The sequence below is a fragment of the Hyaena hyaena genome, unplaced genomic scaffold (assembly GCF_003009895.1).
Source record: "Hyaena hyaena isolate Hyena2069 unplaced genomic scaffold, ASM300989v1 scaffold_17, whole genome shotgun sequence".
NCBI classification, from domain to species: domain Eukaryota; kingdom Metazoa; phylum Chordata; class Mammalia; order Carnivora; family Hyaenidae; genus Hyaena; species Hyaena hyaena.
In genome coordinates this window covers 592,801-736,979 of record NW_024080648.1, presented here as the reverse complement: position 1 = coordinate 736,979, position 144,179 = coordinate 592,801, and the positions used below count along the sequence as shown (strand labels likewise).

The following is a 144,179-nucleotide window of genomic DNA, read 5'->3' as shown; positions in this document are numbered from 1 at the left end:
CGATAGGTTGAGGCCTTCCCCCTTGGCATATTTCTCAACTTGATGCTTGATTTTCGATCTTAGTTATGATGTTTTCAATGGACAAAGTTATGTATTTATGTATTTGTTTTTATTTTAGAGAGAACAAGTGGGGTGGAGGGGCATAGAGGGAGCAAGAGACAATCTTAAGCAGGCTACATACTCAGTACAGAGCCAGAAGCAAGGTTCCATCCCATGACTCTGGAATTGTGACCTGGGCCGTAATCAAGAGTTGGACACATAAACAACTGAGCCACCCAGGTGTCCTGTGTACAGGTATTTTTATATCAGCCCAGTCACAGATACTGAATTAAAAAATATACTCATTGTTCAAATGCCTATAAGTTAGTTTATAGTTACATATTTGCTAAATATTTTCTGCTATTTTCTTCTTTTTTACATCTTTGTGTTAACTAATATACATTTTTAGTATATTTGTATACATTCTATGAATCTGAATGTATTTTCAAATTCTTTTCTCATTTGATTTGTTGAACATTTCAACCACCCATATTCATTTGTAATTCTTGACATATATATATATATATACATAATTGTGTATATATATATATGTATGTATATACATGTATATATGTGTTTGTGTATAAATATAAAGGTACAAATGCTAAATAATTTTTTCAGGGTCATGAAGGTAAAGTTTGTGGTTACTTGGGAAAATTAGTCAGTTTAATTGCTTAATTAATTAAACATTTTAAGGAAGTGGAAATTTATCCTATATTATCAATTTTGGTTAGTAAAAAAGAGAAACAAGAAATATTTAAAATTAATTCCTGCATTTTAATAATTTATTCTAATTAAATATTTTTTAAAAGTCAACATTTTAAAAATTCATTTCAGTAGAAGGCCAGTATACCAGGAAAAAAAATTCTTAACATTAGTATATTTGGAAATATCAACTTAGTTCAGTAGGATTATTTATTGTTACTGCTTTTAGGGTCTTTAATATGCTCCTTCTCTGTGGACCTTTATGAAAATGAAATATGAGGTGATATTTCTTGAATTTGGCTACAAAGTCCTTTTTCTAAAGTAGCCTTATATTACAAATGATTCACACTTTGTGAATAAGGAGACATAACATTATTTATTATTTTGATAAATGATAAGAAAATTTGAGCCAGTTGTTAAATTATTTGTGCTCTATTTTGTTGCAATAATGGGAAGGATTTATTTCCTAGATTTCTGATATACTAAAAAAATCTTGAAGAAATTTAGTGCCAACTGCAAAGCTGCTGATACAAGAATAGTGTGAAATAACTAGAAAGCCTGATTTCTAACTTCCCCTTAGGCCAGTCATCTTGTTAAGCAAATTATATTGCTCTCACATTGTCAACTCTAATTATTCACTGGGTCTCTCACAGAGCCCAACACAGTTTCTCATATGTAATTCGTACATAATAAATAAGAAATACATGATGCATTACTGTTGCCAGACATATAGCCAGGATCTCAAAATCACTAATCCTGTTACTTACACACTATTCCATTTTCATTTCTTTGCTTCTCAAAGGTGTATTTACATTATCCATACATGGTACTAGGCTGGCCACTGTACAGATTCTCTGTGAAGTTTCCTATCAGAGCCCTAGCAGGAGAGAAGAGTTGTATAGGACATACGTATATCATATCAAACAAGCTATATTTTATTGGTATTTCCCTTCACTTTCTAGATTTAGATTTCACGGATGAAGTCTGTTTAGAGGAGGGAGAGACTGCATTTACTTGGGGCACTCAGTGGAGACCTCTTAGAAGTGTTTGCATTTTGGCTGACCTAGAAGTATAGCTAAGATATTTTAGAGAGAATAAATGCTTTCCAGGGATGACTCAAATACCAGAGTGTCTATGTCAGAAAAAAGAAAAATGGCACATGTATGTGAAAAACAAGTAGCATGATATGCCTAGAAAATGGAGATATGTTAGAAATAATGATAGTGATTTGGAAAAGGTAAGTAGTGGCCACAATACAAAGGATACTTAGTAAAGGGAATTTAAACTTTTCTCCAAATGAAATGTCTTTTCTTGTCAGTCTTTCTTTAAAATAGAGAAAGTTATTTCAGTATATTACTTCTCTTTGCTATATACTCATAGTGCTCTCTTGATGAGAAAAAGAGATAAACTCCATGTTTAGAGACTACTATTTACTAACTTTTGAAGACTTCCATATTGGGTCAATTTTTTAATTTTCTTTTTAATAAATCTAAAATAAAGACACATTTTTACACTTTACATTACAGTAAGAAACGGTGTTAATAATTTATAAGTGATCTTCCATGTTGATTACTTTTTCTCGTTGAAATGCTAAGTGCTACTCACAGGGTGATGGTGAAAAATGAAGGTGATAGTACAAAATCACCTACTTACCATGTGCTTTACAGAGTAAGTCACCTGATCCTATCACGAACCATTATTTCCTTTTTTTCAGGTAAAGAAACTGAGGAGCAAAGAAGAGATAGAATTTGCCCAAAGTTACCCTCCTAGCAGAAGACTGAGTCCAGGAAATAAGAGTTCACAGTCCAATCCCTTCCTTATGGCACTTCACTGCCTCTCAAGGAGTGCCAGAGCCGCTGATATATAAGTGAAACTCACTAAAACTCACAGTTCCCTTTTCTTTAATTTCCCCTTCCTTCGTTTTGCTCTTTTTGTTCTTGTATTTTAAGTATTTTGATGACATTGTGGCAGATTGGGGAGAGGCATAGAAAAATGCTTTAAAAAGCCTATTTTCCATTCTTATGCTTTTTATTGAAAACATTATTCTTTTTATATCACAAACAACTTTAATGTCCAAGTACAACCATCTATACCAAACATTAACCAATATATGTACTTTGCAGAAAGAATCAATAGGCACAAAAACCGTTAGGTGTGTAAGTAAAGTTACCAATCATTCCTTCTCTACATGAGTTTCCCTAGGGAACTAAGTACACAAAGTAACCTAGCAACACCTCTGGGGCAAAAAAAGCTGCCACTATAGTATTATCTGCAGCATTTCAGGCTGTAGTAACCCTGACCATTAATAAATATGAGCCAACCAGTGCCTTGGAATATGATCCAGGAATTGGAAAATGTGAAAGGAGGAAAGAACAGAGAGCCTGTCACCCCAAAAAAGCTCAACACTTTAAGACAGCTTAAAAAAAATTCAAGCTCAGTTGTTAGGCAAGAAATATACTAGCGTGGATCATGTCTAAACTCTATGAGAAGAATCTGCAAATAAATTCACTCTTTAGATATCTGAAAGAAATATTTTCTTTTTTTAAGAAATTTTTTAATGTTTTATTTATTTCTGAGAGAGAGAGAGACAGCGTGAGCAGGGGAGGGTCAGAGAGAGAGGGAGATGCAGAATCTGAAACAGGCTCCAGTCTCTGAACTAGCTGTCAGCACAGAGCCCAATGCGGGGCATGAACCCACAAACCATGAGATCATGACCTATGCTGAAATTGGACACTCAACTGACTGAGCCACCCAGGCGTCCTGAAAGAAAAATTTTCTAATCATGACATAGTATTCACTGAAATCATTACATCAACTGTCACAGCAGATGGAATTAATGGATAATAAGCTTATTTGGAATTGCTTAAAAAGTAAACATTGGGCTTGATGGTAAAGACTTTTTACTTATTTCCATCAATGTTACATCTTAATTTTTTACATGCAACATAACAAAGATATGAGTAATCAGATGCATATACAAAGTATTAGGCATGTAATATGTTAAAGATATAACACATACATACACACACGTGAAGTATTAACCCAGAAAAACTGTATGACAGAAAAAAAAATTGCTGCTCAAGAATAAATACTATTCTTAGCTCCAAGATAAATGTAACAATATGAATAAGTAATTAAACAGACTCAGCCTTCATTTTTATGTTCAGAGAAAACTACTCCAGGACAATAGAATTCATGTGTTTTCAACCATATTCACATTTTTCATATCCCTAATGTATTCTGTGGTTCTCTGCATTGAGACTTGGAAATGAGCAAAGGATTTCAGTGGGCATTTCCCAAGGATCCTTTCAGTGATGATCTCATTCTATATGAGGGTGCACATTTAATTGACTTTCTATTTGGATGCTATTTTATAATTTTGTGACTTAAAAATTCATTTGCACAGAACTACTGTAATGTAAACAGTATATGTCCATAGTAATAATGTAATGTGAACAGTATATGTCCATAGTAATATAGATGAATTTCATTCAGGAGAGATATGAACAATTTCTGCCATGTAGAAAAGATAATCATAAAAATTTCAATTTATTGCTCTAAGAGATCTTAACCTGTTTAGTATCCTATAACATATTTGTTTCAGCACACACATAAGAATGTGTTCTCCAAATTCTCTTTGAAGCAGTCAACATATTACTAGTTTCCTCCTTAATCCAACAGTTGAATAAAATTGCTGATTTGTGTTTATTTTGTATTTGCATGATATTTGAACTTTTTGAAAATTATAAATGACCATACACACATATGTCAATAAATATTGAATCACATGGATGCACACTAATAATTAATGCTACTAGGAAGTGGTTCAGAGTGGTCATAATAGTTATTGACTTGCTTTTTTATGACCAGTGCAATTTCAACTCTGTAAGAAAATGTGTTAACTTTTTGCCAGATATATTAATATGCATGGCTACCTCTATGGCCATACAGGCTATGTACTACATCCACACATGGATGCCATTTACATAGATGCTCCTAGGAGCTGTACAATATGTCAGGTCTGTTAAAGTTAAATAAGAACATTTATTGAATGTTAAATCAACATTTATTGATTCTTTTTTCAGTTAAAGATCTGATTTATTCAACTATATGTGAAAACATTATGAATAGAAACTGCTTTAGTTTAGATGCTGCTTGTATGCATACAGCCATAATGCTTTCAGAAGACTTGAAATGCCACTGATAGTTTAAAAACAGTACACCTACTAGAGAAGAGAGGAAGACAATTCATTTTTTATTATTTTTAAATTATTTAATATAGGAGAGCACAAGCAGGGAAGGAGAAGAGCAAAGGGGACAGAGGATCTGAAGTGCTCTTTGCTCTGACAGGCTGACAGCAGTCAGCCTGATGTGGGGCTCTAACTCACAAGATCATGACCTGAGCCAAAGTCTGATGTTCACCTGACTGAGCCACCCAGGTTCCCTGGAGGGAAGACAATTTAATGTTTCATCTGGATCTAGACATGCATCGAATTAGACAACAGCGCCAATCAGCAAATGAGTGTTTCATGACAGTATGTTAGAAGAAATGGTTTGTGAAGGACAATTCAGAAATGTGTCCCCAAAGACTGGATGGTTCTTTAAAAAGTTTCAGGTCACAAACTCTGCAAAAAACACTGACACCCAACACACTGATTGTTGATCCAGGAAACAAGAGTCTTCCAGGCTCCTTGTGGCTGGGGTTACCTTTCCAATCACGTTTTTGTGCAGTAACTAAGAAGGTCCTTTGGACTAGATGGAGAGCAGGTGGGGGCTGTACCCATCAGTCACAGTGGAAGGCAGTGAAAAATGATCCAAATGACCATAAAAAGGGCAAAAGGGGTGATAAGCTCTTCTTTTGTGAGCTCTCATGTGCTGACATATTCTTTCTCATCTATCTGCAGGCACTGTCTTAAACGCTCTAAATATACAAAATCATTTACTCTTTTTGTTTGATTTATAAGGAAGTGATGATAAAGGCAGCTTAGTAGTTTGGGGGGAAAGTAGGATGATAGGAATTACATTATGAACCTAACAACTATAAGAAATCTGGGGTGGCGATGGTAGAAATGCTTTCTTAAGCATTTGGACAAACAGAAGTATTTGTTCTTCCTAATTAGTAAATAGTTCATATCCATCATTCCAATCATTTTTCTCTTTCTTTCATTTTTGGTATCTTTTTTCTTTTTTGAGAGATCCCATGGCCAAGATTAAAAAAAAATTATGAAACAATAAATGGGAACTGTAGCCAAAGTAGGAAGATTTGCTTATTTAACACACATTTTTAAATGGATTAAAGCTTCACAAGAACACTGAGGCAATCTAAAATAATTTTGACAGGTAACTGTACTATTCATGTCAACATCAATCCTTGTTGAGTGAACATCAAGTTCAACTAAATATAACACTTTAAATTAATTTCGGCATTATTGAAAGAATGGTGAGATAGGCCTTTTTTGCACATACTCTTATGAGATTTAGGTTAAGGCACTATATTTAACAATCCTTGAAGGCTTTTGAAGTAAAATTATTTGAACATTATGTTATTAAATAACAGAATTTCAAGATTTGAAGGAACTCAAGGGTCGTCTACAACTTTACTGCTATCCTATTTGAATATCAGGAAGAAGATATTTTTCAACTGTGCCTGGATTCTGCTCAGACATGTCCAATGCTACAAACAAAAAATTCTCACTACTTTCCTAGGCAATGTAGGTTATCTTTAGAAATATCTAATTTTTAATCAGCTCTTCTTTGGGTTGAGCAAATTTTATCTCCAGATACCTCCCAACAATTGGAGAAACCGGGTTTAATTTATGTCTAATATGAGTTCCAAAAAGAGAGAAGCGGAAGAAAAAAAGTCCTCAGAGTCAGGAGGAAACACAAATGCCCAGATTGAGTAATGCCAGCAAATCTCAGTACAAATATATCCAAATTACACCTAGGCACATCGTAGTGAAATTGCATAACATCAAAGACAACTATCTTAAAAATAACCAGAAGGAAACATGGACTTGAAAATAGAGAATTAGACTTAAAGCTGCCTTCTTACTGCAAAATGAAAGCTAGAAAGGCATGCAATGATATTTACAAAGGACTATGAAGTAATATCTGCCAATACGATATTGTTGCGCAGTGAATCTATTTAAAGCAGGCAGGAGAGTGAAACAAAGATGTTTGCAGATGAAAAAACTCAGGGAGCTTTCAACCAATATTTACTATACTGACTGAACTTTAGTCAGAAAGGAAAAAAACAATGATCATGACCATACTATGTGTAGTGGCCATGAAAATGCAGCACTCTGATTTCTTGCTGCTGGGGTCATAGTTGACGGCCAACCCCCACTGAGGCCCTCTGGGGGAAACTGTGTCTGCCTTGAGCCTTCACTACACAGCTTGGTCCCAGCAAATGACTGAGCATGGTGGCAAGCATAGGCAACCCATTCCTTAGATGGGCAGGAAGGAATCAGGATCCACTGAGCAGGAACTTTTCTCTGAGCTGTAACGCAGTGTATGACTCTTCCTACCCAATCTTCTTCCTCCTCCTTCTCTATAATCCTTCCTACTGTATTCATGTTGCTTTAGTAGTATCTTTATGAAAAACAGGTCTATACTTTCGTGTGGAACTACTAATTGGTAATATCCAAGAGGGTAGGTGGTCTATGGATCCTGAACAAGGATCCTTGATGGGATTTCTTAAAGGATCAGTAACTTGGGATAGTCTTCTGCTTTATCATATTTCTTAATGGATCCAGAACAGAAATGGATAGTTTTAAAAGAACCACCGTGAGTCTGTAACCTCCAGCACAATGCTGTGCATATTAGATGATCAAAGCTGAATGAATGTGGAAGTTCAAATCTGCCATTCCCATGATGGCCGATACCTGTATAAAACTCAATGAAGAATTTTATAGTTTCCAATACTAGAGATTTAATCTACATTAATAGGTATTTATGTTTTTCAGGCAGAAGATGATTCCATTATTATTCTTTTCACCCATCATTCACAGGAAAGGAGAGGATTTTGCCATTTGCCATTTTTTGAAATTCTCATTTAGCTAAGTACCTTGGGAAATGGCCACACTCATTTCCTGAAAGTGCCTTGACTTTTACAGTAAAATAAAATCTGCAGTGAAACCTCTTTTCCTAATTAGGCAATATCTGCCGTAAGGAAGGAAGCCATAAAAATGTAATATTCTGCGCTCTGGAAGACCTTGTCATGGACAGGGACTCGAACCCTGAAACAAGCTTGTCAGTGTTACCAACAATGCAGGAAACTTTCCCTGGTTTCATTCCAGTCTGTACACGGTCTTCAGTCCTATTTTTTCATCATATTCTCACAAACATGGAAAGGGTTATAAAAGCTTCTGTGGAGTTCTTAACCTATATCCTGCTTTATAATACACAGCTTTCTTTGAGGGGCTCTGGTGTGAGGGCGTTACACACAGCACCATTCAGCTTGGATCTTCATGCTGTTGGCATCCTATTGAGCTCTTGCTTTCCTTTCTGTATTCTCTTTACATTTCATTCCCTCTTCAAATCTTTGTTTTGCCCACTGAGGAGAGAGAGCCTGACTTTCAAGTGCGGCTTGAATGTTTACTACTCAGGTTGATGACTTTCTCCTGCAAAAATGGATTTTGCTTTCCTTTCAGTTTTCTCCCCTGTTTTCAGTTCAAGACAATCCTGTGTTAACAGCCAGATAAAATTAGCCTGTCATGAAAACCCATGGCAGAAGAGTTAAGGCCATTGAGTCTTCCAAGGCGCTAACATGGTCATGTAATGGAATTTTCTTCTTTCTTCTTCTTTTTTTTCAAAGGTAGGCACCACACCCTACCTGAGGCTTGAACTCATGACCCAGAGATCAAGAGTCACATGCTCCATGCACTGAGCTAGCCAGGTGCCCCTAAAGGAACTTTCTAGTACTACTGGAATCACTGCACAGATGTATTACACAGGTGGCATGTGGTTAATCAATAGTTATAAATAAAGAACACAATTTTGACGGAGTTGTGAGATTTAGGGGAGTGACCGAGGTGTCTGCTGTGCATCTCTACCTTTGAGTCCATACTGACTCAGCAGGGTCGTACACTCACCCAGTCCCAGGAAATGTAGCCTGTTCTCAGCTGACAGAGCACAATACAAGCTGACTCAGCACATTCTTTGACTCAGGTCCAATAATCAAGCAAAAGCAACACTATATCTAGGCTGTGGCTGTTTTCAATTTTCAAGCTAGATATCTGGTGCTTTCAGGATTCTACTCCAGTTACAAACCTAAGGTTGGAGAATATTCCTCATTGGGGACAAACATTTGCAATGACTAAAAGTAAAAGTTTTATTAAAATGGGATATGGAAAAAAATTACAATTATGCTTTCATGGCATAGCTCTCACTTTTAGGGAGCAATAAAGTTAGAACCTCAATAACTCATCCAGATTAGTCCCACTTCATAGATCAAGCGACTGAGACTAACACAGAGTATCTGGGAAGCACAGGTTTAGAAAATTCTAACAGATACGGAGTAAGAACCAGATAGGTCTCTTGCTTTTCAGGGCAGGAGTTTTTACCGTATTCTTTTCTTATTTTTCACTTTTATTACTTAAAATAGAAAAATAAATACATTTATGTTAATGGAGCTAGGTTCTTGTTAATCCTTATAAGAATCTTGGACATACAGTTTTTTTTTATCCAGAGTTTGATTTAATATAATCAGCAGCATTTTTCCTGCAGCATGTGGTATTCACAAAAGCTATTTTAAATATCTGTATGTGCTGTCATTACTAACATTTCAGTTTTTATAGCTTTTTTATTACCTTTAAAATGCTATAAAAATCTTTAGATAGATAGGTACCTTTCTCTAGTTAAATTATGTCCTCAGCACAAATACCCTGAAGAGAGATAACTTATTCTACGCATTCACATTTTTGGGGGGGGCCTGGGCGGCTCAGTTGGTTAAGCAACCAACTTCGGCTCAGGTCATGATCTCACAGTCTGTGAGTTTGAGACCCGCATCGGGCTTTGTGCTGACAGCCCAGAGTCTGGAGCCTGCTTCTGATTCTGTGTCTCCCTCTCTCTCTCTGCCCCTCCCCTACTTGTACTCTGTCTCTCTCTCTCAAAAATAAATAACACATTAAAGAAAAAGGTTTTCAAGTGTTCACATTTTTCTCCTCTTGACAGATATTACCAGATCTTTTAGTGCTTTACAAAAAAGTATCTTGCCAATGGCATGTTCAGTTCCAACCAGCTTCATTGTACCTTTACTGACATTGAGGAGGGCTCCTAAAACAGATGAATGAATTTGACCAAAATGTTGTCACATGGCAATAGTTGTCTACAAGTGTTGAGATATGTCATGACGTTTGCTGTCCAAGTTCTTTTCATCTTTTAGATACTTTTTATTTCCTTTTTAAAAATTTTTTGTATTGGTTGCTTACCATGTTTCTGTCTCTACAGACAGCTCTTTATAAAATTTGATACATGAATTCACAAAGATATTTTCCAGTCTGTTTTCTTATATTTGCAAGAGTTTTAGGTGATTGTTTTCAGTGTTCCTTCCCACCCCAAACTTCAGGGAGGAGTTCAATATTGAAATTTATTTTCTGCTTTTCTTTGACTGTTTTGCACAATTATTTCCTAATCCTATGAAATTTCTCTTTCAAACGAAATGTTGTTTAAGTCTCAAAAATCTTGCCTTCATGTTTCCTCTTTACTTGTTAAGCCCAACAGGCCAATCTGCAAAGGAACCACTCTGTGCATACAAACCATAAAGTGTATTAAGCCAGTAACATGGTAGGTATCTTAGCAATGTCAGCCTATTTTGCTACATCAGCCTAATTTGGGTTCAGTCAATTCTTTCTGCGATGTGTTACATTCCCCGTCCGCTTCCCCCACTCCCCTGGTATATAAATGAACATAAATCAAAAAACTTTTCTTCTTTGAGGCCCAGATGGAAAATGGCTAAGTTCAGATTAAATGTTTCCACCAGCAGTATGCCCAGCAGGTGAGATAATTCTAAGCCAGAGCATGAAAGAGATGGTACACTGAAAAAATAGAAATTGCAAAGCTTACAAAAATCAATAGCATGTTAGAGTCTGTGTGAAAGGCAGCAGAAACAACTTGTAGGCTAACTATTAGAAAGCTGTGTATGAGGACAAATTAGCTTTACTTTTAGGAGCTAAATGACTTGAAGGTATTCATTTAATACTTAGGCTAGGCCCAAGTTAGCAAAGTTGAGTGGAGTATTAAGGTGTGTTGTACCATACATCCTTTATCTGCTATGACTTGTCTGTAACGTGCTTTCCCAAAATTTCCGGCAATTCAGTTCTTTCTCTTCGAAAACACAGAACAAGAGGCAAGTACCTCAAGAAACTTTAACTGTTTAAATTCATTTAACTGGAGTGATTTCTTGGTGATTCTCCACATATATCAATATGCACGTGCTTTATATTTGCCACATTACTACAGTCATCTTTAAGTATTATTGAGAGAAGACAGTCATTACTGACTAATTACACTGAAAACTCAGACCAAACAATACTTTTCTCACAAAATGGCTGGACAGTGTTTTGGGTTGAATTACTGGGACCACAATTTTTTGCTTTCCTGTTTTTGTTTTTGTATTTTTACATACTTTTGCAACGATAGAGGTTTTGTCTAAGGTAATTTGTTAAGAGAAGTACTGGTCAGGTGAAGCTTACTCCATCTGTTTTTAAATGTAATGTTCATAGTTTGAGGAGACAGCTGACAGCAAAAGTGAATTAAAAAATAGAACTTTGGAAGTATTTAATGATATGCAACTTGATTTAGGGGAAAAAATGTAATGGCAAACCACTGTTTCACTAGTAGTATTGTAAAAGATGAGATCTATCCTTTCTACAGATCTCATCATGTTAAATTTAAGATTTCCATATATTCATTTTCAAAAATATTGACTGTAACCATACTCTGTAGCAGGGATCAGCAAAGCTGCTGGCCTGCCACTAGTGTCTGTAAAATAAATTTTATTGGAACATAGTCACACCCATTTATTTACTTACTGTCTATGGTTATTTTCATACTAGAATATCAGAGCTGAGGTGTGAAAGAGACCTTATGATCGCCAACATCTAAAATATTTATCATCTGGCCCTATACAAAAAAATATTTACTGACTCTTGCTCTACAGGAACATGAAAATTGATGATGAAAAAGGTAAACATAGCTCCTGCCCTTATTAGAGTAGAAGCAGATATAAAATAATCCTTGGAATCAATAGGACCACAGTAAGAACCATGTAGGAAAATTTAAGTATAAATTCTTAATTATGTAGGCTTTTAAACTCTAAGTGTATGGATAAATGAGAAGTGTATTCATAGTATAAAATATATGAACACATGTTTTATAAAAAATATGTAGGATATTCAGACATATTAATAGATTGAAGAAAAATAACACTAAATATTGCTAATTACTAGTTTAAATGCTTCTATCATGAGTTTTATGATAAAGGGAAGGAGAAGGGAAAGAAAACCCTCTTAGATGTTCTCATCTTAATTATTGTATCCATAGAATCATTTTCAAAGTAGATGCTTAATGAATATGTAAATAACTGAAATTTCATTTTGTTTTAGATTTCTGTAGATATATATTCACAGAGTTATAGCTTTTTGAGATGTTCAAAGAAGTTATTTATATGTTGCAAGTCTTTCTTACAAAGATTTCTTACATGATTGATAATAAAACATAAATATAAGTGATATAATAGATCTAGAAATTCAAAACAAAGGTAAATGATACAAATCCCAGCCATTTTATTCCATATAATTTTACATTCAACTCGGAGCTTGCTGAAAATTATTACAAAAAGGATAACTCTTTCCATTTGGAAGAGAAGAAGCAAACCAAATGTTTTGGAAAATATAAGACTTCCCTAGAATATTTTTAAAAGTTATTTGCTCCCTGGTTTTAAATAATTTAAAACTTTAATATGTAATTGGTCTTTACTGTTTTCCTTTAATATAAAAAAGTGAAGTATTTTAATGCCTGTATCCATGGTACTTACAAGAATATTCTACATATTTCATCCTATACTTCTCATTTGTCCTAAGTGGATGAAAAACTTACATAAATACGAATTTATACTTGAAATTTCCTAGATGGGTCTTATTGCAATCATACTTATTCCTGGGATTGTTTTATATCTGCCTCCTCTCTAATGAGGGCTGTATACACACACACTATACTATGTTAGATTGTCTTCCCACACTGAAGAAAGTAGTCTTATATCTGTCTATGATACTAAGATATGGGAAGATTTCAGAAGTAACTGATGAACTATTCTTCAGTTTTTGTACAAGGTTGACATTTTTATGGATCTAAAAACACAGATCATGGTTGGCCTATTCTTTCAGTGTTCAGATTCTCCAAGATTTTAATGCTTAGATTCTCTAAAAACAGGAATTATAGGAGAGAGAGAGAAACAGCGTAAGCAGGGGAGGGTCAGAGAGAGAGAGGGAGTGACAGACTCTGAAACAGGCTCCAGGCTCTGAGCTGGCAGTCAGCACAGAGCCCGACGCGGGGCTCGAACCCACGAACCGCGAGATCATGACGTAAGCGAAAGTCGGACGCTTAACCGACTAAGCCACCCAGGCGCCCCTGGAAAGATCATTTTCTATTGCTTTTTTTAGTCCAGGAAAGAATTACTTCTAGAATCAGATCACCTGTTTTATTAAAACAAGTATCACAAAATTCTACCACTGGTTGGAAGTATCTATAGACGGTTTAGTTGTCAGCCTTCAAATAAATTCTGCCAGTGAATCCATCATGTTTTCTGACACTTTACCTGCTCTACTTCAAAAACACGTGTTGGCACAATCCTTTCAGAGAAACAGTTTCTTGACAATATGTAGGCACTTCAGCAGTATATATTAAAGATGCTTGATTTGTAGATTTATTTCTTACTTTACTCTTTAACTGCCTGTTCTTTCTTTTAATGGACCAACTGCACTGATTTTTCTTAAATCTAAAAGGGCATCATCAACCTATCTTTTGTATGTGAAATCTACAATTATGGGATATTTATTTTTCATAGCATTGCTTATAGCAACTTAAAAAAAAACTAGAAAAAAGCCCTAAGCATTCAGCAATTTGGTACTGCTTAAATTAAGAAATATTAATCTAGTATAATGTTATGTGCTTATTAACATGTGGTTATTAGTTTATATATAAGAATAGGATCTACAGACAGGATATTCGATGATAAAAAGGAGAAACAATTTTGTAAAATTTATGACATGATACCACGCGTGTGTATGTGTAGGTGTATGAGTGTGTTTGAAAAAAGATGTAGGGTTTTTTTTAATGTTTTATTTATTTCTGAGAGAGAGAGAGACAGCATGAGCAGAGGAGGGTCAGAGAGAGAGGGAGACACAGAATCTGAAGCAGGCTCCAGGCTTTGAGCTGGCTGTCAGCACAGAGCCTGATGCGAGGCTCGAACCCACAAACCGTGAGATCATGACCTGAGCTGAAGTCAGATGCTTAACCAACTGAGCCACGCAGGTGCCCCAAGATGTAGTTTTTTTTAAAGACCAAAATTAGATTCACCAAAATACCATAACAGCAGTTATTGCTGGTTGATGGGACTTTGAATAATAATTACCTCATTGTGTTCTTCTGTAAATAATAAATAAATGTATTTTCTAACTATGAAAGTATTGTTGTGTTTTTTTTTTTTAATTCAAGGAACAGCTTGAGTTTGGAATACTTGCTGAGTATGGTCATCATGTAAGAGAATAAAACAACACCGCTTGGGAAACTGTGCCATTTGTTTGCTTGTAGGAGTGTGGAGGAAGGGCTGAAACTTAGGAAGCAGAGATGAGGGAAGGGAAGTGAGGAGGGAGCTGGTCAGCGTGAGCTTGGATAATCGAGAATGCTACACCATCAACCTCCCTGAAAATTCTCAGAACTTTAAAGTTATCAAACTAGTCAAGTTCTTGGTGAGCTTCCATTGTGCAGAGACTGGTGATGAGGGGAAGGTTGTGCGTCTAGACTGCCATGGGGACCACAGTGACAACACATGAGGCTTCAGGACCCAAGAGTAAAGAAGACCCACTAGAGCACAAGGACTAAGCAGAGCCACAGGGGAGACTGGATGCTCCCCCACTTTATAGAATTAGTAATTCAAGGCACTGTCTTCTGAGCTCAAAGTTGGTGATCTGAGCCATCAACCACTCATGTCTGGGAGCTCATCCAGGAAAAATCAGCCCAGAGTACGCCTCTCTATTTTTTGTCAGCTGAAATGCCCACATCAGCCAAGCAGACGACTCCAAAAACAGTTGAATATTTGGGTTTAAGGGAATAGAGGGTAGCCCTGTATGGGCATGATGGTTCTGGAAATACTACCTAAAAATGAAAGATCTCTGGTCTCAGACTTAATAGCTTTCCAGACATTTTGTCATAGATAAAGGTCAGCATTGCTCATGCTTAGGAGAGTGACAAAATTCAGCAAGTTTCTCCTTGAAGAAGCATCATATATGGAGAAATACATAATCATCTCCAGTAAAAATTAGTTTTAATTGGTGAAGAAAAGAGGCCTATGGTTGATATAGGAGACTCCTGAATAGTTCCTGTCCTACTTTAAGGCAAGACAAATTCACCTAGAAAACAGATACCTATTATGGTTCCTTCCCCAGCCCAGCTCCTAGATCTTTTAGGGCACTTCTCTGTGAGAAACAAAATATTTTTACATGAAGAGCTGTGTCAGAGCTTGGAAAGAAAGATTCTGATTTAGGAAGAATATACTAAAATATTACAGGACTGTCAGGCTTGAGAGGTAGAGACAAAAAGATGATTGGGACAAAAAGTTTTTAGGGACGATTCTTAAAAGTAATTATGTGGTCACAAATTTAGCATTAATTTGAGCTCTTCCTGACCATACTCCTACTGGTATCAGTGACACTGAGAAGTACCAGGACTTAGATACTAGATTCTAACCACACTCTCTTACAGGGAGGATAAAAGATCACTGCATGATTAAAAAAAAGTTTAAAATTAAATTTTTATAATAAGCCACATGTAGAGTCATTATTAGGGAAGACATCTCAAGAGGCAGAAGGAAAGGAGGCAGCAATAATTTCCATTGGGGGAAGATCCAGAGTAGAGCTGGGTCTGGATGTGTTGGGTGAATATAGCCTCTGGAAGTTAAATACACAACAGACAAGCCCACAAGTGGAAAGAAGGAGGGGTCCATCTGAAATAAGAAAATTCCCCAGAGTAAGAATTGTGACCTTGTTGAGACTATGCCCATCAGTTTGCCTTTTGTGTGGAGATTATGATCAGAAATAGAATCTTTAGGACCCGTGGACACATATATCCTGGCATCCATCAGGCTGCAGCCTGTATGGGACAAATTTGAGAAAAGCAAAATATTACCGAGGGCTCTGGTCATGGAGAGGATGAGGCTCCTATGGTAGTCCTCCACAGAGATCTCCAGACGGCGAGGTTAGAAGCTGGAGATGGAGTCAGGAAGAGGTGGGCCTTGCTGGCCCTCTTGAGTTGGAGTTTTACAGACCTGATACAGTTCCCTTACATGTGCAGATGGGACCCAATGGGTCTGGGCTTGTTTTCGTAAAAGGAAATTGTGCGACCAAAGACCCTGCGTGGGAATCTTCTTTAATTGTTGTCTTTTTGTTAAACCTAAAGGCACTCTTTAGAATCAAACACAGCAAGACAATCCTTGGCCATCCTGGGGGCCCATCAACACTAGCACTGCAGCAGCGAGAAAGGGGGTAGTTGCTGGGTGTCGACGAGGGGGAGTGCCTTATGGGGTACTCTCCACCCAAAGAAGAAGTAAGTAAACACCAGGAAAATTCTGGAAGCCATAGTCTTCTGGGGCCCCCAAGAGGAGCCCTGCACAGCCCTAGATTAGAAAGGAAGGAGACTGGCTGGGCCAAATGTGCAGACCTGTTCATCATCATGCCTCTCTTCTTTTACTCACCTGAAGTTTAGGGAGAGAATTTATGAATTAAATTTGCTAGGAGCTATAACTGTTTGACTCGCAGGGGAATGTAATGAGGGAGAAAATTGAGTTCTCAGAACTGGGAGGAAAAAGTGACTCTGGGATCAAGCTGCCTTTGTTTGGAAAATGCCTTGATTAGCCCACTTGGGTAAATGAATCTCCACAGGGCATGGACTTGACTCGGTGTTAGGACTTCAGAGAGGAGAATCTGGAGGATTCTGAGAATCTGGAGCATAAGAAAAGGAATCATCTATATCAGGTATCCCTGCTCACCTCTACCCCCTAATCTGTTGTAAGCTGTTACATTTACAAAATGCTTGATGTAGCAAATGAATGTGTATGTGTATATGTGTGCTGATAAACAGAAATAAGCTTTGCATAAGGGTCAGTGGAAGATAAAAAAAAAAAAAAAAGCATATATGGTATACTGAAATCCTACCTAGATTTAATGAGCTGAGATTACCCCATAGTACATCTGCGTTAAACCCAACTAGCAAGTATATAATCTAATTTAGAAAAAGTCCTAAATTTCATAATTTCCTTCACTGAAAAACTCCAATGGCACTTGCACTCGTCTTCAGGGAAAGGGCTCTTGGTTTATTCATTCATTTATTCTGCAAGTATTTACTGAGCATCTACTAAGGGTCAGCATTGTTCTCAGTGCCAGGGACAGAGCTGAGGGTGCAGACAGAAAGTTACAAATGTTTACACTTCAGCTGATGGTGAGTTCTGAGACCAAATATCACTGACTGTCCTGTTTTATACCTCAGAACTTTTAAAGAAAGGCATTTTAAGGTTCTCACCCTTTTGATACTCTGTTCTAATATCAATTCTCTGACATCCACCTTATGTACTGCAGTTTCATTAAATTCTGACACTCAGTACTGAGAAAATTTTTCCTTTAGAGGCAGCTTCCCAGGCATACACCAGGAGGGAGAATTTGAGTCTCACCTTGTCCTCAGTCTTTCCTATGAGTACCTTATTAGGTCCATGGCGAAGACTCTACAAACATGGTTTCTCTGTTTCTGAGGCTGATCTTCACTTGATCTCTTTGAAAGCATTTGTCTTTCCTTAGATTTCAGGCAATGTGAGTGTTCTGCAATCTCAGCTTTCTTTAAGCTTCAAGAAAATTTAGATTTTTATACTTTATCCATCTATGGCTGATCTTTCACTTTGTAATTTATGAATCTTATTCATAAATTTGATTCTAACAATAATCCTGTAAGACTGGCAAGGGAAGGCTCGTGGTACATAGTTGTTCTCAGTAAAAGGTAGTGTTCTTATTGTCTATCTCAGTGATGCTAAGTGAATTGTGTATGTTCTATTCCTCATGTCAGGTTCCCTATGATCCAGTGTTCCTTAGTAAAAGATAAAAAGAATCATTCAATGGGTTAAAAAAGAGAGCCCAAAAAGCACATATAAGGGGTTTCTTTACAAATAAGGTATCTTATTTTCCTTCATGTCCAATATTAGTAACCATCCCATTTTAATTTGAATGTGCTTTACCCTGTTGCAGCACTAAGTCAGAGGTCCTCAAACTTCAGATGACCTAAGAAATACCTGAGGAATATTAAAAATGCAATTTCTAGGAAGCATCTCCAGATTTTCTGACTCATCAGTGGGGAGAGACCTAGTGTGTTAGGAACTACTTCTTTGCAGAAGTGATATTTGAGCTTGATGCTAAAAAAGACCTCTACGTACTGACTACATAAAGGGAGTGGAAGAAAAAACATGTTGGTAAAGAAAAAGGATGTTCTGGGGCCCTGTGATGGGATAAATGGACAAAAACTCATTTTGACCAGAAAGCAGTGAGCTGGGAAAAGAGAATAAATAGCATCAGAGAAGACCAACAAAGGAATTAGGTTGCTATTAGGCAGAGTCTTCCAAACAAAATTAATAGCACAGTCTTTACTAATGGAATATATTATTTAAAATACTTCTCATAGATAAAACTCCAGGCCCAATAGCTTTACTGGTGAATTTTTCCAGACTTATGAGAAAATACTAATAGCCATATTGTACAAACTCTTCTAGAGAACAGGCAGAAATAGTAACAATTGCTAATTATTTTATATGAGACTGGTGTAACTTTAATTCAAGAAGTTAGTACGCTAATATCCAAAATATATAAAGAACTCATACAAGGCAACACCAAAAATAAAAAAAAGTTCAATAAAAACAATGAACAGAAGATCTGAATACAAATTTTTTGAAAGTAGACAAACATATGGCAACAGGCACATATGAAAAGATTAAAAATGCTTAATATCACTAATCACCAGGGAAATATAAATCAAAACCATACAGAGATATCACCTCACACCTGTGAGGCATATCTGTATCTATGTATTATATATGTCTGTATAGAATGGAATATTAGTCATAAAAAGGGAATGGAAAGAGTAAGTGCAGACATTTGCAATACATATGTCTGACAAAGAATTAATATTCCTAGCATATAAAGAACTCTTCTAAATCAATAGGTAAAGACAGTTAAACCAATAGAAAATGGGAAGTTCCCAAGAAAAGATATTAAAATGTCCAATAAACATATGAAAATGTGCTCACCTTCCTTTGTTTTCTTATTGAAACAAGAAGATTCAACTACTCATCTTTAAGAATGGTTTTAAAAAATAACATGGAGCACCTGGGTGGCTCAGTTGGTTAAGTGTCTGACTTTGGCTCAGATCATGATCCCACAGTTCATGGGTTCAGATCCTGCTTCAGGCTCTGTGCTGATGGCTCAGAGCCTTCAGGCTGCTTTGGATTCTGTGTGTGTCTCTCTCTCTGCCCCTCACCCATTTGTACTTTGTCTCTCTTTATCTCTCAAAAAAATTTAAAATTTTTAAAAAATTAAAATAAAAATATACATGAAAAATTTTATTTAAAAAACATAATAAAAAGTTCTAAAAATACTTGAAGGAACCACAACTCTCATTTATATGCGGTTGTAAACAAGTGTAAATGAGTACAAAAAAAAAGTGTAAATGAGTACAAAGCTTCAGTGATCTATTTGGAAGTATAGAGTAAAATTAAATGCATTATATATAGTTCACTTTTGGGGTATGTATGTAATGGCAAAGTATACGTGTGTTCACAAAATGTTATCAGTAGAAAGCACTACTGTGTGTATCTTTCAACTGGAAACTAACCAAATTGCTCAAAATATAAATGGGCAATGATGGGTAGGTAAGTATGTATTGGTAAATGCACATAATGAAATATTCTACAAGAACCATACTTTACAATCATAATCTCCAGTGAGAAAATTTTTCAGTAAAGAATATATTCCCACAAACCATAAGTGACTCTTAAATACAGAGAACAAACCAAGGGTTGCTGGTGGGGGTCGGGTGGGAGGAGGGATGATCTAAATGGGTGATAGGCACTAAGGAGGGCACTTGTTGGGATGAGCCCTGGGTGTTCTATGTAAGTGACAGATCACTAAATCTTATTCCTGAAATCATTATTACACTATATGTTAACTAACTTGGATTTAAATTAAAGAACAAGAAAAATAATGAGGAATGTATTTCCTATAAATCCATTCATATAAAGCACAGAAACAGACAAAAGTAAATATGATTGAGGATATCGCAGAAGTATCTGGTCTTGGGGGCAGGCTGGTGACTGGAAGAGAGAGAAAGGCCAGCTTCTGCACGCCAGCGAAATTCTGTTTCTTGACTGGGGATTGATTTTTATGGGAGTTTTCAGTTTGTGGTGCTTTATGAAGTGGCACATTGATGATATGTGGACTTAAGTACATGTAAATTATACCTTAATAAAGTTAAAAAAAGCATAAAGCTCACAAGAAAGAGTTTATTTTTGAAGAAAGAGAGTACAATCAGAAAGACAAGTTAGGAGACTGTTGTCCTGGTGAGAGATGATGGTAACCCAGTTGGAAAAAAATTATAGAATATTTTCTAATGGTCATAGCAGGGAACATGAAATTGAGTTAGCTAAAGAAATATAGTAAGCAGTTTTGAGAGCTAGCAATTCTGCATTTATGATGGTACCCATGCGTCTTATATAATCTTCTCTAGCAATGTTTAGCTACCCAGGTACTAGCAACAAAAATGTGCACAGGTGATCCAGCGCAATATATATTGAGGGCGAAAAGACCAGTGTGAATAAAAGACTAAGTGTCAGAGGACTTTAAAGTATTGGCAAGAAAGGACTCATATTTGTCAATGAAGATTTGATTCCTAGGTAATGATAGATGTTACAGTTCCATCAGCAACTCTGTTGGCCGTTCGCCTTCTCCGACTTGGAGGCTTGCCGCGAGATGCATGAGTGATCAGTAGTTTTAAAAAAAATGTTATTCCAGATGGTCCCAAACCTTGGAAGTATGCTAGATTCTGCTTTTTCTCTAACATCCCATTTTTAATCCGTTATCTTAGATTGCTATCTTGAAATTCCCCATAGTTGTTGTTCTTAAAGGAAAAATATGATTGCAAAATAATTGTGTCCTAAAACCTAGGATTTTAACACTAGACAATATTACCTCTTTTCTAATAGCTGGGTTTATGACTTGCATTTTCTGGGCTCAATATGTGGTGAGGTTATATTTTAGATCATAAAGAAAACAGAGTATAGCTCTCAAGCTTTGCAGTGAAAGAGGTTTACACTAGATTTCTACTTTTGGCTTTTAAAACTAATGAAATAGAAGTAATTCTATGAGAACATTTCATTCAGAAACCACATGATAGCAACAGACTCTTTCTCATATGCAAAATCATCTAGATGGCATGAATTTCCAAATCCCTGTCCTTGTATGAAAGTTATCCTTCTGAGTTTCAGTTATGTTGAAAATGTCCATTAAATCAAATAATTTTCCTGGTGCACTTACTCTGTTCAAAGCACTTTGGCAGATATTTAGAGAAACACAATAATCAATTGTATATGGCCTCAATTTTCAGGAGGCCTGTGTGTGTAAGTTATTTATGATAGAGAGATGCAATAAAGGCTTAAAGGTTTTCAAACATATGTGCTCCTACGATTCCAGAATAAACACTATGAAGTTAACTGTAAACTGTGCAGTATGCATTTATTAGGATGGGTGGGAGGAGAAGAAAGGTCCGCTACACAACAAAACGGCCAATGAATAACTGCCAACTCCCATCCCGTATCACCTGATATGACCCTACACATATCAAAGAGGCAAAAAAAACCATTTGATTTATGCCGGACCCTAATATTTAAGCTGCAAGAAACTGCCAATCAGCTAGATAGTGATTTGGTCCTAATGTAAGTTTGGGAAGTGACAGTCTGGGTAGAAAGGAATGGGTAACAACTAGAACCCCTTGGCAGCTCTTCCGATGTGCTCTTGTTGGATCATTTATCGTTCCAGCAATATTTGGAGGCAGAAGAGCACTGGAAACTGTTTGGTGCTGACTGGAGTCACTGGGGTAGCATCAAGGACATGCTGGCTAATGAATGGGTTATTAAGAGTTTCATATTGTGTTAATGGGTTGAACACCGTGGATTCTTCCTCATCTACTGCAACTAGATAAATAAACCCAGGGTAGTTTCTTGTAAAGAGCAGTTCCTAGAATGGAGGAATGAAGAGATTCCTTGAAAGACAAGTTCAGCTAGTGGGAGGGAAAGTGATAGAACTATATTGTGTGTGATGGAGAAGTGATAGAACTATACTGAATACCCATATCTCTCTGTCCTACAGCAAATGCCTCCCCAATCTCTAGGCAGAAGGGGCAGAGGCCAGGAGCTGAGTTTTCACCTCACGTCATTTCCTCGTGTCCCCTCCCAACAACGCATCACGAGCTTTTCCCAAGGGAACACTAGTTCAAGGGACTAAACATCTACATGCCTGAGAAACAGAAGCACCATAAAAGAAAGACCCCCTCCCCAAACCAAACAATGATTTAAATTACTTTTTAAAACATTATTTAATTATTTATATCATTAATTTAATTTTTTATTTAACTTAAACTTCTAATTTACCTTAAATAAGTGATTTAAGTTACTTATTTGAGGACATCTGGACACGGGGATGACACCCAGGACCCTGTTCCAGCATCACGGCTGCTATTTGTCCCAATTCCTTGGAAACCATATACACGTAAGTGGACATTTATATGAAAAGCAAACATATACAGAAATAAAGTATGGTGGCTATTCTAATAGTCTTAAGGCAGACTGGGGGTGTGGAAAGGTGAAAGAACATAGAAGAAAATTCTATACAGATAGAAGTGGTATTTCATCATGAAGAAAACTGATTATAAACCTTTGTGCCATGAAAATATTGCCTTAAAATATAAAAAGCAACACCTGAGAGAATTCCAGAGGGAAAGAAACAAATCAAAATGTATTTTGAGATTTTTAACTTATTTTTTTCAGAAACTGGTAACTATTTTTAGTTGTTTACCTTTCCGGTGTTTCTATTCAAATACAGACAAATATAAAGTGACACACACAAATTCTTACTTCTCTCCAAGTCTTACGTGAAAGTCACATACTATACAGTTTCTTCCCCATGAATTTTCACTTATCTTTTTCACAACTTTTTTCAAGAGTTTGATCTATAAGGGGACAGGGAAAGATAGCAGCAGGAAGACATACAATTAGACTTTTTGTGTGCAGATACCTATCCAAAGGTAAGTATTTTTTCCAAATTAAAAAAAGTGTGAAGCTTTCTAAGTCAACCACCTGAGATGCATTGGGGGGTGGATTCTGGGTGTGATGTTCTCTCCTGCAAGATTACCTCAGAAAGGATCTGGGACCCAGGGTGAGACAGAGAGAGCGCAAGTAGGGGAGGGGCAGAGAGAGAGGGAGACACAAAATCTGAAACAGACTCCAGGCTCTGAGCGGTCAGCACAGAGCTTGACGCAGGGCTCAAACTCACAAACCACAAGATCATGACCTGAGCCTAAGTCAGATACTCAACCAACTGAGCCACCCAGGTGCCCCAGTCAGAGCTTTAATTTCGTTCCGTTAAGGATCAAACCAGCCCAGTTTGATAAATAATAAAAGATCATGGAGAGACAAGTGTATGTATAAATCATGTAACCAGGTCTTGAGGAAAAAGTTACATTTTTAAAAATATTTATTTATTTTTGCGAGAGAAGGGGTAGGGAGGGGCAGAGAGAGAGGGAGACACAGGATCCAAAGCAGGTTTCACACTCTAAACTGTCAGCACAGAGCCCAACGCAGGGCTTAACAGGGCTTGAACTCAGGACCCCAAGATCATGACCTGAGCCAAAGTCAGATGATGAAGCCACTCTGCCCCACCCCCCCCTCCCTTTTCTGTTGTTCTAAAAGTAATGGGTAAGTTAAGGAGTGCTTTCACATTCATTCTGTCACGTAACCTCAGGATAACTTCCAGAACTCCCATTTCTGTTACCATCTCTTAGATAAGAAAACTGATACTCAATTAAATGAAATGGCGTGTTCAAGTTCACGTAACTAGTTAGAGATCGTGCAAAGAGAAAACACAATTCTCATTCCTGCTCACCGCCTCAGTCGTCAACTTATCCATTTATCACAAATTTTGAGTACTGAGTAAGTCAGGCACTCACCAACAAGAAGCCGTTTTTCCCCTTGAGCGGCTCCCCACATTCTTTCTGCTAAAGCTGTATCCAAATGGAACTTTCTTCTCCATGCCTTTCACTGTGCCACTGTCAAGAAGAAATATGCAATAAGAGCATTAAATTCAACTTCAGACGGTTTCAAGACCTCAGTGGGAGGTCAGCAAGCCCATGTACTCAGGGTCTAAAGACCTAGTTTTGGGGTTTGATAAGATTCCCTTACCTACACTACAATGGGCTCTTTTGGACCATTTCACTGTGTACTAGCTGCAGAAGCACAGAGAGAGGACAGGGAAATAAAAATGATAGAATTCCAGCCCATCTATTTTTTTTTTTTTTTTATTTGCTAGCTGGCCATGAATGACAATGGTGAGGAGATAGTCTGGACTATCAACAGTGTGAGGTGCTTGGATTATTCGATGATATAAATTATTCAGCCCAACCCTATTTCCTCTGTTCATTGGCACAAATACTGAATGGCAGCTTTTTCACATGCACATGACAATTTGCCTTGGATCTTGTGTTTTTCTATTCTGTTATGTTAACATCATAAAGCATTTCTCAAATATATGAATTGTTTCCGTGCTACAATCATTATTTGCTTGTTTGCTTTAAATTAATGGGATGGGGAGTGGTAGAGACAAGTACTTCAAAAGGACTTAATTTATAGATGTGCATATATTAAGGGAAAGTACCTTTGCCTTTTTCTTTTTCTTCTCTTTTTCATGCCATATTATTCCCATCATCATCACTCTAATCTTCCAGAAAATTCTAAAAAATACTGAGCTTAGAAAAATGTCACCAGTACTTTTGTGATGGTCGTAGATAGAAGTTGTCCGGATGTTTTTCAAAAATGTTTATTTCGGGATCAGGTAAATTGATGTTTTATCTTCACCTCTAGGTGAGGACAGCTGTCTGATTTTCATTTTTGATTCCAATACAAATAGGTCAATGCTGACAAAGGCTTAACTGGTATGTCCCTTGGCCTACAGGACAATTTGGAATGCAATTTCATGGAATCCAGCTCATTTTTATTGGCTGTCACCTACCCTGATCTTTTTTTATAGGTACCTACTGCTTTCTGGTTACTGTACTTCATAAAATAGCACATTTCAAATTTTTACTTTTTAGGAGTGTCGTTCACTCAGGTAGGTGGAGACTTAGTTTCCAGCGATGCGATTCTCCCGTCCTGTCTTCTCCCTGCCTCTCTTCCTTTCTTCCCTCTTCCTTCATGTCGTCACTTCTCTATCTTTTCTGTCTTCCTCTAACTTCCATTAACTTTCTTTCAGATTGTTTTTCCCTCTAATTAGTTGTTAAGTTTCTATTATTTGTCATTCTGCTCGGTCCTGGTGATACAAGCACAGCTTCCATCCTTGAGGAGATCACACTAAGATGGCGGTGCTATGAGAAGGTAACAAGAGCCTATGCACAAGGTGCTGCAGGAAATGGCGGAGAAAGAAAGGGGCGCTTCCCTGGGGCTGGGTGCAGGGCAAAGGGGAGGATGGGAAGATTGGGGAATTTTTCAATTCTTAATTTTTTAGCCGTCTGCCGGAGAAAGGAAGAGGACTTTTCAAGCAGAGGGAAGAATAAACAGGAGTACAGAGCTATGGAAATGCTCAGAATACTGGTGGAATCGTGCATAGCAGGGCAACCTCATGCACACAGGAAGTGGCATCCTTTGGGCAGGGGAAGCATTAGGTGTAAAAACAAACTTTAAAAGGCCACTCATTCCATGGTGGGTGCTGTGGATTTTGTAGGCAATGTGCTCCCTTACAGATTTTTGACGTAGTAATTGGAAGACTTCTACTTTAAAATACCATTTCTTGCATAAGTGGATTAAAGACTCTTGAAGGAAATGTATAAACAAAGCAAAACTCTCTGGTCTATGATCCTTTGCCAGATAATTTCTAAGCAATAGCCTGAAACTGAGCTCAGGGGTATCTCCCACCAGGGGAGTGCCGACCGGTTCACTGGACCTTCACCAGGCAGGCTGTGGTGTCAGCGCTGTTTAAAGGATGCGTGGCCTGTACAGTCACTCGCTTTAGCAAGCAGTTTCTCAAAGCTCAGTGCACTCCGTTTAACATGCATTCTGAGTACGCCCAATTTGTGTTATCAAAATCTAACACGGTGGGGGCAAAATGTGGTCCACAATACTCTCAGAATAAAGGTGCTCAAGCAGTGCATTCTCCATTCACCCACAAAGCCTGCTGGCAGCACATTGCTTTTGGAGAAAGATTTCAGTTATTTTGTTGTGATTGTGATCCATTTTCAAGTGGACGTGGTGGCACCTCAAAATATTTGCCATTGAGTTTTAATCAATGCCATGAGAAAATTGCCGAACATTTCATATAAAATAGTGGTCATCTTCCTTGACAGCTTTTGCAGAAAAAGTGCAAAATTGCAGAAAATTGTAAAAAAAACGAAAAAGAAAAAAGAAGCTAAAATGGTTCACACTTACTGATAACTTTAATCTTAAACCTTGCTATTTTATCATTTATTTAATATAATCTATGGTTTTGGCTAGTAGCTTACATTTTGCTTCCAGTTTTTCCTCCTTGTACTGGCAGTGCCTGGCCCTGTGTATCTGGCGCCCTAGCAGTGAGCACTTACTCTTTCCTGATGATCTGGCATCTGGGCAGTTCGATATTCTGTTCTATAGCTCTAAATGGTGATGAATGCTTATTAAAGACTGCCTTCAGGCTGCCTGGCTGGCTCAGTTGATGGAGCATGAGGCTCTTGAATTCAGAGTTCTAAGTTCAAGTCTCATGTTGGGAGTAGAGATTACCTAAAATCTTAAAGGAAAAATAAAAAATAAAGCTTGGAGGCATCTGGGTGGCTCAGTAGGCTAAGCGTCTGACTCTTGAGTTTGGCTCAGGTCATGATCTCATGGTTCCTGAGACTGAGCCCCTCGCCTTTGCGGTCTGTACTGACAGTGCACAGCCTGCTTGGGATTCTCATTCTCTCTCTCTCTCTCCCTCTGCTTCTTGGGCGAGCTTTTGCTCTCTCTCCAAAATAAATAAATACACATTAAAAAAATAAAGACTGACATTTCAAGCACATATTTTGTGATGATTCTATCTTCAATCTCAAACATTTCCAATATTTTATTGCACACATTCCAAGCTTCCTTTTAAAGTCACCACAGATGTCTGATTTCTAATAATAAGAGCTACTGGCTTCAAAATTTAGATACAAAAAATATTTTGAAACTTAGAGAAAAGTTTTCTCTATTATTTATTAGAGAGTTTTAAAAAACAATAATGCAAGTGTCAGAGCTTTGATCTTTGTAATAAAACTGTTCTCTCTGTAACTAAACTGATGGTTTAATCCACTTATTTGCCTCAATCAAATATGACCTTGCATTACTTATTTTCTCATGCAATTATTTTTGTGTGGTAGGTTTCCTCACAAGTAAACTGAAAATGACCAAAAAGCATGGTTTCCCACACCCCAAACCTCATTTATTACTCAACATATTCTATATTAAAAAATCTCTATCATGATTACATATTTTGATAAGAATTTGCTTCTACTACTTTAGCACATTTAATACACAACTCAAGAAAGCCAATTTGCTTATAAACTTAGCAGTTTATCTATTTCCTTTCTTTCTCTTGTAGTTCATATTTTCATTTGCTATAAGACTTGACAACTTTGCATGATAGAAGAGAAGCCAGACTGCTCCTCCAAATAATGGGAAAGTAGAGTGAGAGATGAATTATATTTTCTGGTACATAAATGGTGATTATCTGCTCCAGTGAGGTGCCAGTAACATATATCTTAATTAATCTCTACAATGCGATATAGGAAAATAGGCAGAAACATAGGCAAGTGAGAGAAGACTTGAATGGTATTATTGTAAATGGAGCAGAAGAGCCTAGAAAGAGAGAAATCATTAATTCTGACAAGAAATTTGAGAAAATTCTGGATTGCTTTTTAAAGAAAACGAGTTAAGTTTAGAAACAATGGAAATTTTAAATTAAACTCTTTATTCAGAGAGTAGAGACAAAGTGTTCTTTCTAATGGAACTGGCCATAGTAAGAAAAAAATTACCTCCTTAATTCTGAAACTAAAAAATCTAGACCTCATAAATTATAAATAAAACCTTCTAAATCAGTCAGGGATACTAGAGAAATAAGAAAACCATACTGGTAAAGTAGAAATACATATATTGAAAAGGAGCTGATGACATATAAAAAAATCTAAAAAAGGAAATTCTCAATCATGGCAATATTTTTCAATTATGAATTAAAGAAATGATTTCCAACTAAGACAATGAGGAAAGCGGTTCAATACCATTCAAACCAGTCAGGTAAACTTTCATTCTTTCAGTAGCCACTTTAGAGAAAACCACAGGATTTCAAACTTCATAATATGTGCAGAATGGGAGTTGTTACTCTGTATCTTATTCCCAACTTAAGGATTTTTATTCCCAAAACATGAGCATGACTTAAGGGAAGGAAAAATTAGTTTTTAAGAATGAAGTAGAGTTTAGGGAAACAATAGACTTCCAAGATTTATTTATAAAAATTTTTTTAAAATGTTTATTTGTTTTTGAGCGAGAGACAGAGTGAGAACAGGGGAGGGGCAGACAGAGAGGAAGACACAGAATCGAAAGAAGGCTTCAGGCCCTGAGCTGTCAGCACAGAGCCCAATGCGTGGCTCAAACTCATGAACCATGAGATCATGACCTGAGCCGAAGTCAGACACTTCATCGACTGAGCCACGTAGGCACCCCTAGACTTCCAAGATTTAGGAAACTGTCAACACAGGTATCTAATTCTTATCCACACTTACATACTTATACAAATTGATATTGTGTTAAAGCTGAATTCCAGAACTGATTCGCACTCATGTCTCCTAGTTAATTGCCAAACATGTATTGAGTCTCTCCCATGTATAAACCAATGCACTAAGTACACAGAGATTTATCAATCGTCAAGACTCCCTACCAATCAAAGAGTGGACCCCACCATTATTTTTTTGCATCTAGGGCAGCAGCCAATATTATTATTAATTGACTTAGGTATCAGGGGAGTGTGACACTGATGGATGCTTTTTTTGAACCTGTGAACTTTGATACTGTCCCCAAGTAAGGGGGAGGTAGTGTTTATACTGCCCTTAGAGAGTTCCATATAAACCTGCTTAGCCCTAGTCTGTAAGCCATGGGGGTGGGAGGCTTAGCTGATACTAATCCTCCCTTAGCACAGGAACAAACATGCCTGAGCCTTGGATACAGAGGTAGCTCACAAGGGATTCGTTGGCCCAAAGAGATCTCTGATTATCAAAGTGGGATGGTAGATTTTAGTGGGAGGCCTAGGTCACACCTAACATTTTTTCTTCCATCCAACTCCTACAGAGTACTCACAGACCAAATCCAAATCCAATCTCCCCCCGCCCCTTTTCCTACTTTCTACCAAGTTAGATCCTATTTTATCAAACACTTTTCATACTATACTTTTTTTTCATACTATCATGAATCCAGGCTAATATTTCCTTCCAAAGTCAAATTGCTTAACTCCAGAACAGAAGTTTCTCTATTCAGTGTCTGTGAAGGGTCTATCCAGTTTTTCCACTAAAAATCTATGTCCACAATTTTTTTCTACTTTTGCCCAAATCTTGCAACATAAGGCTAAATTTCCTGATAACCAGAGCTGTTAGGGGCTTTTTAAATATAATGTATGGGTTGGGAATAAAACAACCAGGTGACATGTGGGAGATGATTTGAGTCTTAGTGGATAACTCTTTCTATTCTATACTCATCTTAAATTTTATGGAAAAAAAGGCAGAATGGAAACAATCTTCCTTATTCTGATTTCTGAAAATGTTTTCCAGATATTTTTATGCTAGTCTCTCAATCTGGGATGATTCTTCATTTTTAAAGATATATTTCTCATTACATAACTTATGGTTCTCCTTGTCAAAGGTTAAATTTTGGATATTATGAATTTTTTTGTAAAAGAAAAAAATAAAAATAATAAATGCCTAAGTGTTTTGAAATCAATGGTTGCAAACAGGAATATGTTGAAAGTAATCTCAGCAAGAGGAAGGGTGGAACTAAACAAATTGAGTGATGAAAGCTTAGTGTAAAAGATATAATTTTGAAATTATATGTATGCTTAAGAATATTTCAACATGTGGGAAGAGTATTTTAATGGTACTTCTTTTTATAATCAGATACATTTACATCCAGATCTGCATTGGAATGAAGTGAGAAGCTCTATAATTTTATGGCATCTAAAGTTCACAAAACATTACAAAGTACCATAAATAGAAACCTATTATTTTTGTCTTACAAAAGTGTTTATAAAAGAAAGGTACTCTGAAGTGAGGCCAAAAAAAAAAAAAAAATCACTGCCTATGAAAACATTTTAGCTGAAATACTTCTACATTGTAATCCAAAATAAATTAAATTGAAAACTTTCTATCTAGCAAAATTTGCCCCTGCAGAGAATAACTTCTCAATTAGAAATATGATTTATTAGAAATATGACTTAATTAGAAATATTAATTTCTCAGTTAAGTGTGTGGCTTTGGCTCAGGTCACGATCTTGCGATTCACGGGTTCAAGCCCCGCATCCGACTCTGTGCTGACAGCTCAGAGCCTGAAGCCTGTGTTGGATTCTGTCTCCCTTTCTCTCTTTCTCCCTCTCAAAAATGAATGAACATTAAAAATTTTTTTCTAATACAACTTATAGAGAAGAGTCAATTCAAAGTGGCAACAATCTCAAGGTTTTTAACTATCAACTGCCTCTTGGAAGAAAACTTATGACAGTATTATGTAAAATAAATATTGTCATCTGATGAGAACAGCTCTCCTGAGTACGGGTTTGGTGCGGCAGCTGTTTGAAGTCTCCAAGTCAGGCTACTCCTCTGTGTTGTTCTGTGCCTCCTGTGAAACACAAGTGGTGAATCTCTGGCTAAAAGCTAAGGGTCCCACCTGTATTCCCAGGAGCAGAGATATCTGAGCCTCTTTATTAGTGCCCCATTTCCATTCTACTAAGCAGAGTCAGCAAAATCCTCAAGTAATGGATCCTGCAGAAGCTACTTCACACAGGTCCCCTCCCCCCACCCCCAGGCTTGTGAGCACCTGCGAGGCATTGTAAGGGAAGCCATACATAAGACGGAGTCAGCAGAGAAGGGCCCTTCTCCACCATGCTTCCTGTCACCACATCTATAACGTAACCTAGTCTTCGTACTGTGTCCATACACACACACACACGTACATGCATATATACATATGCATACATATACACACATATGTACACACACATATATACACATATACGTACATATACATGTATATGTGTAGATATGCATATATACATATATAATTCTAGAGGTCTTTTTGGTCCACATTTATTCTAAGTTTGATTTTTTAATCTCTTGTTAAATTTTATGTCAATGAATGATAATTTTGTACTGTTTTCCTAAGATGACCCTGAAAAAAAACCTGAGGCCTTCTCCAAAGGTATTACTCTTCCCTCTTCTCTTTCCACCAATTTTTATCTGGAGAACAGAAAGGGACTGGAAAGGGAAGAGGGAGAAAAAGGCTTTTTGATTGCACTTGGTTGACAAAAGATGAGTTTCTAAGTTGATGAGTTGCAGCTGGGTCTAAGAATTTTTCTGACTCATGGGCAGATGAAAGATGGTATGAGGTCTTAGGAAATATCGATGTGGAAGTGGTGTGAAAGGCTGATTTATCTCATGGGACTGGATTAAAATTCTATCTATTCATTTGAAGGAGATGTGATCAAAGCAATGATTCCCAGAAGCCTGGCCTATCAGTCCCAGTTGTCAGACCATCCTTGTCTCCAAATCTCTGGGAGGAATATTCCTACCCGTCTTCTCAGTATTCTGAGCCCCATGCTGTGACAAATGGTTCCACCACAGTATTAAACAGAACTTTTTCTCCTGTCGCTCTATCAGCCCTAATCTAATCTGTAACCATTTGGTCTCATTCCTTTCTTTACCATCAACTCAGACTTTCTACAGTGATGAACTTACACTATATATGTATAGGAGTATATGCATTTAGTATAGGAGTATATGTATTTAACTTTTTACTTTATAATTTCAACTTGCAAAAATAGATGCTTACAAGTTTACAGAACTTCTTAACTGGACGTAGAAGCATTGTAAGTACTGTGTAGAAAAGGGAATGAAGCAGAGGGTGAGAGTCAAGTCCCAGCGAGCATGAGGGTATTCTCTGATTTGGACAAAGGGAACAGGAAAGAGATCCTTGGAAGAGATAAGTGGAAGGAAGAGAATGCCCGTGTGCCAAAATAAGATGGGAGTGGCATTTTAACCCCAAGTTAGGATAGCTGGATAGTGACAGGGAAGAACGGTCATTCTACTCAGAGAGGAAGGTGGGCTGAGAGTGGGGATATCTGTAGGCATCAAAATAATGTCCATAGCAGTAGGGAGTGAAAATTGAAAGGAGCATATACTGGAACTTCTTCTGTATTCTGGTCCCAGATAACTTAAAGCTGGCTCTGAGTAGTCACATCACTAGTGTGGGGATAACATCATAAAAAATGAATAGATACAAAGAAGCCAAGTTCTCACATTTTTCATCTTTGCCTAATCTGGTAGTAATGGAGCATCCATGTCATTAGAAACTTGTTGATACCATAAATGAGAACAAGCAAAAGAGTCAAAAACAGTTGAGAAGTTGTAGGAAGATACAGATGGTTCAAACGCCCAGACAAAAAGTTAAGACACAAGACACAGTAATCACACCAAATGAGACTAGATCAGCCTCCCCCCATGATCAGTCCGGCTGGGGAAGGAGGGTGGGCAGAGGGGACCACGAAATCCTTAATGTAATGCTCTGGCTATGCAGCCGTCCATTCACTCACTGTGTAGACATGGAATCAACCATGTCATGGACTGAGTCAGTGAAGCAACTATGCTTGCCTGATGCCATTGCTTTCCCTGAAACTTTAGAGTCCGGACAAATTCTGCTATAGGGGTAAAAGAGACATAGAGGCATAAGGTAGAAGAAGTATTAGAGGTATTGGGGCACCTGGGTGGCTCAGTCTGGTGAGCATCTGACTTCAGCTCAGGTCATGATCTTACGGTGAGTTCAAACCCTGCGTCGGGCTCTGTGCTGACAGCTCGGAGCCTGGAGCCTGCTTCAGATTCTGTGTCTCCCTCTCTCTCTGCCCTCCCCACCCCCCCCCTTACACTCTCTCTCTCTCAAAAATAAAAACAAACATTAAAAATTTTTTTAAAGAGAGGTAGAAAAGGTGTAGAAATATAAGGCAGCTCAAAGTGCTTGATCAGAGAGAGAGGAATGATGGTATTTACCACAGCTGAGCTCAGTAAAAGCTTTGTACAAACTGCACTTTAACTTTGTAGGTATAAAAAAAATTCTACTTTTTGAAATAACAGTGCTAAGTGGTTGTAAACTATGTAAAAAGCAGTGTGGTATAATACAGAATAACTGAGTCAGTTTACCGAGATTCAAGTTTTAGTTTCTCTACACTCTGTATAACCTTAACCCTCCACTTACTTATTTTTCTCTCTAAATTAAGGATAACACAAGCTCTAACCAAGTTGCAGGGTTGAAATCTCAGTTCAAATGTTTCAAAGTATCCGTTACTGGTATTTTAAGTTTACCCAAGTTTTTAAAAATTCCAGTAATTGTGATTTCTCACAAATAAGAAAAAAAAAACCCCACCCATTTATGAAATAAACAACATCAACAAAAATCCTGTAAGAAATAATCTTCCTAGAGGCTGTATTGGGTTGTTTCTTTTCCCTTCATTCCAATGCTTTTTTAAATTATTATTTTCAATTGATAGCCTTCTCAAATTATATGATGTCGGAAGAACTGATTCTCTTTTAATTCATTTCTTTGGCATTCATGTTTCCTATTTACTCATTCACTGTTTTCTGGATTTTGACATTAGCATCCCAGTAATAGACAATGTGTTTTTAGAATTTAGCATAAAAATAGTACAGGATCTTTTTTTTTTTCCTCCTAGTAGCTTTGCATGGAGATCATCCTGGATTTTCCTGTTTGGGCCCCAAACCCAATGACAAATATCGATAGGAGCGTGACACCAAGGGAGTCTGGACACAGGAAGGAGACAATGGGCTCTTGGAGGCAGAGATTGAAGGGATGCAGCTACGAGTCATAGAAGGCTGACAGCTCCCCGAAGCCCGAAGAAGAACACATTAGCACAGACCGATGCCTCCCATGACACAGTTATTATGTGCCCGTCGTGTAGGCAGAAGTCTCACACGGGTCTCACTGCGCCCAAATCAAGGTGTGGGGAGAGCGCTTCCGGAAGCTCTGCAGGAGAACATGCCTCCTCGCCTTTCCCAGCGTCCAGAGGCGGTCATTACTGGGTGCAGGGCTCCGTGCCCGGGGCCGCAAAACCAGCAACGGCAGATTGAGTGCCCCTCTCTGGCCCCTACTTCTATTTTCAGGGACCCCTGAGATTACAGGGACTCTGAGATTACATTGGTCCCACAGAGACAATCTCCCCACGTTAAGATCAGCCTATTACCAATCTCAATTCCATCGCAACCTTAATTCCCCTTTGTCATGTGATGTAACATATTCACAGCTTTGGGGAATGAAGACATGGGCCTCTTGACCTCTGGCTAAACATTCTAAAATTGCTCCAAATTATTTTTATGTTCTCAGTCACCACAGTGGGCTTGAACACTTCTTTTTCTACTCCCTGGTTTCAAAAGGTATCCTTCTTGTCTTAACAATAATCGTTGGTGCCCTTAACTCCTGCACATATATTGCATTTAATTAAGTCAGTTCTGTGTACTTTTCTACTACCTGGAAAATTTCCTCTTCTAACTCTTAAGTATTAAACTCTTTCAGAAAGTCATTTTAGTGCGATTCCATTGCTTATTTTCATTTCAATAACTCCAATAATTACTTTCTCTCTTCCTTCTAATTTTCCCTAACACTTCACTCTTTTATAACTATAAGATATATTAGTTTTGAAATTCTCACATCTGAGTTCACATATACTTATTTCTATTCACCTACTAGTTTTTAATCTTCTTTAATAAATGAGCAATTCTAGGGGCATCTGGGTAGCTCAGTAGGTTAAGTGTCCAACTCTGGATTTCAGCTCAGGCCATGATCTCATGGTTTGTGAGCTTGAGCCCCCCACGGGCTCTATGCAGACAATGTAGAGCCTGTTTGGGATTCTCTTTCTACCTCTCTGTCTCTTCCTCTTCTGCCTGGCACACACACACATGTGTTCTCTCTTAAAAAAAAAATGCATTTCTAAGTTTTTACTCTATAATAGTGTATGAGAAGACTGAAGCCATCATACTTCAATATAATGAATTCTATGGAAATACACCTCATTTTAAAAAGAATAGAAGGCTATATTAAGAAAGATTTACCTTAAAAAAAACTCTAAGATGTTAATAGGTGGTATTCAGTATAAATCAATTTACAAATAGTTTATTTCATTTTCTAAAGAAAAAGACTTGAGTACAATAAAACAAGGAACGTTTTAGAAAAATCCAATATACTAAAATATCTTCTATAATAAAAAAAATTATTGTATACTTAAAATTTACCAGGAGAAATTTATCATTCTGGAATAAAGAATTTGTATCTATATTTAATTATATATTCTTAAACTATGATATTAAGTGATGAAATCTATTTGTATTTGGTGTGATGATGTCCCTAAATGAGGATCATGACTGTGTTGTACTGTGCCTTAGATGATGGATTGATGGAAATTGGTATATAGTTTCTTGAGTTACACTTGGAAAATTAATCTTTATTGATGGATTTAGCCATGTATATTTCACAGAGCAGATTCAAAATGGTTATTTTAATTGAATTTTAATTATTTTCTAAATGTTTATTTACTTGAGGAGAGAGAGAGGGAGAGCAGGCGAGTAGGGGAGGGTCAGAGAGAGAGGGAGACCAAGAAGATCAAGCAGCCTCTGCTCCACCAGCACAGAGCCTGGCTCAGGGCTTAATCCCACCAACCTTGAGACCATGACCTGAGCTAAAATCAAGAGTCAGCCGATTAACTGACTGAGCTGCCCAGGTGCCCCTATTTTAATCTTAAAAATTTCTTGTTTCTGGTAAAATAGCATTGCTTGCTCCTTTAATAAAAACCATGGTGGTATGACTGTACAGCATTTTCCAGCTGCATTTACTGAGATTCTAACCTCTTAAAGAGAACCCAATACACTACCCCAAATATGTCACTTTGGCGTGAGTATTGTTTTAGACTGAGGGCAATTCGGAAGCAGCAGAAACAAGAACAACTCTGTGCCATTCCTGTATTTGCCTAAAAGAAGGGCCTAAGTTTGCAAAGGTGCCGTCCCCGCCCCCAACCAGGAGAGCAGAAGTTAATCACCAAAGACAACTCCAGACCCTGCTCCTCCCACAGATGCACCAGAGGAATCCACATGACCAATTTGACAGGCTAGCCCTTACCTTCCATTAATTTGCCCATATATTTACTTTTCTATAATTTGTCACCCGTTGGAACTCAAAGTGCTTTTCCTTTGTTTTATCACTTCCTACAAATGTGTTTTGTTTTGTTTTGTTTTGTTTTTTGGTAAAGATGCTAGGTAAGACCAGATTCTAACCACATCTTTGAGTTGGTTGTCACCAGTCACTCCCATGGGTCTCCACAGTGCATGCGTTAATAAACTTCGGTTTGTTTTCTCTTGTTACTTTGTTTTTTGTCCCTAATTTGCAGTGCCCCAGCCAATGAACCTAAGATGGGTGGAGGAAAAAAGTTTGTTTTCCTCCCCTTCAATTCAAAGACATAAAATCCAGGCCTGGGTCTGGAACAAAATTAATTTTTCAGAGGACTAGCAAGCTAATGAACTTTATTACCAGATACATCAAATAAAGCATGACTAGATAATTCAGAGAAGGCTGTGAGTAAAGCAGTTAGTCTAAAATATAAGATCTTGGAGAAATGAACCTTATTTAGTTTGTTCCTTCACTGAAAGAAATACAGTGTAGGAAAACCAGAAAAATATGACAGGTAAATTGAGAATGAAATTAAGAGAAAGAGCATAAACGTTTAATTCAGTTTGAAAAGCCAGTAGAAAGCGTGAAAGAAGTAGAGCTGCCAGAGAAAATACAGACAGCTCAGTTAAACTTAAACTTGATGTAATGTACAAATTTTAAATTTTTTATTTTACATTTGATTTAAAAAATTTTTTCGATGTTTATTTGTTTTTGTGACAGAGACAGAGTGAATGTGGAAGAGGGGCAGAGAGAGAGGGAGACATAGAATCCCAAGCAGGCTCCAGACTCTGAGCTGTCAGCACAGCTTGAACTCACAGCTGGGAGATCATGACCTGAGGCCGAGTCAGAAGCTTAACCAACTGAGTCACCCAGGTGCCTCTACAAATTTTGATTTTAATATAAGTGTGTCCTAAATATTGCGTGGAGCATACTTTTGCTTCAAAACTATATTTGTTGTTTATTTGAAATTCAAATTTAACTGGCCATTCTGTTTGTTTGTTAAACTCAGTAACTCTAGTAAGAGCCTATCAACAACTGTGTTTCACTGGTTAGTACTCTTAAGTTCTTATTTCCCATCTTTATAGGCGAGTATGATGCTGTGGTTTAACCTTCGTTTGTGAGAATTTATTTCTGACTTTGCCTGGTATACAGAACATTCCAGACATTGTTGCCATGGGATTAACATTTTTGTAAGCATTTAGTTAAATACTTGAGCTTGGCTGCTTCAAGAGAGCACATAGTTTCACAATGTGTTATGCACAGATAATGTGTTTTTAATTGTGAATGTATTTTATTGAAGGCGAATGAAGTATTAAATGTGCTCTCATGGGTCAGTAATTGCAAATTGAGGAAGGCTTTTCCTAATCCTCACTTCTCATATGATTTTATTTCTCCTGCTTTTCTCTTGTCTCTTCCTGATTCCTGGATCTATCCGTCTCCGGCTCTCCTTTGCCTCCTATCCCCTACAGCTAAGTCAACAACTGCAAACTCTTAAGTAAATTTACTCTACTGTAACCATCCTGTTGACCTTTTTTTTTTTTTTGGGGGGGGGGCTGTTTTTCGTTTATGTAAAGTGACCTGTAGTCAAATCCATTATGGTCTCTAAAAATGCAAAACACTCCACTACAAATACTTGTGCTTTTGCTTCCTCTCATTAGAGGGGCTGATTACACTGTCTGTTGGTTTAAAGTGTGGCAGTGTACACAGAGAAAAGCATCCATGATAAACCTCTTATGGTAGGTTTGATTTTGAACTGTGCCCAGACTGTCTTTACAACAGAGTCAAGATGGAATAAATAGCTCTTTCCTAAAAGTTGTCTATATTGTTTAAAGAAAACTGCAGGCCTAAAATGGAGTCACGTATGTTCAGGCCCTACTGCAGTAAACCAAGGCTTAATACCTAAACTAACCACATTTTCAACCAAGCCTCTCTTCCTGAAGAATACAACCTTGGAATGAACAAATTGAAATTTTCTAGTCAATACCAGGAGATAATCCATCTTGTTTCCCTTTGGAGGGTGACCTTGCCTAAAACAATATATTCTTTGCTAGTAATCCACCACTTCACCCCACCCTACTTTTTTTTTTTTTTTAATATTTTTATTTATTTCCAGGAGAGAGAGAGAGAGAGAGACAGTGTGAGCAGAGTAGGGTCAGAGAGAGAGGGAGACACAGACTCTGAAATAGGCTCCAGGCTCTGAGCTGGCAGTCAGCACAGAGCCCGATGAGGGGCTCGAACCCACGAACTGCGAGACCATGACCTAAGTGAAAGTTGGACGCTTAACGGACTAAGCCACCCAGACGCCCCCACCCTACTTTTTTTTCTTTTTCCCTAGCTTCATTTCTGGTTTTAAAAACCTTTCTGGGGTACCTGGGTGGCCCAGCGGGTTGAACATCCAACTCTTCATTTTGGCTCAGGCCTGACCTTATGGTCAGTTGGTGAGATGGAACCCCATGTCAGGCTCTGTGCTGATAGCATGGAGCCTGCCTGGGACCCCCTCTCCGTCTCTCTCTCTCTCTCTGCCCCTCCACAGTTCAGGCTCACTCACTATAAACATTTAACAAATTAAAAAAACAACAACACCACCTTTCCTTTCCTGCAGCTCAGTGGAGCTCCGTCCTAGCTAGATAGGATGTTGACTAATACATGAATCATTTTAAAAAGCCATTTAGATCTTCAAATCTACTTGGTTAAATTTTGTTTTTTTAACTCAGTACCCTGTCTCTTCCTCCAATGTCTTCAGTCTCTTCTCATGCTCCATTCCTGCAATGCACTTCCACCATGTTAACCAGAATCTACTACATCTTAACACAGCATTTGACACGATCATCCCCTCTTTCTGTATTCACCTCCAAATATCAAACCCCAGCAACACCTTTTCCTATAAAATTATTTATGAAATAATTAAAATTGCCTTAAATGTTTAATACCGCAAGGAACGCCTAGGAAGCCATCACCTATCTTGGGAGTTAAAGCATAACAAATACAGTTCAAACTTCCTACCCATTTCCTGACTGCAATCCTCTCTCATTGGCCATCCCCCAAATCCTTGATTTGGTGTATACTATCTGTATTTTCTTAACTTTGATCATATTCGTATGCTTCCTTAAATAAATTTTACTATTGATTTATATTTTATATACATGGAGCTAAACTGTATTTCTCTATAGCAACTTTTGTTTTATTGCTATTATTTTGACGTCTATACTATGTGAGATGTATTCATATTGGTACCTACAACTCTGAACCATTTCTTCTTGCAGTGAATTCTTTGTTTAAAATATACTGTTGACCACTCCAAAGACTACCCCAAAAACTTGCTGATCAAGTAAAGATTATTGTATTTACTTTAGTAAAGGACAGCACAAGATTGATGTTGTTTTAAAACTATTTCAGAATAGAAAGGAAAAAAAGAGATTACAGTTTTAGGAATAGGGTTGGGTAATTCTACGTGGGCCTTGCAAGGCAGGAAAGTTAGATATCGGACAGGGTTTATGACATTATGTCTTAGACCTTGGGGGCACAGAGTAAGGGTCTTGAAGTTAATCTTCATGAGTCTCATGGTTTTGAAATGATAAAATAAGTTTTAAAAGCAGATTATTTCAGATGAGTCACACAGGCTTATTTCCAGGAGCAAGTATTTCTCGGAGCAAGCTAACTTACTTTGTTCTCAATATCATTTACAGGGTTATCGTTAATGTAGCTCACTTTTATTTAACTGTAGGGCAGGAAAGTATTGTTTAACTCAGCATGATGAGATTGTGTCTAAATGCTCGCGATTTTTTTGAAAGTCACTTTATCTGTCGGTTGACTTTCGTCTCATACTACGATGAACAATTCCATGATAGCATTTTCTAAAAGATTAAAATGTGGACGTATAATAGATGGTTATAAGGAATGTGCATTTTAAAATTTATTCAATAATGAAAGTTTGCTCTACAGATACTGTTATAACTTCAGTTCCCACTGGAATTATGAGAATTCCCTTTTCTATATTTTTGCCTGTACTTCCAACTGTTAGACTTTTTATATTTTCCCCAAAGTTAAGTGATATTTTATTGTGGGTTAGTTTACTTCCTTAGTTACCACTTGGTTTGCTCTCTGTCTTTTCTTTGTTCTACTTTACTACTGAGTCCTTTGTTTTCTTCTATGTTGACTTTGCATGCTCTGTAGCTTTATGGAAACCAATTATTATCTTAATGCATTCCAGTTCTTGGCTTGGGTTTTCTTTCATATATACATATATAGTTAGACTCCCATATATCTTAATGCAGTAAAATGTATCCATCTCTTCATTATAATTTATATTCTTTGTCTCACTCAGGGAGTATTACCTACAAGAAAGCTGTCAAGATAATCCTTCTGCATTATTTTTTCTTTGCCTTTTACAGGTTGGCTTTAACATTTCAATCTTTAGACAACCAGGAATCGATTTGTGTGTTTAGTGTAAATCAGGAATGGATTTCAATTTTTGTTCCCGTATATAGAGAACTAGTTTTATCAGCATAATCATTAAGAACATCTTCTCCAACTTTCTATCATATATGAAGCTTCCATATATGTGCGGGTCTACTTCAGGCTCTAAATTCTATTCCACTGTTCTGTTTGTCTATTCCAGAACCATTACCACCCTTTCTTCATCAGTATAGTATGAGGATACTTTGATATTTGGAGAAACAAATTATGCCACCCATTCTTTCTTCTTTAAGGGTGTCTGTTCCTTTTGTTTTATTTTTCTCTTCCATACAATTTGAGTCAGCCTAAGTCCCCCTAAAAGTTCTACAAAAATAAAAACCACCAACAAACAGATTTTAAAATCCTGTTGCCATTTTCATTGGGATTATGTGACCCTAGATTAGTCCAGGAAGAATGGAGATTTATTTATGAAATCCAACCTCTCTTTTCATCAAGATGAAATCTCTTGCTACTTTTTGGTGGCTTTATGTTGTAGTGACCATGAACATGCATTGCTCTCCTCTCTTAGCATCTACTTAGAGGACATAATTGATCGAGGAAGGCCCCAGTTGCTACCTCTCTGGAGCTACCACCATGTTTAGGAAGGTGATGTTGCACTTGCTCCAGGCTGCTCCTAGCTCATGATTGAGCACCGCGGGGTCATGCAGGCCATTTATGCCTAATTCAGGTCTCCTCTGATGGGTAACTTTGCCTCAGGGACTCCCCGATGACCTGGAATAAACTTTCATAGAACTGCTTTGTGACCTGAGACTATCCCTATCCAAACCTCACTGTTTCCACTTTCCCTCCATAGGTAGCAGCCCCTCAATACAGTCTACAGCTCTCCTACCTTCTTTCCCCTTTATCCCTTAGACAATGTTCCTAATCTATTTCACTGAAATTGTTTTTTTGATGTCTGCCTCTTAGAGCACCCAAAACAAAACAAACAAAAACAATACCTTTCAAATTTTCTCCCAAAGTTATCAGGTTTTTGTGAGATTTTTGATAAATATTTAAAGTTAAAAAGATAATACCTTTGGGGCGCCTGGGTGGCTTAGTCGGTTAAGCGTCCGACTTTCGCTTAGGTCATGATCTCGCGGTTCGTGGGTTCGAGCCCCGCGTCGGGCTCTGTGCTGACTGCCAGCTCGGAGCCTGGAGCCTGTTTCAGTCTGTGACTCCCTCTCTCTCTGACCCTCCCCTGCTCACGCTGTCTCTTTCTCTCCTAGAAATAAATAAAACATTAAAAAAAAAATTAAAAAAAAAAATAAAAGATAATACCTTTGCTTGCTATTGGGGGAGAGAAGTTGAACACAGGGACTAGGAAATATTTTTGTGTACTGGTCTAATCTATGCTATTCCATGCCTAAAAGGTGTGAAAAGAAGCAGAAGGAGAGAATTCTATAACTATGCTAGGCCGGAGTCTCTGAGGATATACTAAAGTGGAAAGCACACCGGTCATCTTCCACCATCTTCATTTAGCTAAGATTTAAATTGTGGGGAAATAAAGGGCAAAGAGCAGGATTCCTGAGTCCTGCCTGCAGAAGGAGGCTAAGAAACCAGTAGGCCAAGAATCACACAGCAGCCAAACTCAGGAATGGCAACCCAACCTGGTCTGTAAACCTGGAATCAAACATCTAGAGTTTTAGTACTGGTCTTTCAGCTTTTCATATCAGCCTCTGTTTTGGGATGCCGTCAAAGGGAGACAGATCCTATGGACTGTCTCCAAAATTCTGGAGACGCTACTGCAGTAATACTTAGCTGCCTCAACAAGGAACTATTGCAGGAATTACAACCTAGCAACTGACTCCTAGTCATGAAGACTATTTCCTAAGGGCTTAGTAGAGAAAGAGAGGAGGAATTTATATATAAATCTATAAAGGAAGTCAAGATTGAGTCATCTCCTCTTTTTGCTGGCAGAATATCCTTTAGTTTGAATACCAATCTAACCTTGAGATAGACTCTTCTGGAACAACCTCCATGCAGAAGAATAGAGAATCTCTTAGAATACGGTCACTGCCACTGTTAGGTTAGGCTGAGACACAGCAGCCCTAGCAGCCCTTCAGCTCCTGTGGGGTACTGTGCTTACCATCCTCACCGCAGGGCTCAGAGGCTCATCGTTCCCAAGGCTGGATATGCTAGGACTCCAATTGCTCACCACACTTGGGTTGTGCCCCCCACTCCTCTGCAGACTCCTGGATGGCCCTGAGTCATTTGTTTCCTTCCACTGTTTTTTTTTTTTTTTAAATACTTTTATTTATTTCTGGGAGAGAGAGAGACAGAGACAGCGTGAGCAGGGGAGGGTCAGAGAGAGAGGGAGACGCAGACTCTGAAATAGGTTCCAGGCTCTGAGCTGGCAGTCAGCACAGAGCCCGACGCGGGGCTCGAACCGACGAACCGCGAGATCATGACCTAAGCGAAAGTTGGACGCTCAACCGACTAAGCCACCCAGGCGCCCCTTCTGTCCACTGTGAATAGCAGTTTCAGTGTTAGCAGGCCCTATTCTCTCCCTACCTCTTCTCCCTCTCTTTCCTGCTTCACCTTCGGTCTGGAAGCCTCAATTCTATTTCTGACTGTCCATGCTGACCAACTGGTTTGCTCTTCCAAGCACTGAACCAGGCTACAGTGCACAACACTTAGTGAAGCATCCAGTGAGGTAGGTTCCCATGGTTCCTTATAATTATTATGACATGACTAGAGAGAGATGACCAGGGAGTTAAGGAAGGCTGAGTACTTTGCCTAAGTCTACACAAATTGTAAACCCATGAAATGCAGCACCAGGCTTCCTGTGTTCCTTCCGTTGCGCCTTTAAACTGACCATGGTGTGCATTCAAACAGCCCCTTTAGGGCTCAGTCGTCCATTGCATCATTTCAGATATCTACGTACAAAGTGTGTTCCTGAACCTTGACAAGCTTGCTTAGCCAGGCCCACCCTACATCTGAAGCTGCCGTGGCTGGAAGGGAGAGGTTCACTCCTTACCTTTTCCTACTATTCTACCCCTGATAAATCCTCAGAAATTGCAAATGCTGAGAACCTTACAGTTTTCTCTCTTTTGCGTTTCTAAGTTTCTTCTCATTCTATGAGAGCTATTGATTCCCAGAGCCCACCATTATTTGAGAGTATACTCAGCTATAGAAAAAATTGTACAACTAAGCTGTTATATTTATTTAGAGTTGTCTACTATTTAAGTTGTAAATTGTTTTCCATCAGGTTTAATTTGTTAAAATGTGCTGTGAGGAGTCACAAAACGTTCAGAGAGCCCAGTTAATTTATCCTGGCACCAACACTCAGGAAAGGTTATGCCTCCTCAGCTAAGCAGATGCTTAAGTCATTTAAAGACTTATCTTAAAATTCAAAAATGAAATTATTACTGCATAGAGACATTAATGCAGTGCTTAGATAAGGGGTATGATAGGAAAGCAATGAGTGATCCTTTATATGAACAAATACCTTTTTATGGTCTATTAGCAATTCTGTGCTTGAACTAGTAGTTATTCACATTATCTTATAAATGGAGCATTGTTCAGAAGCACCAGGCTGTAGAAATACGTATTACATTACCAGGAGAATGAAGTGATAAAAAAAGTTGAACTACTTTCAAATGATAGCTGGAGAGATACTGCAGGATCAACGAGTTTGGTGCATGAGAGTGAAGGGGGCGGTTAAAGAGAGCTCCATCCCTTTTGAATGCTGACTGGGATAAAGAAGATGGATATTCCCTTGGAGGTTAAAGAATAAGTTATGATACCCTAAATCAGGATAGAGGAGGTTGCAGTTTTCATGGTCTTTGCTGATACAAGGAAGGGTGTGTCCCCATTTACTGGACCAGAGGCCCCAGCTGGACTAAAACAGAAAGGTTACTGGCATGAATTAACTGGCATCATACACCCCCAGCAAGGTCCCAGGAAGCCTTCGTCCAGGATTCCGGCTGCTCTCATAATTCAATATCGCACCTGCTGGATGGACACTGGGTTTCTAACACACGTTCAGCCTCATTTCAAGAGCTACACAGGCTGAGTCATTAAGCAACAGAAACTACTTATTTGCTAAAACCTTCTGCAGATTATGAATGATAAACTTCTACATGTGTAACTATGCTGATTCTTTCTGTTCGACAGTTTTATTTTACTCATCTTTGTTTTCCTCATAGAACCCAGATAAATGCTTGCCTATTTTGAGTTCTTAGTAAATGTTTGGTGGTGTTCTCTCTTCAAAACTCAACTGTAAGATTAGCAGCTCATAACAGATCTTCTCAGAGAAGGTAACTCTATTGGGTACAAGTTTGTCCATAGGTTTAAAGAAAATTAAGACTCCTCGGTCAGGGGCATAGTCAAAGCAACATGAAATAAAATCATCTGTGATGCATAAAGATTAATAGGTATTGGGTGCTACACTAGAGCCTTAAAGGAAAGAGAAAGAGATAGGTATCTGAGAAGCAAGGGGAAGTCAGGTCAATCAAGGAGACATTTCCAATGGTTGGGGGCATCACCAACAGAGCACTTACTATTTGGTTCTGAGTTGTTGATGTTATTGGGAATCTTCTGTTGTTTCTTTGAAGTCCCTGGCTTTGTGCTTGTGATATTTGGGGGAATGATGGAATTCCCATGGTGTCCACAATGAGGCAAGGAAGAAAAAGAAAGGAACTCTTGGAACACAAAGATGAATCCTAAACTTAACGAACTCAGGGAAAGCAGGAATGAGAACAAAGGGTTGAACAGGTCAAACATTAGTTCTGGTTGTTCACAGCAGTAAAAATCCTGGAGAGACTAGGAGGGACAGACCTAGGTCTCCCTCTGCTGGTGGAGAGGGAAATCAATCCATTTACTGTAAATTTAAAGCATTTAATTTTGAAAGACTTCCCAGTTCCAAGAACATTAAAGCAAAAACCAAACTCTCTACCTGCCTTACCCTCCTGCTTTGTAATATAATATGGATCTAGCATGAAAATGATACATACCCAGATTATAAAGAACTTCAGATCACCATAAAAACACATTTGTAATCCCTCAAAATGACGAATTCCTTAAATCAGCATCCTAAGTCCTTTCATGTCCTACAAATGTATTTTTTAAGAGTCTAGACCAGGGAAGCCAGAATTTCAATGCCAGGCATTAAAGTGGATGTACAGAATGTTGTCCATTGACCTCATGATTGAAGGTTTTAATAAAGTCCCCTTCAGAATTTTGATGTTGAGAAACCCTTCTAAATAATTTTGTACATAATAGCAACCTTTAAAAATTACCCTCCATTGCTCACCCACGATTTTAGGGATCGTAAACAGAAGTCTGGAGGTAATTTTATCATCTGCATATATACACATGAGAAAGTTGATGCCCAAGGGTTGAGGTTTATGGATTTTAAACCCCTGTGTGGTTTAAACTCAGATCTGACCCAGAGTCCTAAACAACAGGAGGTTCTGGTAAGAGAGAGAGGAGTCCAGCCATCACGGTTGGTACCCAAAATTCTTTCCTTATAGTTTTCCACACTAAACTGTGCCTTTAATATGTCAAGGTGGGCCTTTAAAAAAATATATGGAAATTAAAGCAACATCTCTATTACTAAAGAGGCCAGCACCTGGTAAGGTCATAACAATGAAACATACAATAAAGCAAAGTAAGAACACGACAGTGATTCTTCAGAACCACCAAGAAGCTTGTATTATCATATATTTAAAAATGTATCCCATACACATAGTTCTATTCTCAGAATTTTACCAAGCCGGACTCATTCCTGGAGTATGAAATAGAAACACATGTTCTCTGCCTCTCTCTCACTTTCTCTTCCTGGACAGCAATGATAATAATGCTAATTTAAACGTTAGGCTATGCAGTTTATACAGACTTTTGTATTGGAGTCTAATTTTATCACAACAGTGACCCTGAGGTAGAAGTCAAGGGGTAAATATATTATTTTGAAGAGGAAAAAATGCTAAGCACGGAAAGTGTCATTGGCTTCCTTTCATGCTAACTGATCACCAGGGGCATCCGGAGGCTTCAATCCAGATGGAGCGACCTGCTCTGCATCTGTGGAGCAAGAGGGCGACTCTCAGTTTCGCCTTCAACAAGCCCATAATTGAGGTGAATGGAAGCCTGGTATGATGTACCAACCAGCCCTCTCAAGCCTCAAGATAACCAGCTTTTCTTCTAGCCACGATCATCATCAGATATTACTTCCCTTTCCACAACGTTACAGGGGTTTCCAGACGCCTCTTCAATCCAATTAAAATCTCCTGAGTCAGACTTTTTGTTCTTGGCGCGATTGATTTGTTTTCAGCGCTTGGAGTGCAACTCAGGTTGTTCAAGTTTTATCCTTCTGTGGCCCTGCTAATAAAATCCCCTGTGGCAAACCAGTTGCTTTCCCTTAGATCATGACCACTTCCTAGGAAGGGCTCAAGCCTCTTCCCTTTTGCTTCCTCCCCTCCTGTGGCTCTGTAACTTTCCACAGCATGTCCGGGGGAGTGTGTGCTGTGTCAGGTGCTGGCTGAGTGACAAAGAGCAAGTGGTGTGCATGAAGCCTTAGGCAGGCATTCCTGAGGACCAGCCAGTTTTAGTCTAACAGCTTTTAGATGAAACCCCAAGCCTTTTCTGGAGCGAGAGGGGAAAGTGAAGAAACGGGAGACGGCAGAGAACTATGGAAAGAGAGAAGACTACCCAGGAAAGGGATTGAAATTTTGGAAGGCACAGGAAGCAGATTCATCTGGGAGCATTTTGGCCAAGGCTTCGTGATCTGGCATTTCTGCTAGAGTTCCACGTAGGATTAGTCTCTGAAAATTCCTCTTTCTCTCCCTTCTTTTTCTCAGAACATCTGTGGATGTCAAGAGCCGAGTGTCTACATGAAGGCAAGCCGAAGTCTCTCCCCCGCCCCCAGCCTTGGAAACTTCCCCTTGCTGTTTTATGGGTTTTTCATTTGACAAGATAATTCCTGCACTAAATTAGACACAGCTGATTCACACAGCTTTTCCTCCCTAAAGATGTGAGTAAATGAAAAGTTCTAGATGCACAGTAAACTCCGTTTTATTTACAGAGCATTCTCACAGCTTTAACCCCAACGAAGCTACGGTGTGTGGAGGTATCAGAGTCATCTGTTTTATTTATGAAAATAAAAAGGGAACAGCCTAGGTAACAAAAAACCAACTTCAAAACAATACAATTTCTTTACTTTTTTTTTTTTTTTTTAACAGTGTTAACTGTGGGGAGGCTAATAAATATGAGGATTGCCAGAAAATGCATAACCTCTGACCTGTTAGGAGTCCATGTTCTCATCTGACCCTCACATTCACATCCTGAGGTTACAAGGTCACCTATCATCGTTCCCACTTTCTGTGCTTGGGTTTGAAGACTAGATGCTAAATGACTTCCCTAGAAAATGTGCTGCCAGCGCAAGGCAGAGCCAGGCCAGAAATCGGGGTCTTCCCCTCCTGCTCGCTGCACTGACCACATCCTACAGCTTTCTAATAAATTAGATGCCCTTTTTCCTGAAATGACACAGTCCTTCTTGTTCACAAGGAGGGCACTTGACAAATAACACTGAATTGGTCAAGTTCATCTCCACCAGAAGAACATAAGCCACAATGTTATGTCTTTGTGCTTTATCTTAATGTGATACGATTTTCTCCTATCAATAAAAAGTTATACTGTAATTCTATTTTAAAATGAAAAACACAGCAACGTGAGAAATGCTTTTTTGTTGTCGCTATGTGAGCAGAGGTCACGTTTATGGGTGGATAGCTCCCCCAAATATAGTTTGAGTGCACAGTCACTGGTGGGACATTTTTACGATAAAGTTGTTCCCTTAAATTCCTTGATTCCCTTCCTACCGCAATGTGGAATGGAAGTGCTTCTGGGAGGAATTCAATTTAGAATTTGAACACTAAGATAAAAATAATGGTCTCCGACTCCAGCCCCACTCTTTTCCCACCTCATTTGTTACCTTGTTCCTTTAGCATAAGATGTTTATTTTTTTCATGTTTTATTTAATTTTGAGAGTCAGAGAGAGACAGCACAAGCAGGAGAAGATGAGAGAGAGAGACAGACACAGAATCCAAAGCAGGCTCCAAGCTCTGAGCTGTCAGCACAGAGCCCCATGCGGGGCTTAAACCCATGCATCCCGAGATCATGCCCTGAGCTGAAGTCAGATGCTTAACTGACTGAGCCACACAGGCGCCCCCAAGATGTTTAAAAATACCACAAACTCACCTTTCTCATTCAAAATTTTCAGCACATAATGAAAGGATGATTAACAAATTTGCCATTCCTCAGTTGTTCTCATTTTCTGTCTTTCTGTCTTTCTTCCTCTCTCTCTCTCCCCCCTCCCTTCCTTTCTTCTCTCCTTCCTTCTCTCTCTTCTTTCTTTGTGCCGAGCTCTCTCAGGTTATCCTTTTTATCTGGCAATCACTCTGGCAGCTGCCTGGGATATAGGACATATTAGCTTTCTAAAAGGTACGCCTGACTTCCCTCACAGGTGCTTATTCAGAATAGTAGCTCTCCTGTTTTCTAGATCACTGTATTCTACCCCCAGAACCCTCAGAACGGGACAGTTTTACTCACTTTAACAAAAGAAAACAAATGAACACCTTATGTCAGTCATATTATCAGTCTTTTTAGAGTGAGGTTCCAAGCATGAAGCATCAAAGATTTTTTTTGAATTGCATTGTTTTACAGGTATGGTCAGGCTTAGTTGGCCCTAAGGAGCCTCATGATGGGTGATTAACAAATGTATTTCAGTCTGGTTTTTCTCCCTAACGTAAAATTACTCTAAGCATGGAATCCTAAAGTTTTTCATTCAGGGAACCCCACAGAGCTTAAGGGTCTCCAATGAGTTTCAGAGTTATTAAAATAGTGTAGTAAATCCCCTTTTCAAAATTCTTGGCTCAGTTGACATTTTTGTAGAAAAACCCACAGCAGGAAGATTTGATACTTTACATAACTGTTAAAACCTGGGTCCATGTGCTTTAGTCTCAGAGAGCGTTGCCTTCAGAGAGCACAGTGCAACAGCCAAAGTAATTAAAAATAATTCCACTGTTTACTCGTCTGCTTTAAAACTGGAAGAGACTCTAAATATTAAGGCCACAACTACAGTTATTAAAGGCTCTGTATTCTTCTGTCCATTTTTCTGCCCAAGGGCACGGTCTCAAACTCCAGATCGAACTCTTCTCTCTTCCCTTTAAGAGAGGTGATCTTCTGCACCAGTGGATTCGAGTTGCTGGCTAAGTGGTCTATGCCAGTCCACTGTTTGTGTGCCTGGTGCCGCGTCATCTGAGGTCAGCAGCGTCGGCAGTTTAGAAGGGAAGCTGGACAGGAACGGAAAGAGAGCAAGGGGAAAACGAGACCTATATGGGTGAGCTGGAAACCGCATGTTTCTCACAGCCTTCAACTCGATGATCCAGGGGGCCTGCTAGAGAAGGTGATGAGTGCATCGTGGGGCTCACCTGCCTGGCTCAGGAGTGAAGGGAGCTGAAGGAGGCTCCTGAGGGAACTTAGGAGCTACTAGGTCTGCTGTCCTGCAAACCTAGTGATCCAGCAGAGCAGTGACGATCCCTGTAGACTTGTAAAGGGCCCTGCTGTCACTGGTGTGACTTCTGGAGCATAAAGAGAACAGTGAGGGCACCAGCGTAGCTCAGATGGTTAAGCATCTAAATCTTGAATTGGGCTCAGGTTATGATCTCAAGGTTCATGAGTATGAGACTCAAGTCGGGCTCCATGCTGACAGTGTGGATCCTATTTGGGATTCTCTCTCTCCTTCTCTCTCTGCCCTTTCCCTGCTCTCTCTCTCTCTCTCTCTCTCAAAATAAATGAACTCTTTAAAAAAAGTGTCTACTGCTAAACTCCCACGCAAAATGTCTTTTGTGGTCCATGATAAATCACTGCAGGGAAGCCAATTTTGGAAAATATAGTTCTAGGATAGAACTAGAACTCTCTCCCCTCTCTGGGTATTCTACATATAAATTTCTTTAATGTTTGGTTTTTTTTTTTTTTTAATTTCTGAGAGAGAGAGAGAGACAGCATGAGTAGGGGAGGGTCAGAGAGAGTGGGAGACACAGAATACGAAACAGGCTCCAGGCTCCGAGCTGGCTGTCAGCACAGAGCCTGACGCGGGGCTCGAACCCACAAACCGTGAGATCATGACTTGAGCTGAAGTCGGACGCTTAACCGACTGAGCCACCCAGGTGCCCCTCTACATATAAACTTCTACATTCTATATATACTTCTGGGATTCTACAATACACATTTTGGTCCATAGGATGGTGTCCCAAAGATACCTTAGGCTCTTCTCACTGCCCCCCCTTTTTTTTCTTTCTGCTTTTCAGATTCAATAGTTTCAATTCCCCTATCTTCAAGTGGCTGATTCTTTCTTCTTCTTGTTCCTAACTGCTGCTAAACTCTTCTGGTGAATACTTTTGCTTTAGTAATTTAGTAGTTTTTAGATCCAAAATTTCTGTTTGTTTCTTTTTTCTTGTTCTGTAATTTCCATCTTTTTATATTCTCAGCTTAATACAATATTTCTGACTGCCTTACTTCTTTGTCTTTTTAAAATCATACTTCAACAGTTGTTTTAAGGTCTTTGTTGAGTACGTCCAACATCTAGACTTTCTCAGGGACCATTTCTATCCATTGATTTTGCTCCTTTCAGTGGGCTACTTTCCTATTTCTTTGTATGCCTTGCTATTTTTGGTTGTCATTAAACACTGGACCTTTGAATACCATAATCTGGTTAACTCTGGAAAGCAGATTCTCCCCCTTCCCTATGGTCTGTTCTGTGTGTGTTTCTTGAAGGCTGTAGTAGTCTATTTGTTTAGTTACTTCCCTGAACTAATTCTGCAGAGACTATGTCCCTTGTTGTGGGCGGGGTCACTGAAGTGTCTGTTGCTTAGTGCGTGTTCCACTAGTGTTTCTGAATGCTAAGAACTAGAAAACAAAGACCCCCCCACCCCCAAACTCCATCACCAACCAACCAACCAACCAAACAAACAAAACAGCAATAATAGCAATGAAAGCTACCTTTCCAGTCTTGGCAGATGTGCATGTATCTTGCCTCAAGCGTGGACACAGTTTTCTACATTTCTCTGTACACACAGCTTTTTAAAATATGTCCATAGAAACTCTCTCCGGCTTTCGCTAGCCGGCTGTATGCAGTCTATTTTATATGTCGACTGTAACTTTTGGTTCCAGGCACCTAAGGGTGCCTGTTCAGTCTGCAGAGATGTCAAGCAAGGCATGCCGCGTTGACAACTCGTTTCAAGTGAGGCGTGGCCGAGAGGACTGCTGGCCTTAGTCCTTCAGGAAAAGCTCAAATGAGTTAGAACTGGCAGACACAATCCTTTGCACCCTTTGCAGAGAAGTTTAGCTCTGCTGCTTTGAGATCAGGGTCTGGGGCCCCAAACTCTGGATGTAGGCTGGGGCCATCCCAAGACCAAACCCAAGGGTGGGTAGGACAAGGGTGAGTTAAATGCTCCAAAACTTCCCTGCTGTTTGGAAGTTGCCTTTCTCTTAACTCGGCATTTGCTTAGTTGCTGTAAACTCTTGACTGTTTTCCAGAGTCCTGATGAGGTTGCTTCTGACAGCTTCTGTACTTATTTTTCAATGTTTCTGTGGGGAGTGAGCACGTGGAGTCCCTATTCCACCATTTCGCTGATGTCATGCTCCTTAATTTTTCTTTTTGATTAAATATCCTAAATAATGACCTATACTTAAAAGAAGTCCTGAGTTAAGAGATACTAGAAGCGTAAAAATAACTTTTGTGAATGACATAAATAAAATTCTAAATTGAGAGCACAGCGTAAAACAAAAGAATGGATAAATACGAGACAGGAAGAGTGTTCCATTTTGTGATGTGACAAGAAGATTGATTCAATGAACGAAAACCACTTAAAAATGCTTTACCTAACATTTACTAAAGAACAAATAGAGTTAAAATGTCAGGCTATCCTGTGGTTATATGCCTGATAAAAAGCTGTATCTAGTGCTAAACAGCTATTCCTAAAATTCCTATATTCCATCTCAATGTGCTAAAAAATATCTCAACATAAGCATCTCCTAATGGCACTTTCTCTGGAAACTCTGTTAACTGTCTGCCCAATAACCACTCACTTCTTCCTGCTCTCTGCCAGGACACTGATTTCACTTAGTTAACATGGGCCCCTGAGCCTTCATGAACCTTGAGCTTTTCCAAGTCTGGAGAAGGAATAATTCTTATCATTCTAATCCAATGACACTAAGTTTCTGTTTCTTGCCAGTGATTGGTTTAGGTACAAGTATCTCTGCAATCCACATCACACACACATTACTGAGGCTTCAAATATTCCATTTCTCTCCGAATCACAAATATTACTATATGATTTGTGGTACATATATGCCTTACTCAAATATTTTGAATACAGACTACCATGGTTCATAAGTTTTTGAAAAAATTGGAAGTTGTTACTTGAAATTATTTATTCAGATAACTAAGGTAAAGTATGTTTGGTTCTCAAATATCAACCGATATTTTTATTTTCTACCTCCCTTTCTCTTTTTTCTTCCTTATTTTATTTTTTTAATTTGCACTGCACTTATTTTGATGCTAGATGGCTAGACAAGTGGAATGCAATGATTCTGCTCAGGTGTTCTTTCTTTTCCTTCCCTCCTTCCTTCCTTCCCTCCTTCCTTCCTTCCTTCCTTCCTTCCTTCCTTCCTTCCTTCCTTCCTTCCTTCCCTTCCTCCCTTACTTCCTATCTTCCTTCCTCACTCCTTCCTTCCTTCTCTCCTTCCCTTCCTTCCTTTGCTAAATCACAAATTACTGCTTTTTGAAGGAGATAATGCAATTCAGCATTACAAAGTAAAGTTCCCAAAAATATTGGCACAGTTAAGCCCTTTTCTAGACTGGACTGTGTAATGGATTACTGCAATTACAAAAAAGACTTTTTTGGTCTTAAAGAAACACATGTCTATACACACATGGAAATAAGTGTCTATACGGTCTTCATCAGTGCAGCATGGACACCCATAGGCACTGATCTCATAGACTGCAAACAGGTTTATATGCAAAGGATTCTCTCTCTCTCTCTCTTTATAAATTTCTTTATTTTGAGAGAAAGAGAGAGAGTGGGGAAAAGGGGCAGAGAGAGAGGGAGAGAGGGAATCCCAAGGAGGCTTCATGCTGTCAGTGCAAAACCCAATGTGGGGCTCAATCAGATCAACCACCGGATTGTGACCTGAGCCAAAATCAAGAGTTTAATCGACTGAGCTACCCATGTGCCCCAAGGATTCTTTTTAATACCATCTTGTTTGTCATATGAAGGAAATACCTAGACAGTGCAGTTGAGTACAAGGAATTCATAACCAGCTGAACGTAGAGCCAGGCTTTAGAGACAGTCCGTCTACATTGAGAGTCCATTCTCTTCATCACAATTACCTTGGAGAATATCACCCTCTGTTTAACAAGTAGAAGTATATAACATTGTAAAAGGCCATTTCCAAGACAGCATTTTTGCCTTTGCAAGGGAGAGGCAGGGAATCTACTATGTGGTTACCATTTGTGAAGTGAGACGTCAGGATTTGAAAAAATGTGGAAGCCCACTTTTGCTTATCACCATTACAGAGAGAATAGTAGAGCCATTCCAGACTAGTACTACCGTCTAATCATGTGTCCATCTGGGCTGGGAAGCTTGAAAAGCATGTTCTTATCAGGGCTAGATTAGATTTGGTTTGGCTTCAACAGCAATCACTGGTCTTTCTGGCTGTATACTTAGACAGCAGGGTACAGACACTGCATTCCAGGTGGCCTTTCATACTCTAAGATAGACTAGACCTGGATAGATAGACCTGGTGATAGACTATTATATTAGTAAGGTACTGTTTTGGCATGCGTAGGGTCATTGACTCTTAAGGGCTGAAGAGCTCTCTCTTTCTCTCTCTGTCTGTCTCTCTGTTTCTGGTTGTAATTGTTGAGGGACTTCATGAAAGTTTCCAAAGAAGGGTGGTTGAAACTTGCTTCTGTGCTCAAGACATGTGCATCTTGTTATTTAAAACAGAATGATTACATGTATTTGCATTTCAAATAGTGTCCTAGAATGAAAACAACTCTTCAACTTAATTTAAAATGTATAACAAACTGAACTCCATCTTGAAAATGACACTTTTGATCCCCAGGTATCCAGACACATATAGTGATGGTGGCCCACACCTTTTCTCAGATGCCCTGCTTTTAACTAACTTAGGGTTCAGAAAAACAAATTAACACACAAAAAGCAAAACTGTCAATACATGACCATGTGAAATAATCATGTTATTTTTCTTTATCATCATATTATCGACCTGTATTGACCTGTAAATCTCCTAATAAGTTTTTCATCATGGCCAAAATATATCATGAACATTGCTATCTAACAGCCAAGTATTGCACATTCAGAGAATTTGATGGCTGGATAAAATTTTTCCTCAACAAATGTGTATGGTTAGAGATTTGCAAACTTGACATAATAAAACATCTTCCCAAGCCTCTCATTATTAAGAAAGCAATTTAAGGGGCTCCTGGGTGGCTCAGTTGGTTAAGCATCCAACTTTGGCTCAGGTCATGATCTCACAAGGCTGTGAGCCCTGCGTCAGGCTTTGTGCTGTCAGATGGGATCCTGGAGCCTGCTTTGGATTCTGTGTCTCCCTCTCTCTCTGCTCCTCCCCAACTCATGCTCTGTCTCCAAAATGAATAAACGTTAAAAAAGTTGTTTTTTTTTTTAAATGTTTTATTTATTTCTAGGAGAGAGAGAGAGAGACAGCGTGAGCAGGGGAGGGTCAGAGAGAGAGGGAGACACAGACTCCGAAACAGGCTCCAGGCTCTGAGCTGGCAGTCAGCACAGAGCCCGATGCGGGGCTCGAACCCATGAACCGCGAGATCATGACCTAAGCGAAAGTCGGATGCTTAACCGACTAAGCCACCCAGGCACCCCAAAAAAGTTTTTTTTTTAAAAGATAAGAAAGCAATTTAGTTAAAATCAACTAAATAGATTACAAACAAGACAAAAATGACAAAAATTATCATCTTGTGAAGGTATCAATTGAGGTCAACGATCAGAAGGTATTTCTATTATCATTGACATTTATAACCTAGAAGACTTAAAGTTTTTTCTGAAATTAAAAATTTTTTTAATGTTTATTTTTGAGAGAGAGAGAGAGAGACAGAGCATGAGTGGAGGGAGGGGTAGTGAGAGAGGGAGACACAGAATCTGAAGCAGGCTCCAGGCTCTGAACTGTCAGCACAGAGCCTGGGGCTCGAACTCAAGAACTGAGAGGTCATGACCTGAGTCGAAGTCAGAAGTTTAACCAACTGAGCCACCCAGGTGCTCGTGGAAGACTTAAACCTTAATATACTCCCTTCGATGTTAGTCATTATACTAGAAATTCCATTTAAAAACCTAAAGAAGTTGAAATGGTTCAAATACAGACATATAGGAGCCCTGACAGTGTTCAACATGTTTAATTAGTGACTTAAAAATCTTCCTTTTCTTTAGACAAGATTCCTAATCTCTTAAATATTCACTGGACTGGTTTTAATGGAACAAAATAATAACACAGGTTGCAACAGTGCTTTCATAAATGTGAAAGAAAATGATACATTATAAAGTACAAGTGACTCCGGCATCTTCCGAGTGTGAACACACTCTTGCACCCCACTGTTTAATTTTACATTGTTCGATAGACTATTCTCTCCCAAAACAAAACACTTCATTCAGCCAAATTGGACCAGTACCTGCAGAAACCAGATACAAATGTGTGAGTAAATATGGTTTAGGGTTTACATCTGAATGGGACAAAAACATTAATTTATACACTAACTTAAGACAAAGGTGCTGATTATTATCTACACACAAGTGCTGGGCTTTCTATTTGGATTCAAAAATTAATCTCCTGCCCCAGAAAACCTGATATTCTGTCATTGTGTAAACTAGTAAAGTATAAAGTAATAAGAGCTATAGCAAAGGTATATCCGCAGCTCTATGAAAGTATAAGCATAAGAATGATTGGTTTTCATAGATTTGTTTTATTTTTAGAAATAAGAAAGGAAATCAGCTTTACTAATCATAGCTGTGTAGAGCTGAGGGTCTAATGGCATCTGTATGACATGACGCATTTTCTCTGAAACATTAAGATATACTGGAAGCTCTTTTCTTAGCTTCCGGTGTACTGCCATTTAGTCGTGCTGGCTTACCAAATATATTATCTATTTTTAATTAAACTAAGTCTAATATAATCAGCAAAGGGCTCACAAACTATCCTGCGAAAAAGATCATGGGTTATTAATTGTAAGCACAGGCAAACAACAACAAAATGACAGACCTAATACTCTCTTTATCTTGAACTCTTCCCCAGACACATTAGAAGGGTAAACAGGCATCAGCAGTAGGCTCCCTGGAAGATACTTAACCAACTAAATACACAGACTTAACTGCCATGTTCAAGAGAAGGACATTATTGTCAGTGAATAAAGAAACAACTGCTGTTTGAAAGTAATCCATGCATGCCAAGAGAAGATCATTTGAAAAATAATATTTAGAAATGTTTTTCTGGTATTTCCTAAAGATTTTCTGTGTGTATCACATATAAAAATTCCCCTTTCTTTGGCACATAAGAAATGGAACCTTTGAAAGACTTCTAAATGAATGACGTGTGGTTTTGTTAAATACATATAATGTAAACCTCCGGATGCGTTTTTAAGGACGTTTCATGCCATCAAGAAACTGACGATTTAACAGCTAAATTTCAAGAAACCCCTTCGCAAGACTGGTGCATGGTAAACAAATATCTTAATACTGTCAGCATAATCAAGAATACATTTCTTCAATTCGGATCAATGTGATGTTGAAAGGTTCTCTTTTGGTCACAGAGTTATGTAAACCATAATTAGAAGTAAGTTCAGCTTACAGACAGATCTTGTGAGTTATAAAACACAGTGTTAAATGAAGACATTTTTTTTCCCCAAAGAGGCATCTATAATGGCCTACACAATGGCATTATTCTTGCTGATTTTTCAAATGTTCTATGCATTCAATAAATAAAAGTTTATGTACATACTTAGTAATGTGCCTTATGATATAGTAGTGTGTGCATATATGAACAAGTTACAAATATTGGGAATTTTGTCATCACTTTGTGGATAACGTTTGACCTAACTTTAAGAAAACGGATAGAGGTTTTCCACATGTACAAAAGAAGTTATTCCATATAGCGGCGGCAGCAAGATAATGCTTGATGTATTATAACAGTGACTGGGATCCTGGCATCTGAAACACAAAGTACTTTAATGAGGGGAGAGGAATCAATGGGAAGCCTGTATACAAAGCCAGGACCATGCTTTACAACACTCTGAATTGTACACTGTGAGTCGCCAAAAGAAATGACATCGTCGGGGCACTTGGGTGGCTCAGTGGGTAAAGAGACAAACTCTTAATTTTGGCTCAGGGTCATGATCTCACACTTCATGGGTTCGAGTCCCACATAGGAATCTGCACTGACAGTGTGGAGCCTGCTTGGGATTCCCTCTCTCTCCCTGTCTGTGTCCCGTTCCAACTCACATTCTCTCTCTTCTCTCTTTAAATAAACTTTTAAAAAAATTTTAAAAATGACATCATTGGAACTGCATTTTAGAAATGTGTGTCTGATAGAAATGTAGAAGTTGGAATAGAGAAGAAAATGTCTGTAAACCAGAAGGACAGTGAAAAGGATGTGTATGGAGAGATTTTTTTCTCTGAAGACTCATGTTTTTATTTACTCTCAGAATTAGATAGGAAATTTTTATTTTTGCCTATAAAATAAATAGGAGCATTCACTTAATCTTTGAATAATTTGTACCTTTACATAAAAGATCCAAATAGGAGACAAAGTTATATTTGGGTTCACATTATCAAGTTAATTTGGAACACTGCATTGTTCATATCATATAGTAGCAATTAAATCAGTCAAGTCCAAACAATGTTCATATTAGAAAAGAAAGGTTTTCCTGGGCTAATCAACTATAAAAGCAGTGGCCTGGGAGCTAAAGTATATTGTGAAATGTTTATAACAGTATTGAGCCTTTGTGACTTGAAATTTTAAGGCAGATAAAAAAAGGGAAAGATTAGGGGAGTATGACCACAAAATCAGAAACCTTGCCGGGAATACTTTTCTGTCCCCACGTTGCTCTTACGACGTGTAGCCCCATCCTTTTTATGTTTATGAGTGTCTGTATGTGTGTGCGTGTTTGCACATGTGTGCTTCTTTTTAAATGCATAAAGTCTATATAAACTTTTCGAAGCTCCAAAGGGATTCAAAAATATATGCAAATACTCACAATTGCACAAGCCGCAGAGCTCTGCCCACGTTAGCTTAGACGAGAAGCCAAAACAGCGGGACTTCTCTGCATTGTGACCGTTACATATACAGACGTTTATAAATTGTATAAATAAGCATAAGTGAAACTTTTGGTGACAGCGTGGGTCTGTCATAACATCCCGCCCAAGGCCTGGATGGCTCTGTGATATAGTCTCTGTCCCGGGGCACCGTGATGCACTCACTCATTTTGTGGATTAGGTCGCTAGATCTAGATCTCAGCAGTGCAGACGGATTCACAATCCGGGAAGAGAGTTAAGAATGAGAATCCCCTCCGGTGGCCGGAGCACCAGCAAGACCGCCCCCCGCCCCCCGACCCGCAGCAGGGCCAGCACAACACTGATATGAGTCAAGTCACGTGCTGATAGGTGAACACAAATGTTTGGAAACCTCAGTAAAGGTAGTCACGGATGTTAGAATCCCAGAGCTATAGTAGTAATCGTGAACATTTAAACCCACTCTGGGAAGAATTTATGATGCGGCTGAAAACATTCAAAGTACTTTTAATGTTATCTCAGTGAATCCTCAAATAACCTTAAAAAGTTAAGTGCTCTTGTAGTGCCATTTTACTGTTGAGAGGGGAAATCGGAGAGAGTAAGTAATGGGGCCAAGGTCATGTAGCTAATTTTCACCCTGTATGTGCTCAGAGCCAGTGCCTTTAAAAAATGATTTACTGCAACCTCTTGCGTCGTTAGATTCAGTCGTTCAGCAGATCTGCTTTGCATGCCTCTGTGAGTGAACAGAATCGAAATCTGTTCCTTCTTGCACTGACTTCTGGTGCAGGCTTATGTTTTGGGTAGATGTAGCAACTGAGATCGCATACGTAATCAGCAGCAGAGTGGATACCTGCATCTAGAACCCCTACCTCCTATTCGGGTGCTTCTCCCACCAAGAACTCATGGATATGATAAATATATTGGGCAATTCATTGTATTTACTATATATAATAAATGGCCATTAGGGATGTGGAAAAGATTCAGACACAGTGAACGTTTTCAGACACAGTGAACATCCTAGGTTATTTTCTACACATCATCTTTACAATTTACATCTCCTAATAACCCTGTAAAGTAATGGCAATTATCTCCATTTCACAGGTAAATCAATTGAGGCTCAGAAAAATTGCAGTTATCAAAATCACAGAGAATACAGCCACGTGACGGGACATGATGACTTGGTGCTATGCGCTGATGGCACAGAAGCCCAAACAGAGTTATAAAAATAATTTTCAAAGATTTGTTTTATTTTTATATTAATATGTTCAGGACTATTGAGCCTAAGGGAAAAATGTACTTAATATGCATTTTTCCATCTCATTCCATATTGTTTTCTGCATTAAAAATTAATTCAAAGGTAGCATAAAATTCATAAAACTTTACCTTGATGTAAACCTCAAAGATTAAAAAACAAATTTATTTTTATTTCTTTATATAATAACTATTACTCAAGGATTTGGGGTGTTGCTGCTGTCGTTGTTATGGTTTCCCTTGAACTATCTTTCTGCCTAGAGAGAAACTGTGCAAAATGGAGGTGTACAGTTTATTTTCTACTCCTGTCTATTTGTCATCCGTCTATCTATTTATCTACCTAACCACGTACACATCTACAATCCCCTTTACAATTTGGGGGCTGGAAGGAGGGCAAGTTGACTGATTTTTGTTTCCAAAAGCAGACAGCTATCACTGTGTTGTCCACAGCTTCTGGAATTTTATGAGTTGGTTTGTAATGTCTAGGACTGTGTTTGACCAGTGACACCATTTCCTCGTAATCTCTTTTTAAAAATTACAGACATGGATATTTATTTCAAAGATTGAGATTTAATCTGCTCTCCAGTCACTCACCACTTTTCTGGGAAAAAATCCAAAAACCAGAAAGGTGATCATATTTCCTACATTAGCCAGAGAGGCATTACAGTGATGAGATTTGAGAGTAGCTGCTGAATAGGTACGTGGAGAAGCAAAAACTGCTTTGGTTAAAAGTCAGTATGAATTTTAATTAAATCTATTCATGGCTGGGTGATTCAAATCTGGATTACTTTTGAGACTTTTAGTTGCAGGGCTCCTGGATGGCTCAGTTGGTTAAGTGACCAACTTCGGCTCAGGTTATGATCTCACAGTCTGTGAGTTCGAGCCCCATGTCAGGCTCTGTGCTGACAGCTCAGAGCCTGGAATTTGCTTCGGATTCTGTATCTCCCTGTCTCTCTGCCCCTCCCTCTCTCGTGTTCTGTATCTCTCTCTCTTTCAAAAATAATAAACGATAAAAATTAAAAAAAGAAAAAGAAGTCAACAACTTCTGCAAGAAAAAACTTTTTTTTTCTTTTGGTGAGGTTTTAAAAATCAAAGGTGGAAACAGAATGGGAATCAGAATTGAGAATAGGTAAACTTAGACTAGTTCTAAATTCTAGGGTAGTGGTTCTGAAGAAGATACGTATGTATTTTCCCTGTTTTAGCATATATGCAGTATAAGGAGGTGGGGCTAATACAGCTCTGAGATTTCATTTACCTTTAAAATTCTGTGATTCTAAGATTTTAACGAAGCAAGCTCTTTAGAAATGAAATTCTTAAGGATAAAGAACTTAGAAGGGAGGACCTTCTGTCTAGTGGAAAGAAATAGGTTAAGGCACCAATCTTGACTCCTCCCCCACAACGACCATTAACAATTCCATCAATTTGGGCAGGTTTTGTGACAGCGCTGTTAAGTTGACTTACTTTCTCTATGCAAACTGGGGTTATACCATCTATTCTCATAGGCAATGTGAGCGCTAAATTATAACATATAGTATGTACTTGATTAACAATATTATTCCATACTTAGTATTGTTATCAATAAGTAACAAAACAGATGTGTTAAGAACTCAATGGGCTTCAAAGCAGGAGTATCCAAACATCTACATTTTATTTATTTTTATTTTATTAGAGAGAAAGAGAATGAGTGGGGGAGCGGGGCAGATGGAGAGAGAGAAAGAGACAATCTTAAGCAGGCTCCATGCTCAGCACAACCTGAGATCATGACCTGAGCCAAAATCAAGAGTCTGATGCCCAACTGGCTGAACCACCTCATGACCCTAAACATCTACATTTTAAAACTTCCAGGGAGCAGGGGGCAGTCTGTAAGAATTGGAGTTCTGACCCACTGATATATTTTATACTTGAGATTTTATTCACATTCACTGAAGGGTCAGTTCAGAGGTACAGTGATATTTTTGATCTCCTTCAGTTTATTCTTATAATTTGACAAAGTCCACTTGGAAAACTGATTATGAAATGTGAAAGGGGTACTAAAAAAAAGATGATATCTATGTTTAGAATTCTCTTTAGCTTCTGCTTTCACGTTTGGAGCGGTAGCTCATACTCCTGTAAACTTAGAACGTGAGCAGGTGGCCCCAAGTCCAGCCCCAACTTCCCGCATCAGCACGTGGGCTCAGGCACACCTGGGACCAATTTCTGGAGCAGCACCATGATCGGACAAAGCTCGTCCAAGTTCACTGCTGTCAGGTCACTGGGACAAGAGACCGGAAAGCCCGCACAGGCAGAGAAGTGACTTCCTTGCCCTTTCCCAGGCAGTGACCAGGAGCCATTCAGGGCTTCCTTAATTTTCACCTTTTTGTCTACTCAGAGAAAAAGAAAGAACATTCCACTATATGCAAAAGGTGCATCCAAATGAAAGAACCTATTTAAAGGAGTGAGCTTTAAGCTTTTTTCCTATAAATCATTTTGCTTGCAGCTGCAAAAGTAATTGTTCTTAAAGCTAACAAGGATTATCTCGGGTAAGTCAGGTTTGCTATTTATTTTAAAACCAGAAAGGGGGACGGGGGGAGAGAGGGAAATGACTATGTCCAGAAAATTGTGTTTTTTCTTGAAGGGGGAAAAATACAAAGGGTATAAATTTAAACTTTTTTCTTCTTGTTTCAGTTCTGGTAATAATGTACAATATAGTGTTGATCTGATTCTTCCTACCTCCCTAGAGAGTGACAAGTAATTAAAACCTGAATGCATCTCTTCTTTCCCTCCCCTACCCCCACTCTTATATCTAAGTTTCCTTTCCAGTCTCTATCCTGCATTCAGAATTGCCTTTTCTTTTCCCCGAGTGAAACTGTAAATTTATGGTGGAGGAGTAGAAACATAGAGAGGAGTGGAAACAGCTTCACATAAAAAGGTTGTGTGCCGTGTCTAATCCCAAATCAGCTTACAATGTAAGCCTGGTTCTTAAAATACAACATACAATGAAGCAGATCATGAAATTTATTTCTCAGGTTCTTTTTCTTCAGAACAAATAACCTCAGTTCAATTATGTCTCCCAGCTCAGCTCGCTTTATTATTTTAAACTTCTCATAATCATTGTTCAATTGTTTGGTGCTGAACTGTCCACAGAGAGCTGAAGTTGCTCTTGGGAAGAGTCCGGACACGTCTGGCTTCCCCACAGAGGACCCTCCTGCAGTCATACTTCTGTAGACTGCAAAGTCACATTCAATTCGGACCCCTGGAACATCACTGATGTCACAGACAATATGGCGCTGATCCCTTCAGAGAGGATGGCAGACACCCTTGGAAAGATACAGTTGGAGCTGTTCCTCACGGTGGTCTATGCCACCATATCAGGTGATGCTATGAGCCAGGCTTTGTGTTAGTTGCTTTCTTTGTGCCAACTCATGTAAGACTCAGAATAAATCTAATGGGGTTGGTGTTAATATTCTCATCTTATTGGGAAAAAAGTGGAATCTGAGACAGAAGTAGCAGAGCTAAGGTTTCATCTCATATCTCCTTAGTTATAAAATTCCTAGTCTTGGGGCGCCTGGGTGGCTCAGTCAGTTAAATGAGTGACTTCGGCCTAGGTTATGATCTCAAGGTTTGTTAGTTCAAGCCCCGTGTCAGGCTCTCTGCTGACAGCTCAGAGTCTGGAGCCCGCCTCAGATTCCATGTCTTTCTTTCTCCCTGCCCCTCCCTCACTCATGTTCTGTCTCTCTCAAATAAATAAATGTTAAAAATTTTTTTTAATAAAATAAAATAAAATTCTTAGTCTTTCCAATTCACTTCAGTGGGCAGTTAAGAATGTGAGAGAAAAACAAAATTCAGACACGCCAGGTTATTTCATTATAACAACACTCTAGTATCATGTATACAATCGTCAACTACCATGAAAACACAGCCTCACTAAAAAATGGACCTTTATCTTAGAGCAGTAGTCAGTTATCTGAAGAAAACATGAGAGAATTGTCTCCAGACAGCCAAATAAATCATTTCACATTCGACTAAATTCTATAGTTTTATTACTTATTTAAATAGAAAACATTTTCTAGCCAGGATTTCGGAATACTTATTTCCATCTTTTCTCAATCCCTTGAGATACAAGCAGGAATAAGGACTGTGGGGGAAAAATACTTTACTCGGGGCGCCTGGGTGGCTCAGTTGGCTAAGCATCCGACTTCGGCTCAGGTCATGATCTCACGGTTCGTGGGTTTGAGATCCACGTCGGGCTCTGTGCTGACTGACAGCTCAGAGCCTGGAGTCTGCTTCAGATTTTGTGTCTCCCTCTCTCTCTGACCCTCCCTGCTCACACTCTCTCTCTCTCTCACAAATTAAAAACAAAACAAAAGAAAAGAAAAACATTTAAAAATTTTTTAATAAAAGAGAAAAAAATACTTTACTTGTGAGACTAGGCCTTAATGTTAATGCTAGCTTAAGACATTCATCTCTAACTCTGTGTTTACCACCTATGTTTGAAACTCAAGGGAAAACAGCTTTGTATACCCTGATATTTATAGAGGCATTAACAACAACAGCAATGTTATGGGAAGAGTCCAAATGTCCATTGATTGACAAATGAATAAAGAACGTGGTGTTATGTATATATATATATAATATATATATATATACATATTAGAATATATATTATATATATATAATGGAATATTACTTAGCCATTAAAAAGAATGAAATCTTCCTATGTGCAACAATGTGGATGGAACTAGAATGTATTGTGCTAAGCAAAATAAGTCAGAGAAAGACAAGTATCACATGATTTCACACATGTGGAATTTCGGAAACACAACAGATGAACATAGGGGAAGGGAAGGAAAAAGAAGATAAAAACAGAAAGGGAGGCAAACCATAAGAGACCAAGAGTTTGGGGATTTTTGAATTTTGTTTTCCTCTCTGGATAAAACAATCTGGCTTACTGATATTGAAAACATTTTGCCTGAGGAGGTAAAGTCCCATACTTTTTCAACCTGGGAAGGAAATTCCAAAAATGTAGTAGAGATGGAATATATAGAAATTCCAAAGATCTATTTGGTTGTAGAAAACTATGGATCTTTTCTATTTCATTTGTTTCTTTTGTTCAAAGCTGTAAGACACAAATTAAAAACTGGGGCCTGGAGCTGAGCCTAGATACAGAAATTCTCGCCATCACCACCCTCTTTTGTCTCATCTCACCTCATCATATGAGACTAAATGATCTTTCTGACCTCCAAAGACTTTGGAACCTGGATCTCTGCTTAAATTTATCTCTCTTTTTAAATGTTTATTATTTGAGAGAAAGAGAGAGAGAGGCAGAAAGAGAGAGGGAGACAGAGAATCCCAAGCAGGCTCTTAGCCACCTAGGTGCCCCCAATGTATCTCTCTCTTTTTAAAGTTTGTTTGTTTGTTTGTTTAGAGTGCACAAGTGAGGGAGGGACAGAAAGGGAAGAGAGAGAGAATCACAAGCAGGATCTGATTATCAGCACAGAGTATCATGTGGGGCTCGAAATCATCAACCCATGAGATCATGACCTGAGCTGAACTCAAGAGTTGGATGCCTAACCAACTGAACTTCCCAAGCACCTCACTTCAATTTTATCTCTTAAATTTGATATAGTGAATTCATTTAGTCAAAGGAATAAAGGATGTACTTGTGATCCATTATTAGTACTATTCAGGTGGTTACCTCAATGCTGACACATAGTTATAGCATAACATTATTTAATATCTTTTATGAATTTAAGAAGTCTAATACTGTTCTAGTTTTTTGATATTTGATTTGACACACTCCTTTATTTTATGACGATACACAAAAAAGTAGCATTACCAGATAATCTTACATCTATAACTTTGCATGAAATTTCTTCTTGCCCATATCTATCTAAAATAACACTTATAAAATCAAGAAGACCATTTTTTGGGTCAACATCAACTTCAGAGAAACCAATTATGTATTTACCAGATTTGGACAGTAGAGTAGAAAATATTGACTTTAAAAGTCTAATATATATGCTTACTTTTTTCTAATGTCTTTGTCATTTAGAATTGAAGCCCTCATATGTTTAATTATACATAAAGCCTATAGTATAAGGTAACCATTTAGGAAAAATATATGAGACACTAAAAATGTCATGAGTATACATTCAAATACTTGTCCCCTGAAATTTGCTTCCTAGCTCTTTTAAAAATTTTTTAAAATGCTTATTGATTTTTCAGAGGAGGCGTGGGGAGGAACAAAGAATCCAAAGCATGTTGCAAGCTCCGAGCTGTCAGCACAGAGCCCGATGCAGGGCTCGAACTCACGAACCTTGAGATCACTGACCTGAGGCAAAGTCAGACGCTCAACCAACTGAGCCACCCAGGTTCCCCTCTTCGCAGCTCTTTAACACCTTTATAGAGCATGTTACAGATTCATGGGGGTAAAAATACACAAATACGCAGACAGCAACAAAATTACTCAATGTTTTATGAATCTCAAATAGATGGGAAAGTAACCTTCCTCTTCCTTTGTTCCTTATCATGTTTCTTTTTTTTTTTTTAAAGCTGGCTGTAGTTTTTATTTATTTTTTATTTTTAATAGTTTATTGTCAAGTTGGTTTCCATATAACACCCAGTGCTAATCATGCTTCTTAGAGGATTTGGAGAAATTATAAGGAGCAGGTAGGGAGAGCCTATGTCATTGCTTCTTTCTCTTTCATGGCTCCTCACTGACCATCCTTTTAGAATATAGGTGCTCCATCAGGGACCAAAAGAGAGATCTCACTGCTGTGGAACATGCCTGGGAAGAAAATACACAAGCCAGTGTCCTGCTCTCCAGTTACACCGAAGACAGAGTGTAGGCGAGCTCAGAGATTGCTCCTATGCCTGCAAGATGCAGATCCATAAACTGAGCTTCCTGGGACGGTCTGTAGTTCCCTGGTCCCTACTTCTCCTCTTCTACTCTACCCATCACTCTCTTTTCCTCTGATGTTCTCCAACTCGCCAAACGAGTCTACACACAACGTAAACATTAAAGACTGCCTGATAGCGTATGCCATTTATTGTTAATATCAATTTCATTCATTTCTACTTTCTAGGAAGGGCTTTTGAGAAAACTCCTACATAGGACTTCTCTTCCTATTTTATATGTTCCTACTGCTACTATATTCTATGTATTTGAGGATGCCTACATTTCATTAACAAACACACTATATATATATATATTTAGTTATATATATATTTAGTTATATATATATGTACATATACATGTATATATATATGTATATGTATATATATATTTAAATATATATATACATATACTTAGTTACCTTGTCCAAAGTAAGCTCCCTTACGCACAGCTTGAACACCTTGGTATCCCAAACTCCTACAGATGACCTGTCCACTTCGCAGTTCCCAGTGGTCATCACACACGGTGCCCCATTGGCCACTGTGGAAAACTTCCACTCTGCCCTCATGAGGACCACTACCACCAACCAGTCGTACTGTCCTAGATGGAGCTGTAACAAAAACAAGCAGGGGTTAATTATCTATACCGTTTGTTTTCTAATGATTAAAAACTTACCACATTTTTTCTCCCCAAGAAGTTTGATTAACTGAAATAAATATTAAACTTTCCAGCACCATCTGTTGGTAGTTTAAGTGCAAATATTGTTTGTGTCAAAACTGAAGTCAAATCTATTCTGTTTCAACATTTATATGAGTTATATGTACAATTTATCTAAGTTACGTATACGAGAATACTTCAAATATTATGTTCTAATGACTTTAAAATTCAACATCTACAAGTTTTTTAATATCCTATAGATTTTTCATACTACTTAGAGACACTACTAACAAATCGATTGGTTATTTTCTTGCCACACTAACACACAACGTAGAACACATAACCCAGTAACTTTCAATGACATAGGAAGTAGAAGAGAAGATATTATAAACATACAATAGATGACCAAAAATCCTATCTTTTACAAGAGAATCAAGATAACTATAGTGACAATATTTATTATTTTGGAGATTTTAGGAAATCACTGAGACAGTAGACTTTGTGAAAAAATATACTACGTGTTTATCAAAATAATTTTGTTCTGCAATATTTAATCAAATTGCTATATATGATATGCTTTATATGATAAACTTTTATACAATTTTGATCATGTGCACGTTTAAATTTCTATCAAATGACTCCTATTTTTTTGAGAGAGAGAGAGAGAGCGTGTGTGTGTGTGTGTGAGAGAGAGAGACAGATAAAGAGAGAGAGAAAATGAACACCCAGCATGAAGTTCAAGGACACAAGGCTTTATCACAGCTGTGAGACCATCACCTGAGCTGAAATTAAGAGTCAGACACTTAACCGACTGAGCCACCCAGGCACCCCATGCCTCCTACTTTGAAAGAAAACAACATACATATATTATGAACTTAGAGACAGATAAATTAAAGTGTGTAAATAATATTATAAAAACAAGTCACTTGGAGAATCAAAATTTTTTTAAAGAACCTGTATTATTCTAGTAAGTTTTCATTTAAGAATCATTTGGCTGAAGAACAGAATGAAAGGCAGAGACAGAAAATATTTTTTAAAATGTAGTTATGCTAAATGAAAAAAACCAATATTCTCTAATAATTATAAAAGCCAACAAATAAGTACAGTTCTATTTAAATGTCTTTTTAATATAAATTTGAGAAACACTACAGTGTAAAAAAGCAAGATGTGACTATTAACAAATATACCTCCTCTAATGTGAAAATGCAGTGTTAGGAAATGGGTTGACAAAGCTGAATTAATTGAAGAAATATTCAGTAACATTTTTTTTCTAAATTTTATTGAAACCACAATCCAGTAACAAGTAAAGAATACCAACCATTTTCCATAGCAAAACTGACCGATCCCCTCAGAAACATGAAAAGCTAACATGTTAACATGGGACATTATAATTATAATTATTTTCTTGGTTCTTCCAAAACTGAATTCAGTGCTAAGTATGGAATTAATGTAATCAGGCCCAAGTGCAGAAGCCATTCCTCACTTAATAAACATGAGTTTAAAACATTCTTACAGGTAAAATAACTTGTTGTTACAGTATTCAAACTTTCGATGACCAAGTAAAATACCCATGTGTACCAGGCACTCACTATAATTGCTTAAGAAAATGGTCAATGATAATTCAGGAGTGGATTGTTTAATGTTTTAAAATTATTCATGTAGTATTAGCAAGTACCACCTCCAAAGGTTTTGTTTTTACAGAAGTCAAATATACCCAAGCATAATGTATGTATCATGATGCTGAGACAAAACACATCATATTCAAACAGTGGATTATATGAGCTTGATGGTCTTATTCCCCTCATAGGTATCTAAAGTGTTCTGGCTGTGGATTCTTGACCACATACCCCTCCCAAAATGTCATTAAGACACCTTGTTTATCTTGGGGTGATAGTTCTCAAACAATAGTATCTGTCTTAGCCTTTTCAGCCTCTATAACAAAACACCATAGACTGGGTGGCTTATACATTAAACATTGTATTTCTCACAGCTCTGGAGCCTGGAAGACCAAGACCAAGGTGGTGACAGATTTGGTGGGTGGTATGGCCAGCTTTGTTGACTTGTAGACAGTGTTACTCATTTCTTGAGTAAGAGTAGGGGAGCTATTTCCTTCCTGAAGGTGAAGTCCATAAAAGATATTTTAAAAATCTTGATATATTTATGTAATATTAATTATATTATGTATTTAGATGTGTGTTCTTTTTTCTACCTGTGACTGTGGAGTATAACTAAAATGAAAAACCCAAGAATAAGGTAATCTGGATTTTAGTTCTACCTCTCACATGGCTTCTGGGATTTTATTAAAGCATTTAACTATTCTAAAATGAAAGTTTTCAGCAAGCCAAAAATATCTACTATCTTGCCCTATGCATAAAAAGCTTGCCAACCCCTTGTGGAGTTGAAAACGTAATCCAAAGACTAGAATGGCAGAGGATTTCAGTAGGGGTTACTTTTGCTAAGTGATCTTGGAACAAATAAGGTCATGACTCATCTCTGCTTTCCTTTCCAGCCTCACTGAGAACCACTCCATCCTTGCACTTGCTCTTTGTATTTCAGTTATGTAACTGTTCACATTTCCCAGATAAGACTTGCTCTCCCTTATTTCTGGAGCTTTGATCCCTGTCGGAAATGCTCCCTCAATCGCCCATACCCCCCCACCCCCCCCCACACACCAGCCAGTTCTTCCCTCCGAATCCCAGGGTTTGGATACGTTTCCATCTTGCCACTTCTGCAGCACTACTGACCCACCAAAGCACTCTTAACAACAAGTCTATTTTCTCCACTAAATGGAGTTACAGTTAACATTTCAGCACCTGACAGAACACAGGATTTCACTTAGGAGGCACTTAATGAAGAGTTATGGTATGAGTGAGTGAGTGAGTGAGTGAGTCACCGTGAGCTCTTCCTGATGTGCAAAGTGCATTCCTGAGTGGATGGAGTTAGTGAATGCTTAAAATATCAAACAATAGAAGAATTCAGTATTTCACAGGTCTCTAGAGGGACTATAACTCCTGTGTGTAGAAGCAGTAAGGGAAGACACTGGTTTACCTGAGATCAACGAGTCCCATTATGAGAAGAAACCATGTAGCTATCTACTGAGAGTCTCCCAAGGTGGGAGAGATGATCAGAAGCCTGATATATTCAAAAGCCCAGTTTTGTAGGTTCAAAGGATTTATATCTTAGTGGCAGACTAATGTTAAACGGAATCTTGGGACTAAATGTCAATTCAATTTACAGTGAGAAATGTAATTGCCTCAAAACCTGAAATATCTGTATCTACTTGACAGGCATTTTCTCCTGGTGGGAAATCTGCACAGGAAGTCAAATTGCAATCAGTGAATTATTACTTTAATGAATTTATTAATTTACAATGAGGCACAGCAGTGAGATTTTGCCTCTGGGACTGGCCAACACTGTTTAGTTAATACATTTTTCTTTATGTTAGTACCCTCCATCAGGTTAGGTGATTTGACATATCTCTGCTCTGAATCATTTTCGCTTAACATTCTCCAGGCAATCTTACTATTCTTATTTCCCAGTTCTGAAGGGAAGGGTATAGTACTGATAATTTTTGTATATTCTTAAAAGTCTGGATATAAAATAAAAACAACATATAAAATATTTATTATACTAATAGCTTACTCATATTTCTATGACCATAAGATACCAAAAGAAAAATGTCATAGGCAGATAATTTGCAAAAGGTTTTATAATGAAATGTGAAGAAATAATTCAAAACATCATAAAAGTTAATGACTTTATTTCTGTTTTGTTAACTGTAGGCTTATTTTGAAAGGAGGAAATAAAACATACATATAATAAATATCTTAGAATAAAGAGTTGATTATTATATATACATTAAATGGAGGGTTTAGAGGCATTAAGCATAACTGTCAAAAGATCATGTAGGAATGGAAAAATAAAGATGATAATATAATATTAAGTATTATATAAAAAGACTGAAAGGAAGTACCCAAGGATATTATAGTAATTTTGTATATGGGGCAAGAAATTGAATATATAAGTTTTTTTTGTTTTCTGCCTTTATGGTTGTAAAGGGTCAATGACTCAAAGCTGAAATTTGTAAAATTGAGAGGAAAGAACAAGCTCAGAATGAGAGAGCAATAAGGCCATTCATGGAAATAACACGCAAAATATTGTCTTATGTTTGTACATAATACATATATAGCAAATGTATAAAACCAGAAATGAAAGGAGACATATATATTCCAAGATAAAGATTCACCCTGGAAAAGCTAGGGATGCCGGCATAAATAGGACCTCAACTGTATTAGTCAACATTCTGTTTCTTGAAAAACAAATATCTGTAGTCGGTATGGTAAGACGCCAATCTCTCTAAAATCCAGGTGGTGTGTACATGACTATTGGCCAACGGTTTGTTATAAATGTTCATTCTTTTTTCCTTTATATTTGAAATGTATTTTATATAAAGAAGAGAACACATTGACAGTCGTGTTGATGGAGTCACGCATGAGCCATAAATAAATTGTAAAAATGCTCCAGTGGAAGTCTTAAAGGTTTAAAAAAAGATACTCTAACTCCACTAGGGTCTATTAGATAGAGAAAATTCTAATCTGAAAAGAGAGATCAGGAAGGATGCAGACTCTGGGGGCTTTTTGCACGTGTCCATCAACGCTACTTGCATAGAAGTCAAGAACAGAGGTTAAAAATAACACTTGAGGAGTTCAGTTATCTCAACTATCACTGTATCGTTTACCTCATGGTCATGTTTTCTTTATTCATATCATTTATTAGAATTAGGATTTAGGGTTAAATTCATTACAGTGGTAATTATAATATTTAATTCCAAACGTAGTAAATTAAAAAAAAATCTGATTGCAGTTTGACTGGGAAGTCACCACAATGTGGCCAAATTCCTCTAGAAAGGGAAGTGATGTTTTCTTTATGATAATTAGCTTAATGAGGTATTTAGCTATGAAAGGCACAACCTGGATATCAGATGTCTGGAGAGATGGAGTTAAACTTCTCCGGAAAATTACTGTAACCGATTTTGAATCTTACTCTGGAAGTTAAAGGAGACAAATATTTTGCAAATCCTGTGACAGAGCAGAGGACAAAGTAGATGGAGAGGGTCTAAGTGGAGACGGGGCGTGCGGTGTAGTGTGATGGCGGCGAAGAGATGGAGAATGGCCAGGGAGGACGATGTGGTGTCTAAACTGGCTGAGAATTTCAAGACAATGAAGCCTGAGGTTCACCTTTACACTGTAGACAGTTCTGCTTGCATTTTCCTATTATAACTAAACCTTCAGTAAAATCATCTTAGACCCCCAGGTAGAACTAGGCTACATCCTCAAATGAAGGGAGAGATGTAGTGCTTACTGTGGAACGAGTGGTGTGGAGAGAAAGAAAGATAGGTAGGTTATTACTTTCCTAAGCCAACCATAACAAATGATTACAGTCGTGTGGCTTAAAAGAAATTTATTCCCTCAGAGTTTTGGAGTCCAGAAGTCTGAAATCAAGAGGTCCACAGAACCATGTTCCTTCCGAAGGCTCTACGGAGAAATCCTTCCTTGCATTTTCCCAGCTTCTAGTGGCTCCTGGCAACTCTTAATGTTCCTTGGTTTGTAACTGTGTTGTTCCAATCTCGGCCTCCATCTTCTTCCTGGGTCTGTGTGTCCCTCTCATAGAGATGTCAGTCATTTGATTTCGGGCCCACCTGGATCCAGTATGACTTCATCTTAGCTTAATTATACCTGCAAATGTCCTACTTCCAAGTAAAGTCACATTCTGAGGTTTCACATGGATGTGAACTTTCACTCTTAAACCCAGTATCACAGGGGTGTCAGGGAAGGTACATGGTGGAGTGTAATTTCTTCTGTATTTTCATCAAACTAAGCAAATTTTTTTAGTGTTTATTCATTTTTGAGAGACAGAGCATTAGCGGGGGAGGGGCAGAAAGAGAGGGAGACACAGAATCTGAAGCAGGCTCCAGGCTCTGAGCTGTCAGCACAAAGCTCTACATGGGGCTCGAACTCATGGACCACAAGGTCATGACCTGAGCCAAAGTCGGATGCTTAACAGACTGAGCCACCCAGGTGCTGCTCACCAAACTATTTTAGATAGGAGGCACTCGAATTGCCTTGGAACATGAGGTTCGTGTTCGATTTTATTTTAATATTAAAGAACAAACTAAACCGCCAAGATCTGAGGACTGCAGAATAGGTGGGTAGTAGATATTTTGACTACACTGGAAATTCACCAGAAATTAGTTAGCAAACTCCACCATGATCATACGGAACACTCATAGTTCAACTGCTGAACAACTAAAATAAAGACTGGGAATCTGTTGTTTCAAAATACACGATACCAAACTCACATAGCATTGACTAAATCTAACTTAATTATCAGTAGGAGTGAATTACTTCAATGTGTGAAAATTAAAAGGAGCAGAAGGCTAGCTATTATTTCCTGTATTTAATTTGTCAGGTTTTTAGCTGAATCATCAGAGAAAGCTTTAAAAGAATCTTGCTGGAGGAAGTGGTTGATATTTAAGATGAAAGAAGAACTTTGCGTTTAGAAGGAATACCTCCCTCTTGTGCAGATCCCCACAGGGACGTGATGGTTAAGTATAAGTTTACTTGGAGGAAAAACAAACAAAATGAAAAGGCCAAGTCGAGTAAGACAAGAAAAGCAAGTGTGGTTGGGAGGGTAAGTCGTCTGCAGAGTATCCCGGGCTCTAATGTTGCTTCTACCACTGGATTTCCAAATGGCCAATTAAACAGGCGAGTCTGTGTTTCAAAGACCATATGGTTTTCTTCAAGGGACCATGTCCATATACTAGGATTTTTTTTTATCTTATTAGACCAATTTTATTATTTAATATTTTATTTCTAAGTGAGTCTTAGTTTCTAGAGTTTCTGAGGAGAACTGAAAAAAAATTATGAAGGGACATTTTACTTACCTATTTTTAGACTATTTACAACTTTGCTCGTCACGTAAAACTGTAGAGCATAAAAATAATCAAGCCATCCATTCAGATAGGGAACGGAGCTAATTTAGAAAACTCACATCACAAAATAACATAAATTACATTATCATTCTTTCTGATTTCTGAAAATGTAGGTATAAAGGTCTTTGTGTCCCTCTTTATAATCTGTTAGGACATTGATAAGTGATTTAGCCTATTTGAGCCTTAACTTGACTATTTATAAAATAAATAACACGTACCTCCTACAATTGATATTTCAAATATGACAGTAAGTGAAGAAACATATTTTAAACAGTAAAGTACTATCTAAAAGGTAGTGATAGAATTATTCATTATGTTTCATTCTGAAAGTTATTCTAGGAAACTATGAAATCATAGACTGTGGGGATTTTGAGTTGTGGCTTTTGTGGAGAAAAATGTCTTAAATTTGGTCCAAGAAAGATTAATCTGTCCAGCTATTGGCAGGGCTGACAACTCAGTACAGATTCTTTGACTTTTTATGAAGAGAAAATTATTTTCTAAATTACTGAGTGTTTGCCCCTTGAATTAGATCAGGAGGTAAATTAAAAGACAATATACATTCTCCTTGTCATTGTGTGTTCTCCTTGTCATTGTGTGCTATATTTTGTTTAGACTCACGACTGTTCAGAGCTCCAGGGGGCTATCACGACTGACTTGCGGAATTGGTAGAGAATAGTGTAGACAGTCTCCATTACCTCTGCATTTGACAGGAGAAGCCATGATGTGCATCCAAAAGCTGTGTCCACAGATATTTGAGGACAGATCACTTGATGCCTCAAATATCCAACAAAAAAGCTGTTTCTCTCTCCTCCAGGACTCAATGCTTCCATTTGCTTACTGTAAATTTTGCCTGTCTTGGTGTAATCAAAGTAGATACTCTTAGAAACAAGGAAAAAAAGCACGGGATAGCAAATTTGGTTTGGATAATAACAGAAAGAAAAGCAGAAAAGAAAAGCTATAAAATGTGGGTCCTTAGTTACGTTGGAGTACTAAATGGTTTATTTCAAAAGACAGGGTCCTGGTGTTTATTCACCAGAGGTAGGGAGGGGGTCAGGTAGGGTGGGGGTGGGTTGCAGATCTGTTTCATGAAACAGGAAGCTTCTCTAGCTGAGAAGTCAGGCTGCAAACTTCCTTTATGACTTTGGACAAATTATTTTGCCCATTTTCATTTTTTTTAATTTCTTTATTTGTTATGGCATCTTTCGTAATTACCTTCTAGGACTTTCGTGAGAACTGGTGAATGTACTTTGAAGAGGTTTGCAAAAGAAAGTCGAGATGCACTATAATGGGATACAATTTAAAATGAGATGAACCAAGATTCACATTCCACCGCATATATACTAGCTGAGTGATTCTGCACAGGTTAATGAACTGCTCTAAATCCTCATGGGGAAAATAGCAGAGTGATAGGTTTCTTGTGAGGATTAAGTGAAGTAGGTACATACAAAGTGCTCTGTAGAGCACCTGGCCCAGAAGACTCACTCTTTCTATTACAGGTATTCTTGCAAATATTATCATTTCTTAAAAATTCAGATTCCTGGCACAAAGACTGGGAATCGGTAATGGTACCACAAACGTATCATGTGTTAAAGAGATTTCCAACTATACTGTGCCTCACAATTCCAAAAAAAGTTTCTGGAAACTACACATAGCAGTCCACAACCCAAATCCCCGAAATAAAAATCTCTGTATGAGTCCAGCCATCCATATATGATAAAAGCCTTAGAGATCATGCCAATGCTCACCATAGTCCAAGAAGAAATGTTAGAACAGTAAAAGAATTCTTTTGCATCATGGAAGAATTGACCTAATATTGCTGTCCAATAAGTACTTAACAAGAATATTATTAAATATTATTTACTAGCACAGTTAGGTTGATCCACTTTTTCAGGGCCTTTAGCCCTATACTCTGAGATTCTGAAGGGGTGATCCTGCCCAACCCATCATCTGGCATCGATCCTTTAGAGACTAAAGTGCTTAGTCAAGGAAAAACTCAGTATCTAAGAAGAGACAGCAAGAATTCTTTTGATGGACAAAAGGTGGCATTCTTTCTCAGACATGGATAAATGTGCATATTCTGTGGCATGCAAGAATCTAATGGACTATGAGTGGATATGAGAGAGAGAGAGAGAGAGAATGAGAGAGAGATACTGAATCTAAATGACTTTATTTGAACTCCTGGATCCCATCAAGCCTGAAGCAACCACCTTTTGGAATTCTTGTGTATGTGAATCAGTAGATTCTGTTTCTTGATCAAACAGGTTTCCATTATTTTCTACTTAAAAAATCCTTACAAATACATAAATAGTGATTATCTGATAATAAACGTTAGAAATAGATTCCCAGGTCATTCTTTTTCCGAAATCTAATTAACACTGGTTACTATCTATTTAAATTGAATTCACCTGGCCACCACTATTTCATAAAAACACCATAATATAAAAGAACTTCCCTGAAATGTGAGAACAAAACATTGATAAGAAACAAATAAAAGCGAAATTGATTTTATTATTAGAGAAACAGTTGAATGTCTCACGTTTACCTACTACACAATTTAGGCCTTGAGGCCTGACAGATAGAAAGACACAACAGAGCCCCGTGGAGAAGATCTTGCTCATTCTGACAGTTCCAGCCTTGCCTGCAAAGGTTTAGACACGAGACTGTCTACAGACACATCAATTCTTTTTTTTTTTTTTTTTTTTTTNGGGAGGGTCAGAGAGAGAGGGAGTCACAGACTGAAACAGGCTCCGGGCTCCGAGCTGGCAGTTAGCACAGAGCCCGACGCGGGGCTCGAACCCACGAACCGCGAGATCATGACCTAAGCGAAAGTCGGACGCTTAACCGACTAAGCCACCCAGGCGCTCCAGACACATCAATTCTTGACACTCTCCTGTTATAGGCTGGATTAGATCCACCCAAAATACATCTGTGGAGGTCCTAACACCCAGGTGACTATATGTAGAGATAGGGCCTCCAGAGAGAGAGTTCAGGGTAATCGAGGCCATACAGGTGGGGCCTATTCCAACAGGACTCGTGTCCGGAGGACACTTTCATCTTGGGCTTCCGGTGTTCAGAACTAGGAGGGGATAGACTGGGTTGTTTAAGTCCCTCTGTCTGTGGTACTTTGTTCTGGCAACCCTAGCAGCCTAATACACGTCTCTCTCTTTTTTCTCTGTTTTGTTTTTGATTAGCTGCAAATTAAGTGAAAAAGAGAGTACCTCAATGGGTATAAATTTGAGAATACAGTTTTTTCTTTATTTCATAAATTAGAACTCAGCGGCCAACCCTGTTATGTCATGATCGGAACACCGTAAAAACCTCTCTTTAACAAAAATAACCACTATGTCACTGTAAAACCTACCTTAAAGGCTTAGATTTTTAATTAAAAAAAAAAAAAAAAAGGCAAAGGTGCGCCTGGGTGGCTCAGTCGGATAAGCAGCCAAATTCAGCCCAGGTCATGATCTCACAGTTCATAGATTCAAGCCCTGTATCGGGCTCTGTGCTGACAGCTCAGAGCCTGGGGACTGCTTGGGATTCTGTCTCCCTCTCTCTGCCCCTCCCCCGTTCATGCTCGCTCGCACTCTCTCTCTCTCTCTCTCACTCTCAAAAATAAATAGAATCTTAAAAAATTTTTTAAAAACTTGCACAAGTATTTATTAAGGGCCTTTTAAAATACATTAATAATAATTATTCATTTGGCTACTTTCTGAGTGATACAGTACATACTCTTTTGGCATAGACATAGTATTTCTAGGTGTAGGTGATATAGAAGGTAACAGAATAAAACAGGAGACTATAACAGGAGAGAGTTTGGCATGAAAGATTGTTTTGGGCAAGAACACATCATCATTTTGTAGGGAATAAATGAATTATGCTATAAGCCATGTGGAGTTTTTGCAAAAATATTGTGCACAGAAACTGAATATTTGTATTCAGGTGAACCAATTTACCTTTCAGCACTTCTAGGCAATGAAAAATCAGAATTACACAGAACATCATTAGGAAGAAGGGTGGCTTTCATTTTGCTAAATAATTCATATTAGGATTCCTTTAAATAGTTCCCAGTAATGAGCCTCTGAAAAGCAGCTGGGATTCAGGTGTTTCATTTTGCAGTGAGGGGTTAGCAGAATGTGAGTAACTCAGGGAAGCAGGGAATGGAAATAACTAGAGCACCCCAGGGAAGGTCAAGCCTGTAGGTAAAGCCATAATGGGAGATATTTCTTGGACACTTCACGTGCAAGCAAGCAATTGTGTTGTTCTGGGAATTTGGTGTTGAGTTTCCCACTGCAGGACAGTGCATTTCCGAGAAGCCAGGGTGAGAGGGGGCAAGTACTGGTTGTGAATCCATACTCAGTGCTGTCATTGGAACAAAGGAAATCAGCTTGCGTTGGTGTAAGACTAAACTGACTGCAGAGTGGGAAGCCAGCACCAGGTTCTCTGAAGAGGGGCAGGCAAGCCGTTTGGTCTTCTGAGGTTGTGGAGGATGGGAAGTGCCACATTGGGTCTCATCCATAGGCATTCAGGCATGTAACTGGATGAATTTCAGATGGTGCGAAAGACTTGAGTGGACTTGTACGGATTGTTTTAGTCTTTCCTTCTAATTGGCTCTGGTAGGAGTTGGGCTGTGTTAAGTCAGCCTGAAACAAGGACTCAACAAGCACATGCAGACTGCTGGATCCATTCCTGATTTAAATCTCTATTTCAATTTCCACGACATATTAGTGATTTCTGCTATCCAGGAACACATTCATTGAGTTAATGTAAAGTTACACATTTGGACAACAACTCATGGACTCACACGAAGCTATAAAAACATAGACTGTGGAGAAAGAGCAGCACTTAGCTAAGTTACCTGGAGCCAAATGGCTCCAGGATACCTTGGTCTGCTCAATCATGATGAGGGCTGCTGAGCAAAGTACAGAAATGAGTTTAAAAAAAAAAAAAAAAAAGAGATACAGGGGCGTCTGGGTGGCTCAGTCAGTTAAGCATCCGATTTCGGCTCAGGTCATGATCTCATGGTTTGTGGGTTCGAGCCCCACATCAGGCTCTTTGCTGACAGCTCAGAGCCTGGAGCCTATTTCAGATTCTGTGCCCCCCGGTCTCTCTGACCCTCCTGTGTTCACGCTGTTTGTCTCTCTCTCTCTCACTCTCTCAGAAATAAATAAAACATTTAAAAATTTTTTTAAAAATAAAAGCAGATACAATAACAGAAGAGGAATATCAAAGCTGCCACATTGTATTAAAAAAAATGTGGAAATAGAGCCTGATACTGAAATAAAGACAGAATATTAACAGGTAGTTCCTTTCCCTCTTGCTCATAAGAACTCTTATTACCGACAATGCAAATTCAGTTATTCCAGGGTCGCTATGTTTCCGGATAACAGATGTGGGGCAGAACGGGAGGCAACTGAACGCATATGTGAAAGTAGAAGCATAAACAAATCGAAATTGAGAATGTTGTTTTTTTTTTAATTTGAAATAATGGAAGTCATACTCTAAGAATCTTCATCTGCTTAGTGTCTTTAAATTATTATGCCCATTCTGGAAAACCAAATTGCTTATTACAAATCTCTCTCTTTTCCTTCTTCTTTTCTCCACACCCTCCATGCTATGCAGAACAGATAAAACTAGAATGTGGGTGTTGAATCGAGTCATAGTTACAAAAAAGTCTTTGAGTTTCTGCCCTTCCGTTTATCAGCAGTGAGCTTCAGTTTCCAATCTACTAAAATGGGAATAACAAAAGTACCTACTTCAAAGGCTCTTCTGAGGATTAAATGAGATAATGCATCAAAAGCCCCTGGTGCACACCCAGTGTTGTTTAAATGTTCACCGTTATAATTATTCATTGTTTGGAGGAGAAGGTTTCACTTTGGTCAACTGGATGCTTTGAGAAAGACCAGAATTCACTTGAGAGTGTGCAAAGTCCTCAGGATTTGTGGAAGACACACTGATATTTCATATCATTACATGAGTTTTAAAATAAGACAGTTTAAATTCACATTCTAATTATAGCCTCACTGGGCATGAACAAAGCACAGTGAAAAACACTAACCAATGACACATTGGTAATTGGTATGTTTAGGACAGGGCCTCACACAAAGTGTTTAATTGTATAGTTGGAATTGCTTTTGCTTGACTGAAACACACTTCCAAGTTGGGCGAGAAGAGAACAGAGGAAGCCTCGTGATAAGCATGAGACCTTGGTGCCATCTTCTTTCTCTTCCATTGCACATTACTCAAGTTGGTATAATTTGTGCATTTGAGCTGGGCATTCAGAATCCACTTTTGTCTAAGGGGAGAAGAAAAGAGAAGCCCTTCTCCCATAATTTGGAAAGTGTGGATTCGTATTTCACCCACTTAGAATCTATTTGCACTCTGGGGTATCACACAACCTGTGAATGGAGCGCCCTGAAATTATTTCCTACCATCTCTGGGATCAGGATCATTCTGTGGCCAATGTGGACCACGGCCTGCTGGCAAGGGAAGTTGGGTTACTAGGTTCCAGCTGGCCCCCAGTACAGACTGGGGTCCGAAGTCACACCTAATGAAACCACGGACAAAGAGCTTCAACTCATCTCTAGGTGTTTGCATTAACAGGCTCGTCAACATTGCCAGTTTTCTAATATTAAGGACTATCTCAAGACTGGCTGATTCCTCCTCCTCATCTTTTTTTATTCTGGCAGACTTTGGTGTCACGCAGGCACAGACCCACAGTACCGCTGACCACTCTAATTTGTTTCAACCTTTCGTGGAGCTTCCTCATCAGCAGACTCTTGGGCTCACGCTTCATCCTTCAGAGACTGGATTCTTGTTTTATTAGGCTGACATTTTGTTCTGACCTCTGTTGACAGCTTCTGGCCTCTGGCACACACTCCGTTTAGTCACTTCTTTTATTTATAACTTACGCTCTTCTGCTCAGCTCAAACTCCCTGATTTGTGATCTGGTCACACTTCCATTCCTCTATCTAATGTAAAATCACATCTTCTTCTCTAGCGTCTTTTTGTCCGTGACATTTATTTGGCTTCTTGCATTTTCATTTTGCTTTGCCTCCTTATCCTGATAACAGGTTTTAAATGTCTGCATGATACCAGCAAGGGACAGCAGGTCTGGTTAGGAGAGACCATCGTGAAGCAGACCTTAGGTGTTTAAAGCACTTTATAATTTTACAGAGAACATCTTCACACACACGGTATCTCATGCGATCCTCACAACAACCCTGTGAGGTAGGTGTCATGATGTCAGTTTGCTAGGAGAGGGAATGGAAGGGCTGAGAGACACATGGACACAGTACTTAGAACTCTACTAGAAATCAAGGACTGTGATGCCTGGGACTATCTGTAAATCTTGGAGAAAATGAGACATGTGAAAATGTGATTTGTTAATAAACAGAGAGAACCTCAAAAACAACACGGTACCCTACATTTTTCCTGTTCCTTGTTTCAGTCTGCCTTTTCTTCCTTTTTTTCTTCCTCTTTCTCTTTTTCATCCCTTTCTTCACCTACATTAAATATTTCCAGTTCTACGGAAATACTTCTTTATCTGCAGGACCTATACTAGATACTTAAAGCATAAAATACAAAGAGCTTTTTGGAGTAGAGCGTTTTCAGCATTATTTTTTCATGATCAAAATATTTGCTTGACATAGCCAGGTAACTTCAGGAAACAAGTTTTGATTTTTTGGTGTACATGTGTTGAAAGAACTGTCCAAGCTCTACTTCACCTCACTATAAACCTAAAAAAAGGTGTGTGTGTGTGTGTGTGTGTGTGTGTACAATTTGTAGAATAAGCAGATAAGAAGGTAGAATAAGCAAATAAAAACGAATATTTTTTAATATCTTAAAGAATTTAACAGTCTTGATCTCCTCTGAATATGTGTAGAGCCCTATTCCTACCCCCAATATAGCTCTGCTGTGTTGTCTAATTGCCTGTTAACACATCTAGGGATTTCAGGGAAAAGTGGCTCTAAATGGGCAAGAGACAACAGTGATCTTATTAGCCGTGATGCTCAGCTCCAGGAGGCACACAATGAACATATGCTGCATGAATATGAATGTGAATGAATGAATGAAGGGGTTTTCTTTTATGTCCTCCCTGTCAATTGTTAAGAGTATGGTTTCTGAATGTCAAGAACCCATCTATGATCAATATCCATGAGATGTCTCCTAGAACCCAGTGGGTTAACGCAGGCTCAGTAAGACATTAGATGAGTGGGTGGCAGAGGGCTCCTGGTCTCGCTCTGAGAACTGGCAGGAGCAGCTTGCCAGTCACTACGTGGGAGGCATCCCGACTAAGGGTGCTCGCAGATGGTGGGGATGGCGGGCTACTGGAGTGGGGAGAGGTCTGAGCATGGGAAAAGAGCCCCAACAGCACCAAGGACCCAGAGAGAAAGCCATGTGGAGCCTGGGTACCACACAGGAACCAGAGTCATTTGAAGGAGCCACAAAGGGATCTTGGAGTCAGTTGTGCGCATGACTTGTCCAGAGGTGAAGGGCCTTTTAATGAGATGGTAGCAGAGGGTGTCTTGCCCAACCCGCCTGATCTTAAAAGGGCCCTGCCCAAATACGATCAGGGAGTTATACTGGTCCTGATACATGCACAAAAGAGGAAATCAGTGATTATTCTTTTTATATTTTAATCATGCCTAAAATATATTAAATATATTTATCAAAATAATTTAATATAAAGTTCTATTAATCAGAAGTAGTTGGAGATGTGGGGAATCAGGCAATCTCATGCAGAATAAATTGGTACAACATTTCGGAGGCCATTTACAAGAAACCATCACATTGTAAAATGCATGCCACGTTGGCACTATTGAGTCTACTTCTAGCAAATACTCTATTATAGAATATTTCCACAAGATCATGTCCAAGACTGCTAAATGTAGCATTGCTTAATAAAGCCAAACCATGGCAAACACAGTATCATCAAGTACTCATGACTAGGGGGTAGAATGATACACTTTAGTAACTGTGCCTTAGCATGTATATAATGGGACCATAGTCATCCAGAGAAAAGAGCTAGAGCCACCTGTACCGACATGGGCAGATGACTGACATACTAACTTAAATAAGGAAAAGCAGAACAAAGTGTATAAATGTTTGTGTACATGATTCTTTCTCTCTTTTTTTTAAATGCTTAGTGTTTATTTTTATTTTTGAGGGAGAGAGAAACAGAACGAAAGCAGAGAGAGGGAGAGAGAATCTGAAGCAGGCTCCAGGCTCTGAGCTGTCAGCACAGAGCCCGACGTGGGGCTCGAACTCACGAGCCGCAAGATCACAACCTGAGCCAAAGTCGGACGCCTAACCGATGAGCCACCCAGACGCCCCAATTTCTTTCTCTCTTTTGGAGAGAATTATGGAGTTTATATATACTCTCTATGGTGGGTGGGGGAAGTGCATGGAGGGAAGTCTGCGGTCATAAACACGTACACAGAAATGTCCCTATTATTGCTTTCACAAGGAAAGTGTGCACTTAAATTCAAAACAGCCATGAAAATATCTATAAGAGAAACATTTCTGAACATATCTGAAAAAGGTACTTAAAGCATTTGCTAACCTCTGGTAACAGAAGGCAGTGCGAGTGTTCAGTTTACAGACTGCAAAACATAGAAGTTCTTTGCTTGCCAAACCTACCCAGAGTCAAGGTTAAGTAGCTCAGAGAAAGTCTCAGGAAAAGGAGCAAGAGATAAAAAAGAACCAGAGATAAAGAAAGAGATAAACATGAGGACAGGGAAGAGTTACAAGCAGCTCCAGTGAAAATACCTGGAGTGTCAAGGGGCAAGGATAGTAAGTGGGATATAGTGTTCCAGCCATCAGAAGTGATCACATCCCAGAATTAATGGACACAAAGGTGAAGAAACATACTACTGTTTCCATTATCTTAATATAATAATAACAACGCTAATAATCACCGAGTGATGCTAAAGCACCTTGAGGCAATACCCAATACTAAATGTTGTTCAGTTTAGGGGAAACAGGATCAACAATGCAACAGTTGTGAGAAGCATCCTGTATTTACACTATGTTTTAGTGGCTGGCATTCCCAGTGCAGATCCTATTATCTAAGTGCGGTATCTATGCACCATACCACTTAAAAATAATACTTTCGTTGTAAGGGAGAGACATTAGTACTACAGTTTTAAAATAATAACTACAACTTAAAAATGCTACATTTTTGGTACATTAAAGGATGAGCCAAAATCTACCTAAAAGAGATCCCGGTTGGGTAGAGATTACGATCACTGTGTGTGCGGAGTGGCTACTCTAAGAGTCACACACATCACACGTAGGTCCTGTTGGAACCTCGATCCCTCTTCATAATCCTTCCACTTGATCTGTGTGGATTCAGCCTAGACACACAACAACTGACTAGCTGCCTGGTATGTTGAAGACACCTCCTCTAATAATCCTATTAGCAGGGATTCCTGTATGAAACTCCTGTATGTAGCCTTTCAGTAGGCTTACTTAGTAGGTGAGGAGGCTATCATGGTTTCTATTCATAAACTAGATTTTTCTTCAGCAGATTGAAAGTGGCTTGAAAACTGAACAATTTTCTGTGTGGAAATTAAACTGTGTTCCTCATGAAAACAGAATGGGTCATGAGACTCAGAGTTGTATAAGTTAATCTATTTGCTTTACTCCAATTAGCAAGCTTTATTTGTAGAAGACTGTGGCTGACTTGCACAGAATCTCTCCAGATCAATGCTAAAGTTCCCAACATTTGCCTTGAGCCCAGACCACTATGATCATAAGCTTGTTTATTACAAGCCACACATAAAAACAACGAACCGTGAACTTACTTAGCAAGCTTCCACTCCCTTTTTCTCCCTTCTGGCCTTTTGGTCCAGGATTTCCTTGGAGACAAACAAACAGAAAAGCAACAATTTTATTTGTATCTAATTAAAAATTAATTGCTATAAATGGAGACAAAAATGAATTGCTTTAAATGGAGTCAAAGCATCACAAAGTAACCTGAAATATAAATTTAGAACAAACCTACAGATGCTCAAATACAGTAATGTTGACGTTAATAATAATGGCTATCATTTTATTTTTAAAAACATTTTTAATGTATTTTGGGAGTGAGAGAGAGATGGAGAGACAGAGAGAGACAGAAAGCGCAAGCAGGGGAGGGGCAGAAAGAGGAAATGAGAGAGAATCCCAAGCAGGTCCACACCACCCTGGGCAGAGCCTGACTTGGAGACTGAACTCATAAACCCTGAGATCAAGACCTGAGCTGTCTCTTAACCGATGGAGCCACGCAGGTACTTCAATGATGGCTATATTTTAAAAGTCATATTAGGTCCCTTACATAATCTCAAATTATTTACAAGGGCATTAAGCATCCCATTTTCCTAAAGCACACAAAACTGAGGTATAAGCAATTTTTGTGCTTATTCATCTCCTGTTTTCCCTTCCTTTTATTTTGCCTTCCTCTCCCCGCCCCAGAGTGCCTTGTGTCTTTCATCTCATTTTAAATCTTGATTTCTCTTTTTGTCATTATACTTTATCTGGCTTTCTGTGTGTTAAGAGGAGAAAATCCCAAAGATCCGGTTGTGAATGAGTTTCCTACAGCGCTAAGATCCTGATGACTTTGTTCTGGGGGAAGGTAAGAAGGTCTGAGGGGCATCTAAACCTCTGGGCTACTTACTTTGGCTTTCGGAAATCTTATCTGTTTACATAGGGGTGTGGTACAAGCACAATGTTGGGCTCCAACTCATAAACTTCAAAGTCATGACCTGAGCCAAAGTCGGACACTTAACCCACTGAGCCACCCAGGTGCCCCTCCAGCTCCACTTTCAAAGGTATATCCAGAAGATCATCTTCTAGTACCAACAAGAGATTTTAACTGTAACAATTTCACCTCCTGAGAGCGGGTCTCTTCTTGCTTATTGACTCTTCCAACATTCCTCAGATATTTACCTTGTCCCTTCTTGGCTGATCCTAATAGTCCCTGTCTCTAAGTGAGACTCTTTGTTCTTGTTCTTGATGTCCCCCAACAAAGTCAAGACCCTCTAACTTTCCATCCAAGAGCTCAGTGGACATAGTTGAAAACCCATGGCCCTGTAACAGAATAATAGTAATTTTGAAAATCCCTATTTGTTCTGTTACTTACCAAGCATGTGGCTCAAAACAAGTTTTCGAACCTTTCTGAACTGAAAGTTTATTCTTCTATCAAGTGAAAAAATATCACCTTCCTGTGAAGAGTTACCCTGAAAATTAGCAACAATGCTTATAAAGCATCTTGCCCACAAGGGATGAAAATAAGAGAGGGTAGCTCTCAATATTTTACAATATCTCCGAAAGCTGTGCTAGATGGGTCCCAGCTAGAAGGGTATCACTGTGGTTTTATTCTCAGTGATCTAGAAAGGACTTGGTCATCTCGGTTCATGTTTTATGGCACAATTATTTTAATGTTTATTTATTTATTTTGAGAGAGGGAGAGAGAACATTGCACAAATATTTTAAATTTTACTTTAAAGTTTTAATCTTTATTTGGGTTTTGAAAATTTTTTGTTTCCCTAATTTTGTTTACTTTGTGTTCATCTTTGTTTTTGAACATTTGTTCTTATGACTGAGAGATTTTTTGATCCCCAATTTATCATATTTAAAAATATAAAAGTATATTGATAAATAATGTGAGAATTGAGATTCAGCACTTAAAAAGCATAAGCTGTTACCAATTAAAATTTCATTGTGCAGATTTCACGAAATACCAACCATTCCCTATTAGACATTGTCTCTAACCATTTTGCATACATGATTAAACTGTACATAATTATATTCACTTTTTAATTGTGATTTAGACATTTCAAAAATGTGAAACTTTCAAAAATCATTAATTTATCAAAGTACTCAAATCCTTTTCCATTTTTTTGATGGTCTACTTTTATGAGATATAGTATCTCCATTTCTCCAATAGCAAAAGTCTAAGATATTAAACAAAAATTGGCAGAGGGGGATTTAAAAGGGTGTAATGATCAGTTCTTTTCAGAGAAAGTAATATAATAAGCGAGCTTAATTTGATCATTTTCACATTATTTAGAAAAAAAGAAGGAGGCTGTACACTTTTCTTGGGAGTCTTTATATACTACAATTGTTTTGGATAGTTTAAGAATAAAATGCTCAAGCCAGAGCCCTGAGTGAATGACCCACTCATATCCTGTCAGCTCTAGGATCTTATGATAAATAAAAAAGCAGTTTTATGGGGCGCCTGGGTGGCTCAGTCAGTTAAGCATCCGACTTCGGCTCAGGTCATGATCTCACAGTTTGTGGGTTCAAGCCCAGCATCGGGCTCTGTGCTGACAGCTCAGAGCCTGGAGTCTGCTTTGAATTCTGTATCTCCCTCTCTCTCTGACCCACCCCTGCTCATGCTGTCTCTCTCTCTCTCTCAGAAATAAATAAACCATAAAAAATTTTTTTAAAATCAGTTTTATTTTTTATGTCACTTTTCTTAAATGCTAAAATGAACCCCCCCTTTTTTTTTCTTCTTATAAACAAATACAAATGTTTTAAGTTACTCTAGCATGACTCAAAGATCTCCTCACAGAAGACTGTTGGAGTTTTTTTTCTCACAAGTAAACACATCAAAAACATCCTTCTAGAGAAAAGGAGTGTATCCCTCCTTTACAATGATAACTTTGGCTAAAATGGAGCTCAAGAACTTTGTCAAAACCTGGAGTTAATCTCTTTCCATGTGTGGCACTCTTCAATCAAATATAAGGAGCTTACATTTCTGAAAGCCATTATAAAGTAAGAAATAAATATGTAAGAATTGACATTCTAACTTTAAATAAAAGGGGAGGTATTTTCAATAACTTCATTATGATTTCAAGCATTTTTAGTGCCCCTACTATGGGCTAGAACACTAGGTTACTCATTTTTTTCATGGATGCCCTCATTAGTTAGCCCAGGTCTTCAGCTATTTCAACTTTAGATGTGACCTTTCTCCTCTCTAGGCCAAAGGCTGCTTCCTATTTCCTGAAGCCTTCACCTTCAACCTTCTCATTAACCTTACCCCTCCTTCCTAGGTCTCTTCAAACACTCCCTTATTTTATCAGCATTTAAGTGGTATTCAAATCTCTTTTAAAGAAAAACAAAACAAATCAAATTAAAACCACAAGAAAGAAAAACCAGATCTCTTCTCAGAGAGTCAGACTGTTCAAGAACTGACTCCACCTCCATGTTCCTGCCAATCCTGGACCTGGTCACCTCTGAGCAGCCCCCCATGTGGTTTCCACTCACCCTATAGAAACTGCTCTCAGTAAAGGTGACATCCTTATAACAACAAAGGCAAAGAGGCTTCTCTAGAGTTCATCTTACTTGACCACCTTGTGAAACTCACTCTTGCCTTTGGCTTTTTCACACCACATTCCCCAGCTTTTCTTAATCACACTGGCTGCTTCCTTTCAACCCACTGCTTTGCTCTGACTAAGGATCCTGTACCTCACTAGTTAAGGCTTCATTCTAGGCCCCTTCTCTCACCAGCTACTCATGAAATAGTATTAAAACCAATGATTCCAATACACATTTATATAATCATATATATGATTTCAAAGTTACAACTTTGTCTTTCTATCTCTGGCCTCTCCTCTGAACTCCAAACCCATATATTCACTGATCTAGGACTATTTCCGTGAATGTCACAGAGAAAATGTTCAGTAATTATCTGTCAAATAAATAAATGGACCATTTATGGTCAAGAGTTTTAAATACTCCGAAGAAAGACCATAACTCACCCTTACATTCAGACTTTGAATGGACTCTGTGAGTTCAGTTGAAGGGAAGCACATTATTTACATGCTGTAAAGCCTAGTTCATTCAATAAGGTTATATGCAGGGATTCTGAAGATATGTAAGGTTGCATTTCAGTTAAATTCTCAAAGCTTTTTGAAATAAATATGTCAATTTGTAACTCCTCTATTCTATAGACCTGTTATGCAGCAAGACAACATAAAGCCTCTCCTTTCTTTTAAGGACTATTAAGGACCGGGTCTTTTAATGCTCATTGCCCAGTACCTAGCATTGCAACTTGTATACATAGCAAGGAATTATTACATGTGGAAGGAAAGACACAGGGCAGGGAAGAAAAGGAAAGCAAAGACAAAATAAATAGGGTGTTATTTTTTTTTTATTAAGTTTATTTATTTTGAGAGACAGAGAGAAAGTGAGCAGGGGAGGGACAGAGTAAGAGAAGAGAGATAATCCGAAGCAATTTCCTCACTGTCAGTGCAGAGCCCAATGCAGGGCTCAGTCTCACAAACTGTGAGATCATGACCTGAGCTGAAATCAAGAGCAAGACTCTTAACCTATTGTACCACCCAGGCACCCCAACAGGATGCTCCTTCTTAAATATGTTAATCATTTAAATATTATTCAGATAGTCCAAGTTGTGTCATTGATTAGAATAGGGAAATACTGGATTTTATTTCTAATTTTACTACCTTCTTCAGATTCTTGGGGAGGACAGACTCTATTATACATTGTTTTAATCTAAAGTATAACTAAAGTAGTACCAGCATGATGCTCACATTTCTACTGAATTTGAGTTTTAAATAAGGCAGTGACATCCTAAGGATATCTTTTCTCTGCTTTTGCAGAGTTTCTCTTTCTCCACCCCTTTTCTTTCCCTGAAGATATAGTTCTCAAAGTGTGGTCCCTGGAACATCATCACTATCACCTGGGAACTTGTGAGGACTAAAAATTTTCAAGGGATCCCAGCCCCCAAACTGCTGAATTAAAAGCTCTGGGGGTAGTGGCACCTGGGTCACTCAACTGGTTGAGCATCTGAGTCTTGATTTTGGCTCAGGTCATGATCTCACAGTTGGTGAGACTGAGCCCCTTATTGGGCTCTGTGCTGACAGCGTCAAGCCTGCTTGGGATTCTCTCTCTCACTCTCTCTCTGTCCCTCATGTGTTCCCATGAATGATCTCTTTCTCTCTCAAAATAAACTTAAAAAAAAAAAAAAAAAAAAAGAAAAACTCTGGGGTAGAGCCAAGTAGGTCATTTTAATAGGTCTTATAGGTGATTCTAATCGCTGGTAAAGTTTGAGAACCTTAGACCTAAAGAAATTGTACGCATTTTTTTTTTAATTTAAGTATAGTTTACATACAATAGTCTCCTAGTTTCAGGTATATAACCTATTATACATGCTTTAGGCCAGCACTAACACTATGTCCTCTGTAACACATTGTCTTGCCGTACAGAATTAATCACTCTCTACTCTCTGCTTCCATAGTATTTGGTCCTAATTCACCAATGTTTATTACCTACCACATGGCATTATAGCCAATTGCTTCTGCATTTTTTTTCATTCCTGCCCCTTATGCGATATGCTATATTGATCTGTAGCACACAGTGAACTCCCGTAAAATTGTGTTGACTGGGTGAATGAATCAGTGAATGCTCTCTCAAATACTTTGATTAGAGAGCATTTGTTGAACTGTAGGAGTTTGGTAGTGGGGGAGAAAAACCCTGAAGCTTGTACAGGCAGTAGCTAATAACTAACATGTATATGTAGCTTGCTTTGTTATGGGAATGGTTTGAAGTACTTTAAAACATTTAATTCATTTGGTTATTACAGAAATTCTGAAATATGGGTCCTCTTAATAGCCTCGTACTTAGATGAGGAAACTGAGGCACATATAGACTTAAACAGGTGGGGAGGTGCTCTTTTTTTTTTTTTTTAAGGATATACTGTGCTATGCTATTTCTGTCAAGTACCAACCATACTATGCTTTCCCTGTATTTCCCAAGAGAGTAAACAACAGACATGCAACGACTATGTGCCAACATGAAATTCAAATTCATACCATTCTGACAAACATATACTCTTCTCAAATGAACCACCTAAGATTAGATGGTGCACGTACACATTACAGAATGACCTTGTTGATTAAATTTTAGAAGAGCGGCCATTGCGAGGAATTTCTGGGAGAACACTTAAGGGCGGACAGTCAGCTACTTTTGTATCCTCTGCTCCAAGCACTGTGTGGAAGGAAATATAGGCACTCAATAAATGAGGAAGCTTATTTTTCATTAAATCAGCTAAGTTGTGTACAGTCATATGTCTCTTCTGTGCTTTATTATTAACATCATCCCTGACCATGCAGGAAGGTTATACATAACAGACAGATGAGGATGAGAAAGACTAAGGCCTTCTTAACATTCCTTCCCTGTTTTATGTAGATTTTCCAGAAAGACAAATTAATAGCTCTGATTTACTCAGAGCTCAGAGTGATATTCATGTATGAAGTTACCCTTTCTGATTTAATGTAATTAGAAAGTTACAAATAGACTGTACCAGAAAGAGTCCCAAACAAAATCTTACCATCATTTTTCCAGGGATAATAATGACTACCTATTTAAGACAGATAGTAGATTAACACACCATTTTAGCTTTAAAGTTAGAATACAGATAAAATGTTTTCTCACTCCATGGAACTATTTAAATTATCTTGGAAACTATAAGTAGTTTTGCAATTTTGTCAAATTCAGGGTTTTTAAATATATTTATCTACCGCACACAAATTGCTCAGTTAGGAAATTCAGCAATTCCTGAAGGATGTAGATAATTTCAAACAAATTAACAAATGAACACTTCTTCCCATTTTGCCAAAAAGGCCTGATTAAAGCTAGACAGTTTTAGAGATGGTTGGTATATAAATATACCATTCAGTTCAGGTAATTGGGTCTGATTGAAGGCTGCTTATTGGTGGCTAGCTGATTTTTCTTCAACCCTAATTGCCATGGACATAGTCCATAAACAGTGATACTATTAAAAATGCCTCAGGGTGCCTGGGCAGCTCAGTCAAATGTCCAACTCTTGACGCCGGCTCAGGTCATAATCTGGGGGTTATGAGATTGATAGGCACAGAGCTCTGTGCTGAGCGTGGAGCCTGCTTGGGCTTCTCTCTCTCCCTCACTCGTGATCAATGTCTCTCTCTCTCCCTCCCTCCCTTCCTTTCTCAAAATGACATAAACAAAGGTTAAAAAAAAAAACAGCACCTCAACACACTCATTAAAATTTCGAAAATCCAAAACGCTGGCAACCCCCAAGGCCAGTGTGGATGTGGACAATGAGAACTCTCATTCACTGTTGGTGGTTGTGCAAAACCGTACACTTTGGAAGACAGTCTGGTGGTTTCTCACAGAATTAAATATAGGTTTACCATCTGATGCAGCAATCAAACTTCTAGGCAAACTCATGTCAGCAGCTTTATTCATGACTGCCCAAACTTGTTAAGTACCACAAGGTCCTTCAAATAGGTGAATGGATCTACAAACTGTGATATATCCATACATCAGAATATACTGAATATTAAAAATAAATGAGCTATCAGGCCACAAAAAGACATGGAGAAGCTTCAGTGCGTACTGCTAAATGGAACAAGCCAATCTGAAATGATTACATACAGTATAATTTCAACTGTATGACCTTCTGGAAAAGGCAAAACCATGGAGAGTGCAAACAGATTAGGGGTTGGCAGGGGTGGGAGGGAGTGGGGTGGTGAGGAGTAGGTGGACCCCAGGGGACCTTTAAGGCAGTTAAAGTGCTCTGTATGACACTCTAGTGGTGGATACAGATCATTATGTATTTGTCAAAACCCACAAAATGTCTAAGAATGAACTCGAATATACACTGTGGTTGTAAGTTAGTAATAATGTATCAATACTGGCTCAACAATTGTAACAAAGGCACCAGACTGATGCAAGATGTTAATAACAGGGAAAATGGATGTGGGTTTATGGGAACTTCCTGTATTTTCTGTGCAGTTTTTCTAGAAACCCAAAACTACTCTAACAAACAAAACCTACTTAAAAAAACACCTCAGTGATAAGAAGCCTATTCCCTTAGTCAGAATTTACTTTGAGATTAGAAACAATAAGCCTCCCTACTTCTAAAATTTCTGTGTAAAGCTCACAATGCAAGCTTAGGCTGCAGCTATAAGGAGTAGAAATAATGTCATCACGTATGTAAATTCTGAAAAGCCTGGATAATGTAGCTTATTAAGAACTAATATATAATAGGGGCGCCTGGGTGGCTTAGTCGGTTGGGCGTCCGACTTTCGCTTAGGTCATGATCTCGCGGTTCGTGGGTTCGAGCCCCGCGTCTGGCTCTGTGCTGACTGCCAGCTCTGAGCCTGGAGCCTGTTTCAGTCTGTGACTCCCTCTCTCTCTGACCCTCCCCTGCTCACGCTGTCTCTCTCTCTCTCTCTCTCTCGCCTAGAAATAAATAAAACATTTAAAAAAAAAAAAAAAAGAACTAATATATAATAGCAGCCAGTTTACCTTGCATAGACTAGGACTTCTGACCTATCTGTGGATTGCTAACTGTAACTTCCCGGGGTTTGGCCAGTTTTAGTTAAAAGGATATTTATACTTTGTGTGTGTGTGTGTGTGTGTGTGTGTGTGTGTGTGTGTGAATCTTTCCACTCTCTTCTTCTAAGATAGAGATACCATTCTTCATGTGACTGACAGTTGGGCAGAGATTATAAATCCTCTGTTGTCTTTTTTTTTTTTTTTTTAAAGACTTTTCCTTTGGACAATAGAAGCTGCTCAGGTAGACAGAAATTACTTTCTAAATGTTTCAGACCACAAGAAAAACTACACGTGCATCTACTATGCATCCTAGGATGGCTCTTGTTTTTGTTATGCAAGCACAGGGGGAAACATCTATGCTCTGGTGCACATTTTACACAGACCACAGAGAAAACATAGATTATCCCAGTACCTGCCCTCCCGGTCTTGCCCATGGGTCCTGGGAATCCTCGGCTTCCAGGAAATCCAATCGCTCCCCGATCACCTTTAGGGCCTGGAGGACCTACATCATCAATGAAGAAAAACCCATTTTTTCTTCTAGGTTTGTGAGTATAATGAAACAGTTTAGTTTCATTGATGAATATGCAATAGGCAAATCTCCAAGTGTAGGGATAATATTCTATCATAACATTTCATGGGTGCCATTGATAAATACTATAACCAATTGGTAGAAACATTAGTGCATTTAGGACAATGCAGATATTCAATAAATAACAAATTATTACTACAAATAAAAAAACATATGAGAAAAAAATTTCGGAGTTTTAACAAGAAGGCTTATGAAATCCAATCAGGAATCCACAAATGGGAGAATTTTGCCTGTAGCTAAAATGGTAATGTTGAAATGTACAAGGTGAAAACCAAATTCTTAAGATTTGTTCCTGAGAAAACACAACTCAAGCAATGAGAAGTATAAAAGTAATTATTGAAGAAATTGGGTCCTAGTGCCTGAAAATATTAAGCTTTTTCTCATGCATTTGTTTGCATATTCTATTGTAATCCCAAACAATAATGGATCCATATAATATGATATATATACATGTGTGTGTATATTATACAAATATTCATTTATGGGTGCATATTATATAAATATACAAACCTAGGGTTTTATATGCTTAAATGAAAATAACCCCCCATCATTACTGTAGTGACCATGAAAATTGCACATAAAAGTGTTATTTTCCAGCACAATAAAATATTTCATCCTGGAGCCCAGCAGTTTGAAATCAACTATTATAAAAATCTCATTTTAGATGTTATTATTAGTTCACAGAGATTGTATTAATTCAATTTTCAGTTAACTCCTTGGGAAGTATACTATGAAAAATTTAAAAATTATACATCTTTTCCCAATATCAATCTGTTAATATATTGTTAGTTTACAAGTTCCAGGAGGCAGGACTTATACATATTTAATTCAGTAAACAAAAAATCTTTTCTTGAGGTACATTCATGTGGATACCTAAATTGAGTTAAATATTCTCTAAGAAATGTTAAGTTTAAGTATATTCTAAATAGTTAAGAAATATTATTCATCCCAGCCTAATTTTTGATTCCAGTGTATATCAAGCAGATATCCAAAGCAAAAAAATGATAAATTATGTTTAAAAATATTAGTAAAGTCAGGACATCCCAATTTTATTATTCAATATATATTACTTTGCATAAATATATACTGTATATATGCATTATATATAAATATATATGTATAAATCTACATATGTATGACAATATAACAATATATCATAAATTGCTATTTTCATATATTGAATACATACACACACAAACACACACACACACACACACACACACACACTCTGCTTTTCAGTATTTATTTGCTGGATTTCATAGCATACAGCCTAAAAAAAACTAACACCAGTTCTCAAGATGGGATAGTTGATTAATACTTACACCTTTCTTCATTATCCAAGCAAGATAGGCAGACGTCTGTACTGTTATTAAAATCTGTCACTCAAATTTATATATAAAAACGCTGACTCTAAATTCTCTTTTTAAATCTTAGCCTACTCTACCATTTTCTCCATTAATTCAACAAAAATACACCGAGCACACATATTATGCCAGGCCCTGTATGTTCCTAGAGTTACAAACGTTCTTATCTGAACAGATCTTCCACTGTGAGACATACAACAAGAAAGTTAACAAATCAAGAAAGAAGGTAATTTTGGAGATTGTAATTTTAGAATAAAGGGAGAAATGCGAGACAGAATGCCCAGCAAGGGGATGAGGAAGAACCTCTCCAATGATGGCTTCTGGAGTACATTGCTGTGATACTGAGAATACAGCTGTTCAACTAGGAATTATGTCATTTGTTTAGTAGGTGAACAAATGAATCCATAAATGAAGTACATGCGATACTTTCATAGAAATCACTTGATCATTAGACCTCCATTATTGGAGATGTTTAGGCAGACTCTATATGACCTATAGAGTTATGTGACTTGTTTATTTAATGACACTCTCCTTTATTGTTAAGTTTATTTATTTTGTGATAGAGTGTGCATGCACCTGGGCGTGTGAGTCGGGGAGGGGCCGAGAGAAGGGGAAAGAGAGAGAATCCTGAGCAGGCTCCGCACTTGCAGCGCAGAGCCTGATGAAGGGCTTGATCTCATGAACCATAAGATCATGACCTGAGCCGAAACCAAGAGTAGGACTCTCAATCGAATGAGCCACCCAGGTCCCCTGATGTTTGTAAAATAATCATTATTTTCACCAGCTTTTTGTCAAGGCTGCTCAATTTAATTTTATTTAATGATATGTATATAATTTGCAGATATTTTGGGGTTCCTTGGCATAATTAGTTACCTCCCAAAGAAACCTGCTTTCAACACTCATAGCAAGAGTCTGCAGCCAGCAATGTTCCCTACTCACACACATATTTTAGGGAGCACTGTCCTGGTTCAAGGCAGGGGGAGAAACCTTTTTGGCTCACAGACTGGAAGAAGAGGTGGGGTAGGGTGGGGTAAAGACTTGGGAAGATATAAAGATGGATGAAATGCAGTCCTCGCCCTTCAATATCCATAGTGAGATGGACTTTATTTTCTCTTCCAGAAACATGATCCTTATGGAAGAAAATTCAAGCTATGTCAGAAAAGTAAACAGCACTGCATAACGATCAACATTTTGTAGCCAACAGACTCTTTGGTTCCCTCTCAGGGCATCTCGTGTAGGCAGCCCTCCCAAGCCTACAGGTCAGGCTACCTCTTAGTGATCCCAATGGGCAGAAACAACCCAGGAGATGGCTAGAAGAAGGAAACTTTAGGATCCAATGTGGTGTCCTTTCTTTAAAGCACTGCTTTTAAAACCTTTTTAATGTAAATTGCATTAGCTTTTCAAGTATAATGATGCAAAGGTCGGAGGTGTCAAATTCAGGTTTTTCATCTTTAAACGCTATTTTTCTGATGTAACCTGGGCTAGTCAATATATTGATCAGAGAGAAGAACATTTTATATAACCAAAAGAATAATGGGATGAAGTACATGGTATTTAGACATGTTTTGGGCAGTGCAGACCATCCTAAGTATAATTAAGCCATGCAGTATACTCTTACTTTCAAAGAGCATGTGGGTATTTGATTTCTAGCAGAGAATAACATGACAATCATGCTATTGTTCTTGTCGCCTTTATTTTTTTGAAAGCAAGGAAAGTTCATGCTCTTTCTCCTTTTCTGTCTTCTATTATCTTCTCTCAAATACTGCTTTCAAGATTACAACATCAACAGAGGAAAATAATTTAAAACTATTTTGCTTGAAGTAAAAGACAGAGAGTGGCTGACAATAAAGGCAGAAGTCATTTGTATTCTAGTCAATATTTACATTTAGAGCTCACAAGTTGAAGCAGCTATATTCCAGTTAAGGGCTATATAAGGAATGTAATCCAATTTCCTTTGATATATATAATATATGGATATATATGGATAGAATTGATTATAATATATAACATGTATATTACAATATATATTATATATATTTAATATATATAAAATAACAGATTATATTTACATTACATATATGCAAATATCTTCAAGGTGAAGATGATTTTCCTGTTCTCTTCATGTGACCTAAAGCTAGGTCTGCCATACACTCAAGGCCATGGATAGCACTTCCCAGACTTATGGGAAGCCTCATTAGCTATGGGTAAAGCATTTCACTTTTTTCAAAAACCCAAAGCAGTTCCACTTGGTACACTATAATGATTAGGCTGCTGGAAAATACTTAATATCCCCTTTAACACACACACACACACACACACACACACACACACACTCCACAGGAGACAAATCGAATAACTGTTTCGCCCTACACACATCCATATGACCTGGCCCTACAGTGTATGATTAAGTGGTTACTATTACCATACCTACTGCACCTGGAATGCCTCGCGGACCACTTTCTCCAGCGGGACCTCTATCTCCTTTTTCACCTGGGGGTCCAGGAGGACCTTTAAAAAAATAAATTACAATTACTGATCAAAGTTTGAAAACACAGGTAAAATGGATTTATCATGTTAAGCAGGGGTGCCTCGGTGGCTCAGCTGGTTACGCGTCCGACTTTGACTCATGGTTTGGGAGTTTAAGTCCCACATTGGGCTCACTGCTGTTAGTGCAGAGCCTGCTTCAGATCCTCTGTCTTCCTCTCTCTGCCCCTTCCCCGTTTGTTCACTGTCTCAAAAATAAACAAACATTAAAAAAATTTTTTTTAAAAAATGATGGTTCTATAAGTAAATCCAAAGTCTTTTCTTTCTTGTGCAATAACAAAGAATGAGTAAGACTGACCTTCCTGAATGGAGGTATGCCCTGCTATGGCAGAGTGCAATGCTCTATCCTGATAAGGAGGAGATAGCCCTAAAATAGACAACTTAATTATGTATTACATATTTATGTGTGCCTACCATTTTTCTAGGTTCTGAGTACCCAGAAGCAGAGAAAGACCGTGAGTCAATGATGGCATAAACCCACATCAGTATTGTATACATACTAGGCAAATTTCACTCTATTGAGTTAGATGTTATCTGGAAACTGTAAGGGCATATCAATCATGTGTGATCCACACATAGTAGACAACCCAAAACCATCTTGCTGAAAATGACAAACTCAGACATTTGTTCGAGCGATGCAAATCAGCAGGAGGGGCAATGGTTCAAAAGCCTTTATTGAGAGAGTAGAATTTGAAAGGTAGTTTGAAGAATGGGTAGAATGAGGTGAAAGAATTCTTGGTAAGTGGGAGAGACATGGGGAAAGGTAGGAAGGTGAAAATAAGTAAAAGAGCAACCTCTCACATACAGATTATTTTCTTTTTGACCGTGCAAATTTATTTTCTCTTATGTATGATTTTTTAAATAACATTTCTTTTTTTCTAGCCTTATTGTAAGAATAACTTAATTGTTAAGTTTTGGGGGGAGTCAAAAGTTATACGTTCCTTTTCAAGTGCACAGCTCAGTGCCCCTAACCCCTGCATTACTCAACTCGAGTTGCATGAAGTGGAATGACTAAATAGGTATAGATATTACAAAATAAGTTGGAGAGGTTTCAGGGAAAAGTTTGACTAGGCCTCACAATTTCACAAGTGACCCAAGTGACCCCTGAGTATGGAATTTGATCAGTACTGATGTAGTCTTTGACTCTTCTATGCCCAGCAAAACAGAAACCTAGTGATTCCCTCTGTAGAATGATGGCACTTTGGAACTTTAAGGTAGACCTGCTAGCATTCCTTCTTGCACATGGACTGCGCAGGACAAGCATGAACCCCTTTCCTTAACGCAGAACATTCTACAATCTTCCTTTCAACTCCAGAAGGAACAAACAAACTTGGATATACCACAGAATAATAAGTAGTGATGTCTTAAAAGAGGTACTTTTGGGGAGCCTGGGTGGCTCAGTTGGGTAAGCATTCAGCTCTTGATTTGAGCTCAGGTCACGGTCTCATGGTTGTGAGACCGAGCCCCATGTCAGGCTCTGTGTTAACTATGGAGCTTGCTTGGGATCCTCCCTCTCCCTTGCTCGCTCTCTCCCTCCCTCTCTCAAAATAAGTAAATAAACATTTTAAAAAATAATTAAAAAACTAAAGGAGGCATTATCAATCACTGTGGTTCAGCCAAATACATAGCCCAAGGATGATACACAACTATATTTAGCCTCCGAGCACTTGTTGACAAATTTTACTCAGGTGGGAAATGAAATACCTGAAGAATGTGAAGAGAGGACCACATAAATAAAGATTGTCTCATGAAAAAGTACATTCCGTTCATTCCCTTTGTTTCTTTTGAAGTCTCTTCCCTTCTTCCCTCCATTTTCCTGGTCTGTTCTATTTTTCAAGGTCCAACTTAGAGTTTAGAAACTTTCTTCCCTGGTTACTCAATTTTCAAGATATTCTCTTCAGTGTCACATTGTCCCTTTCTCTTCATGTGCAATATGGGGCAGTAATATTTTACTGTATTTTCATTATGAAAGCAATGCTACCGATCATAAGAAATATAAACGCCTAGGAAAAATATAATTTGTAATTCTATCATCTTTTTATTTAAATGTTTATTTATTTTGAGAGACAGAGAGCAAAAGCATTGGAGAGGGAAAGAGAATCCCAAGCAGGTTCCACACTGTCAGCACAGAGCTTGATGTGGGGCTCAATGTCACAAACCATGAGATCATGACCTGAGACGATATCGAGTCAGACATTCAACCAACTGAGCTATCCCAATAATTCGATCATCTTGAGAGAATAACCATTCATATTTATTTCCTGTGTGTACACTTTGGTTTGGCTGCCTATTTTTTTTTTCACATAATCACGTAAACAAATTCCCCTAAGCTATAGCTTACTGTTGGACACACATATTTTCATGTTGCACAAGAACATCATGGTTTTACATCAGTGAGAATCTGTACGCATCCCCCATTGCTTGCAGAAGGCAGACCTTCCCAACAGTAGGGGTTATATCTCCACCACCAAGAACACAAATGTGGTTCAGTCATCTCTACGCAGTGACAAAGTTAGGGTAAGCAAGATGGAAAGATGCAATTTGCAGCCCGGAGTTTGCTGAGCAAAGAGAAAGGAAGCAAATCCACAGCACTCAAGGTGGTATTTAAAAAAAAAAAAGTGCACAAGGAAAGATTTTGATTTAGAAATTAGAGCTCAAAAGCAAGACACAGACATTTCAGGAAAAAGGGGAATGTGTGAGACAAGAAACAAGGGACTCACAGACTAGATCTAGGCTCTTAGCCTCTACAATTATGAATGTGCACCACTTGGGGCATCTGGGTGGTTCAGTCAGTTAAGCATATGACTTTGGCTCAGGTCATGATCTTGTGGTGTGTGAGTTTGAGCCCCATGTGTGCTCACAACACAGAACCTGTAGCCTGCCTTGTATTTTGCATCTCCCTCTCTCTCTCTCTGCCCCTCTGCTGCTCATGTTCTGTTTCTCTCTCAAGAATAAATACTTAAAAAAATTAGAAAAAAAGAGTGTTCACCATTTATTCAGCAAGTAGGAAACAGAACTCTGTCACAAACACTATCCTTACAATTATTTTGCAGGTAACTGTATAGAGCTCTAATGGAGAATGAATTCAATTATGACAACTATTTCTATGTTATTTTTTATAATTCTGAGTCAAAAATCCCTCTCTGTATTTTTATATAAAATAATGATACCAGGATTCTGAATCCCAGAGTGAGAAAACCAAATAAGCCTTGAAGACTTCTCCCTGGGTGTGTGAGATGTTACATTTTTATTGTTATTTTATTCTGCATGTAACATTAATCTCACTTATTATATTATGTTTCATTTTTATACATTGTTATTATCTCTTCCACTGCCTAGAATGAAACGTGGAAAGTATCTCAATAAATATTTTTAGTGTCTCTTACATATTCTGGATGGGAAAGAAGTATACAGATCGTATACCAGTTTTCTCTTAGCTTTGTGTGTAGAATTTCTAAGAACACTGTCAAAATAACTCTCTCATGCTACCCTACAAGAGTGGTCTCTTCTCTCCATCCCTGCTGGGGTTTAGCTCACATCCTAATCCATCCTGCAGCTGGACTATTCTAGACTTTTTTTTTTTTAATCTGGTCGGGATGTATTGTATCTATTTCACTGTCATATTTCTTTAAGTTCCAGCTTTAAAAAATAGTATCGTCATCAACTATACAAAAATATAGCTAGCTATTCTGCCGCATTATGGAAAAAAGAATAAAGAACTTAAAGTCAGGAGACTTAGTTTCTTTGCAGTTGCCTTCTTTGTTCCGAATTACTATTTAGTCTCTCAAAATTCTATTCCATAATCCCATCAATAACCACCTCTGTACATCGATGAATGGACATAATGCTACCTGTCATCTCCCTTGCTAACAAATGTCAAGACTAGATCATTATTGCCTAAAATGTATGATTTGCTCTAGTTCAAGAAGGCATAAGAATTTGCACTATTTTTCTTCAAATTTAATACCTCCTAACTGTAAAGTTACAGGGATAATTCGTAAGCACTGCAGCAATACTTTGCCATGGACAATTCCCTCCATAAAACACACATACAAGATCTATTACTTAGCTCCCTCCCTATGATTTTTTTTAAAAGAAAAACTAAGATTTCTATACAGCCACAAAAAAGAACTGGTTTAGAATACTTGGTAACCATAAATATCAGGGATCAAAATTATACAGTTCACTGGAAAAGCAAACCCAGCCATATCATATCATTTAAAATCCTCAGATGATACCGAAGAACTAATAATGTCTGCCTAAATTTCCAGAGCTATGCTTCTCTGTGTCCTATTCATGATGATCATACATTTTCTACTTCAGTCTTAATCTTGCCTTATATTTAGATCATCATAAAAATCTGCCAAATCTTCTTGGCTATTGGTTCTTAAACCTGCCTCTCTCTTTTTCTTTTAGTTTCCATGCTCATTGATTTAGGTATCTTTAATCTGGAAGAGCCCTCAGAAGTTTCTTAGTCGAACTGACAGATAGATGGGTCAGAGAGAGTAAATTGTCCAAGGTTTTAAAAGCTGGTTGGGTAAAACCGGAAATAGACCATTTCTTTCCTGACATTCTAGGCTATCCTACTCCACATTTAATTGACTTTGCTTTTGGCAGCTCTTTTTCCATTTTTTTCTGGGATGAATTTTTCCTTTACCTAGTGGTAAAAGACACATTTTTTAAAATCACAATTAGTTGTACACATCTCCAAATTTAAATTCTTTTTTCCATTTTTTCTGGGATGAATTTTTCCTTTACCTAGTGGTGAAAGACACATTTTTTAAAATCACAATTAGTTGTACACATCTCCAAATTTAAATTCTTTCAATTGTTTATTCTTCTTCCCTTTTTGTTTATTTTCAATTTGTTTAATGTTTTATTTGTTTGTGTGAGAGAGAGACAACATGAGCAGGGGAAGGTCAGAGAGAGAGGGAGACACAGAATCTGAAACAAATTCCAGGCTCTGAGCTGGCTGTCAGCACAGAGCCCGACGCGGGGCTCAAACCCATGAACCATGAGATCATGACCTGAGCCAAAGTCGGACGCTTAACCGACTGAGTCACCCAGGTGCCCCTGTCTTCCCTTTTTAAAAAAATCTTAATGTTTATTTATTTTTGTGAGAGAGAGGCAGAGCATGAGTGGGGCAGGGGCAGAGAGAGAGGGAGACACAGAATGTGAAGCAGGCACCAGCTTCATCCAGGCCTGATCCAAAGCTCGAACTCACAAACTGCAAGATCATGACCTAAGCTGAACTTAAGACACTTAAGGGACTGAGCCACCCAGGCGCCCCTCTTCTTCCTTGATATGAATATGTATATGTATGTATATGAATATATATATGCTTTTAGATCCTGGAAGGAAAATTTGTTTAAAATTTCATTTCAAATAAACATCACATTCTCTTTTCTCACCAGCGAGCCATATTGTATTTCATTCCTCTTAACTCCTCTCCTTGAATGTTTACTGACTTTGTTTCTTTAAATCATACTATGTCTCACTCCCTACCAAACTCTACTTCAGTGTTTCAATGATGAAACTCCACTTAATCCTTAAGACTCTAATGACTATAATTACTTGATAAATGTGTTAAAATATCTTTGTCTCTTTTATCTCATGATTACTTAACAGTTGTTGTAATTAAGAGGGACCCAAAGATGGCTATTCTTACAATCCACAAATGATAAAGCACTCATTAACTTGTACAATTCATTTTTCCTGGGTTACAGTTCGACAAGGATTTATTAAAAATTTGTCTTGTGAAGGGGCGTCTGGGTGGCTCAGTCGGTTGGGCGACTGACTTCGGCTCAGGTCATGATCTTGCAGTTGGTGGGTTCGAGCTCCACGTCGGGCTCTGTGCTGACAGCTCAGAGCCTGGAGCCTGCTTCAGAGTCTGTGTCTCCCTCTCTCTCTGATCCTCCCCTGCTCATGCTGTCTCTCTCTCTCTCTCTCTCTCTCAGAAATAAATAAAAAACATTTTAAAAAAATTAAAAAAATAAAAATTTGTCTTGTGTTTACAGGTCATAGAAAATATTTTTTGAAAAGCCCCAGATTTTAAGGAATGTATTGTTTCTAAGAAGAGGCAACACTGAATTAGAAGACAAGGTGAAGTAATTTTAGATATGACTATCATGTGAAGATTTCTCTTATGAAAGAATACCTAATGTTCCGGGTGCCTGGGTGGCTCAGTTGGTTAAGCATCTGACTTCCACTCAGGTCATGACCTCATGGTCTATGAGTTCACGCCCTGTGTCAAGCTCTGTGCTAACAGCTCAGAGCCTGGAGCCTGCTTCGGATTCTAGGTCTCCCTCCTCTCTGTCCCTCCCCTGCTTGTGCTCTGTTTCTCTCTGTCTCAAAAGTAAACAAACATAAAAAAAAAAAAAAGATGTCAGAAAGAGTATTACTGTGATGGAACTAGAGAAGGCTTCAGATATTAGATGGACACTGGATGAAAGACATGATATTTTCAGATACAAAGAGAAGAGAAGATATTTCAAGCGAAGGCAAAGGCATGAGTCAGGATATAAAAAGCACTTGGTATATCAGAATGATACATTGAGTCAAGCAAAGTATTTGGAATCACAAAGGGAAAAGGGAGAGAATCAGGTATTTAAAAGTGGTTGAATACACATTACAGAAGATCTTGAAGTCTTCAGAAAGAAACACAATTATGTTTCCCTTCCTTTCTCTTCCCTATGAGGAAGTGATAGGCAAGTTTATAATCGAGGGTTTCTTTTCAGGAAGACATTTTAACAAGAGTGCAGATAGGATTAGTCTGAAAGATTGAGGAAGGAAACGATTGGGAGACTATTTCAATAGTCTGGTGGAGCAGTGTCAAGAAAAGTTTACCCAGGAATATAAAGAAGCAACAAGGGGATAGAGAATATAGAACCTAAGAACTAATGGCAAACTCGGCAGAAGGACTAAAAACAATTAAAATTTCCATGTTGGAAATCTAGAAAATTGACACTGCTGTTACAAAGTGTGACTTAAGGAGAACAAAGTGCTAGTTTCACTTATTTATTCAACGCATCTATAACTGCCCGCCCACTGGACAGCCAGCACTGTAACAGGTGCTGGGGAGGCACAGATAAACCAGAGAGGCAACACTCAACCTCATGGAACACACAAGCTATTACAGAAGATGTATCCTAAACAAATAAGCAAATGCAGAGATGAAACAATTTCATGCAGTGGTAAGTATTATGAGGAATCTAAAGCAAATGATGACATAAAGGGATGGGGGTGAAAATGAGAATAGAGGAGGAAAAACATTACCCCTAAAAAAAGTGTTTTAGGGTGGCTCTGAGGAGTGGAGTTCCAAGAGAAGAATGTTTCAAGAGACAGGGCAGGAGGGCAGAGCACATGATGGACAGTAAGAAGTGAAACTAGCACTTCCTCCTTTGTAACTTACACTTTTTAATAGCACTTTCTTTCTTCCAGACTTCCGAGCTAGACAGAGGGAATGCCAGAGGGGAAATGGGAAAATGAGGGCAGGTAAATAGGTGCATATGTGAGACCAAGGAGGAATTGAGATTTATTCCAAATCAATGTGGAAAATATTGGTGGGTCTTCTGCATGAGAGCTAAAATATCTACCATTTTTTATACCACCTGTTTGCCTCTACGTTATATAGGATGGATTAAAAGTAGAATCAGGGAGAACAAGTGAGAAGCTGATGTAGTGCATCAGCCGAATATAGTTACTTGCATTAAAATAGTGACAGAGGAGACAGTGAGAAGTGGGTTTTTTTGTTTGTTTGTTTGTTTTTTGTTTTTTTTTTTTTGCAATAGTGTATGTAACAAGAGTTAACAGGCCTTATAGATGGATCAGATGTAGGAACTGACAGAAAGACATCAAAGGCAGCTTCTGAGATCTTGGGGTGAGTAGCTCATTAGATAATGATGGAGCTGACACATAAGCCCAGGAGCTCAACAGACTGGCCGAGGGTATGGGGTGGGACGCTCGAGAATCAAGAGTTTGGTTTTGGATTTACAAAATTTAGGGTCTTTATTTGAAATCCAAAGTAGAGTTATCTAATTGTTAGAGGGAATGTTGACTAATGCAAATTTTTTCTTTATCAGCTGTTAAAATGTCATAATTAAAGAATGCAAGCAACATGTTCTATATAAGTAAGTTATAAAGCACAATAATAAAGAGAATAGCCCTGCAGCATAAAAATCAAGAAACAGGTATCTATTTGATTGCTCCCTGATCTCATTCATCTTCTTCCTTTTCAGAGCTAAACATTAACTTGAATTTTGTGGTTCCCACTTACCTGCACTTGAAAAGCTACCATTCTCATTACATATGTATGCATCTATAAGTATACATAATTTACTTTTGCTAAATTATGAGCATGAGAAACAAAATTTATACTATAGATAGTCTTCTGGGGCTTGCTTTAATTTTTTCCCCTGTAAATACTTGGATATTAGACTAAAAATATTTTCCTAGTGTTATGTAATAAAAATTTCATGGATTTCTGTTAGTTACTAATAAAATAAAAGTGTTAAAATCACAAAATAGAGTTTAACAGACTTGAATAAGAGGATCTAACATGAATTGAAGTAGAATTGCCCAAGAAAGAGTACAGAGGCCTGTGAAGAAGCAGAATTGAAAGAGACCGATGATGATAATGATCCTGAACTATGATTAAGTGATAGACTTAAATCTACAAACTGGAGAAGTAAAACAAATGTGAAATGAATCCATTCTCAATATAAGAAACACAATTAGTGAAACTGGAAGTAATAGAGACAAGAAGAATGACCAGCAGATTTGGAGCAATCATTTTTTTAACAGCAAGGAAAGCCAAAAAAGTCTCCAAAATCTTCTTGGTGCTTCTGGCAGAAAGAAAAAGTCAATGAGAAAAATCTCAATCAATCTAAAAGTAGACAAGAAAGGGAAGCAAAAGAATCACAGAACTGGACAAAAGCAGCACAAAATAAGATGGGAGAAATAGGTACAGTGAAAAGAAATGGTTAGACTGCATATTTTTAAATGTATGCTGGGGCTCCTGGCTGGCTCAGTCGGTAGAGATCCCAGCCCCACGTTGAGTGTGTAGAGATTACTTAAAAGTAAAATCTTTTTTTTTTTTTTTTAGTTTATCTGAGAAAGGGGAAGAGAAAGCAAGCTTGCGTGCATGTGCGCGCACACACACGCACGCATGTGTACGCTAGCAGGGGAGGGGCAGGGAGGGAGAGAAGACCCAGGATCCGCGCTGACAGCAGCAAGCCCAGGGTAGGTGGGGCTCACACTCAGGGACCACAAGATCATGACTTGAACCGAAGTCAGATGCTCAACCAACTGAGGTACCCAGGTGTTCCTCCAATAATATCTTTTTAAAAAAGTGTTCTTTATATAAGATGAACCCAATACAAAGTAAAACATGGGGAAAAAAATTCAAAATATAAATAAAATCTAGAGTAAAAATATATACTATGTATATATTAATTTAAAAATCGGTAAGATTCAATTTACCACGGTTTGCCAACAGGAATTAAAGAAGAAATTGACAAATTTACTGTTAGTTTGTAGAGTTCAAAAACCTTTCTAATTAAGTATACAGCCAGGTAAGGAGAAAGAGAGAATTGGAGGTTTTGAAAAACAGAATTAACAAGTTTGATTTGTGGACAGGGAGAGACTTTGGTGCCTTACAGAAAACTTGTATTCATTTTCATTAATATGGGATATTTTGAATAATGACTCATTAGAGCTTAAAGACATTTTGTTTAAAACATTTTCAATTAAAGAATACCAAGATGCTGATATCTGACCATGTCTCGGTAAGATCTCAAAATTCCTTTCCTTGGATATTTGTAGTAAACATATGCTCAAAAACTATTTAATACCATAGGATTTCAAACACCAAATCTCTGCACATATCAGTACATTTTAATACATTGGTTTCTGGAGGAATGAGAAAATATTTTACCTTGAATTAAAGTGATATTTTTCAACGTCTGAGAGTGTTCCCAATCTTTCAGTCTGAGATCATTAGTGATATTATTCAGTAGTTTCACTTCTCCTTTTATTTCCTGTTCCAAATTCATTTGTTTTTCTTTCATAGACATAATTTCTGCTGATGCATTGTACACACGCTCCTCTAATCTATTCATGTCCTGTGAAACATAAGCAAGCACCCGCAATTTTTACTGCATACATAATTACCAAATATGTGAGTTTAAGAAGCCCTGGAAGCCAGGTGCTTTTTTAAAAATAGTGCTATAGAACACTGTGGAATGAGAATGTAGAAATTAGAGAACAGTAATTTTTTGGCTTTGAAGCATTTCCTCTTTTAACTGAATGGCTAAATTTTTACACCCTCTGTCCTTGCAGAATTAGTTGACTATATCCAAGACATGCTTTGATTCCTACGTGTATACATGTGGAAATGCTAAAAATGAAACAAAAACTTGTTGTATGATTTGTATCAGAAGTGGAATTTCTTTGTACTGTACTTAGAATACCTACATATTCTAATTCTGTGAATTTGACAGAATTTATATATTAAGCTGCTTTGTAGCAATAATAAAGTTTAATGTCGTAATTCTCAGTGGTAATGAACACTCACGATAGGTTTTCACATTCAGTAAAATCTCAACTAGAATTTTAACAATTTCTTACTCTCAATTTTTATTATCTCTGTATTTGAGATATCATTAGTGTATGTTTTCAAATACATGTATGTTTTGTGTGCATTTATATACATAGGTGCGTACAGAGATAGAGAATAGATATACTGCATTGTAGAATATTCTTTCATTTTTCACTCAAAAATATAGATATTTACCTATTAAAATATTCAGAGACTACATTATTTTAAATAATTCAGTGAATTATATTTATATATTTTTTGTAATTCAAGATTCCTCGAGATCAAGTTTTGAGCTGCATACTTTTTTTTAACTTTTTAAAGCAATGTTGCAATGAACTACACACACACACACACACACACACACTCACACATATATACATATATATTTACATATTTGTACAAGTACTTCTGTAGGACAGCTTCCTGCGAGTAGATCTGATCAGAGGCACTAAATGTTAAACATTTTGTTCAATACTGCCACAGTGTCCCCCAATATATGGCACTAGTTTTTAAATCTTATTCATCATATATCAGTATCTACTTTTGCACCCAAATATGCTGGGTACCTTCAACATATTTAAGTTTGCAGAGTGAAGAGTAAATACATAACACATCATTCTATTTATTTGGGTTTTCAATTATGAGGAGGTCAAATATATAGTCATAAAGTTTTTCATAATGTTTATTACTTTTCCTTTCAAGATGTTGGCTTGGTTTTCTTTTCAGTGTTGGTGTTTGTTTCTGAGGTAGCAAACCTTCTCATCCATCTGGCTACAATTTCTGTCTCTCTATTCTAATTTGGTCGCATCCTCTGTCTTCATGGTATGCTCTAGACTTTTCTAAGGAGATCTCTGCCTAACTGCCGATGGATGCTCATTTCCCACTGGCATATGGAAATAAGCCAGGGACATATCACTCCCTAATCCGAGTACAAAGATAAAATTACATTTGCCTTGATTTGACAAGTTGAGGTGAGTGGGTCAAGGCAGTCAGGGTGTAAAGCCTTTGAAGTAAATGAACAGATACCTAGATTTGCCTCTTCCGTGGCACCACACTCAAGCAGAGAAGCTGATCAAATTATACCATTCTAACTCTGCCTTCCCCCATCCAAAACCCTGTTCTGTTATCTCTACCCTCTATCTCCTCCTTCCTCAACTATTTGGCATTTTCCCCATAAAATACATATGTCATGATAATGAAAAGTACAACACAGGGAATAAGGGAATATAGTCAACAATACTGTGATAACATTTGTGGACAGACAGTGACTACATTTTCGTGGTGAGTACTGAGTACCGTACAGACTGTCAAGTCACAATGCCATATACCTGACACAGCATTGGATGCCAACTGAGCTTCAATAATAAAAGAAATACAAACTGAAAAAAATATGTATAAGGTAGAATGGTGAGCATGGAGGTTCGTAAAGCACAGCAACATAAAAACTATGCGCAGCTGCATCTGGGTGGCTGCAGACGGCTGCGGGCACAAGTCAGCAGCTCCAGGTACCCAGTGAGCAGAGGTCGGGGGGCTGGTAGCTGACTTTGCTACCAAAATCCTAGTTCCTGCCCATGTTCTTCACACACAAAGCTGAAGTTTTTTATTCCCTTTTCTGAAAACTGCATATGGTGCTCGAATTAGCCAGATTACACTTGCAATCGCTTTTATGGGGAAGAGGGAAAATGTTTTTTATTGTTTTAAAGAAGCCTGTCCAGCGGCCATACACACCTTCCAGACTCTCCCATCAGTGGCCCTGCTGGAAACTGGCATTTAATTTCTCAGTCTTAAAGCCCTTTCTATGAACAATGGATATGATGAATTCCCACCTCTCTCTCATTTTGTGCTGGTGTTCTTTTCCCCCTCAAACTGATGTTTGGTCTGCCTTTGATAGGCATCATGCTGGTATCCCTTATAAGCCTTTCCCTCAAACAGCATTTACTGATTTGGGCATTCATTTAATTTACTTATTCCTGCATTAAGTTAAAGATTCAAAGCTGAATAAAATTGTTTAAGCAATGGGGATGAGAGGCCGGATATTGTTTTCAGTGAGCACACGTGTGCACACACACACACATACATGCACATACGCTAGTACTCACCTAGTTTCTAAATCTCTACAAGTGAGTACTGCCTTACCAAAATAGCTTTGGAAGTCCCTCTACCCCCTTGAACCCTTGTTTCTAAAGCTGGGACCCTGTTCAAAACAGAAGTGCCATCTATCCAAACTCAACCAGTTCACTGATCATCCCATTTTGATTATTTCTAGTGATTACCACTTCAAACATGCTCAGGGTTTCTACTGTCTTCCAAATGGTTTCTAATTTGGTTTCCACTTCTGACGTGGAATAGTCTGTAGATATTCCATAGTCTGTACTGAATCTGGGGCACTAGCAGTACCGAATATACCCTGTCTTTCCATGTGGCCCATCTCTCTCTCTCCTCGCCCTACCTCACTGCTCTTCTGTTTTTACATAAACTAATATATCTTCTCTTTCCTCTTTCCCTCCAACTTAATCAGTTATTAGTCTTTTCACCGAAATTTTACTCATCTGTCTCCCATATTCTTCTACCTTGTGGACAGCTGCTTCTTTGTGAATCTCTCTCCCCCTTCGTAGCCCAAGTCCTTGATATGACAAAGCAGCTGATATGCTTACATACTTATTAACAGTGTGGGAAACACAGTGAGATTTTGGGAGAGGTGACATAGAACAGAGTACCAAGGTGGGTTTGGGGTGAGGTTTACCAACAAAGGCACCCTACTTATAGAGCCATGCCATTGTCTTCTGACACCTTAAAATCAGGATCGTGTGAAACTTAAAAGTTCTGAATGATTATACCTGACAAATAAACATGTAGACTATTCTTCCTTAACCTGTTTTGTCTGTTCTCTAGTCAATATTTTAGTTGGTTTTCCTCTAATGTTACAACTCTAGAGGCTTACTGCTGCTCTACAGGTGGTATCCATTTTTTAAAAATCACTCCAGTTAATACACTATCTATACAGAAAACAACTTCACTAATCAAATGTGGTTCTATTCAAATAAAATCTAACACCAAGATGCCAATATTGCTTCGCTAAGGGTGAAAATTCTTATTTCCCATAATTAAGGCTTCACATTAATTATGATCTTAGGTCCTAGAAATTTTGTGATGTAAAGATTATTTTATCACGTGAGTAGTTAAATTTTAGTCATCTGGTTATTTTTTCATGGAATGGAGCAATGACAATTATTTAACAAAAACCTGCACAATTTTGAAATGAGGGGATTTCTTCTTAATTTCTTTCTCATCAATACAGAGTAATCCAGCAGGTTGGCCATGCCAATAGTCTACAGAAGAGGTGAGAATACTATGATCCAAGGGCCAAAGTCTGTTTTCATGAAGAGTGACTAATTGGATCATGGCTTCCCTTGTGGGTCTACATACTGTCTATGGCTGCTTTGGCACAAGAATGGCAGACTTGAAGAGGTGCAACAGAGATCTTAGAATCCCCAGAGACTAAAATGTTTACAGCTGGCCCTTTACACAGAAGCTTTTGCTGACAAGCTGGTCTAAACATGTCTTGTTCTCTTATCCTGTGTATTTGATCTTATGATAAAAATAAGATGCTGTATATATCATTCCAAATTTAACTCTAATTATACTGATCTCTACACATTACAACTTATGTATACTTCTTGGGAATGACAAAATAAACTATTTTTAAATTTAGATTTTGTATGTATCCATGAGGTTTCCATTTCTTTGATGATGAAGAAACTTGGGTCTGTTGTAAAATTTACAAATATAGAGTATCTACTAAGATCATCTAAAAATTATAATTGGCTTAGACAGTCTCAAGAGGTAGTATAACAGGATTTATAAAATAAAATACCTTAAGAGAGTCTATATTCAATGGAAAAAATTCACCCTCTGTTGGGAATCTGGAGAAGACACTAAGTAAATTCACGTAAGACCTTCTGGTAGGATTACCTGAGCAATCAGGGTAAGTCAGATGATGTTGAACTGGAGCTTGCAAATTTTGTTTTCTTGAACTGCCTGAGGACACAGGATCTAGATGGATTCAGCCCTGACATGTGACCTTCTAATACAAAAATTCTTACCTCTTGCTGTTTCATTGTATTATCTTGGACTTTGCCATTCAGTGTTTGAATATTGAGCTGCAAATCAAGCAATGTGGTATTCAGACTGATTAATGACTTGGAGATTTCATCTACTGCATTTCCGTGTCCCTGAACTGAGGAAACCAAGGTACTCAGCTGGAGAAGAACATCACTGAATCTTTGATCAGTCACCAGACTAAAATTTTGGAAATGCTCTGAATCTATGAGATTGGCTTCTGTATCTGAAAGAAATTGGATTCTCTTCTCCATGTTGTTCATTTGTTCCATAACACCTTCTCGAAATCTCATCTCTTCTTCGCTGTCATTTGCTTTTCCTATGAGACTTTGAGATATATCGTTTCCATTAATTGAACCAACTGTACAATTCTTCATTTCCCACTTCAGGAGTTGTGCTGTATATTTAAGTAAAAATAAACAGAGTCATGACCTGTAGACTTAAATGTACACACCATTCCATTCTGTACCATTCCATTCCATTGTAACATTTTGCATGCTATCCTAACTAAACCAGGTATTTATTTTACATATACAATGTATGAACCATACTACACATATTGCCAAGAGGAAGACAGTATCCTTTTCCCACTTTACTTTAGAATTTATTCCAGGATCAAGTCATTCTTTCTGAATTGCTGCTTCTATGCATCTTCTGAGCCACTGCATTTGGCTTTGACAGTGAGAGTAAATCTACAGACTGTGAAGTGCATTGTATCCTACCCCTCAAGGTATGTTAGGATAAAATGAGATAATGCTTAACACAACATCAGAAGCAAGCATGATGAATATGTTAGCAGTTATGAAGATAAATGATGTGACAAAACAATATGTAGTAAAAGTAGTATTCGTGTTATCCACTGGATGAACAAATTGTTGGCTCATCTTCCTCATCCAATCACTTAAGCTGGCAGAGAATTGTCATTTTTGGTTTATACAGGCCTAGTTTATTATTGGTAGAACAGGAAATTGGGCAAATAATTTTTTTCACTTTAAAAAATATTGTTTTTATAAGATTCCTCTTTACTTATTATAAAATACATATTCAGGACAGAGAAATTTTGAAAGCTAGGAAACGAAGAATAATAATTGACCACTAATCTCACTATCCTAAGTTAAATTAATATTTTGGTGTGTGTATACCAAGTCTGTCTCTCTTTTTTCACTAGCATACAACTATTACAAAAAATAATTTTAATACCTACACTGTATTCTCTGCATGGATCTACCTGATTTGTTTAATAACCCCCCCCCACTTCATTTGTTCTGTTTTTACTAATAGATCCAATGCTTTGATAAACAATCCTTTAAGTAATTATTTCCTGAAAAAGAAAAAAAGAATCTATTAAACGATATTTGGGAAATATACAGAGCTGCGGATATGGATTTCCAAATTGGCATATGTTGTCGAAATAAGCAAATTATCCTTCTGAAAGGATCTAGAACAACATGTTTACAGCTTCAAATAGTGAAAAGCGTAAACATTAGCTTTGCAGATAAAAATAATACATAATGATACATAATAAAGGAAATGTTAAATACCATTTTATCCCTAATGGGTGAGAAGATTTTTTTCCTATAGATAATATCTATTTTATTATTTTATCTACATGTGTATCAGTCTTTCATGTTATTTTGAATGCATTTGGTTTTTCATATTTGGCCATTACTAAGCATTAAAAAGAGTAACTTCATACAGCTTAAACATGTATCTACATAAATAGCTATACCTGGTATGTCAGTTTTCTTAGTAACAATGATATGGCAATAGGATTAGCCTCAGAGGTTTTGGAGAATTAAGTGAGATAACATGTAGAAGATCACTAGTTCCACTTTGAGATCAAGGGTACTTGGTAAACAAATGAGAGGCTGGTATTTACCCAGGAACAAGCTGCCTGATTCTAGAATCTAGCTCCATTCCTCAATGACTAGCTTAGGCACTCTGGGAAAACTCTCTTCTTGCTTAAGTTCCTCAAAGATTGAAAAGTAGTAACCACTTCAAAGTGGTGTGGAGAAGAGAAGAAATAAGGTGTGTAAATACCATAGCACATAGATGGCCTATATGAAAATTCAAATTAAAGTGACTTAAACATGCAAGATATGATCTTAGTTAGAGACTACCTTCACTATTTTTAAAGAAGCTGTTTGATAATGATTGCTATTGTAGCTATTATTAGTAATAGGTATGCACCTGTATCTGCAATTAAATTCCAAGTTTTAGAAGTGTATATAATTTAGTATTTAGAGAGAGAGAGTGAGAGCACACAAGTGAGGCAGAGGGAGAGACAGAATCTTAAGCAGGCTGCATGCTCAGTGCAGAGCCCGACACAGGGCTCGATTCCATGACTCTGGGATCAACCTGAGCTGAAATCAAGAGTTGGACACTAAACCTACACCAACACCCAAGTCTCCCAATCCCAATTTTAAAAACCACATTGTATCTTCCTAGTTATATTCTCTTCAAAATTAGCTTATTTGAATGAATGAAATGTCCGACTACATTTTGTTATGACCCCACAAAGTGTGCGTTATTTTATACTTAATTTATCAAGAAGGTGGACAAAAAAGTATATTTCTTAGTTGGATCTCATCACATTTATTACATGAAGTGTGGGGAACAAACTCTGGACCAACGGCCTCAATCATGCATTTAATCCTCTGATTTATTTCCTAAGCACCTTCTATGTACAAAGCATTGTCAGAGCAACTCCAGGACAATAAAACTGTGATGGGATTTAGACTGTAATAGAGACCCCACTAACAGTTTTCACAAAACTAGTTCAAAGATGTCCCTTAAAAATTTTCCTTTCATATGGGGCGCCTGGGTGGCTTAGTCGGTTAAGCGTCCGACTTTCGCTTAGGGCATGATCTCGCGGTTCGTGGGTTCGAGCCCCGCGTCGGGCTCTGTGCTGACTGCCAGCTCAGAGCCTGGAGCCTGTTTCAGTCTGTGACTCCCTCTCTCTCTGACCCTCCTCTGCTCACGCTGTCTGTCTCTCTCTCTCCTAGAAATAAAATAAAACATTAAAAAAAAAAAAATTAAAAAAAAAAATTTTCCTTTCATAATGATTATTGCTTTTTTAGGTAGCAGTTAAGAATCCAGTTCCTAGGGGCGCCGGGGTGGCTCAGTCGGTTAAATGTCTGACTTCGGCTCAGGCCATGATCTCATGGTTCGTGGGTTTGAGCCCCACATCAGGCTCTGTGCTGAATGTTTGCTCAGAGCCTGGAGGCTGCTTCAGATTCTGTGTCTCCTTCTCTCTCTGCCCCTCCTCTGCTCACACTCTGTCTTACTCTCTCTCTAAACTAAATAAATGTAAAAAAACAAAAAAACCCCACATTTTTAAGAATCCAGTTTCTAGAGTAGAATTGCCTGGGTTAGCAACTCTTGTTCTTTTCTTTTTAATCTGTGATCTTATTTGGGAAGTTATCTGGGAACTTAGCTGGGAAGTTATTCTGCCAGTGCTTCTGTTTTACTATCTGTGTGATAGGATACGACCAGTCCGTGTTCACATAATTAAATGAGCTAATATATGTACTTATACTATTTCCTGGCATATAATAAGCATTTGTTAACTTTGAGCTTTTTTGTTATCATATTTTGGATTCCAAATCTGTGACTTATGTATCTGTCTGCATAATATTGAAAATATTGATGGGGGAATTAATATTGTTTAACATAAAAACATGGGGGGAAGTGGGGTGTTGCAATGAGCCTTGTAGTTTCTGTACTTTATTTTACTCAGCATACTGGTCTAATGCTCCACCATGTAATTCTTTTTAAAAATTTTTTTACTGCTTTATGTATTTGAGAGAGAGAGTGTGCACTAGCAAGCGCGTGAGCAGGGGAGGGTCAGAGAGAGAGGGGGACACAGAATCTGAAACTAGCTCCAGGCTCTGAGCTGGCTGTCAGCACAGAGCTCGACACGGAGCTCAAACCCACAAACCATGAGATCATGACCTGAGCCGAAGTCGGACACTTAACTGACTGAGCTACCCAGGTGCCCCTCCACCATGTAATTCTTATTTCATTGGAGATAATATCTATTTCATTTGGAGAAAGCAAATCTTTTTCCAGTATGGAAAGGGAAGACGTGATCTGACAAAACACCATGTGACCAAGGGTTTCTATGTGACATCGAGCTCAACATAAATTTGACAATAAAGGCTACATTTTGCTTATAGATTTCCAAACACATTTGCTTGTTTTCCCAAATCCTGTATGAAAACTAATTTAGATCTAACTTCTCAAAAAACTGTTTAACTTTGTATCATAAATCTAGGTAAAGAATGTCAGAGTTCAGATTTTCAAATGTTCATTTCTTTCATTATCATTGGGGAGATGACATTTTGTGACTTTTCTGTTTCACATTTGAAAGGAGACAAACTTTTATGGCTCGTGCAAACCCCCAGGGAGAGAGTGATATTTGATTTCACAGATCAGATTTACTCCTTCATGTCGCTAATATCTTCTCCTGCCAAAAATTTGTATTATTTTGAGCTAAAGAATCTTCAGTATTTCAGCAACAATTATATATACATTAATCCTAGATTGTATTTTATTGCCCAGAGATGTTATTTCATTGTACTATGATAGGGATCTGGAAGTTTCATGAAGAGATGATAGCATGTGGAGTAGACTCTATCATTTAGAAGTATCTTTCATCATGTAAGACATTTTAAATTTGAAAAGAGTTTTTATGCACATTTTATTTCATCCATCAATTCCTATTTTCCAAAACAGTAATTTCTATCTTTTAGTGATATATTTTGTTCTTATTTGTATTTATTTTGTCTCAAGAAGAGAAATGTATTGCATTTGGGTGGGTTTCTTTTTTATTTGAAAATATTCTGATCTGTAACTTAATTAAAGTTGAAAATGGACTGTCAATTGTTTATTCAAGTACGATAGAAACAGTGAGATCTAATCCAAGCTCTGGTGAATTTGAGTGTTAATGTGAATTTATGAAATTTGAACATTTTTGACGTCTTGTCAATCTTACAGTTGTCTGCTTAGTTTCAGGAAACCAAAGTACTTTAGATAAGTCATTTCAACCCAACAATGAATGTGGAAACTTGGTAGTATTTTCTAACAGCCCCAAGAGTTTGAACTTGGTTAGAACCCTGAATTGTCTCCAGACTTCATGGATCCATTCTGCACATGCCTGTTAGAGAGCAGTTACTTTACCTAGCATTGACTCTTTAGGCCACAGTTTGTATAAAAGTCATGAAATTTACCCAAGTTCTAATTGGCTTATAGCTAATGATTCCAAGCAATGAAGCACCTTTCAATTGTGCATTTTGAGTGAACATCAGCAATACATAAACAACATACAGATAATCTCAATTCATCAGGAAGTCAGGTGTTTAACGAGAGACATATTAGGTCCTTTTATGTAGAAGGCTGCGGTTGGTTTGAATGGTTGATCAGTTTAGTTTCTTGTGGTTGTTTTTGGTTTTTATTTATTTTAAATGGCCAAAATAGGAATTAATTAAATTTACCTATGGAAAAGTATTTTCTCAGCTAAAATTATGGATACTGTGCATGTGCATGTGTGTGTTTAATTGGCTAGCCATATTTCGTTCTAAAAATTTAATTATGTTGGGAGATAGTAGGCCATAGAGTTTAGGAGTCAAGAATCATGGGTGGGAACTCCCATTCTACTGTTGCACACTCTCAGTTTCTTGTGGATAATGAGGATAAGGATATGTTTGCTCAAGGATAATGGTAAAGATGTATTAAGATAATGTGTGTCTGAATGTAGTAATGCCCCCAAATGACAGTTACTGTCACAACTGTTGTAGTTTTGTCATCATTTCTTAGCAGAATTTGGCTCTGTCTTAGAATATTCGTTTAGGCTGCCTCTTAGCCAAAGAGGTTTGGCCTTGTGTTTCGGAGCACTTTCTTGTTAAGCTGAGTAGTATGCACATAAAAATGTGTCTTACTCCCTGCTTGTTAGAGCCTACATCCAGACATTTTGCCAGTCATAGAGATGAGGACAGCCACAAAGCACAGAAGTTCAAATGCCAATCAAATGCATCAAAAAAGGCTACAAACGGGAATAACATTTACAGATCTGACTCAGTAATAACCAGGCCATCCACCCCTGTGGAAACCCTCAAATCTATCGCCAACTCAAATTAGACTTGCCAAAGAAATATGTGTCTGTAAAGTGTTCTTTCTAAATCATTTGAGGGGATGCCATCAGGTTGTTTTTAGAAATATTTTAAATAACAGACTTATGAAACATATGGCTATATAAACCATAAAGATTTTACTGAAGGGTAGACCATTATTTTACAAGGTCTCTCTTTGGAGACTTACAAGGATATGTCTTTCTCCTCTCAATGCTAGGAACAGAAGAGATTTTTCTTGAATAACTGGCTTGTTTTGTTGTTGTCTTGTTTTGTTCTAGGCAATGTTCATGTTACTGATCCTGTTTATATATTCACATTGGCAACTGCAATACTTACCATAAAATGTATGATCCACTGCTACAAGTGCATAAAACTCTAGAGGATAACATATTTTTTGAAACTATCGAGTCCATCTCCTCTCCTCTCTATAGACCTATATTTTTATCTTAATCTTCCATTCCCTATTTTTTTTACTTATTAACTTTGAAGAATCTTTTTATTTATGAATTTGAGGAATACTTGGTGATAGGAGGTTTCCCTTATGAATCTCCCATATGTAAAAGACTGAATGCTTCCTTTTGTTTCTACAAGAACAAATCCACCAGATGCATTGTTGAGTTTCAGAACTCTAGAATACCGTACCTGCCATTATTCCGATGATAGGCATGAGAACGACAAACACAAGAAGATAAAGGGCAATCAGTGCAGCTTTGAGAGACTTCAGTTTCTCTTGAAGGGTAGGACCATTTTTAGGACCTAAAAAAACAAAAAGACCAACCTCTTGTTAGAAAATTACTCTTCTTACTCAACATTTTTGCAATCTCCAATTCTATCATTACTACCAAGCCTGTTGGAATAAAAGGGAGACAAAAAAAATCGAGCCCTGTGATTCACCAGGAAGCAAAATGAATACTCACTGGAAAAGCCAATAAGGCATCACTAGGAACATCTGATTTACTTTCCAGAGACTAAACATCTGTGACTGAGTTCGTGTTGTCCGTGACTTGTATTTGTCTCATTTGGGGGCAGTAGTTAGTTGATAAATTTTAACATTGATACCAACATACTGATTGTTATTCTTCTGGTACATCAGGGAATATATTCTGAGTAAAAATAAGATTTCTCAAATAATTATATAATTATGAGTTTTTTAAGAGCTTAAATCTGATAAAAGAGACTTTGTTTTCAATGATAATTATGCAAATTTTCTCTTCCAATTTCATCTCAATAATTTTGTACTAGGATACTTCTTAGGATTTGAATACATTAAAAAAGAAAAAATGAAAGAAAATTATTCACATTTTGACTAAATCCTGGAATGTATCAGTGAAGCTGCTCCTCTGGGTGTTTTAGAAAATATTAATATTTTCATATTATCCATTTATTTGGAACAGCAATTCATATAGTGGATACTAACTGTGGAAAAGTTGACTCAATGGGGAGGGGAATCTTTGTAGAAGATAAAGACATTTTCTCTCATGAGGTGAATAGAATGTCCATTAAAAAATTATTTCCTGTGGCTACTGTTTTCATTGCACAATAAAAAATCAGCAGATTTTGTTTTCAATTTCAAGTTTAGCTACTGTTCGATAATCGTCTATGAGAGACTGAAAGGAAACTTAGAGAAAATTTTAAGAAATAAAAATAAGAAAAAAATAAACTTACAAAAAGAAATACCTAAGGAAAAGAACAACCCACAGTACAAGTAACATGGGATATTTCGCTATCTCCTCGCCAGGTTGAATGAGCCTGAAACCCAATCATCTCCCCATCATCAATTTACAATCAAATTGTATTGTGCTTTTTTTTTCTTTCTTAACTCTAGGCTTACTTTTTTTGTTGTTTTGTTTATTTATTTTTGAGACAGAGAGAGACAGAGTGCGAGCAAGGGAGGGGCAGAGAGAGAGGGAGACACAGAATCTGAAGCAGGCTCCAGGCTCTGAGCTGTCAACACAGAGCCCGATGCAGGGCTCGAACCCATGAACTGTGAGATCATGACCTGAGCCGACGTTGGATGCTTAACTGACTGAGCCACCCAGGCTCTCCTGCATTGTGCCTTTTAAGTAGCTCTCCGAAGTTTCTGTCGCTTACTGTCTCCAATGCCTTTGTCCTCCCTCCTCAATCTCTCCATGTCTCTACCTTTAATAACTTTTACTAGGATCTTTTTTACTTTTGCCTCATGGGGCCACTTTCTCCCACCCATCACTGGTGCAGTTTCTGTCATGCCCTGGGGTATGGTCTGTATTTCAGATTTGTCTATAGAACTCATATATGTTATCACTTGCATCTGCTCCTTCCTGTGACTCAGATTTCTCTATGGATCCTTCTCACCCACCCAATCCTTTTGGTGAAATGTTTGCAACCTTTAAAGCTCACCAGAATTATACACAACGGTGTCCTGCTGCCTTAAAAGAACATGTCCTGATCTAGCCGGATATGGATTCTTTTGAGCTCTTGTGACCTGTGCAAAAATCTGTTTCAGCACTGTTGCGGACTAACCGGTTGCTCCCACAAAAGTTACTGTTGAAGTCTTAACACTAGTTGCCCGTGAATGTGACCATATTTGAAAACGGGGTCTTTGCAGGTATAATCAAGTGAACATGAGGTCATACTGGATTAAGGTGGACACTTCGCCAGTGTTTGGTGTCCTTATAAGAGAAGAGGACACATAAATTAACAGGAAGAAGACCATGTGAAGATGGAAGCAGGGATCGGAATGACACAGTTATAAGGCAAGGAACACTAAGTATTGGCAGAAGCAAGCAGAAGCTAGCAAGCGATATGAAAAAGAGCACGGCCTGCTGACATCTTGACTTCAGATTTCTGGCATTCAGAACTAAGAGAATAAATGACATTCAAAGCCACCCAACTTCTGGTGACTGGTTACAGCAGCCCTAGGAAACTGATGTATGTACATACCACCCATGATTTTCAAACATTAATGAATGGTGCAAAGGGTATTGTCATTTCCAGGACCTAGTCCAGTGGCTGGGCAATCGGAGGACTCCATCAACCCTGTGGACTAATTTAACCTATAACAAAGCTTCCTTAATCCAACCTAAGCTTCCTTTCTCGTCTGCCTCAAAAGAGGAGAAGATTTACTTATCCACTAAGTCTTATTTTAGCACTCATGTCCATGTAAGGCAAACCACAAGGCTATAGTTTTACATAGTGTCACTAATTATAAGGACATCCTCCATGGGCACCCCTCACTTCTACTTACTCAGAGGAAGCAAGGCGGTCATGGAGCGGGCATCAAACTTCACAGATTCTGAGCAGCTATCAGTGTCATCCTGCTGATCAGGAAACCTATCCCACGGTTCCATACTTCTATTGGACACATGGAAAAACATATTCATCATACGTGAAATGCCTAGGGCTCTAGGGCCCCTTGGCAGAATGTCTCAAACTGAAATTTGTAATTAAAATTCAATCTTTGCAAGGAAACAAGTATCATTAATTAAACAGCAATATATTCTATCCACTAAGGTTTTTTTTAATAGTTTATTGTCAAGTTGGTTTCCATATAACACCCAGTGCTCATCCCCACAAGTGCCCTCCTCCATGCCCATCTCCCCCTTTTCCCTCCCCTCCCCCCATCTGCCCTCAGTTTCTTCTCCGCATTCAAGAGTCTCTCATGGTTTGCCTCCCTCCCTCTCCCCCACTATTTCCCCCCTTCTTCTCCCCCATGGTCCTTCGTTAAGTTCCTCCTAATCCTCCTATACGTGCAAACGTATGGTATTTCTCCTTCTCTGCCTGACTTATTTCGGTCAGCATAACATCCTCAAGTTCCATCTATCTACTAAGTTTTAATTTTAACAATGGAAAAGAGACCTACCCTACATGTGATTTACTCATGTACCTTTCTATGGACAGATGTGTATCTGTGTTTGTAGAGATGTGTTTTTTTGAGAGCGAGAGGTAGCATTTCTTCCTTACCTGAAAAAAAAATCTTTTCTCAAGTGAAAGAAAACTATTTGGCTGAAAAAAATACATATAATTTCCTTTAGAGCAAATAGTTGTGCAAAACTTGGAGCAAATCAAATATTTCCTGTGATCTTTTATCAGAGCTTCATGAGACCGGTTTTCTTTTGCCAAGACATCTGTTTGTCATTTTAGAAAGATAAAGTCTAGTCACTAGAGTAGGAACCACAGGAAAAAACACAATTTTTCTATATTGTTTACCTTCAGGGCTTCCCTCATATACATTGGTAGCATCACAAGTGTGTCTTTATAGCTTTTTAAGCACATTCATATTCCATCACACAATCTATGCCTATGTCTCTTTAAGATGCATCGGAATCATTTGAGAGGCTTGACTGATGGGCCTTAACCGCAGAGTTTCTGATATTTAAGGTGAGGGCCAAGAATTTGAAATTCCAGGGCGCCTGGGTGACTCAGTTTGTTAAGCGTCTGACTTTGCTCAGGTCATGATCTAACAGTTCATAAGTTTGAGCCCCAGGCGGGCTCTGTGCTGACAGCTCAGAGCCTGGAGCCTGCTTCTGATTCTGTCTCTCTCTCTCTGCCCCTCCCCAACACATGCTCTCTGTCTCAAAAATACATAAACACTTAAAAACTTTTAAAAAATTGCGATTCCAACAAGTTCTTTTAATGATGCTGTGGTCACCAGTGTGAGGACCACATTTTAAGAACATTTTGCAGCGAAAAAAAAAAAAAAAAACACCCAAGAAACTGTGTGACTTCTTCTTGGAAACACTTCAGTTCACTTGATTGATAAATTTAGCATAAAGTCAACATCTTCTGATCATTTCTTATTTTCTGTAATGCTGAGTTAGGGATTTAGTACAGCTGAAGTTTTAACTGAGCTCACAGGCAACTCTGGGGCACCAAACTCATCTCCTGTCCAGGAAATGGAGGATCATCATTCATATGCAAACATTCATCCTGCTCTGGGGAGAGGTATTGACAAGTAAGGATGTGACTGAACTGTCAATATATTATTTTAAAAATTACCCAGGCGATTATTTTGCAGTTTGCAATGACAGTCTTCACGCACACATCATTCTGTGGATTGGTTGTACTTCCTGTAAACCCTGCTGATCTGACCAAAGATGGCCTTTAAATGGTTTGGCCAGGGTGGAGAAAGGGGACAGAGGTGGAAGGTAAAGGCCCTGGATTCTCTCTTATTAGGCAGAAACAAAGTAAAAGAAATAGACAATTACCCAGGAAAATTGACCATTATACGAAACCAAACTGGATAATTCAGATGTAACCTCTCCTGCTATTTCCCCATTTTTAACTTATTCTATTATTTGATTCGGACGACAGCTTTACTTGGCAAGCAAAGCAAATAATTTTAAAAACTGAGATGACAAGAAAGCTTAGCTGAATTCATTTTAAAACTATAGTTCAAAGCAATTGGAACTACATAGCAAAGGTTTTTGTCTTTTAACTCAGCTTATAAAGAATGAGCTCACAAAGTACACATTTCTATCTACCCTGCCGTGGAACTAGAAATCTTGTCTTGTACGCCTGCTTCCTGGCCCCTTCTCCGTGAGCATAACCATGGCTTTTGCCCTAAAATTTGTGGTACTCTGACTCCATTTCCACTTAAATGCAAAGGAAACATCTCTTATATTACTCAGTCTTCTAGATGGGAATATTTTTGTAAGAAAGATGAACACTCTCGAACCTGATCTCTCTCTAGATGGTGAGCTACTTAAGAGGACTGACCATGACTGTTTTCATTTGACACTGAAATAGCAAAGCCTATAGCAACCCATAAGAAAGGATACACTTAAGAGAGATTTACTGAATGAATGGTCTAGATTTTTTTGGTAAGGTGTAAGACATATATTAGTTTTTTTTGTTTTTGTTTTTGTTTTTTAAGCAAGATGGATGTTTGAGCAATTGAAACCAAAAACATGTGCTTTTAGGGCACCTGGGTGTCTTAGTCAGTGAAGCGTCCGATTTCAGATCAAGTCTTGATATCGTGGCTGGACAGTTTCAGCCCCACCTGAGGCCGTGCGCTACAGCACTGAGCTTGCTTGGATCTTCTGTCTCCTTCTGCCTTTGCCCCTCCCCTACTTGTATGCTCCCTCTCTCTCTCTCTCAAAAATATACTGAGCCTGGGTGGCTCAGTCAGTTGAGTGTCTGACTTTTGATTTCAGCTCAGGTCATGATCTCATGATTTGTGCATTCGAGCCCTGCATTGGACCCTGCAGTCACAGCACGGAGCCTGCTTGCTATTCTTTCTCTCTCTCTCTCTCTCTGCTCTTCTCTCTCTCAAAATAAAAGATGAGCTCCTTTCAATAGAGAAATTTCTAGTAAAATGGATTATGTCCATGATTCAGATTCATTCCTTCTCTTCCTTCTCTTTCTTTCTTCCTCTCCCTTCCCTCCCTCCCTCCCTTTCCTGCATTCCTACTCTTTTGAGAGCTTCCTTGAACATGAACCACATCTTAGGGCTGGTTGACTTAAGTCATGCTGTTGAGACACTGCCATTCATTCTAGCTTTTTCCTTATCAGCACCTATTTTTATTGTGTCAGGTCCAGTAGGCACCTAGCTATGGCCACACCTCATTGTAGTTCTTAAGGGAACATTATTAGCACGGTGCCTGGGACAAATGTTTTTTGTAAAGGACTGTCTTTACTGTGGAGATAGTTATCTTCCCTGGTTGCCACCCTCTACAGGTCAATAATGTTTCCTAGTCCTTACATTACTGCTTCCCCCCGCATACACACACACACATTCCAAAAATTTTATCCCCATACATTTCTGAATACCAATTTGCCTTGGAGAACCGCTCTTCAAAATAAATCTTATGTGGATAGGTCAGTAGCTTTCTCTCTGCAATATTTGCTTTGAGCAATCTGTTAACCTGTCTTTAATGAAGATTTGTTTTCATGAAAAAAAAATCTTCATAAACTTCAGCAACAATACAGATTCCTCAAACTGCTTATGGAGTTGTCTCTCAAATCATTCCCTGTGTGCTTATGTATGCATATATGACAGCTCTTAAAGTCTATGTGAATGCTTCTTACAGAAAACTTAAACACTTTATTGTTTTAAAGCAGAAGGAAGGTGGCAAATCCAGAATGATAATCTACTGATCTAAGCTTCAGTAAAGCAGGATGAATGTTACTTTTATCCGTATACTTGGCTGGGAGTGCCACATGTTCTTTCAACCAGATTTGTAATTTAGAACCCATAGGCTTAAAGGACTTTTCTTCAGAGAAAGAAAAAAGAATGCTAGATGCTACACCATAAAAACAAAGAAACAAAAAAATAGATATTAGAATACTTTCTCTTTTAATTTCTTTTTTTCTTTTTTCTTTTTTTGAGAGGAAGAGAGTATGAGTGAGTGGGGGAGAAGAGCGGGGGGTGGGGGAGAGAGCAAGCGTGTAAGTGAAAGCTTCTCAAGATGGCTCCACTCTCAGCACAGTGAAGCCATTGCAGGAATTGAGTTGGACTTTTAACGAACTGAGCCACCCAGGTGCCCGTAGGAGATCTTCAATCAGTGACTTTAAGTCAGAAATACCTATTCCCCACCCTCCCAAAAAACAAAATACCTATCCCTTCATGTAGGCCAGTCCAACAAATTCCTATTATGTGTCTTTATATCAAGCACTGTGCAAGGCACTAACTAGTATGCCAAGATCAATATGTATAGAATATTCACAACCACCAAAGTTCTACTGCATTAATTTGGAAGAGTAAAATCTTTGGAATATTCTGATAGTGATGCACACACACACACACACACACGTGCACACACACAGCACAGACGAAAAAGGGAGTCATTAATTTGTCAGCAAGTGGATAGTCAAGGTAAGAACACAGAATAGATGATGCCTTTATCCAAGCAGGAATTAGGATGAGAAGACTATCCCAGGGATGGGAAATCTATTGAAGGGCACAAGGGCATGGACGGCATTGGGACTAGAATGGATCAGCCTCCCAGAAGCAGCAGTTCCGGACAGAGGGCCAAGCAGATGAGGCCAGAGAAGCATGTGGCTGGGGGAATTCTATTCATCAATTTTTTATTTTTCTGATTGCATAAATTTATCTGGCTTTCATAACTTATCCAAAATAGAATATTGAAGAAATACCTATACAAATTAAGTAAAAAGTTATTCTTTGCTTTGGCAGTTCTGACCTGGTTTACATTACTAGTGATAAAATGTATACGAACCATTAAATATTTTACGTATCTCCCTTTCACACTGAGATAGAGCTGAGGCTCAATTTTGTTTTTCTTTTGGCCTCTAATCTTTCATCTATGTCTTATGGGCTTATGCAGATGACAAACACTGGGCAAGTTACTGTATTTCCAACTATTGTTTCTTTGGGTCGATTTATTAAAACATTGAAAAAGAAATTCCTCTAAGTACCTACAAGTGGACTAGCCTAAATGACCATATGTGGGCTCTATAAAATCCCTGAGAGGTATGGAGGGCTGGAAGGGAGACGAACACTAAAATCTTTTGAGTAGAATGAGTAGTGAAAAATATTCCCTTCTAGCTACTCCAATGCACCATGGGAAGTTCTGTTTGTTTTCCCAGACAGCGTATGAGAGAGGCTGGTTAATCATGAACTGTATGAAACAATGGCATAGGCTTTTCTGGAAAAAAAATGTTACAAAGCTGCTTAGGTTAATCACAGAGAGAGCGTTTATAGGGCTGCTAGTATATTCTGTTGTTACTTTCTTTTGTTCTGAGATTCCATTCTCATTCCAAGAATCCTACCTACTTCTGTGGCTGGGATTATTATGTGCATATTTGACCAAGCCAGTATATCCAGCTCAGATCTCAAGTCTTGGAATCAGATTTTTAAAAGTACTGTAACTCGTTACAATGGTGTATTTTCCACATTAACCTAAATTTTCTTTTTCTAGAATTTTTTGTGTTGGCATATCATCTGTTCATATTACCTGTTATTATAATCACTTATTATCTTCTATTCATTGTGTAGTGGGATATAATGATGTAGTTGGATATATGGGTATATACTGGCAATAGAGAAGTGCTAGCAAAGCATGACCACCCAAACCAGAAGTTAGGGTTTATTCTAGATTACTGTCACCCACAAGATCCGTATCTGACTGTAAAACAACTCCTGATCTCCCTGGAACCATTCCTTCCTCTCTACCTCTACTTTTGGATTTCAGCTCATTTCTCATCTACCCCAGCCATGCATCTTGGATAGCAGTAATGGGGTAGGCAATTAAGTGGAGAATCCAAGAGGCATTAGACAAGAGGAGGAAATTAAAGGAATTGATGAACAAGCACAAGAATGGAGCACGTTAACAAAGAACAGGACAAAAAAATCAGAGTAGAAAATATTTTTCAGGAAAAAAAATTTAAGGGACATAAAGTTGACAGCCAACATGTTGAGTGGACAGGTAAAGGAAGAAGAGCTAGTACTGAAGATAAGAAATAACCTTTGACATCATGGCAAAAAACCAAGTCAGCGTCACGGAAAATAAAAAAAGGATTTTAAGACAAACAAGGGCATCCATAACCTAGCACGTGGAATTTGAGCTGTTTTGGTTCTATGGTAGAGGCAGAAGCGGATTTGAGAGATCCAAAAACAGTACTGTATCAAAATGAAAGGTGGTAAGCGTACATCAGAAATTCGGTCATGTTCATGCTCTTCTATGGAGAAGGGACACTGAGGAATGCACTAAGATGGGGCGTGGAAGGGAGGTTTCCTTTCCCTGCTAATTCCTCATCTCCTAACTGAACCCATTTTTATCTCCTAGAACTCTAGTCCAGAACTACCTGGACCTGTACCTGCAACTGCCTGATAACATCACTACTTGGATTTCTAGGATGACCTGAACCTATAGGTCTTCCTTGTCCCCCACTTTCTCTCACCCTGCCATCCAATCTACCATCACGTCTTGTCGGTTTGTTTTCAATTCCTCTGCAGAAACTGACTGCTTCTCATCACCTCTGCTACAACCATCCCTGTTCAAGCCTCACGATCCTGCTCACCTGGACTGTTTTAATAGCTCCCTAACTGGTCACATTACTCCTCTGCTCAGAACTCACGGTCCCCTTCCCATCTTGCTCAGGTCCTGACTAAAACCTCACTGTTTCATACCTTTATTGAACATCAGACTTAAAATTATAACCTACCTCTTTGACCTCCTCTTCTCCTTCCTCGTTGGATTCCTGCCCCTCCCCCCTAATATCTTCTTATACTTGATTTATTTTGACAGAGAGTGCACATGTGCGTGCATGCATGCACAAGTAGTGGAGCAGGGGAGGGGGAGGGAGGGAAGAGAGAGAGAGACAGAGACAGACAGACAGAGAGAAAGAGAGAGAGAATCCTAAGCAGGCTTCTTACCACCCACGCAGAGCCCAACACAGGGCCCGACTCTACAAACCAAACTGTGAGTGCATGACCTGAGCCAAAATCGAGAGTCAGACACTCAACTGACTGAGTCACCTAGGCACCCCTCTGTTCAAATTTGTCACCAACTCACAGGACATACTATTTCCTTATTTATCTTGCTATTGTCTATCTCCTTTTGCCACAGTTGGATCCAGGATTCAGGAGTTTTCTCTCTTTGGTTTAATAAACTAAGTTCCTGCACTTAGTACATACATAAATGTATTATAAGAAATTACACAAATAAATGAAGGAAATATAATTTTTTTTGCAAAATGATTAGTTTTCATATTTGGGGTTATTCCTCAAAAAAGAAGTCCATAGTTCACTCCTGCGGAAGTTTTAAAAGTTCTTCTGTTATACACTGAGAAAGGGCTCTTCTCTGAATTGTGCATAAGAAACTGGAAGAAAAACTTTCACCTCCAATATTCTCACTTTACCTCAGAGTCAATTATTAGACTTACCAGATTAGTTCTTTACTCTTATTATAATTACTGTAACTTTTTTTTGGTCATGTTAGAGAAGATACACATTTGAAGTTTTGTCAGCAGCCAGTGAATAATTCAAACAATTCAAATGTGTCTTTAAATGTCATTTCCAAAGTTAAGAGAAAAAGTAACCTCACTAAAGTTGCAATTCCTACCAAATGTCAATGCACTGTAAAAGGGTTGTGAAATCTTTTGAGTTTGTATAATCTATTAAAAGCATGTTCTCATGAGAAGTGAAACACATCTCCGCAGTGTCAGCTGTTTATAAAGTCATGAAAAGTTTATAGAAGCTACAATAGGAAAGCCATAATGAAAGTGTTCCAATGTCAACCTATTTGGAAACAAACCCTTCAGTTTTCCCTGTTTTTATTATAAAAATATTATAACAATATGAAAGATACATTGGGAAAAATGAAAGAAGTCTGCTAATTCTACCGTCTGAGAAGGGCTTAATATTCAACGTATGTAAAGAACTCATAGACTTCAACACCAAAAACAAAAAGAAGCCACAAAAACAAAAACTGCATTAAAAATTTGCAGAGGAACTGAATAAACATTTTTCCATCTGTATAAAGATATACAGATGAACAAACATATGAAAACAGTCTCAACATCACAAATTATTAGGATAATGCAAATCAAAACCACAGTGAGATATCACCTCCTACTTGTTAGGATGAGGAGTATCAAAAAGAAAAGAAATGAAAAGTGTTGGCAAAAATGTGGAGACAAGGGAATCCTTGTGCACTGTTGGTGGGGATGTAAATTGATTCAAACATTGTGGAAAAAGTATGGGGGTTCCTCAAAAAAGTAAAAGTATAAATATCCAACAATTCCACTTCTGGGTATTTATCTGAAGAAAATAAAAACACTAACTTGAAAAGATATATACACCACTTTGTTCATTATAGTATTTTTTTTTAATTTTATTTTTTTTGAGACAGACACAGAGGATGAGTGGGGGAGGGGCAGAGAGAGAGGGAGACACAGAATCTGAAATAGGCTGCAGGCTCTGAGCTGCTAGCACAGAACCCGATGCGGGGCTCGAACCCAAGAGCCATAAGATCATGACCTGAGCCAAAGTCGGACGCTTAACTGACTGAGCCACCCAGGCGCCCCCATTATAGTATTATTTTTAAGTCTATTTATTTTTGAGAGAGAGAGCAAGAGCAAGAGCGAGAGCGAGAGAGAGAGAGAGAGAGGGAGCAAGCTGGGGAAGGGTAGATAGAGAGGGAGAGAGACAATCCTAAGAAGGCTCTGCACTGTCACTGCAATGCCCTATGAGGAGCTTGAACTCAGAAACCATGAAATCATGATTTGAGCTGAAACCAAGAGTTGGCCACTTAACCCATTGAGCCACCCAGGGGATCCAATTATAGTATTATTTACAATAGCTGACATATGGGAGCAACTTAGGTGTCCATCAATAGATCAAAAGATAAAGAAGATATATATCAAGGAATATTACTCAGCCATAAAAATGAAATATTACCATTTGACAGCATGAGATAGGCCTGGAGGATATTACGCTAAGTGAAATAAGTCAGACAAACACAAATACCATAATTTCACAAAACAAATAAACAAGCAAAGCAAAACAAAACAGAAACTCATAAATACAGAGAATAAGCCAATAGTTGCCAGAGGGGAAGTGAATAGGGAGATGGGCAAAACAGGTGAAGGGGATTAAGAGGTACAAACTTTCAGTATGAAATAACTAAATAAAGGGTGCCTGGGTGGCTCAGTCTATTAAACATCCAACTTTGGCTCAGGTCATCATCTCATGGTTTATGAATTTGAGACCTGCGTCGGGCTCTGCTGATAGCTCAGAGCCTGGAGCCTACTTCAGATTCTGTGTCTCCTTTTCTCTCTGCCCCTCCCCCTGCTCATGCATGTGGGTTCTCTCTCTCTCTCAAAAATAAACAAAATACCCCCAAAACCCCTAAGTAACCAGAGATGTAAAGTACAGCACTGGGAATACATTATTCCCAGTCATTATTAATACTGTAATAATTTTGTATGGTGACACATGTAACTAACTTATAGTGATCACTCTGTAATATACAAAAATATCATATCATCATATTGTATACCTGAAACCAATATATCATATGTCAACTATAACTATACCTCAATAAAAAAAGTCTGTCACCTCATCACCTTAATTTAAGAAAAAATACCTTCATACTTTCATACATATCCCTGTTACATAGTTGTTATCACAGTGTAGATTACCATCTGGTCTTACATATTTCCCTTAAAATCTTATCAGTATTTTTATACTTCAAATTATTTTTTTTCAAATTTAAACAGATAGGCCAAATAACAATTCATCAAATGTATATATCATATTCATAATGTAATTTTTCCTGTAATGTAACTTTTAAGAAATTTCTCCCTTCTCTTTGGAGGACAATGTGTTACTAATACAGATGATGATATGACAGATATTTGCATGATTTAGCTTTGTTTTTTTTTTTTAAACATTTCTTTAGCATAATTCACCATATGTTGAACCAGTAGATGCAAGAAAAACCATTTTAAACTTTTCGGTATCTATTGCCTGACTACTCCTTAAAAAGATCATGGGAGTGAATGAATGAATGAAGATAATACAAATTTACAAGGATTCCCGTCATATAGGAACATGGTAGTTTTGAGCCAAATTTACCATTATTCAGTAATAATATTTTATAATCACTTAGATTTTGATACCTGTTAATAAATAAAAGCTTTGAGGTATCATTTATTAGTGTGGAAGAGATATTTTCAAGTAATTATTTTTCTTATTTCGTTTTGTTTATTCATATCAATTGTTCGTACCTCCACAGAACTTTCTTTATATAGATATGAGTAAAGTCTTCATATGTGATATATATTTAATGTATATTCTTTCTTCTAAGATTGTTCCTTATTCAGACTTATCCAACTCTTAATTTCATTTTTAAGAGTCAGGGTAAATAATAACTCGGTAGTCTTCCTTCTTATTTAAAAACAAAAGCTTCGATTTTGTACGAACAGTCAAAAATGTATATGAATGAAAACAGAATTAATGTATTTGTGGAACCAATAGCCCTCTACACTTAGAAATATATCCATAAAAGGGATGAAGGTCCGGGTGGACATATCCATACTGTGCCTGATGCTATTGACATCCATTCTTGGTAGTGCATTCATCCTTGAATTGAAGTATAGGTTTGAATATTGGCTGTGCCATTTCCTAGCCATGTGACCTCTGTCAAATAATTTATTTAATTGAACTTTTAAAATATATGTAAAATAGGATTATAGGATCAGTTTAAGAATTATGGAAATGTAAAATAGTTTTTATAAATTTCCTGGTACACAGGTAACAATCCATACATAATTTCTTTTCAATACCATTTTTTTTAACATGGACTTTTCTTCTTTTACCTTCACAGCATCTCCAAGAGCAAACAGCAGTATTTTCTCCATTTTACAAGGTTAAGAAACTAAGACCTAAAATGTTTAAGTGACTAGTTAATGTTACATAACTAGGAAGCAGGGAGGGTTGGATTTGAATAGATGCACTATCCTTGGAGAATATTAGCTCCTAAATACTGCACAAAACATTTACAATCTCAGTGACTTTTCTATCATTATTTTCACATGGCCAGTGAGAATGCCAATCCCCATTTTATGCCGTGTAAATCTCGGCCGTTCTTCAAGATGAACCTAAATCCACACATCTGCACAAAGACCTCTGTGAATCTTCCCCCTAAGTTCTGTTGACCTCTCCCACATCCCCATAGCAGTTTTCCATAGCAAACTCTTACAGCCACTTAAGTTGCTCAAATCATAGCATACCTATTTGCCTTAGATCATGGATTCTATTGTTCTCATCTCTTTCTACATCTAGTTCAGTGAAGCGCTTATAGTAAATATCCAAACAATATCTGTTATGTAAGCAAATACAGGAAGTAATAGGTGTTAGGTTAAAGCCAAAAGTATTACGTGAAAAGTAAGGAAATGAGACCAATTAAAATATCCTCAATCACATTTTGAATAAAGTCAACAAATTTTAAACAAAATATGGACAATTATACACCAAAAATTTCTTGCTACTTTAATCTACAAAGTATTTAGCGTATTTCATATATATTTATGCACACACGTACACTTTTCACTGCCAGAAAACCTAGCAGAAATCTCTATTTTTTAAACCACTGAAAAAACCAGACCATATAATTAGTGATAGGATAAAATATTCTACAAAAAGTTATTGATTTTATATATATGTATATATACACATATATATGTATATATATATACACACTCACACACACATTTATACATATCATCTATCATACACACACATACATACACACGGTAGACACATATAATCAATGGAAGTAATTCTGGAAAAACATTAAACTTTTACCGTTTGTCCTAAAGACGGCAGCACTGATTTTTCCACTTTCCTCTCTTTACAACTGAGACCTAAAATCTTTATCACATAGTATTTCAGCAACTGGTCCATGAAGAAAGGAAATGACACATTTGTGTGTTGAAAATTTTTCTTAACAATGCATTTCAATAGTACTCTCATCAGTGCACAAGTTTGCAAAATCTAAATTTGTAAGATAACTCATTCCTCTTCCCATTTAGGACATAAGAAAAGAGAAGTAAAAGGAAAAAGAAACAAGGGTTATTGTAACAGGGTACATGATGTGTGGCAGATTAGTTTTTCCCTTTTTATGAAATATGTATGTCTTCTATAACATTCTCATTGACTATTATTTTTGTTTACCCTCATTGTCTTCTATTCTAATTATCTCCTCTTTCATATTCTACATGAGAGAAGATTCCATGTTTAAGTAATTTTTTTTCATCTTTTTTGCTATAACTCTCATCTCCAGCTTCAAATACAAAGCGTATGAGAGAAGGACACGGACACCTACTAAGTAAAGTAATCATCCAACAACGCTCACTTCAGCTCTATCTACACTGATGTTAAAATTATTTATAGATTCCTTTTGAGTACCTGACAAGTGGTTCATTTCCCCAGGAGTGCAGTGAAGGAAAGAGGTCTCAGGCATGGGTTCCAGGAAAAAAAGTTTCCTTCACCTTCTACCACCCGTCAGCATCTCCACTTTGCATCTCATTTAATCACAAATTCCAGTACAACGCACGCAAAAGCATGTAACATTCCATTAATGTATTCATTTTGAAATCTAATTCTTCTGGGAGCGGGTGCTTCTTTACGTTTCACGAAAATTTCTCGGTGCTCGAAACAGAGAGGGATGACACTTCCTAACAGAAGACCACCAAAATGGTCTGCCATGATGCCCGTGGACACCACAGTACACTCGGTCAGAAGGCAACAGGCCCTGTGGAAAGAATACAGGTGCAGGAAGATTGCACAGTGTTTGGGAGACAGCAGCTAAGGGTGTCCCACGGCCATTCTTAAAGGCTAACAGTAATAGCAACAGAGACGTGGAATCAAGCAGCAGAGCCTGTTAGTTCGTTAGCCAGGCAGCTTTAGACAAGAAGTTAGGATCACAGACGCGGATGCGGACTGAATCAGATGAAGGCGGGTAGGCTACTCCTTAACCATGTTAGTTTAAATTTATCACCAAATTCTTAGGGAAGAACTGGAGGGGAACATCAGAACTCACTCTATTTCCTTTATGATCATTTGTAAATATATCCTTTTATAGAATATGGTCCTATTGGCATCTTTAAAAAATCTGCGATTTAAGAATTCCTTTGTATATTGTTAAATTTATGTGCCCCTGTCACCACTACGTGATTAGCAAAGTCAGACTCGAGGAATTACAGGCTAAGATCAACTTTCCAAAATTCTATCTTAATGAGGCTTATTTCTGTCAGAGTGGGCTATATTTCTAGGATGTCTCTGTAATATTGGTATGTATGTATTTTTACTGCCACAATGCTACCCACTTCTCTATTTGATTACTTCCACAATCCTCAGCCAGACTCTCTGTGTTTATACATATACATACATGCAAATATATACATTTATTATAGCATATTATATCACATTATATCATATTATATATTACATTATGATTATATATAATATTACATTATGATTATATCATAAATTATCATATGTTATATATATGATATATTACAGTTAACCCTTGAACAAAATGGCTTTGAATAAAATGGGTTCTTTCAGACATTGGATTTTTTTCAATACATGAGGTATAGTACTATAAATGTATCTTTCATCCTTATGATTTTAGTAATATTTTCTTTGTTCTAGCTTACTTTATTCTAGCAAGAATATAGCATATAATACATATGCAAAATATGTGTTAATCAACTGTTTATGTTATTGGTAATTCTTTGGTCAACAGTAGACTATTAGTGATTAAGTGTTCGGGGAGTCAAAACTTGTATGTAGATTTTCAAGTGGTGGGGGGTTGGAAAGTCAGGGCCCCTAACCCTTATGTCATTTAAGCATCACCTATATATATGCATACATGCATATATTAATATTATACTATACTACACGATATTAGCTATTAGCTCTTACTCTATGTAAGATATCTTACCAGAGAACCAGGTAGAAAATGTTCAGGTCAAGCTAATGATTGATGAAAGAAGAGAGGGAATGTTCAGGAGTTAGGGCTTTACATTCATCATTCCGTTTGGTTTCACAGCAACTTTGTCAGGTCGTTTTCCCAATTAAGAAATTGGGCCTTAGAGATATTAAGTAAACTTGTGAAGATCACAGAACTACGAGTCACCTGAACTGGTATTTAAACCCAGTTAAGTCTGATTTCAAAACTAAGCAAAAGAGACACTTTTCAGTTTCTCAGTGTATGTATTATCAGGGATCTTTATCACGAATGTTATACAGAAAACAAACCACAAACATGGGTCCATAGCAGACCATCTACAGAATGGCTTTACTATCAGCTGTGGGCTTGCTTATGAACATATGCATCTAGCGTGAAGGCTATATAACATATATAATACTCAAATAAAGTTTCATAATTAAATACAAAAATTGACTTAAGTCTCATGGGGTTCATTGTGCAAGAGGTATTCATGCTGAAGTAAAAAACAAACAAACAAAAGATATATTTTACACCCATTAAGAGATATACCTTTGTATATCTCAAATTGCAACTGGTCATTAGTTACAAGGTAAGCTCTATCATATATTTATGTGATCAATTTGCAAAGATATTAATTTTTTTCCTATTCAGAACCCAAAGCAGCGATTTAAATACAATAATGTTGCAATGGTCATATCTCTCCATGTGACTATAACGCATTTATAGAACTATCATACTTCATCAAAACGGATATTGAAAAACTTCATTCTAGCAGACTTTTGTCTGATGACAAACAGAAAAAAAAAGCCTTGATGTTATCAGTAACACTTTATATAAATAACTTTTCTACAGAAGTACTCATTAAAGTTAAAATAGACTAACTGTGGTATCAGAACTGAGCAGTACCTTTTTTCCTATGAAATCTAATAAAAATGTTTTGGTTCAAGCACACAATCTTACAGTTATGCTGTTGATTAAAGTTTTAGGGTTTTTAGCAGGAATTTTAATTTAATTTACAAATGAACTGTGTTTCCATAGCTGGTTAGAAACTATACAACCATGCAATTTAGGTCTAAATTTCTGTTTCTATTTTAACATAAAGTTATAGTAAAAATATCAACACTCAGTGAGGTGGAGGGACCAATATGTTTACTTTCCCTTGAGAAACAGTGCACTTTACACACTGTTCGTTTCTAAAAGACAGTGCATGAAAATCTTCTAGATCCAGCCTGGACATCTCAAGAGCTTGGAAGTCACCATGCACGCATGTCCCTGCACCAGAAAAGAAGCCAAACGAACTGAAAATCAATGACTTTTCATGGAACCATCAGAGAAATGAGACCCTGGCGCAAACTCCCATCCAAATTTGAGAGAGGTAAATGCAGAAGCTCGTAGCTTACCTGGAGCAGAGGCCACTACAGTCATACACCAGTGAGGACACTTACATGGCAATTTTGACCAATTGTTGGAGTACTAATGAGGGCTGGTATCAGAGACTCCGGGGGCTGAGGGCTGACGGGACGCCCTGTGCACTTCTGGGCTTTGCCTCCAAGAACCACCCCAGGATCTGAAAGGGAAGAGCCAGAGAAAATCACCTGGTGCCTAAGGCAGAGGAAGGGGAAAAGTAACCCTTTAAAACTCACCCAGAAGCATTCTCCATAATGAAGACTTTACTAGAAACTTATCTCACCTGGGCAGGCTGAAAGACAATTACCCAACTCTAGCTTCCATCCTGTCCTTTATAAGGGGTAGAGGGAGGAGCTGAGCAGCCACCTGACAGGGGCCAGTGTTTAGTCCGGGATTACAGAACACTTCCCTACCCCCATATCTCACTACCCAGCAATGAGGCTTCAGTAGGATAACAGTGAGTTATGGCTCAAAGAGCTTCAAAGTTCTTTTTAAAGGAAAGTTTATCTGGAAAAACAGCTACAGATACAGCAAATATTAAGCACAACCGAATTCCTAGCCAGGCCATCATAAAAGCTCACACTAACAGGCCTATTACCCTCAGTTTCTATTACCTGATACATCATCTCCAACTTTCAACACAAAATTGAAAGGCAGACTAAAAATCAAGACAGTGCATGCCAGGCCCTAGTAGTCATGCAGACCTTGGACAGTTAGGGAAGTGGAGGGAGTAGAGTGTGCACAAAATACTAGTGACTAATTTCCTGGTAATCTCAGCTGTCTCCCCAATGCAACATTAACAATTCAGCCTTTCCTCGTGATTCATGTCTTAATGACACAAAAATACCGGTTAAGAAGACAAGTAAATGTAACTCATTTGTAAGTGATACTTTAAAAACACGAATGCACATTGCCCCAGATTTAGGGAAGTGTGGCTTCAGAATTACAGTGGCAAACCCATGCAGTTTAAATAAGTTTAAAGGTGGTAAAAATGTCAGGTGCCTAGAGAGTCCAGTCAGTTGAGCCTCTGACTCTTGATTTTGGCTCAGGTTATGATCCTGGGATTGTAGGATCAAGCCCTGCTTTGGGCTCCGTGCTGAGTGTGGAACCTGATGAAGATTCTCTCCTTCTGCCCAAGCCCCACTTTGGGCTCCATGATGACTGCGAAGCCTGATGAAGATTCTCTCTTTCTGCCCCATGCTCTTCCTAAAATTAACAAAAAAAAAAAAAAAAAAAAAAAAAAAAAGTGGTAAAATTGTCAATTAACTTAATCCTGAGCAAAGTTCATTAAACAAATTCTTATCCAGAAGTCTCCTAGAATGATAAGAGATGTGAGCCTATGTACTCAACAAGAGAACAGGACTTGTACCTTAGCCAAGGGAATTATAGCAAGGTGGATACTTAACTGTACAGCAATTTCTCATATTCCACAGCCTTTTCTTTTTAGAGTGAAATGCTTTCAATTTAAATTGACAGAACTTAAACACTCTTCAAAAATATCTCTAGGGTCCCCTGGCCAGTGACAGAGCACAAACAAGTCTACATTCTCTGATATTCTTTCCACTATGTCACATGGATCCTTTGCTTTTGTGAACATACATAATTGCTTCTCTATATATCCTCATTTTCTTCCATTATATCTTCAGATGCTATTGCTGATGATTTCCAGAAGTGCTTCGAAAGTGCTTCTCTTTTGTTGTGTGATCTGCCTTCAAGATGGCTGCCAGAGAATGAAGAGTTCTGACTTTCACCTTTCACGTCTCTTGAAAGCATCACAAGCTCTAACTAGGAGCCCTGTGGGGAAGGTGATTCTGAGCAATGTAGTTTCTGGCGTCTCCTCTGGGGCACAGAGAAGACAGTAACAATGGGGAGCTGGTGATGTGTGGTAGTGTAGTGAGGTAAAAACAACACTGTAGACCTGCTTAGTCTGGGAATACCTACCAGAAAAAGCTGTGGAATATGAGAAATTGCTATACAGTTAAGTATCCACCTTGCTTTTTCCATTGAAAAAGGAGGGGAAGCTGAATTGGTGAAAAGAAAGAACATCGCAAGTGGAGACAGTGCATTCAAACAACTGAGGAAGAGTAAGAACAGGAAAACATCAAAAACGAGGCAAGGCCAATGTGGCTGGGGTGAAAAAAAGCAGAAGGTGGCAAGCAAGCTTCCAGATAAGGCTGCGGCTTAGGTAGGAGGCCAGTGGGTTGAGGAGGATTTCCTCTACCTTAAGAGCAGTGGAAAGACATTCATTTTGTAGTGGGATGAATAAGACACACTTGGATTTTGAAAGTTGCCTCTGCCACATGGAGAATAACTTAAAAGTGGGAACTTTGAGTACAAGTAGACACGTTAGAAAGTGCAGAAGTTCAGGGGAAGTTGATGGCTACTTGAACATGGGTGGTGACAGTGGTCATGGGGGAGGAATAGAGATATATTAACAGGCAGATGTAAAGGGACTTGATAATGGACGTGTTGGTGAGAGGTGGCAGGCTTGAGTTTTTCTCATTTGCAAATGTACACCCACTCCCCACCTTGCACCACCTTCTGTGCTCCCCAAGAGCCTGTCCTTCTTGCACTGAAACAAATGGGTTCCCTGATCTCTGGCCTCTAGGAGACTCGGCAGATGGGTGGCCCAGCTGGAAATGTGTGAAAGAAAGGAGAGGTAGTTAGCTCTTCATCTTAATTGTCTAGAAATGAAATAAATATGGATTGTCTATAGGAATGTTGAGTTGCTTCTTAAGGAGCTACATGACCTATATAAGCAGAAAACTTCTTACTCTGCTAGGCAGAAACCTAGGGATTTTAACATCTTAGCCAGTTCAAGAACTATGATAGTTAACAAAAGTCCACTACTTTAAAAAGTCCATACTTTTTAAATGATGGGCCCCTTGAGGAACAACCCAGAACCTGGTCATAGGAGCTGGGGTAAGGAGAATAATGGCCACCCCCAGGAAGATATCCACACCCTAATTCCTGGAACAATGTTCCATTACAGGGTAAATGGGAATTAAGGTTGCTAATCGGCTGACCTTCAAATAGGGAGATGAATCTGGATTAGCTGAGTGGGTTTCATGTGATAAGCAGGATCCTTAAAAATAGAGAAGAGAAGCAGCAGAAGAAAATCAGAGAAAGTGATGTGATGGTGGAAGAGTGGCCAGAAAGACACAGGGTTGCTGGCTTTGATAATGGGAGCAGAGGTCTTGGGCTAAAGACTGGGGGTGCCCTCTTGCAGTTAAACAAGGCAAGGGTCTATGGTACCTGGGTGGCTTAGTTGGTTAAGCCTCTAACTTCAGGTCAGGTCGTGACCTCACAGTCATGAGATTGAGCCCTGTGTTGAGCTCTGCACTGACAACACAGAGCCTGCTTGAGATTCTCTCTTTCCCTCTCTCTGGCCTTCCACAGTGCACTCTCTTTCATAATAAATAAATAAATAAACTTGTTTTTCCTTTTTTTAAAGGCAAGGGCATAGACTTTCCTGTAGTGTATCCAGAAAGTAATACAGCTCTGCTGGTAATGTGGTTTTAGCCCAGTAAGTTCCATTTTGGACATCTAACCTACAGAACTGTAAGAAAAAAACATTGCATTCTTTTAAGCCACTAAGTTTGTGTTTGTTATTCCAACAGTAGAAAACGAATACAGGACTGTGTTAGTTTGCTAGGAATGCCATAAAAAAACACCACACTGGGTGGCGTCAACAGTAGAAATTTACTTCTCACATTTCTAGAGGCTGAAGTCCAAGATCAAAAAAAAATTTTTTTTAATGTTTTATTTATTTCTAGGAGAGAGACAGCATGAGTAGGGGAGGGTCAGAAAGAGAGGGAGTCACAGACTGAAACAGGCTCCAGGCTCTGAGCTGGCAGTCAGCACAGAGCCCGACGCGGGGCTCGAACCCACGAACCATGAGATCATGACCTAAGCGAAAGTCGGACGCTTAACCAACTAAGCCACCCAGGCGCCCCTGAAGTCCAAGATCAAGGTGTTGGCAGGTTTGATTTCTCCCAAAGTCTCTCTCCTTTTGGTTCTTTTTCACATGGTCATCGCTTGGTGCTAACACTCCCTTGATATCTCTTTATGTGTTCAAGTTTCCTCTTATAGGATATTAGTCATGTTGGATTAAGGCCTCTTTTTAACTTAATCACCACTATTTCTAACTACATTCACATTCTCAGGTATGAGGGCTTAGGGTGTCAATTTATGAATTTTAGGAGAACACAATTCAGCTAACAATAATTGTACCATAAGCCTCCCTTGACACCATCTCCAGAGGGTCTTGAAGCAATATACTAAGGTGACTTACCAGAGCTTGTTCAATAGAGGCTCAGAATTCCTGCCATTTTGTGTGCCTACGGACTGTCAGGACCCAAGTCCATCTCATAGTAGATCCTATGGGACTACAGATCTGGGGTTATTTACCCCAGACACAATGTGTATTGAATATAGATACATTAAACAATTGGCAGGATCAACATTTATTTCTTCATCTGTGGAGTAAATACTCTCATGGCAGAAAGGGTCAAATAGAAGCCTTAGAAACTTCTCCCTTCTCACCCGGGGGTGGTAATCCAAAAGCCATAGCAGACTCTTGGGAGGATGAGTGAGATCAGGACCCAATTAAATATTAATGCTGCAAAGCAGTGATTTCAGGGGAATGACACATGAACGAACTTTTCAGAATGGGCAAGGGCATGAAAACATTCATTTCCCATGTGAGTGTCCACTAGAGGGCATCCACCATGGTGGTCCAATGATCTGGTTGACAAGATGGCTTTCTTTGGTGACAGTCCATCAGCTTTTTCCTCCAGCCATTGCATACACAATGGGGAACAGAGACAGAAGTGATTCATGGGTGAACAACATGTGCTTTCTCTCAACAAGACTGATCTGGATACTGCTGCTCCTGGGTTTTTAGTATGTCAACAGCCGATGAGAACACTGAAACCTCATGATATGGCCCAACCAGCCATGTGAGGGCACCTTGATCCCACTGGATCTCTTCCAGAGAGGAAGGTCCAATCTCGCTGGGATCAATACTTATTTAGGATGTGGAGTTTCCTCTCCTGCTTTCAGTATCTCTCTCAGTACCAAGTCGGCAGATACGCTGGATCCCTTATTCCATACTCATGTATACTATGCAATATTGCTTCTGACCAAGGAGCGTATATTATGAATGCTTCCAAGTTTAAAGGCTTCAGGAATGAGCTCTGATTGGCTAAGCTTGGTGAGGGGTCTATTACTGGACCAATCGCTTTTGTCTAGAAATGGGGTTTTGTAAGATTGTCTCTCACAAAAAAAGTGGAAGAAGGAATACGTCTCAGGAGTGCTGGGGTGGGGGGGACTTCAGCATTAACGTTCTATTCTCCTAAGTTTCATATTTATC

The 144,179-nt window shown here is 38.1% G+C and overlaps 1 protein-coding gene across 3 annotated transcripts; it reads right to left on the bottom strand.

Annotated features, from left to right (window-relative positions):
* Positions 1-56,656: 56,656 nt before the first annotated feature.
* On the bottom strand, positions 56,657-135,339 carry MSR1 (macrophage scavenger receptor 1). 3 transcript variants are annotated; one of them, XM_039221170.1, is made up of 10 exons: positions 135,247-135,339; positions 123,220-123,326; positions 120,639-120,752; positions 113,850-114,262; positions 109,084-109,270; positions 99,033-99,113; positions 95,065-95,154; positions 86,132-86,185; positions 68,103-68,291; positions 56,657-56,945 (listed from the first exon to the last, which is right to left on the bottom strand). In XM_039221170.1, exons 2-10 carry the CDS (start codon positions 123,320-123,322, stop codon positions 56,896-56,898), a joined length of 1,281 nt encoding a protein of 426 aa, XP_039077101.1. In that variant the 5' UTR covers positions 123,323-123,326; positions 135,247-135,339; the 3' UTR covers positions 56,657-56,895. The 3 variants fall into 3 exon arrangements, with proteins under 3 accessions (XP_039077101.1, XP_039077107.1, XP_039077114.1); XM_039221176.1 differs by lacking the exons at positions 56,657-56,945; positions 68,103-68,291 and adding an exon at positions 76,067-76,183; XM_039221183.1 differs by lacking the exons at positions 56,657-56,945; positions 68,103-68,291 and adding an exon at positions 82,468-83,914.
* Positions 135,340-144,179: the final 8,840 nt, after the last annotated feature.

Coding starts and splice junctions, on each gene's coding strand:
- MSR1 (XM_039221170.1), bottom strand. CDS start 123,322: ATGGAACCGTGGGATAGGTTTCCTGATCAGCAGGATGACACTGATAGC. Junction 109,271..113,849: donor ATACAATGAAACAGCAAGAG/GTAAGAATTTTT, acceptor TATGTTTCACAG/GACATGAATAGATTAGAGGA. Junction 68,292..86,131: donor AGGGAGTGGAAGCTTGCTAA/GTAAGTTCACGG, acceptor TTTTTGTTACAG/CTCCATCTAGGACAGTACGA.